This window comes from Microcaecilia unicolor, chromosome 1 (genome assembly GCF_901765095.1).
Source record: "Microcaecilia unicolor chromosome 1, aMicUni1.1, whole genome shotgun sequence".
Lineage (NCBI taxonomy): Eukaryota > Metazoa > Chordata > Amphibia > Gymnophiona > Siphonopidae > Microcaecilia > Microcaecilia unicolor.
This window is the reverse complement of record NC_044031.1, coordinates 50098206-50242384: the sequence shown is the minus strand read 5'-3', so window position 1 is coordinate 50242384 and position 144179 is coordinate 50098206. Positions and strand designations below refer to the sequence as shown.

Genomic DNA, 144179 nt, shown 5'->3' with positions numbered 1-144179 from the left:
CCTCCCAACCACCAGCCCCACCTCCCAACCACCGGCTCTGGCACAGGCACAGACCATATAAGTCTGCCCAGCACTATCCTCACCTCCCCAGCCCTGCCTCCCAACCCCGGCTCTGGCACAGACCGTACAAGTCTGTCCAGCACTATCCCCACCTCCCAACCACCAGTCCCGCTTCCCACCACCGGCTCTGGCACAGACCGTATAAGTCTGCCCAGCCCTATCCCCGCCTCCCAACCACCAGCCCCGCCTCCCGATCTTGACTAAGCTCCTGAGGATCCATTCCTTCGGCACAGGATTCCTTTATGCTTATCCCACGCATGTTTGAATTCCATTACCGTTTTCATTTCCACCACCTCCCGCGGGAGGGCATTCCAAGCATCCACTACTCTCTCCGTGAAAAAATACTTCCTGACATTTTTCTTGAGTCTGCCCCCCTTCAATCTCATTTCATGTCCTCTCGTTCTACCACCTTCCCATCTCTGGAAAAGATTCATTTGCGGATTAATACCTTTCAAATATTTGAACATCTGTATCATATCACCCCTGTTTCTCCTTTCCTCCAGAGTATACATGTTTAGTTCATACATGCAGGTATTTTCTCTGTCCCTATAGGGCTCACAGTCTAAGCTTTTTATACCTGGGACAATGGAGGTGAGCTATAGTGGGAATTGAACCCAGGTTGATGGGAGCAAAGACTGCTGTATTAACCACTAGGCTACTCCTCTAACCTGTGGTTGCCCATTCAAACATACAGACTCTCAGGTTCCAATAACAGGAACAGATCGGCAGTGAAAATCAACATCTGCATCTTAAATGCGCTCAGAATTACAGAATATTGGATTTCCTACATGGGCCCTGTTTCACTCAAGCTGCTCTAAAAGCACAGAGAAAAGAAAATCTTCTAAATATAACATTCCATTCAAAAACAACTTTGCAAAATACTCACAAACGCTTCTCTTAAACAGAGTCTGCCATGCATATTATCTCAAAATGGCCGCCCCACACAAAACATGGCTTCTTCTTGATCAACAAGATTGAACATTTGATGTAAAAAGAAAATTTGTAGTTTTATAATTTTTTAAGTACCTTCCATTACATACCAGAAAGCCTACTGAATTTACAAAGAAAAAGGTTTATAAACTTTGTAAATTCAGTAGACTTTCTGGTATTTAATAGCTTTGCTGAAATCCAAGTACATTACATTTGGCGCATGTCCTTTATTCATTTCTTTGGTCACCCAGTCAAAGAAATCAATCAGATTCATTTGGCAGGATTCTCCTTTAGCAAAGCCATGTTGCCTCGGATCCTGCAACCCAATAGATTCTAGAAAATTAATTATCTTTTCCTTCAGCAACGACTCCATTATTTTTCCCACTACCAAAGTAGGATTACAGGCCTATAGTTTCCCACTTTTTCCCTGTCCCTGCTTTTGTGAAGAGGTACCACATCCACTCATCTCCAATCCCGCCGAAACTCTCCCATCTCTAAAGCTCTAAGAAATCCTTAAGAGATCCCTCCAAAATTTCTTTGAGCTCCCTCAGTATCCTGGGATGTTTCCCATCTGGCCCTTTAGCTTTGTCCATGTTCAGATTTTCAAGTTGTACAAGAACATAAGAATAGCCCAACTGGGTCAGACCAATGGTCCATCTAGCCTAGTAAAGCCTTTTCCAACAGTGGTCAATCCAAGATGCAAGTGCCTGGCAGAAACCCAAGTAGTAGCAACATTCCATGCTACCAATTCCAGAGCAAGCAGTGGCATCCCTATGTCTATCTTAACAACAGACTTTTCCTCAATTAACTTGTCCAAACCTTTTTTAAACCCAGATATGCTAAACGCTGTTACCACATCCTCCGGCAGCGAGTTTAGGATCTGAACTATTCGTTAAGTGAAAAAATATTTCCTCCTATTTGTTTTAAAAGTACTTCCATATAATTTCATGGAGTGTATCCTGGTCTTTGTACTTTTTGAAAGATTTTATAGACATCAATCATATTCCCCTTCAGCCCTCTCCTTTTCAAGCTGAAGAACCTTAACCTCTTTAGCCTTTCCTCATACAGGAGTTCCATCCCCTTTATCATTTTGGTCATTCTTCTTTGAACCTTTTCTAATTCTGCTTATCTTTTTTTTTTAGATACCGCAACCAGAATTGAACCATGGAGCAATACAGAGGCATTATAATATTCTTGGTCTTATTTATTATCCCTTTCCTAATAATTCCCAGCATCTTGGTTGCTCTTTTGGCCGCTGCTGCACACAGGGCAGAAGATTTCAGCATATTGTCTACAATGTAACATAGTAGATGATGGCAGAAAAAGACCTGCACGGTCCATCCAGTCTGCCCAAAACGATAACTCATATTTGCTGCTTTTTGTGTATACCCTACTTTGATTTGTACCTGTGCTCTTCAGGGCACAGACCGTATAAGTCTGCCCAGCACTATCCTCACCTCCCCAGCCCTGCCTCCCAACCCCGGCTCTGGCACAGACCGTACAAGTCTGTCCAGCACTATCCCCGCCTCCCAACCACCAGTCCCGCTTCCCACCACCGGCTCTGGCACAGACCGTACAAGTCTGTCCAGCACTATCCCTGCCTCCCAACCACCAGCCCCTCCTCCCAACCACCGGCTCTGGCACAGACCGTATAAGTCTGCCCAGCACTATCCTCACCTCCCAACCACCGGCTCTGGCACAGACCGTACAAGTCTGTCCAACACTATCCCTGCCTCCCAACCACCAGCCCCTCCTCCCAACCACCAGCTCTGGCACAGACCGTATAAGTATGCCCAGCACTATCCTCACCTCCCAACCACCGGCTCTGGCACAGACCGTACAAGTCTGTCCAACACTATCCCTGCCTCCCAACCACCAGCCCCTCCTCCCAACCACCGGCTCTGGCACAGACCGTATAAGTCTGCCCAGCACTATCCTCACCTCCCAACCACCGGCTCTGGCACAGACCGTACAAGTCTGTCCAGCACTATCCCTGCCTCCCAACCACCAGCCCCTCCTCCCAACCACCGGCTCTGGCACAGACCGTATAAGTCTGCCCAGCACTATCCTCACCTCCCCAGCCCTGCCTCCCAACCCCGGCTCTGGCACAGACCGTACAAGTCTGTCCAGCACTATCCCCGCCTCCCAACCACCAGTCCCGCTTCCCACCACCGGCTCTGGCACAGACCGTACAAGTCTGTCCAGCACTATCCCTGCCTCCCAACCACCAGCCCCTCCTCCCAACCACCGGCTCTGGCACAGACCGTATAAGTCTGCCCAGCACTATCCTCACCTCCCAACCACCGGCTCTGGCACAGACCGTACAAGTCTGTCCAACACTATCCCTGCCTCCCAACCACCAGCCCCTCATCCCAACCACCGGCTCTGGCACAGACCGTATAAGTCTGCCCAGCACTATCCTCACCTCCCAACCACCGGCTCTGGCACAGACCGTACAAGTCTGTCCAGCACTATCCCTGCCTCCCAACCACCAGCCCCTCCTCCCAACCACCGGCTCTGGCACAGACCGTATAAGTCTGCCCAGCACTATCCTCACCTCCCAACCACCGGCTCTGGCACAGACTGTACAAGTCTGTCCAGCACTATCCCCGCCTCCCAACCACCAGTCCCACTTCCCACCTATATATTTATCTTGAGTGCCGACTCCCAAGGTGGACCCTAGCATCAGGTAACTATGAATCAGTTTATTCTTTCCAATATGCATCACTTTGCATTTGTCCACATTAAATTTCATTTGCCATCTGAATGCCTAGTCTTCCAGTTTCCTAAGGTCTTCCTGCAATTTTTCACAATCCGCATTCATTTTGACAACTTTGAATAGTTTCTTTTGTCATCTGCAAATGTAATCACCTCACTCATCTCTCCGTTTTCCAGATCATTTATAAATACGTTAAATAGCACCAGTCCCAGTACAGATCACTGCAGCACTCCGTTATTCACCCTCCTCCATTACCTTACCCTTTGTTTTCCGTCCAATAACAAAAACGTCCAAATTGGTATTTTTGAAACCAATTTTTAGACGTTTTTCTATGAAATCCGTCCGAAGTGCATTCAAATTTCAAGGGTGTGTGTCAGGGGCGTGTTAAGGGCGGGATCTGGTCCTTCCTAACACTTGGACATTTTTCAGCCATAATGGAACAAAACAAAACTGTCCAGGACTAAAACTTAAGATGTTTTGAGCTAGGCCTGTTTTTCTAATGAATAATTTCAATCTGTTTGTAGCATCACTTAAACCCAACTTCTTTTTGTATTCCAACCATCTTGAAATTTTATTCTTAGAAAATGTTTGTCACCATTGGTAACATATCTTTAAAATGCTTTACAGCTTCACAACTTAAATCCATTGCATATCCTCCATACAAAGTTACATAAAGTGCATGCCTCCACTTACATGCGGCATACTTCACAAATTGCTGCGTCAGGGTGTGGACCAGTCAACTGAAGTACAAGAAAGTTTCTCCACGTTGCATCAGTGTCTGCTATCTCTGTACTTGTTTCTATATAAAGATACCTTTGCTGATTTTTCAGACCAACTGAGGAGATTTCTAATGAATAAGGCATAAAAGTGTCCTGAATGACCAGATGACCACTGGAAGGAATCAAGGATGACCTCTCCTTAGTTCCCCAGTTGTCGCTAACCCCCTTCCACCTCCCAAAAATGTGATTTAAAACATTACTTGCCAGCCTCAGGTGTAATACTCAGGTCCATTAGAGTGGTATGCAGGTCCATGGAGTAGTGTAGTGGTGGATACAGTGCACTGCAGACAGGTGGACTCAGGCCCATACCTTCCCCTACATGTTACACTTCTGGAGGAAACTGTGAGCCCTCCAAAACTCACCAGAAACCCACTGTACCCTCATATCAGTAACCCTTCACCCATAAGGGCAATGGTAGTGGGGAACAGTTGGGTTTTGGGTGGGTTTTGGGGAAGCTCAGCAAGCAAAATAAGGGAGCAATGGTGAGATGAGTAGCATTTTATGAAGTCCACTGCAGTGCCCCCTAGGGTTCCCTATTAACTTTCCTGGGATGTCTGGGGGACCAGTCTAGTAAAAATGCTTTAAAATGCTAGCTCCTCCTACATCCCAATGACTTGATTTTGTGCATTTTACACTTGGACATTTTTTTTTCGAAAATGGACCAAAAAAAAAAACCAAAACGTCCAAATCACAAAACCTTGTTCAAAGCAGTATTTTTGAAAAAAAGACTTTTCTTTTTTGAAAATGACATTCTTTCCTATTCAGAGTTTGGACGTTTTTGCAAAACGTCCAAAATCAGACTTAGACGTCATATCGTAAATGCCCCTCCAAGAAACTTTGTAAGTTTAAGTGCTTTGAAAATATGCCTTCACGTCACTTGTAATAAAGTTTGTTCCTTCAAGCTGTGTGCTGTCTTAAGTGTAGCTGCCCAGCATCATAGGCTGTGTGTAATTTGTGCCTGCTAATATTTTGAATTTAATTCAAAGGCAACATAAAATAGGGGAGGGTACATGAGCCCTAGCAATTGGTCAGGTTTTGTAGATAGCACACCAATGAATATGAATGAGATAAATATGTATGCATTGCCTTCCAGTTGGTTGGTAGACCCCCAAAGACTGGTGTGCTCATTATGGATTTATAAACCACACTTATTTGGGAAAGTACCAGGATGCTCACCCCCCTTCCTGAAATGGGTTTCATTAATTGTTCAGGCAGAGAAATGCATTTCATCCAGCGAATCAATCCTGACACTTTTAACCAAAAAGTGGCAGCTCTTCATTTCTCTTGGGTTAATCTTAGTTCTTCCATGTCAAGGCACAAACTATTGAATGTTTTGTAAAAGAACAAGAGAGAGAAAGATACCCTTGAAGTCAAATATTAGCGGCTGATGCTTTTCATACAAACCCAATGAGAGCATTGTGGAAGCACCTCAGTGCTAGGTATTAGCTTACTGTTCTCAGAAAAAAGAAAAAAAAGAATTATTTCAATTCACAGGTAGGAAGGCTATTCAGTAAGGGTAGAAACAAAGGCTTAAGAAATCTGTAGGTGATAGCTTTTCATTTGACTAACAATACACTCGAACAAAGCTTTTGAGAGCTGTGCTCCCTTTATTGGATCAATGCATAAAGGTAAAACTGAATAGCATATAATAGATGCAAATATGTTGACTTTGAAAGGAAAAATAAATCTGTCTTTAGGTCTGATTCATTAAGGCTTATATTTCCCCCATTTTCTGAAGAAGCCTTGATAATTCAGGCACTTAATATCCTTAATTAAATTACTGGCCTCGGAGAAATTAATGTGAAAGAGATGCATTGCCATTCATTCTACAATATAATTGTATGCAGATATCCAGAAAGGGAGAGAAAATCAAGAGTATAATGATATTTTTTGTGATATGAAACATAGAGGGGCATAATCGAATGGAAACGCCTATCTCCATGGGCGTTTATCTCCGAGAACGGATCCGTGAAGGGGCGGGCCGAACCGTATTTTCAAAAAAATGGGAGATTGTTTTTTTTTTGTTTGTTTTTTTTATTTATCACTTTTACATTTTAAATCAAGTACAATCTTGAGTTCAGTAAAGATGACTATTAGTCATAACAATATACAGGAAATGCAAAAAAAAAAATCTAAATTCATTCACATCATGATCTATTGCTCATCTTTAGTCCACAATATGGAGGCAATACAAAACTATACCACAGGAAATTATCTTGATATTTGCTAAGGAAAAAGGTGGCAAAGCAGACGAGCCAAGTGTTAAACTTTTACGGCGTAGAAGTTATCACAGGTCTTGGTAACGAGACAGATGAGCCAGCTAGCTTAGATTCCAAAAAAGAGGTCAGTTGTTTAGAATCAAAAAATATATATTTAACAGAGTTTAATTTTATAACACATTTGCATGGAAAGTTTAGCCAAAACAACGCGCCCAATTGCAAAGCTTTGGGGCGAAGTTTAAGAAATTCTTGTCTTTTTTTCTGCGTTGCCTTCGAGACATCTGGGTACATTCTTATTTTATAACCAAGGAAAGCGATTGTTTTTTTTTAGCAATAATGGAAACTAAAAACGTCCTAATCCGAGCCATTTGGTCGTGGGAGGGGCCACGATTCGTAGTACACTCGCCCCTCCCCCCTGATAAATGCCAGGACACCAACTGGGCACCCTAGGTCAGTGCGGTGGACTTCAGAAAAAGCTCCCACATGCATAGCTCCCTTAACACGGGTGCTGAGCTCCCAACCCCCCTCCCCCAAAACCCACAAATGTACAACACTGCCATAGCTCTTAGGGGTGAAGGGGGCACCTACATGTGGGTACAGTGGGTTTTGCAGGCCTTCCATTTACCAGCACAAGTGTTACAGGTGGGGGGGATGGGCCTGGGTCCACCTGGCTGAAGTGCACTGCGGTACCCACTAAAAGTGCTCCAGGGACCTGCATACACACAGGCCTCTAGGACTTGTTACTGCTGTATAACATTGGCACACCAGTTTACACCTGAAGACTAATCTCTCTGAAAACGTCCTTTCTTGAAATAAGCGCGCTTACTCACAGTTAACTGCAGATCAGAGGCTGTGCCCCACCACTGGCAACGAGTCTCCCTGGTAGTGAGATTAGCAGGTCAGAGCTGGCAGAATGTTGTACAATGCCCTCTTTCAGCCACATTCAAGGGAAGAACTAAGTTCTCTAACGTGGCTAACACATGGAAGGGATCTAAAACTGGCTTACAAAAATGGCCACTACCTCATGGACTACCGGAAATACAACAGGGCACACTCTGACCCAGTAGGCAGGGGGAAAAGCACCATGGGAGAAGAGCCTACCAACTACCAACATCGTGAGACTGTAACAGAAGCTAATGAAATCACGGAGCCCAATACCCTACACCCACCACAATGCAATGCTGATGTGACCCTGTAGTGCACCCGAGAGCCACATCTGACCCAGGGAAAGGCTGTGACAGGATCGAACATATTCTGCTCTCATGGAGGTGGGTACGGCATTTGAGGCTGGCATAGAGGCTGGAAAAAAAGTTTTTAAAGTGGGGTTTTTTTTGGTGGGAGGGGGTTAGTGACCACTGGGGGAGTCCGGGGAGGTCATCCTCGATTCCCTCCAGTGGTCATCTGGGCAGTTGGGGCACTTTTTTGGGACTTGTTCGTGAAAAAAAAGGGTCCAAAAAAAGTGATCCAAAATCGCGGTAAAAACGCCTTTTTTTTCGATTATCAGCTAAAGACGCCCATCTCTCCTCAGCTGATAACCACGCCCCAGTCCCACCTCCACCATGCCTCCGACACGCCCCCGTCAACTTTATTCATTTCTGCGACGGAGTGCAGTTGGAAACGCCCAAAATCGTCTTTTGATTATACCGATTTGGACGCCTTTGCGAGAAAAATGCCCATCTCCCGATTTGGGTCGAAATATAGGCGCTTTTGTCTTTTGATTATAAGCTGGATAGTCATTTATTTATTCAACTTATTACTCCCCTCCCCCTTTCCAGAAAACTTCAGGCAGATAACAATATGCATTTTAGTGAAGCCACTTCAACACATTTATTTGCCAAATAAGGATTACAAAAAGTCCAGAAAATGGAGTAATAGAAAATAAAAAGGAAATAAAGAATGGTAAATAACAGCCAGATAGACAATAAACAGAACCAAAACAAAAAAATATAGACTTTAATTCAGGGGCGTAGCCAGACACCCAATTTTGGGTGGGCCTGGGACCAAGATGGGTGGGCAGAAGAATTCCGCCTTGTCCCACAAGTGATTTGGTCTCTCCCTCTCTCGCCTGCATGCCATATGGTCTCTCAAACACCCCCTCCCTCCCCTGCATATCTTTTAAATAGCAGATTTTCACCGGCAGTGAGCAGCAACTAATACGCAATGCTTATGTTGGCCCCACAGCCTTCCCTCTGATGCAACTTCCTGTTTCCGCATAGGCAGAAATACATCAGAGGGAAGGCTGTGGGGCCGGTGCAAACAGTATGCATCAGTTGCTGCTCACTGCAGGTGAAGATCTGCTGTTTACAAGGTATGCAGGAGGGACAGTTGTTGGGAGTTTTCGGATGGTGGGGCTTGAGGATCTCTGCCAGCCACATCATAGGTATGCTGCTACTGGGTGGGCCTGAGCCCAAAGTAGGTGGGCTTGGCCCACCCGGGCCCACCCTTGGCTACGCCACTGCTCTAATTATGAATGACTTTGTTGAAAATGAGGAAATGAATCAATAACCCAATCTAAAAGATAAAATATCAATATTCTACAATAAGAAAGTACATAAAAACCTGAATTTTAGATAGTAAAGTATAAAAAATATTCATGATATATAAAAATACATAAACATTTGTTAGCTACACAAATAGTGCTTAAATCAAAAGTGGAAACATCCTGTTACAGAATTACTAAAAGGAGTAGTAAAACATATTTGAATACATATATGCAAACTTCATCATAAAATAAAACATAAAACCACTAGTGAAAATATGGTACATTACAAAAAACAGTACAGTAAAAACAATAAGTAATAACATATAAAATTTATACAAACAGCATAGTATAAAGCAGAATATAAAATTGAAATAAAAAGTAAATATGTAAATTCCAAAATGTAATCATAAAAACAATATGTAATATTGTCTAATATCAAATATTTATAAAAAGTACACCATCTCTGTATCTTTATTAAGACAAACAGGGTGCATAGTAATAAGCCCATAGTTCTTTGTTTAAGTCTCAACAGGGCTGTGTCAAAGTCACCTCCATGCCAATTCCTCTTAATCATACAGATTACAAAAAATGAATATCATCAAAGGTCAATGTTCAACCAGGAGTGCTGATCTAATCTGCCTATTTATACAGCTACGATGTTCAATGGTTCTTGTTCTAAGCATCCTTGCGGTTTTCCATACATATAATAAACTATATGGACAAATTATAAAGTACATAACATATCTGGAATTACATGTGGTTGAAAAATTGTAATTTATAATTTCTACCTGTAAATGGGTGAATAAATGCTGTTAATGTAGGAGAATGTCTGCAGACAGAGCAGGATCTGCATGGGGTGTGGCCTTTCTGTACAATATGAGAGATATAATTTTCTGGCAAGGCAGAGGATACACAACGATTCCTAAGATTAGGATTTCTAGAAAAAGCAAAATCAGGGGTAATGTCTCCAAAACAAGGATGGGATTGTACTATATGCTGAGGCTTTCTTATAATTCTCTTAAAACTGTGTTCCATAAATGAGAAGCCCACTGTGTAGACTAGATCAGGTACAGTCTTGTCGTTTTCATCATTTTTCAATAGGTCATCTCTTGATTGTACACTGGCTTTTTTTTTTTTAACTTGCCAGGTATGTTGGAAAAAGGATGCTGGGCTTGATGGACCTTTGGTCTGTCCCAGTGTGGCAATACTTATGTACTTATGATATCCATCCATGATATATATATATATATATATATATATATATATATATTTTTTTTTTTTTTTTTTTTTTTTTTTTTTGGGGGGGGGGGGGATTTCTGATGAAAATCATCTGGCTCTGTACATAATCTATGTGATCTGAAGAATTGGCAATATGAAACATTTTTCTTCAGTTCTCTGTTATGAAATATTGAAAAGTTCAGATAACTGTTTTTGTCAGTTGGATTCCTATAAGGTATGGTGATAAACCTATATTTATCTTTCTTAACCAAAATATCCAAGAACAGTATCTGCTGTGCATCAGATTGTGTTTTGAATTTCAAATTTGGGTCACACGTATTGGTCTAAACAAGGAAAGAATTAAGTTGATAATTACTACCTTTGCATAGGATGAAGATGTCATCTATGTATCTTTTATACATATGGACCTCATCTTAAAAAGGGGTGTTCAGTCAGATGTAACTTCTCAAATTTTGTAACATAATTTGCTATGTCAGGGGCCATGGAGACCCCCATTGCTGTACCCATTGTAGGTAGGTAAAATTGGCCATTGAATTAAATATTTATTTATTTGGACTTTGTTCACACCTTTTTCAGTAGTAGCTCAAGGTGAGTTACATTCAGGTACACTGGATAATTTTTAGTAAGTGCAATAGTAGCTAATTTAAGAATTAGCCTATTAGGAATTTATCTGATTGCCTATCTTGTAAAGTCTCCTCAATAACAACAAGTGCCTCTAGCTTGGAATATTTATGTATAGTGATTCAATATCCAGGGTCACAAGCAGTAAACCATTTAGATCTCCATCATATTCTTCTAATAATGAGATTAAATGTGAGGTCTCAAAAAATAATCTGTGAAATTGGACAAAGTTCTAGAATGGATCCATTGCCTGATATTATTGGTATTCCTGGTGGGCAAGTGATGGATTTATGTATTTTCAGAAGCATATATATCGGTGGTATAGTTGGCTTTTCAATAATCAGATATTGTTTCTCTTTCATGGCCAAACATTCCATTTTATTTGTGCATCCAATCACCTCTTTAATCTCTGTCTTCAGATTTTCCATAGGGTCTTTGTCCAAGGGTATGTAGAAAAATCTATCCATAAATTGAGATTACTTGTGGTGGGGATGGGCAGGGTTGGGTTTTATTCCCGTGGGGACAGGCAGGGATGGGTTAGATTTCTGTCCCCTTGTAACTCTCTGTTTCCAAGTGCACCTTGGTTTGCTGCCTGCACCTATTACATCTTGCTAGGGATGTATACAGGCAAAACAAAAGTTGTTCATTTTCAGATTTGTTATATAATAACATAAGCATTGCCATACTGGGTCAGACCGATCCATCAAGCCCAGTATTCTGTTTCCAATCCGTCACAATTATCTGGCAAGATCAAAGAACAGTAAATCAGATTTTATGCTGCTTAGCTAAGAAATAAGCAATGGTTTTTCCCAAGTCCATCTTAATAATGGCTTATGGACTTTTCTTTTAGAAAATGATCTAACCCATTTTTAAAACCCTGCTAAGCTGCTTTTACCACATTCTCTGGCAATCAATTCCAGAGATTAATTACACGTTGAGTGAAGAAATATTTTCTCCGGTTTGTTTTAAATTTACTACTTAGTAGCGTCATTGAGTGCACCCTAGTCCTAGTATTTTTGGAAAGAATAAACAAGTGATTCACATCTACCCATTCCACTCCACTCAATATTTAATAGACCTCTATTATATCTTCCTTCAGCCATCTCTTTTACAAACTGAAGGGCCCTAACTGCTTTAGACTTTCATCATAGGAAAGTTGTCCTAGTCGCTTTATCATTTTCATTGCTTTGCTCTGTACCTTTACTAATTCTGCTATCTTTTTTGAGATGCGGTGACCAGATTTGCACATACTATTCCAGGTGCAGTCACACTATGGAGTGATACAAAGGCATTATAACATCCTCATTTTGGGTTTTCATTCTTTTCTTAATAATTCCTAACATTCTATTTGCTTTCTTAGTTGTTTCTGCAAACTGAGCTGAGAGTTTCAAAAGTATCATCAATGATGATACTTAGCTCCTTTTCCTGGGCGATGATTTGTAATGTAGAACCTTGCATTATATAGCTATAATTCCTCTTTCCCACATGCATCACTTTTCACTTGCTCACATTAAACATCATCTGCCAGTTGAATGTCCAGTCTTCCAGTCTTGTAAGATTCTCTTGCAACTTTTCACAATCCTCTTGGGATTGAACAACTTTGAATAACTTTGTGTCATCAGCAAATTTAATTACCTCACTAGTTATTCCTATATCTAGATCATTTATAAATATGTGTAAAAGCAGCGGTCCCAGCATAGACCCATGGGGAATCCCACCACCTACCATTCTCCATTGAGAATACTGATCATTTAACCCTACTCTTTGTTTGGCGCAGATTAGCCTGAACCCAGACCCCGCCATGAATATTGATTTTGGCAGAAGCTGGTAAGAAAGGTGCAACAGGAGGGCGTACACATAGAATGAGAGAAGAGAGAAAAGGAGTGATGTGGAAAGGAAACATATAAGAAGTGATAGCACTGAGCGGGTTTGAAATAGGAAATGAAAGTGATGGGAATGAAGAGGTAGGAAGAAGGAAATGTGGACTTAGGGGGTGAAATTTTAAAACGTATTTGCACAGATAACGACACTGTTTTATGAACAGAAATAATATTTCATAACATTTCTGGACTATGTGCATGTAAGTGTAATCCCTTGGTAAATTGGGAATGAAGAAGTGTTTGGATTTCTCCAGAGGATTACTAAAGTCGGTTTAGGAAACTCTCCAGAATCACTGGGGGGGGGGGGGGGGGGGGGAGGGATTGTGTTAGAGGGAGGGCGAAGAACCAGGCCCAGAGGGAAGTATTGGGAGTTAAGTGATAAGGGATGTCATATGTGAGGTGAATGTTATAAAAATTGTACTATTAGAATGCACATGGTTTTTGGTTGCCTTCACGTCCACCGGGAACCTTGAAGAGAGGGGGTCTCCTGATCAAGATAACCTAAGGCTGAATCAAGAGGCAGTTTCTGCTAGCAAGAGCAGTAACTGAGAGGAGAGCTCAGGGAGGATAGAAAGGGTGAACCTCCCAGGAGTAGAACAGGAAGAAGCCTGTTTGATGCCAGAGTCAGCTACTCGGAGAAGTGCACCTCTGAAGGTAAAGGACGGACAGGGAGGTACAGTCCTCAGTGGGTCCAGCAACTAGGATAAAGGCCAGCGGGAGAGCTTTGCCGTAGAAGTAGCAGGAAGCCACAGCCTTGGATTGTTCTGCCCAAAAGATGGGTATTGGAGGACTGGATGATAATGTAAATATGTAAATACCCTAGGATTTTTCAAGAGATCATCAACTCAGGTACTAAGCTCTTCACCAATCGCTTGGACTATATGAATGCCTTCCCAATAACATAGACTGTTGTTAATGCCTTTACCAATGACATGAACTGGTTGTTAAGTGAATAGATGAAGTTTGGATATCTGCCTGTTGCAGCATTCCAGTAAAGTTGTTGCATTGAATACAAATCCTGGAATGGAGAGTTTCTTTGAAGTGTGAGTGAAGCAAATCTCAGAGAATAGTAGAGTAATAACCAAGAGAGTGGCTTAAAACCCTACAGCCTATTGCAATCAAGCGTGACCTGGTTTGGGTACCTGAGCCAAGAGGTTAGCCAGTGCTCGGGACTTGTGCAGGAGATCAGGGTTAAGTAAATATATGCACATACTGCCTGAAAGTGCATAGAATTATCAATCTAAGCAGAGGTATTCCTAGGGATAAGACTTGTGAGTAACATTTATGTGCATACTTTCATAGATGATGAAACTGGGGGATGGGGGAAGTCATAGGTGCCATGGCATCCCCCAAATTCTCCCCTCCACTTCTGCTGCCCCCCATGATGTCTTTAGTAGCTTACCTCCCTCCCCCCGGTGTGGAAATACTCCAACGGACACAGTACCAAGAGGATTCTGAAATCTCCTCCCTGTGGAATTCCAGTCCAGGTTTTCCTTTCTCCAGGTCTATCTTTGTAATGAAAGGGCTATGGGAATGGTGATAAGCAGTGTTGCTTATCACAATGTATACACGCTAGTATTAAAACTTTGAGGAAACAATGCTATATAAGACTTCACAGTTCCAGAAAATATCCTTCTGGAAAAGTTTTTGGATGACAGATTTTTCCTATGGAATGAAACAGAAGAAACCTTACAGGAATTTGTTGAATGGATCAATCAATTAGATCAAAATTTAAAGTTTGAAGAACATAATGATATGAATGTCATCACATTTTTGGATTTGAAGATTATGAAAAAAAAATGATAAATTAGTCACTACACTATACTGAAAGGAAGTCGGTCGTAACAATTATTTAAGGTTTCATAGTTTTCATCCTTATCGGTTAAAAGCTAGTATTTCAGAGGGTTGTTATTGATAACATAGGAGGACAATCATTAAATATTAACACTCTTCTATCATTGATTCAAAGGGGGAAGCCTTGAGAAAGCTTTTGGTAAAACATGTGTTTGCACATTTACCCTCACGAAACCGTGGGATATAAAACAAAAAGTGAGGAGAGTGGATGAGGATACCAACAATTATATATTTATTCACTTGAAAAATAAAAAGTTAAAAAATAACAATGTACATCCACTCTCCTCACTTTTTGTTTTATATATTTGCACATTTACCCCCATTAATGCAATTCAGATAAGTGACCTGCTAGTTCACCCTGTTAGATGCGTCTCCCCCTGCAAACTCCTTGTATACTCTTCTACGTTTTCCTATTCTGTATTTTATTTAATGTTTGTAAGCCACGTTGTGCCTGCATGAGTGAAAGAATGTGGGATATAAGTGAACAATAAATAAATAAATAAATAAAAGCCTTAAGAAAAATATCCAAACATTTGTTTGTGAATATTATAATAATACTAGTAAAAAAGGCCCGTTTCTGAGACCAATGAAACGGGCGCTAGCAAGGTTTTCAGCGGAGAGTGTGTGTGTGAGAGTGACTGTGTGAGAGAGAGAGATGGAGTGAATGTGCGAGTGTGGGTGTGTATGACAGTTTGAGGCTGTGTGTGTGAGAGTGTGTGTGTGTGTGAGAAAGAATGAGTGTGCAGCTAGGGCCCCCCCCCCCCCCCCCCTCCGTCAAGGTGTTTTGGAAAAGAAGTAGGAGATCCCAAGGGGTCACGTTGTGACGCGATGTCGGGGCAGACACTCATGGAGAAAAAGCGATCTACACCATGACACATTTAGAATGTTGGGAAACTTGAGGCTTCATTAGAATGTTGGAGGTGCGTTTTATATAGAGAGATAACAAAGCAAAAGAGCAACAGAAGAACAAATAATTCATATTGATGAAGAATTAAGTTGTTCAAAGCCCAAGACTTGGAAGTTCACCTCTCAAGATCCGTTTTCATAGCATTCTATTCAATGTTTCTTAGATTAGTACGCAGCAGCATTTTTTTGTATTGAGCAGTTATTATTAAAACTTGTAACATGAACAGAGCTCCTAAAATGACCTAGAGATGGGAGTAACGAGTGAGGTAATTAAATTTGCTGATGACACAAAGTTATTCAAAGTCGTTAAATCGCGGGAGGATTGTGAAAAATTTCAAGAGGACCTTACGAGACTGGGAGACTGGGCGTCTAAATGGCAGGTGATGTTTAATGTGAGCAAATGCAAAGTGATGCATGTGGGACAGAGGAACCCGAATTATAGCGACGTCATGCAAGGTTCCATGTTAGGATTCACAGACCAAGAAAGGGATCTAGGTGTCGTCGTTGATGATACGTTGAAACCTTCTGCTCTGTGTGCTGCTGCAGCTAAGAAAGCAAGTAGAATGTTAGGTATTATTAGGAAAGGAATGGAAAACAAAAATGAGGATGTTATGATGCCTTTGTATTGCTCCATGGTGCGACCGCACCTCGAATATTGCGTTTAATTCTGGTCACCGCATCTCAAAAAAGATATAGTGGAATTAGAAAAGGTGCAGAGAAGGGTGGCGAAAATGATAAAGGGGATGGGACGACTTCCCTATGAGGAAAGGCTAAAGTGGCTAGGGCTCTTCAGATTGGAGAAAAGACAGCTGAGGGGAGATAAGATAGAGGTCTATAAAATAATGAGTGGAGTAGAACGGGTAGACATGAAGCGTCTGCTTACACTTTCCAAAAATACTAGGACTAAGGGGCGGGGCATGCGATGAAGCTACAATGTAGTAAATTTAAAACAAATCGGAGAAAAGTTTTCTTAACGTGTAATTCAACTCTGGAATTCGTTGCCAGAAAATGTGGTAAAGGCTGTTAGCTTAGCAGAGTTTTTAAGAGGTTTGGATGGCTTCCTAAAGAAAAAGTCCATAGACCATTATTAAATTGGACTTGGGGAAAATCCACTATTTCTGGGATAAGCAGCATAAATGTTTTGTACTTTTGGGGGGATCTTGCCAGGTATTTGTGACCTGGATTGGCCACTGTTGGAAACAGGATGCTGGACTTGATGGACCTTTGGTCTGTCCCAGTATGCAATGCTTATGTACTTATGAACTAAAATATCCATAAGCTCCTATGAGTTTTTATAAAATACTAGTATAAGCGGCATAAATCATGCCTGTGTTGTAGGCACAGACATTTAGATTACTTAAGTGCATGCGTAAAATAGGCTATTTTGTAATTTGCATATGTGCCTGTGAACTCAGCCCATCCTTACCTATACTCCACTCCTATACATGTTTTTTTTAGCAAAGTACACACCATAATGTCAATTAACTAATTGGCCATATATGCACAAAACTGGCCTCTTAAAAAAATACCAACCCATGTAAAAGTACAAATGATAATGAGACGGTGCCTACTTTGCATGTACAGAGTGTGGATGGAGCTTGCATCTACAGTGCATTCTCGATATTCGCGCATTCAGGATTTGTGGTTTTGCACATTCACGGACATGTATATGTTGCCAACAAATTGCCTTTGATGTTGCATTCCTCATTATTTATGAGCATGTACATTCCAGAGCGCCACACCACTGGCTTCCTATCAGAGATCACGTCAATTTCAAAATCTGCTCCTTGGTTCATAAGATCATATACGATGAAGTCCCAGGTTACATGACTGACCTGATCAATCTCCCAATCAGAAATAGTACCAGCTCATCACAGACTTATCTCCACTACCCAAATTGCAAATGCTCCTAGATTTAAATCTTTTAAAGACCTCACCACCCTTCTATTTTGTGCCAGTGCTAAGGTCGATTTTAAATACAAGCCTTTCATGGTCTACAGAACACAAAATTCTCACATACTTAAAGGAAGGAACCTCAACTGCATGCCAGTCCACTGGAGATGGAACCACAAAGCTTGGATGACATCCAAAATATTTTAGGATTGGTTCAACAAGTGTTTCATCCCAGAAGCTGAAAGCTATCTCCACCACAAAAAAAAACTCATCTTCAAGATTTCACTGATTTTGGATAATGCCCCAGTATACTGTCATGAAGACCTTGAAAAGGCTCACCCAGACATAGAACTCCTTTTTATGCCTCCGAACACTATTTCTGTCATCCAGCCCCTCACAGGGAATTATAAAGACTTTCAAGTGTCACTACATGCAGGAGCTTTACAGAAAACAGTGATGATACACAATCAGGGGCATTTTCGAAAGAGAAGGGCACCCATCTTTCGACACAAATTGGGAGATGGGTGTCCTTCTCTCTGGGTCACCCAAATCGGCATAATCAAAAGCCGACTTTGGGCATCCTCAACTGCAGTCCTTCGCGGGGACGACCAAAGTTCATGGGGGTGTGTTGGAAGCATAGCGAAGGCAGGACTGGGGTGTGCTTAAGAAATGGGCATCTGGACTTCCGGTTGGGGAATGGAGTAGCGAGACGGAAGGTGAAGCTGCTCCGGGACACTAATTAATCTGCGCTCGCAAACAGCGTCCTTAACCACAGCAAGACGATCAACTACGAAAATTAAAAACATCCAGTACAGAAATCTGGCCGAAAACGGAGGGTCTGCGGCGATGGCGGCAAAAACGGGACGGAAAGAGCCCAAAGAGTGAGCGCGCCCAGGAGACGGCAAAATGGCAGAGAAAGGAGCTCCTGACTCACCCTCGCCCAGCTCACTCTGGGCCGCTGAAATTACAGAAGAAGTGAAGGCAGCGGTGGAGCAAACAGTAGGGCAGAAACTACAACTGATCCTGGACAAGCTGGACGGGATGGAGGAGAGGCAGGCTACGCTGGTCACGGAGCTCCACGAGGCGCAGCAGCGACTGGGACAGGCGGAGGAGGAGATTCGGAAGGTGGTGGAGGAGCGCCCAAAAATAATCGGAAGACTGGAAGAAGTGGAGTCACGGCTGGAGGATCTAGAAAACCGCTCGAGGCGGAACAACTTGAGGCTGGTTGGACTGCCGGAAAGTGTGCCTGAACGGAATCTAGGCACGTTCCTTGAAAAATGGCTGCCTGAAGCGGTGGAGAAGCAAGACCTCATTGGTAATTTGAAAATTGAGAGAGCACACAGATTGGGGCCCCGGAGAGAAAACATAGACAGGCCACGGGTAGCAATACTAAAGATCTTGAACTATGCACATAAAACAGAGATTTTACAAAGCCTAAGAGCCGGGAAACAGCTGCAGTATCAAGGCAAGAAAGTTTTATGTTTCCAGGACTACTCACTGAAGGTCTCTGCAGCAAGAAGAGAGTTCGGACCCATCTGTTCTAAGCTGTTTGGTCTTAAGTACAAATTTAGCCTCCTTTACCCAGCGCGATTGAAGGTGATAAACAATGGACAAGTGGTGTACTTTGACAAAGTGAGGGAGGCTGAAGAATATGTTGACAAGTTAACAAGAGCAGAGAGCAGAGAACAAGGAGAGAACAATGGCTGAAAGAAACAGATCCAGCAGAGCCAGACGGATTTGGTGTTGCATTCACACTAATAGAAGGCTGGAGGAGGTTACAAGATGGATATTGCACATGTTGGTGCTGGTTTGAAGTTGAGTCTCATATGAGTTTTCAGTTAATGATAAAATTTGAAAATGTGATAAGGACGTCCAAAGGGCCGGAGCCCTTAGAGCAGTAAGAGAGTGTCCTAATCCTGGGGACACGGAAGTCGTAATGCCTAAGGGCATGTTTAGGGTAAAGTATGTAAGAGGGGTTAAAGAGGGGGTGGGGTGGGGGGAGAGGGGGAGGGAGGGAGGGGTAGGTATAAGGGGAATGGACAAGGGGGGGATAGAAGGGTGGGACGAATGTGGATGAATGAGATGCATGAGTGTTGGGTACGGATGAGGAGCGGCAGAAATGGGGAGCATGAAAAGGAATGCTCGGGAGGTGGAGGCTGGGACATCTCTCGGGTGGTTAAAAGTTGGAAGCGGAAGGTGGAGGGTCAAACTACTACTGAGAGGTGTCAGAAATAAAGGTTGTGACATGGAATGTTGGGGGTATACATTCCCCAATAAAGAGACAAAAAATCTTAAAAGTCTTAAATGACCAGAAAACAACAATAGCCTTCTTACAAGAAACGCACTTAACGCGAGAAGAGCACGAAAAGTTGAAGCGCTGGTGGGTGGGTGAAATTATGGAGTCCCCAGCAGTAGATGGGAAAGGTGGGGTGATAATCCTGATACGCAAGGGATTGCATGTGAAAATTAAGAAACTAATCAAGGACGAGAGAGGGCGATATGTCCTGGTGGCCCTAGAAATAGAGAGGCAGCCTTTATTGCTATGTAACATATACGCGCCTAATAATTTTGAGAAGTCATTTTATAGACAACTCTTGCGTAGAGTGCAGGATATGGGAGAGGGTCCTATCATACTGGGGGGAGACTTCAATGAGGTAAGAGAGCCAAGATTAGACAGATCTAATCCGACGGGACGAGAGCTGTCCAGGAGCCAGAGGGGTCTGGGGATGCTGGAAGAGGCCCTGGAGATAGTAGATGTATGGAGAACCCTAAATCCGTTAGAACGAGATTACACTCACTTGTCCAGAGCCCACTCCACGCTATCACGCATTGACTACATAATGATAGCACGGGAGCTGTTAACACAAGTTACGGGGACCAGGATTGGGCCAATAGTGGTTTCTGACCATGCTTGGGTCTCAGTGGACTTGAGGTTGGAAAGAGAGGCACAGGGAACCTTCTCGTGGCGCTTTCCTGCTTACCTGTATAGAGATAGTAAATTTCAGTCGCAACTATTGAATAGGTGGGCACAATATCAGAAGGAGAATGAAACACATAGAGAAGATCCAGTGCTCTTCTGGGAAGCCACAAAAGCGGTCCTCCGAGGGGAAATAATAGCTTATAACAGTTTCCAGAGGAAGGCGTGGCGGAGAGAGGTGCTAAGGTGGGAACAGAAGGTGGTATCTTTGAGGAGACAATATGGCCATAGCCAGACGTTAGAAATGCGGGCCCAGTTATTAGAGGCGCAGCAAACCCTTAATGAGTTATTACAACAACAGGCCCAGAAATCAGCAGTGTTTTATAAATATCAGCTGTATAAATTTGCTAATAAGGGAGGGAAATTCTTGGCAAAATTAATAAATAAGCAGGTGGGCTCCAGGAAAGTAATCTCATTGGTAAATAGGCAAAAAGAATTGAAACATAAAGATAGCGAAATAGCAGAGATCTTTAAGCACTTTTATGAAGAGTTATATAAACCACAAACCGAGATAGTGAAGCCTAGTGCAGCATATCTTGGGAGTGTTGATGTGCCAAAAGTGCATACTGCTGATCTAAAGATTTTGAATGCTGCAATAACAGAAGATGACGTAGATTGGATATTAAAGCAAAGCCCACTTGGTAAGGCGCCAGGCCCTGATGGGTTCAGTAATGAATTTTACAAAATACTCCGACCGGAGATTGGACAACTAATTTCGGAGGTATTCAATTTGGTGATTGCGCGTAGACAAATGCCCAGCCATTTGAATCAGGCTAATATAACAGTCATTCTGAAACCGGGCAAGCAAGCACACCTGCCAGAGTCTTATAGGCCTATATCTCTGCTGAACGCAGAAACAAAATTCATAGCAAAGATATTGGCGAATCGACTGGCTCGGTTTTTGCCGGATTTGCTGGAGAAATCACAAGTGGGCTTTGTGAAAGGCCGGAAAGTAGTTAAAAACCTGAGACGGATAATTGGGGCATTGGAGAGAGTGAAGAGTGAGGGCACGCGGGCCATGTTAATTAGCTTTGATGCCGAAAAGGCCTTTGACAGAGTGGACTGGGGCTTCATGTTTGCGACGTTAAAGGCTTATGGCATAAAGGGGTTCTTTGTACAGGCAATAGAGACGTTATATAAAGATCCCAGGGCGAGAGTCAATGTGAATGGGCTGTGTTCAGAATGGTTTAACATAGGTAGGAGAACAAGACAGGGCTGCCCACTTTCACCACTTCTGTTCGTGTTGACTCTGGACCCATTACTGCGGGAAATAGGAAGCAACGTAGATATCAAGGGAGTACGAATTCAAGATCAGGAATTCAAAACCGCAGCCTTTGCAGATGATTTGCTGGTGTTGCTTACTGAGCCCCGGGGGTCACTGGAATGGTTGATGGAGAGCCTTCAGGAATATGGAGACTTCTCGGGGTTCAAATTGAACCTAGAGAAGTCGGAGGCCCTAGCACATGAGGGGATAGGACAAGAGATATGGAGTCAGACAAGGCTACGCCAAGCAAATAAGGCATTTAAATACTTGGGGATCAATATGCCAATGGACCCAACACAACTGTATAAAACCAATGTCCCAGGCTTGCTTAGAGAAACTAAGACACAACTGGAAAAATGGATGTCTTTACCGCTGTCGTTAATGGGCAGAGTACACTTGTATCGAATGATTATATTCCCAAAATGGCTGTATGTACTACAGATTCTACCAATTAAACTATTGAGTAAAGATCTGAGGGTTTTGCAGAGGCACGTAGCACGGCTTTGCTGGGTGGGGAAAAAACCAAAAATGAGATGGCGTCATGTATATGGGACGCAGATGGGAGGCGGGTTGGGCATGCCTGATATGAAGGAATATAATCATGCGTGTTTGATAAGGCATGTGAAAGACTGGGTCTTGGGTACATCCACATATACTGATATGAAGTGGGAACAAGCGTATTTTAGGCCATGGTCCCTAAACTGTTTATTGCACTCGGAGGGGAGGAGGTTGCCACCTCTGGTGAAAAATAGTGTGTTGCTGCAGCCATTGAGACAAATCTGGAGGGTGTTACTGGGCCATTGGGGACAAGATCCGGAGACTAGTGTGCTATTGTCAATAACTGGCAATGCTGAGTTCCCAGCGGGAAGTGAAAACCGAGTTTTTAGGGACCTGGAGAGACAGGGGGTGACACTGTTGGAAAATTTCCTCCAGGCAGATGGAACATTGCTGTCCTATGAAGAATTCGAAAGGAGATGTGCGGGAGGTCCGTTGACCAGGCTGGCTTATTTACAGTTGGCACATTACCATAGGATTACCCCGGTCTGCACTCACATTGGAGTTTGGGGGGAAAGTTCGGGACTTCCTAAGAGGGGATGCAGTGGGGCAAACTTCCATATCTTGGTTTCATAAAGCACTGGGAGAATTCAAACCTAAAAGGGATATTGGTAAAGTAGTGAGGAGATGGGAGCAAGAGGTGGGGGGCACAATAGCAGAAGGGAAAGTGATGGCTGCGCTCAAAGGGTTAACAGGGGTAGTACATAGTGCGGAATTGCAGGAGTGCCATTTTCGATCAATACATAGGGCATATTTCTCGGGCAAGCAAGCATGGCATGCAGGGGTGGAGGGGGCAGATAGATGCCAAAAGTGTGGAGGGGGCATGGCCTCATTGGCACATGGGATGTGGCAGTGTCGACCCATTTGGAGGTTCTGGACGGCTCTCGCTCGGTTTGTTTCAGGGATTTTGGGATTTAGGGTACAATTCACATTTGAACGGATAATGTTTAGTTCATCATTGGTGTGGGCGGCAGGGACGAGGGAAGAGAAGTTATTTCTAAGTAAATCCTGCATTCTGGGGAAAAAATGCATATTGAATCACTGGCTGATGGACATACCGCCCTCATACTGGTATTGGAGGAATAAACTGCATGCGCTTATGCTCTGGGAGGCAAGAGGTGCTCGATACACGCCAAAACGGAGGCAACAATTTATAAAAACATGGAAAGCATATTTAAATGTTATAGCTCCTAAAGTTAGAAGCCAGGTTTTGAATGAATTGGGATGAATGTGGAATGAATGGAGGGGGAGGGGGGGGGGAGGTAATATTCAAGGGGTACAATGGGGGGGGGGGGGGAGAGATTGAGATGGGCCACCAAAAGGATTATTATAACGTAGAGATAATTAAGTGTGGTCTCACGATCTCTTATACGAGGCCAAGGGAGAGAGGGAGGGCAGGCGGAGATATAGAATAAACTGTTAACAGAGCTTCATATCCATCTTCCCCTATTGGCCATAACTCTTATTATCACGAAGGTACTGCGGGGAAGCGCGGGATGGAATAGAGGGGAGGATAGGAATAGGGTAAGGGGATACAACGGTTAAAAGTTTGAAGGTAGTACTTATCATTCGGCAATTGCTGGGTTTGTATAGATATGCCTACTGTTATAACATGTAATGTTGGAAATGTTTGTCTTGATTATCTGAAAATCGATCGGCTGAGAAACGATCGGAACCTATGGGGGCTTTCCAAGTTCAGACTCCTGGAGGAAAGTAGCAGTAAAGCCGATTCGATATGAGTGGGGGGTATAACGAGGGGGGGATAGGGATAAATGGTATATACAGTGGTGGAAATAAGTATTTGATCCCTTGCTGATTTTGTAAGTTTGCCCACTGACAAAGACATGAGCAGCCCATAATTGAAGGGTAGGTTATTGGTAACAGTGAGAGATAGCACATCACAAATTAAATCCGGAAAATCACATTGTGGAAAGTATATGAATTTATTTGCATTCTGCAGAGGGAAATAAGTATTTAATCCCTCTGGCAAACAAGACCTAATACTTGGTGGCAAAACCCTTGTTGGCAAGCACAGCGGTCAGACGTCTTCTGTAGTTGATGATGAGGTTTGCACACATGTCAGGAGGAATTTTGGTCCACTCCTCTTTGCAGATCATCTCTAAATCATTAAGAGTTCTGGGCTGTCGCTTGGCAACTCGCAGCTTCAGCTCCCTCCATAAGTTTTCAATGGGATTAAGGTCTGGTGACTGGCTAGGCCACTCCATGACCCTAATGACCCTGAGCCACTCCTTTGTTGCCTTGGCTGTATGTTTTGGGTCATTGTCGTGCTGGAAGACCCAGCCACGACCCATTTTTAAGGCCCTGGCGGAGGGAAGGAGGTTGTCACTCAGAATTGTACGGTACATGGCCCCATCCATTCTCCCATTGATGCGGTGAAGTAGTCCTGTGCCCTTAGCAGAGAAACACCCCCAAAACATAACATTTCCACCTCCATGCTTGACAGTGGGGACGGTGTTCTTTGGGTCATAGGCAGCATTTCTCTTCCTCCAAACACGGCGAGTTGAGTTCATGCCAAAGAGCTCAATTTTTGTCTCATCTGACCACAGCACCTTCTCCCAATCACTCTCGGCATCATCCAGGTGTTCACTGGCAAACTTCAGACGGGCCGTCACATGTGCCTTCCGGAGCAGGGGGACCTTGCGGGCACTGCAGGATTGCAATCCGTTATGTCGTAATGTGTTACCAATGGTTTTCGTGGTGACAGTGGTCCCAGCTGCCTTGAGATCATTGACAAGTTCCCCCCTTGTAGTTGTAGGCTGATTTCTAACCTTCCTCATGATCAAGGATACCCCACGAGGTGAGATTTTGCGTGGAGCCCCAGATCTTTGTCGATTGACAGTCATTTTGTACTTCTTCCATTTTCTTACTATGGCACCAACAGTTGTCTCCTTCTCGCCCAGCGTCTTACTGATGGTTTTGTAGCCCATTCCAGCCTTGTGCAGGTGTATGATCTTGTCCCTGACATCCTTAGACAGCTCCTTGCTCTTGGCCATTTTGTAGAGGTTAGAGTCTGACTGATTCACTGAGTCTGTGGACAGGTGTCTTTCATACAGGTGACCATTGCCGACAGCTGTCTGTCATGCAGGTAACGAGTTGATTTGGAGCATCTACCTGGTCTGTAGGGGCCAGATCTCTTACTGGTTGGTGGGGGATCAAATACTTATTTCCCTCTGCAGAATGCAAATAAATTCATATACTTTCCACAATGTGATTTTCCGGATTTAATTTGTGATGTGCTATCTCTCACTGTTACCAATAACCTACCCTTCAATTATGGGCTGCTCATGTCTTTGTCAGTGGGCAAACTTACAAAATCAGCAAGGGATCAAATACTTATTTCCCCCACTGTATATATATGGAAAATATTGATGATGACTGTATGCACATGATTGTGACTGATATATCTGATGTGACTATTTTGCTGCTTATCAAGGTGTTTGTTTTATTAGACTGTCATCAATAAAAAATTGTTGAAAGTTAAGAAATGGGCATCTTTGAGCGATAATGGAAAAAAGAAGGGCGTTCCTGATGAGCATTTGGTCAACTTTACTTGGTCCATTTTTTTCACAACCAATCCTCAAAAAGGTGTCCAAATTGACTAGATGATCAACTGAGGGAATTGGGGATGACCTCCCCTTACTCCCCCAGTGGTCACCAACCCCCTCTCACCCTAAAAATATTTTTAATTTTTTTTTTTGCCAGCCTCAAATGTCATACCCAGCTCCCTGACAGCAGTATGCAGGTCCCTGGAGCAGTTTTAGTGGGTACAGTGCACTTCAGGCAGGCGGACCCAGGCCCATCCCCCCCTACCTGTTACACTTGTGCTGGTAAATGTGAGCCCTTCAAAACCCACCCAAAGCCCACTGTACCCACATGTAGGTGCCCCCCTTCACCCTTTAGGGCTATGGTAGTGGTGTACAGTTGTGGGGAGTGGGTTGTGGGGGGCTCAGCACACAAGGTAAGGGAGCTATGCACCTGGGAGCAATTTGTGAAGTCCATGCAGTGCCCCCTAGGGTGCTCGGTTGGTGTCCTGGCATGTGAGGTGGACCAGTGCACTACGAATGCTGGCTCCTCCTATGACCAAATGCCTTGAATTTGGTCATTTTTGAGATGGGCATCCTCGGTTTCCATTATCGCCGAAAACCGGGGACGACCATCTCTAAGGTTGACCATCTCTAAGGTAGACCTAAATGTTGAGATTTGAGCGTCGCCGACTGTATTATCAAAACGAAAGATGGACGCCCATCTTTTTTCAATAATAGCGGTTTCCCTGCCCCTTCACCGGGATATCCTTACAGAGATGGTCCTTAGAGATGGTCGTCCCCGTTTGATTATGCCCTTCCACGTAATTGATTATGTTGGCATAGCCTGGGACAGCATTGCACAGGCTACTATAAATAATTGTTGGAAAAAAGACTTTGCCTGGCTGTATCACAACCTTTGAGGGCTTTGAAGGTGTTGCAGAAAACATGAAAAAAGAGTGGAAAATATAATGCGCTTTGCACGAAGAATCGATGGAGTGGGCTTTGAGGACATGACACAAGAAGATATGGAGGAAATTTTGGCTGAGGTTACAATAGAGCCCAGCAATGAAGACCTAGATGAGACAGTGCAACAAGGCATCAGAGGCAGCAATGATGATAACGAAGAGGAACATTATCCTAAGACTCCAAAAATTGTGCCTCTCACAGCGGCAAAAATTGTGGAGTGGGCGTCAACGCTGAATACAATGTTCAGCGACATGGAAGAATGTGATCCCATGCTAGAGCGCAGTCTAAACTTTAAGCATCTTGTAAACTCTATATTTGCCCCTTACACTAAGATGCTTAAGAACATGAGGAGGAAAACCAAGCAGACAAGGCTCACTCAGTTCTTCCAGTCAACGAGTCGTGAGAGCCAGGCTCCAGCGGTTGATCTGCCACCTTTGCCGTCTTCATCATCTTCTACTTTGCGGGAGGCACAAACCTCTCCTGAAGTTGATCTGCCAATGTCGACATTGCAGGAGGTACAAACTTCTGCTTCTCATGCCTAAAATACAAACTAACGCACGCGTCAACCTTCTCCTACCTGAGCACACAATTCTGGAACGCGCTGCCGCGCAACTTAAAAACGATCTATGAACGAACTAACTTCCGCAAACTACTGAAGACACATCTCTTCAACAAGGCATACCACAAAGATCAACAAATATGAACACCTAAACGTACATCCAGAATTGCCTCACATTTGCTTGTTAAACTACCATCATGTTCTTAGTTATCACGTTACTCTAGATTCTCTGTAATACTAAATGTATACCTTCTTTCATCTTTCCACTATTGATGATGTATTGTAAACCATATTGAGCCTGCAAAGAGGTGGGAAAATGTGGGATACAAATGCAATTAATTAATTAATGATAATGCTGTTTTATTTTCCTGCACTACTTCCTGTGTGTGTTTCTTTTAGTGCTGGAACTGTTACTGCTTTAATGTCACCGTGCAGAAGGTTCTAACCTCTCCCTCTCCTGCAGTTGTTGATGTATAATGCATTTATTTTCCTGCACTGTTTTCTGTGCATGTTAGTTTTAGTACTGCAACTGCTTTAATATTACTGCAAATAAATAATTTGTATTCAGTATACAGTATTTGGTTCAGTATGCAGTTTTTTGCTTTTAATTGTCTGACAAAAATGCAAACTGGAACCTAACCCTGTATTTTTCATAGGAACAATGCATCACCTTTCATGGTTTCACAGTTGCGCAATTATGTTGGAACCATATCTGCGCGAATATTGAGAAGGCACTATACCTGAGTATATTATAAAATATGCTAATTTATGCAGGTGCAAATGTCCACACTGGCAAGATAGGCATGATTTCTGCTTCATACACTAGTATTTTATGAAGACAAGAAGACATCTACTCATCTTCATAAAACTGACCTGAAATGGATGTCTGAAAAGTGCTAGGGGGCAATTTAAAAAGCAGCCATATAGCTGTAGGCACCAAAAATACATGTAAATGATGGTATGTAAGTGTTTGCAGGCAAAAGTGGTTTTGTCAAATACCAACCAGTGTAAAAATGCCTCGTTAGCATGGCTTGTACTTTCACTGTGGGAGTGCACAGTGGGTGGAGTTTGGGCAGAGAATGGGTGATGAGAGCAAGTATATTCATTGAGATACAGCAAAATAAGAGGAAGAATATCTCTACATTACAAACAATAACATTACAAACATAATATCAGAAATATAAGGGTGTAGGGATAGAAGTGTGATGGATTATCTTGGGAAAGGGATATGGCATTTCCATCAATACTTACATGGTCAGCAAACCTCCAGGTAGAAAAACAGGGGGGGTTCTCAGATTGCAGGAGATGGGTGGTACTGGGTGGGGGGCGGTGTTGATGAGGGTTCTATTCAGGGATGTGATGATATGTGTGTGTGTGGGGGGGGGGGGTCATAATGGTGTACTGTCTCTTATTTGTCCTCTTTGTCTCATTCCTAGATATTACGCATGGAATAAACTTCCTGAACCCCTACGCCAAGCCCCCTCCTTACCCATCTTCAAATCATTGCTCAAAGCCCACCTCTTCAATATTGCTTTCGGAACCTAACCTTTATACCTTTATACCTTTCATGTAATCGAGAATGCCCCAAATTGACTACCCCTACTTGACTGACTCTACATTTGTCCATTAGATTGTAAGCTCTTTGAGCAGGGATTGTCCTTCTGTGTTAAAATTGTACAGCGCTGCGTAACCCTGGTAGCGCTTTAGAAATGTTAAGTAGTAGTAGTAGTATACGTCTAACAGTGATAGAGAAATGATACTGTAAGTGGTAGTATCAGAAGGATTCCGTTTTGCTGATGGAACAGGAGGTGAACTTACCCCATGCTCATTAGCAATGTGCATGGCAGAAATTGAACACCTGAACTGAGCCAGATGTTACATTTTTGGTATTAAAGGGCCCATGGCAAATAGTAGATGGAAGACAACATACCACAGTGTTTGTAGTACAGATATTAAAGTCTTATTTACTTGGAATGTGTCTTCTTTTACCTGTGAAAACAGTATTTTAGCATACTATCACTAACATCTCTTTATGATAAGGTCTTATTGCATAGCATGCCATTTTTTGCACGGAAAAAGCCCTTGTCATGCACACCACGTTTAATCTCATAGGATCCTATTTATAGAAATGTAATATGGCATATCATGGGAAAGTACAACAAGGTAAATATAGGAAAAAGGAGAACCACCAAAAAAGTGAACACACCAAAAATTCAAATAGTGGATCGATAACACTTCAAATAAACTCCAGAATATGGAATATAAAGTAGTAAATGCACACACATTACAGTTCTTATATCATTTATTAAATGTCTTTTTACATTTTTTTCTTTCTGGAAAAAGACCTCAGTTGGCTGTGACTGTCTTACCTAACTGAAAAGCAGGCAACCCTGCGGTAAGGTAGACATTTGTGATTTACACACAGCTCACAGTTCTCTATCATTGGTCTAAATAAAACCCTCTGTGATTTTTAATTCAACGTATAGACATAAATTCTTTAACCGCATGGACCGCTCCTGCTGTTAAGTGGTTTTTCGCACACACAATATATTTCCATCTTTGTTGAGAAGATTTGAGATGAATTTATGTCTATACTTTGAATTAAAAATCATGGAGGGTTTTATTTAGACCAATGATAGGGAACTGTGAGCTGTGTGTAAATCACAAACGTCTACCTTACCGCAGGGTTGACTGCTTTTCGCTTAGGTAAGACAGTCACAGCCGACTGAGATCTTTTTCCTCCATTTTTTTTAGAAAAAAAGTAAAAAGGCATTTAAGAAATGATATAAGAACTGTAATGTGTGTGTGCATTTACTACTTTATATTCCACATTCTGGAGTTTAATTGAAGAGTTATCGATCCACTATTTGAATTTTTGATATCATAGGAAAGTCATTTGCACAGTTCATACCTAGGTTGTCTGAAGATTATTCAACTTTCATTGGCTAGAAATGCACATGGAGGTCAAGGATGTGCATATATTTACCAGACAGAACATGAGGTCAGCATTACAGAGAATGTATAATTTGAAATGTTCAACGTAAATAGTTTTCACATCATGCAGTAAATATATTCAGTGTAGAAGGTGCCAGTGAATATCTACATATAACTTGAAACTTCAAAGTTGGATGTTGTGGGAAAGAGCGGGGTACAAATGTAATAAATAAATAAACAAATAAATAAATTGGCAAGTATCAATAACAGTTTAATTAATAGTTTAAAATACTTGATACACCACTCTCATATCAATATCAGAGTGGTTTGCAATCCAAATATCCAAAGAAAAACAGAAAAGAATGCATTCAGTTATAGGATAGAAAAAGAAACCATTCGCAGAAGATCCATTCACTCAGTCCCTTTCTCTTCCGGTCCTAAAGGTTGTCATCATGAGGTGCTCAAATCCTATTTGAGAAAGTCCCAAATGCTTATTGGAAAAAAAAATAAGCTTTTCATTTCACTTTAAATTGTTTAAAAGAGAACTCCCCAGGGATATCAACCCGAAGCTCATTCCTTAATTCTAGAGCACACCAAAAGTACACGCCTTCCCACGGGGAGGTCAAGCGAGCCTCAGAGGATAAACGAAGGCTAACAAAAAAGCATCAGCAGACCTTAACACTCTAGTAGGAGTCAGTGGCGTAGCCAAGGGTGGGCTGGGGTGGGCTAAGGCCCACCCACTTTAGGTTCAGGCCCACCAAGTAGCAGCACACCTATAATGTGGCTGGCAGGGACCCCAAGCCCCACCAGCCAAAAATCTGACAGTGAAAATCTGCTATTTAAAAGGTATATGGGGGAGCGGGGATGTTTGAAAGACCATATGGCATGCAGGCGAGAGAGGGAAAAACCAAATCACTTGTAGGACAAGTCAGAGTTCTGCCCACCCACCTTGGGTGTCTGGCTACGCCCCTGGTAGGAGTACAAGACTATATCAGAGGACTCAGCTAGAAAGGAGTCCCCCCCCCCCCCCCACACACACACACACAATTCAATGCCCTATGCATCAAAATTAAAACCTTAACCAAAAGCCTATATTCAACTGAAAGCCAATCATAACAAACATAAAGGGGAGTCACATGATCTCTCTTCCCTATACCCCCCAATAACCTAATCCCAGCATTCTGCAATATCCTCAAATGTTTCAGCAAACAACAAGCAACCTCTAAATAAATCACATTACCATAATCCAATTGGCTGTAACACACACTAATTGGCACTAATCTGTAGTTTTACATCTGTAGTTAGCATCTAATTTGTATCGCATGCAACTTCAATGGGGGTGTGGACCGGGCGGGGCATAGGGGGTCAGGGGTGTGCCAAGCAGTTATGCACTAAGTTTACAGAATACTGTCAGTTACATGTGTAATATCAAGTATTTAGATGTGATATGGCACAAGTGCTCGTGATTAAAGTTAGACACGAAAAGGCTGACTTATGCTAATCTAATATAATAAAACGCACCGTGAACGTTCTGAAGACAACGTTCTGAAGTCACTCAAACACTCCCTGGCTGTAGGGTTCGTGGATTCATGGTGTGAAGCCAGCCAGCCGTCTCTGCCCCACCCTCGCGTCAAACGTCATGACGTCGAGGGCGGAAAAAAAAAAAAACAGATCGCACCCACGCATGGTGCGTTTTATTATATTACATTTACCTCCGTGGTGGCGGTTCCGGCAGCGCAGCGTCAGGGAAGGAGGCGGCGCTCCCGACATCTCTAGCCTTCCCTTCGCTGTGTTCCGCCTTCTTTTGACGTCAAGGATGACGTCAGAAGAAGGCGGAACACAGCGAAGGGAAGGCTAGACGTCGGGAGCGCCGCCTCCTTCCCTGACGCTGCGCTGCCGGAACCGCCACGGAGGTAAATTTAAAAAGAAAAAAAAAAGGGATGTTGGGGGGAGAGAAGAGGGTGGGCAGTAAAGTTGAACAATGGGAGCGGGAGGGCAGGGGAGAAACGACAGCATGGATGCGAAGGGTGGGGGGGAGAAGAGGGCGGGCCAGGCTGGGACATAGGAGAGAGAGGAGCATGGATGCGAGGGGGGGTCATGGAAGGGAGAGAGGGGAATTGCTGGAAAAGGATGAATGGAGGGGGCAGGGGACAGAGGAGCATGGATGGGCATGGATTGGGAGGGCATGGCTCAGGGAGAGAGGGGAATTGCTGGAAAGGGATGAATGGAGGGGCAGGGGACAGAGGAGCATGGATGGGCATGGATTGGGAGGACAGGGCTCAGGGAGAGAGGGGAATTGCTGGATAGGGATGAATGGAGGGGACAAATGGGCATGGATGGATATGGACTGCAGGGCAGGGCTCAGGGAGAGAGGGGAATTGCTGGATAGGGATGAATGGAGGGGGCAGGTGACAGAGGAGCATGGGTGAGCATGGATTGGGAGGGCAGGGCTCAGGGAGAGAGGGGAATTGCTGGATAGGGATGAATGGAGGGGACAGATGGGCATGGATGGATATGGATTGCAGGGCAGGGCTCAGGGAGAGAGGGGAATTGCTGGAAAAGGATGAATGCAGGGGGCAGGGGACAGATGGGCATGGATTGGGAGGGCAGGGCTCACACTCTCTCTCTCATATACAATGTCTTTCTGACTCACACTCTCACACACACTGTCTCACACTGTATCACATTCACTCTCTATGTGCCACACAGTCACTCACACACTCGCTTGGTCTCATACACACACTCTCACAGAGAATCTGTGTCTCACACACACTCTCTCTCTCGCACACACACACACACTCTCTCTCACACTGTGTCTCACATACACACTTGCACACACTCTCATTCTCACACACACACACTCTCTCACAAACACACTCACACCCAGACTCACTCTCTCTCTCACACACACACACTCACACTTTCACTCTGTCTCTCACACAGTCACTCTCACATACACTCTCCCAAACATACACACTCTGAGGAAAACCTTGCTAGCGCCCGTTTCATTTCTGTCAGAAACGGTCCTTTTTTACTAGTATTCTATAATAGCAATTAGACATGAAAGTGCCAGTATAGAATTTTTGCTTCACATCTGGCATTTTAGTGTCTAACTTTAAGTGACCTTTATAGAAGTATTTATTTATTGAAAACATTTGTAGCCCACCACTTCCTAGGAGGGTTACAATAAAACAAATATAACTCAAGTGAAAAACCGTGGAAAACATCGTCATTAACATACTCATTACAAAATTGATATCACAAGTGAGAAAGATTTGAATGAACAAATGTGTTTTTCAACATCTTTTTAAATAAAGATAACTCTGTAATATTCCTGAAACAATAAGGCAAATTATTCCATAACATTGGATATTGCTTGTGAGTGCATAATGCACTTCCAAATTTTCTGGTAAACAAAGTAGTTGTTTTCGCTCTGAACACAAAGCATGGCTGGCGGGGGTTGGGGACCCCTGGCAGCAAAGGTACCCGATGGCGGGGAAGAGTTGGTGGCGGCGGGAAGAGGGGGTCGAAAGGGTTGGCGCTAGGGGGGGGGGGGTCAAAGGTGGTGGTGGCGGCGGGGGTAGGCGGCACCGGGGGGGACTAAAATGTACCCCCTCACCTCGGGCTTTGGACCCCCTCCCACCGAAGTCTGGCTATGCCCCTGTGACGACTGACCCTGTGAGTTTCACATTGGGTATGAATTTTAGTTTTTCCAAACTGTAGATTTTATGCGTGTTGTAGCCATGTTTCAAGTTTCAAAACAGGCACATTCTCAAGACCATGTGGTTAGCAATTTCACCACCTTCTGCTTTGATTAGCCTTGTTAGTCCTAGTGGTGAATAACGTGCCCCTAATGTTGTCAGCAATGGCCTGAATGAATCGTGATGGATTAATTGTGGCATATTCCACAGTGCCTGTCAACTTCACATTCTTGAACATCATAACCCCTTCCACTTGCTGAACCTGTTCAATGTGCAAACCAGAGATTCTACGCAGGCCCTCTGTTCTCTGCACATGTATTTTCATCAAGTTGTCTGCTTTAAAGATCATCACTCCTCTGCTGTGCAAATTGTTGAGCACGGTTAGGGCATCTAATATTAACGACAGACTTTTCACAAAGCTGAGCAAACACAGATGTGAAAGGAGACTTTGAAATTTCATTCATTCCTTTCTTCACTAAGATAGATCTTGTGGCAATTGCTCTGAATATTTAGCTGATGCTAGGTATTGCAGCTCATCAAATTGAACATAGCCATCATCCACTGGACATCCTGCAGATAGGCATGTGCGCTGAACAGGCGTGCATTTTTTAGTAACTGAGAATACAGGAGCCCTTTTACTAAGCCGTGTGGGCGCCTACACGCGTCCAATGCGCACAGCGTGGCCTGGGCGGTAATTTCATATTTTATGCACATTCACTACGCACGCCGGAAAATTTCCAGCGCACGGCGCTAACCAGGCAGTAATCGGCAGTGTACATGTGAGACCTTACCGCTGTCAATGGGTGGTGGTAAGATCTCAGGCCCAAAATGGACACGCACTAATTTTTATTTTGCCACATGTCCATTTTCGGCCCCCCACAAAAAAGGCCTTTTTTACAGGTGTGCTGAAAAATGGACCTGTGCACGTCTAATACAGGCATCTACACCAGCGCAGACCATTTTTCAGCGCATATTAGTAAAAGGACCCCACACTTTCTAAAAATGCCCTGGATTATTTTTATTATTATTATTAACATTTGTATAGCGCTACCAGACGCACGCAGCGCTGAACACCTGACACAGAGAGACAGTCCCTGCTCGATAGAGCTTACAATCTAAAAATACAGACAGACAAGACAATTAAGGGCGAGGAAAGTACTGGGTGAGAAGGAACAAGGATAGGGGAACTGAGTAGTGGTTAGGAGCCAAAAGCAATGGTGAAAAGGTGGGTTTTCAGCATAGATTTGAAAACAGGTAGAGATGGAGCTAGGCGTACAGGCTCAGGAAGTCCATTCCAGGCATAAGGTGCCGCAAGGGAAAAGGAACGAAGCCTGTAATTATCAGTGGAGGAGATGGGGGACGACAAGAGAGATTTGTCCAGCGAGCGGAGTTTACGGGGAGGAATGTAGGGAGAGATGAGAGAGGAGAGGTAATGGGGGGGCTGCAGAACGGATGCATTTAAAGGTCAGTAAGAGAAGTTTGAACTGTACGCAGAAGCGGATAGGGAGCCAGTGAAGTGACTTGAGGAGTGGGCTAGTGTGGGTAAAACGATTTTGGCGGAAAATAAGTCGTGCTGCAGAACTTTGGCCAGACTGGAGAGGAGAGAGATGGCTGAGCGGAAGACCAGTGAGAAGCAAATTGCAATAATCCAAGCGAGAGGTGATAAAATATTCAAATGTAGCATTTCCAGATATTAAGGGGGAACCAAGATTGCACCTGTCAAGCTGCAGTGGTTGGATTGAGCATGGTGAGTCTGTCTTTTCCTTTGCTATTAGCTGAAATCTTATTTTACTTCAACGTGGGAAATAGGAAGGCTATGGAACAAGTAGAGGTCCTTTTACTATGCTGCAGCAAGAATTAATGCATGCTCACTACAGCAAAAAATGACTTAGCTCTGGGGGCAGAGAGTAGGTGTGTCTTGCATTAATCAGTTAGTGCAGCTGCATTACTGTGTGCTAACTGGTTAGCGTGTGAGTCCTTACCGCCTATAAAACAGGTGGTAGTAGGGCTCACACCCCAACAGCAACATGCTAATGGGAAAATTAGCATGTGGTTATTAATACTGAAACTAAAATAGAAAAAAAAAATGCATTTTACTCCTGCAGTAAAAAATGGCCTTAGCGCATGTGAATGACTGCGTAAGGATGCGTTAAGGCCACTTTATACACCACAGTTTGGTAAAATGGCCACGTAGTTGGGTTTCCCTTCCTTCCCTCATGTGCTGAGTTGTCCCTGTGCCCCAAGATTACGACACTGCTGTTATAGCTGACAGAATTTCCCCATCTTAAGAGTACTTTGACCTGACTGTCTGTACAGCAGGGGCGTAGCTAGGTGGGGCCTCGGGGGCATGGGCCCTCACAGATTTAGTCCTGGCCCCCTCCACTTTTGAACCCCCCGCTGACCCTCCCCGACCACTTTTGAACCCCCACCGTCGCTGTGCGGCGACGGTGGGGGTTCGAAAGTGGCGGGGGAGGGTTGGCAGGCTAAAATGTGCCACCCCCCCACCTTGGGTTCTGCCCCCCCCCTGCCAAGGTCTGGCTACACCGCTGCTGTACAGACAAGTTAGTCAAAGGAAAGTTGATCATATAGATTCCAGACTTCATTTTGCTGTAAAAAGATTTGGTTAAATGATGCCATCAATTCATTTAAATTATAACTTTACTGGATGGTTGAAACTGACTAAGAATTTCTTTCTTTCTTTCTTTCTTTCTTTCTTTCTTTCTTCTTTCTTGTATCCCACTCTTATCCAAAAACAAGTTTCGGTTCAAAGTGGCTTACAGATTACATTCTGGTTGTTACAGTATTGGTTTACAATTTACAGTTCAGTTAGGACTTATAAGGATAATTTATGATTAGTAATCGGAATGAACATTTACAGCTAAGTTATTTGAGTGTAAAATTTTTTAAAGATGTATGTTTTTAGTTCTTTTCTAAATAGCAGATAGTTTGTAATGCTTCTTTTGATCTTTGGTATTGAGTTCTACCATTAGGCGCCCAGGTAGTTAAATCTGGCCATGTAGATAGATTTGTAAATTATGTTGGGTTGGTGGAGAAGTAGGTAGCTTCTGGTTTCTGGACTTGCATTTCTTGGGGATAGTTCTACCAGTTCTAATATGTATTCAGGGAAAAAACCGAATAGTATTTTGTAGATGATTTTTAGAGGAAATAAACATTCTGAATCGCGGTTTCAGTGTACTGATTTTGACAGTCAGATCATTTTCCAGACACGAGCGGTTTCTACTTTTGAGAACTATGAGATGAGAGAAGTTGGTTTCACATAAGTACACTGAAGCAACAGGAAGACGTTCTATAAGAGCCATTTTTGTTAGCTGTGGGTATTCCTACCAAAATACTGTAATATTTCCCAGGACCTCATTTTGCAGCGTTTCCGTGTGGCAGAAGGAAGGATCCAGAATGGCTGAAGGCAGTATTTGAATTAAAGCAGATTGAAAAAAAGTGTTCTTAGATTATGCTTACACCTCCACAGAGACCTGCATCCAGTCTGCCTTGTTCTCATCCCACCTGCCCTCAGCCATTCTGCCCATCTCTTTCTACTACTACTACTACTATCTAGCATTTCTATAACGCTACAAGGCGTACGCAGCGCTGCACAAACATAGAAGAAAGACAGTCCCTGCTCAAAGAGCTTACAATCTAATAGACAAAAAATAAAGTAAGCAAATCAAATCAATTAATGTGTACAGGAAGGAGGAGCGGAGGGTAGGTGGAGGCGAGTGGTTACAAGTGGTTACTACTATTTTCAATCTCTCTATCTCTCTCTCTCTCTCTCTCTCTCTCGCATCCCATCTGCCCTCAGCCAGTCTGCCCATCTCTTTCAATCTCTCTCTCTCTCAACCCATCTGCCCTCAGCCAGTCTGCCTCTCTCTCTCATCCTACCTGCCCTCAGCTACTTTGCCCCTCTCTCACACCAAACCTGCCCACAGCCTATCTGCTCCTCCCTCTCTCTTGATGTTGCTGTCTCTTGAGATTGAGAGTTACAAGAACAACAGGTTACTGCAAAATGTCTAAAACGCTGTCTGATGTTATGACAAATTAAAATTCTATTAAAGTTTTGATATCACTTCAGTAAGGCCAACACACAATCCCTTCACTGCAAACACTATGTACAAATCAGTGCAAAAACAGAAGTGGAATCTTACTATACCATAATAATGCTAACTCCAAGAACTCAAAGAGCAACAAACTTTTGTATGAAAAGATAGCATTACACCAGGCCCTGAGACACTAGAAGTCAGAAGAAATGCTACAAAATCTCTACACAGAAACTACATGCTAACGGAATATTACACCTTGGTCAGAAGTGCAACACACAGGCAAACCTTCAACAAATATGAAACAAGGGACCACAGATCTGTAATAAAGATAATGAATGCAAAAAAACTGAACTGGAAATCTCAAGAAGTCAGACTCAGCATGTACAGCAATAATAGAGAAATAGAAACTTAAATACAATATATTAGAAATGTGCATTTCTAAAAGCTGGCATTCTGATTAATAAATTCAGAATAAAATGCTTTTTTTCTACCTTTGCTGTCTGAGCATTTTATTTTTCCATTCACTTTGGCTCCAGTGTTTCTCTTCAGCTTTTCTCTGTTTTTTCCTGTCTTTGTAGGGTCTCCTGTTCATTTGACATTTTTCTCTCTCTCTCAATGTCCATCAACTGTCTTCCTTCTATGCCCCTCTCTGTCCTGCATTGCCCCTCTGTGTCCTTATTCCATCTCCATCCAACATTAGCCCTCTGTGTCTATGTCCCTATGTTCACTCCATGTCCAGTATCTCTGCTCTATGTTCTTTCCCCTCCCTTCTGTCTTCCTTACACCACCCCCCCCCCCCTCCCTGCAGTCCACAATCTTTCCTCCCTGAATCCAGTTTCTCTCCCCTTCTCTAGACTGCTCTCTCTGAGGGGCATAATGGAACAGAAACGCCTATCTCCATGGGCGTTTATCTCCGAGAACGGGTCCGTGAAGGGGCGGACCCAAGCGTATTTTCGAAAAAATTAGACGTCCATGTTTTATTCGCCAAGTTATGAGCTGGGCGTTTTTGCTTTTCAGCGATAATGGACAATGAAATCGCCCAGCTCAAAAACGAATAAATCCAAGGCATTTGTTCGTGGGAGGGGCCAGGAGTCGTAGTGCACTGGTCCCCCTAACATGCCAGGACACCAACCAGGCACCCTAGGGGGCACTTTTACAAAAACAGAACAAAAGGTAAAAGAGCTCCCAGGTGCATAGCACCCTTCCCTTGTGTGTAGAGCCCCCCAAATCCCCCTCAAAACCCACTGCCCACAAGTCTACACCATTACTATAGCCCTAAGGAGTGAAGGGGGGCACCTACATGTGGGTACAGTGGGTTTGGGGGGGTTGGATGACTAAGCATTAAGCAGCACAATTGTAACAGGTAGGGGGGGTGGGCCTGGGTCCACCTGCCTGAAGTCCACTGCACCCCCTAACAACTGCTCCAGGGACCTGCATACTGCTGCCAGGGAGGTGGGTATGACATTTGAGGGTCAAAATAAAAAGTTGTGAAACATCATTTTTTGAGGTGGGAGGGGGTTTATGACCACTGGGGGAGTCAGGGGAGGTCATCCCCGATTCCCTCCAGTGGTCATCTGGTCATTTAGGGCACTTTTTGGGCCCTTATTCGTGAAAAAACAGGGTCCAGGAAAAGTGCCCTAAATTCTAGCTAAAAACGCATACTTTTGTCCCATTATCTGTGAAATGCGCCCATCTCTGTTCGGCAGATAACCACGCCCCAGTTCCGCCTTCGCCACACCTCTGACACGCCCCCATCAACTTTGTCCGCATCCGCGACGGAGTGCAGTTGAAAACATCCAAAAATCGGCTTTCGATTATACCGCTTTATTCGTTTTTGTGAGATAAACGCCCATCTCCCGATTTAGGTCGGAACTTGGGCGTTTTTCTCGTTCGATTATAAGCTGGTCTGTCTCTCACTCTCTCTCTCTCCAACTCCATCTCCTCCAACCAGAACAGAAACACCTCTCCCCCTCCTCCCCACCCCGGTCCAGCACCACCTCTCCTTTCTCAACTTTCTGAGTCCAGTACCACCTCTTGCTTGCATTACCCCCTCCCTCGTTCGGCAGCACCTCTCACTCTCACCCCTCAAAGTCCAGCAGCATCTATTGCTCTCACCCCCTCATCCAGCAGCTTCTCTTGCTGTCACACCCTTGGTCCAGCATCATCCCTCCCTCCCTCCCCCTCCATCCAGCAGCACCTTACCCTTCTCCCCTATACGGCAGCACTTTTTCCTTCACCCCACTCCCATTCAGCACCTCTCCCTTTCTGCCCCCCCTCCTCTTGGTCCATTGTAACTTGCCTTAATCACTGCTGGTAATGGCAGCACAGTGATTGAAAAAGGAGCCATGGGGTCTTTACTAGGTCACTCCCTACCTCTGCATAAACAGGAAGTTGCAACACAGGAGGCATTATGTGGCTTAGTGAAGGCCCAGAGTCTCCAATTTGGATCACTGCACTGCTGCTACCAGCAGTGATTGAGGCAAGTTAGGATGGACTGAAGGAAGGATGATGGAAATGAAGAGGTGCTAAATGGAGGGGATGGGGGAAGAGTAGAAATTCTGCTGGACTGGGGAGAGAAGGAAGAACAAAGTGAGGGATGGAGAGATTTATTTATTTATAGCATTTATACCCCTCCCTTACCCGCTCGATAGCAGGTTCAGTGCGGCTTACAAGGTATGATACAAAGTATCACAGAGATAAACCAGATTATATAGAGTGGTACAATAGGAAGAGATGTGGGGGAGAGGATTGGAGTATGGTAATGCTAGTGGTGTGGCTCTGGATAAAAGAGGCCCTGATGCCAATAGCCTGGAAATGTTTATTACTTGCTGCCAGGTTGTCATATACCCCCGCTAAAGTTTCACATATTCCTTGGGGTACAAGTACAATGTGTTTGGAACTTCTGGCTTAAAGCAGGCCATAGCTGTTTTCTGGCAATAGTTTTGTGGTAGAGCAGCACAGTTAGCCAGCTCTACTTCGATGCTTTCTGTATTGGCCGCTTAGATTTTAAGCATTCCAGGGCCAGGGAAATACCTTAATCTACTACTGAAAAGGTGTGAACTCAAAGGCGGTGTGAACTCAAATGCAGCCTATTTCAAAGAAATAGGACTTCAATGTCCTTCAGCTTAAACTCTCTATATGAACAAAATTAAGTACATAAGTACATAAGTAATGCCACACTGGGAAAAGACCAAAGGTCCATCGAGCCCAGCATACTGTCCATGACAGCGGCCAATCCAGGCCAAAGGCACCTGGCAGCTTCCCAAACGTACAAACAGCACCTTTCCCTTCTCCCCTATATGGGAAGGATTAATGAAAAAATTGGGGAGAGAAGAGACCCTTGGTCACAGTGTGTTTTAAAAGCAGATTTTCTCTGCCTGTATTGCAGCGATTTTCAACCAGTGTGCCGCGGATGGTCTGCAGCTGTGCCGTGGGACTGTCAGTGGCTGTGGTGGCTGGAAGGGATCTCCAAGTGCCGGCCAGCTGAAGATTTCCCTGAAGGCGTCCAGAAGCTCCTAAGAACAGCTCGGCAGTCAGCAGCGGCTTCCTGAGCCGCCAATGCCGGCACTCTGCACGTGCTCAGTATTCGCATATGTTCAGAGTACCAGTGTTGAGGACATCCAAAAATTGTTTTTCTTCTCTGGGTCAGGGTAAATGAAGTGCCAATGAAAGCTATTGTTGAAGCCTCCTTCTGGATTTTTCTTCCTTTTTTTTTTCTCCATTCTTAGGAGCTGTTACATTTTTATCTTGCCTTTATGAAACAATATTATAGACTCGTGTTTTTTTTAAGTTAAGTGTGTGTGTGGGGGGGAGCAACTTGAGGGGCAGGGCTAGGGTTACCCTATGGCTCCAGAAAAAGGAGGACGGATTGAGCCAGCCGGGTTTTACTTCCATTGCTTTCCATTGAAAGCAATGGAAGTAAAACCCGGCTGGTTCAATTACTTCCATTGAAAGCAATTACAAGAAGGGAATAGAGAGGACATATATCATTAAAAATCTCATGGTATGCCTTGACAATTTTAGTGCCTTGTCAGTATGCCATGAGATGAAAAAAGTTGAAAATCTCTGCTGTATTGTATTGAGAACATAAGAGAGGTTTCTGTCATTTTGCCTGACAGCTACCCGTATCAGTTTCATGAAATATTACATAGCTGAGCTAAGCAGAGAGAGAGAGGACAGCAGCATCTTATGTTAATTATTCACTGAAGGAGAGACAGGCATATTGAGGGAGCCACGTTTATACACTTTAAGGGATATTATCCACTAAGGATAAAAGTAAAATGGTTTTAGTAAAGATAAGCACAAAGAAGAAGGACAGCTGAAGCTAATCGGGGGGGGGGGGGGGGGGGGGGAGATATCAGAGAATTTACTCACCATAATAAAAGAGGAGCATACTGACAGTGACCTGGTGACTGAGAAGGGGCGTCTGAATTAAAGTTGCCAAACCGTGGTTAAACCACAGAGTTGGGCAGTTTTCTGTGAACTCCCCCCCCCCCCCCCCCCCCGGGCAAAATTCAAAAGCCGTGGGATATGGCAGAGAAAGCTGCATTGGTTGGAACTGCACTGGTGAAATGAAATCATTTTGACTTTTATACATAATGGAAAGTGGCGGTGGTGGTGGTGTGGATAGCTGAAGTAAGATACAGTTAGCATGATTCAGACTCCCAAATTAGATTCCCCTTGCAAGCTATTTAATAAAATTGTGCCCATATTTTGCAATACAGACTGTATCATGTATCAGGGAGGTGTGTCTTGATGGAGTGCACTGGAAGGGTTGTAGGCAGTTCATTTTTTCTAGTGTAAAAGGTGCCGGTACTCAAAAGCCAGGCCACCCTTCAGGGGTGAGTTTATCACTGAGGGATCCACCCCCACAATGGCCAGGCCCCCTGCAACCAGTCACAGAATCTATGACAAGGCAGAATTGATGTGTAGGGCCTGAGCTCTTTCATTAAACCTTAGGGACTATGGGTCAGTTTTAGTAGATAATGAAAAAGGTGCCGGTACTCAGTACCCCCAAGTATCCCCTCAAAAAAAGCCCTGGTTCTAGGTGGTTCTGATATAAAGTTTTTATGTTATTTTCTGTTTCTACAACAAATTATAGTTTTAGCTATTTATTTATTATTTATTTTTATTTCTCATTTATAGCCTGTTTATTGACTAAGCAAAGAATAATAAAATATTCACAGCTAGTTGGGTTTTCAGGATATCCACAATGAATATGCATGAGATAGATTTACATACCAAGAAGGTAGTGCAAGCAAATCTATCTCATGTAAAGCCATTGTGGATATCCTAAAAACCCAACTGGCTGGATGTGCCCCAAGCACTGGGTTGAAAAACACCGACTTAGAGTAAAGTATCTTACATCCAGGATTGTTTCAAAGAACTCTGCACTGCCACCACAGGGAAAATTTCTTTCCGTGCAGTGAACAAACAGATCACTCCTCCAAGTTGCTGTTAAGGCTTCTTTCAAATGTTGTGTTTATTCATTTTTCAAATTCCAAAGAATTTAATAAAATCAGTGCAATCGAAATACATGTTCAGTAGAGGACAGGTTTAGTGAGTCCCGAGGACTGAATTGAGAACCACGGCTTGGAAGCTGAGGAAACTGAGCAGACGTATAGTCTTTGGAATAGAAAATACCGAATGTTAAGCAGCTGAAACAAAGAAGGGATCTCGTATGAACTTGCATTGGGCAGCTGCTCTGTTAGCTCACAGACCTTGGCTTGGAGTCAGAGGGTTTAATGTTCAAATCAAAAGATCCTCAGTTATTGTTGTGCTATTTTGGTAAGGCACTGACGCATGCCTTGTTTGAAAAAAATAGATTACAATGCTGCAGAGGGCTGCAGCGAGTGTGAAACCCTCACACTAAAAAAAAAAAAGTGTCTATATAAAATCTTGTCCGAGTTAGGATAGGATTGCTTTGTACCTGGCTGACCTTTCTTGGGCATACAAGGGAGAGATGAAATAGGCACTAGCCACAATTGTAGAAGTCCTATTAATAGTCTACTAGGCATATAGGAACATTTCCTTTTTAAAATGCATTAATTACTTTCTATGATAATGCAATAAACATGTTATTGACTTCTATTCATCCATTGTTGAGGCAATTTTCAGATAACCTAAATAGATGGCTAAGTACCCTAAGTAGTGTGATATCTGCTTAATAAAGATTTTAGAAATGTGTGAGCGCATATTTTTAATGGACACTAATATTGCATCCTTCCCTTCACCCCCATATGAACCTGGGAATCTCTAAAGGCAGTTTGGTTAGCTACCTCTGCTGGGAAAAAAATGGCAAAAATAGCTGAACATCATTTCTTGAAGACACGAAAACACAGTCCAGCCAAATGCATCAACCAACATAACAGGGTCAAATAAAGATTATATAAATGTGGAGACAAAACTACCCCCTGAGGATTCCCATAATCCAAGGGCCAAGCTCTTGAACAGGTCTCCCCTATTGTGACTCACTTTGCATGGCCCTCCAAAAATGATTGAAATCAACCACAAACCTTCATACCAATCCCTACTTCTATTAATTCTTTCAACAGCAGTCTATGATTAATGGTATTTGAAAGTGTTACTGACAGCAAGCATCAATGCTATCACAGAAGATCCTCCATCCTACAATCTATGGATATCATCAGATTAGAAATAGACCAGCCGATAATCAGCCAACAGCGGTCAGCTGTTGCCAATGGGAGAGGGGAAATATAAAGTAAACATTTAAATACCTGCATGGAATAAACGCACAGGAGTTGAGTCTCAGTTGAAATCAAGCTCTGGAATGAGGGGGCATAGGATGAAGGTGAAAGGGGATAGACTCAGAAGTAACCAGAGGAAATACTTCTTCATGGAAAGGTTGATGAATTCATGGAATGGTCTCCCGTTGGAGATGGTGGCGATGAAAACTGTATCTGAATTCAAAAAAGCTTAGGACAAGTATATACAGTAGGATCTCCAAGGGAGTGATAGGGAGAATAGATGGCATGGATGGGCAGACTGGATAGGCCATAGGGTCTTTATCTGCCTTCATTTTTCTTTGTCTTCTATGTTTACATTCTTGGATATTCAATGTTGGACCATATCCAGCCACCAGAATTGAATATCTAGACGTATGTGGCAAGATAACACTTACGCACTTAAGTGCAATATTCAGCACTTAATAATATAAAATGAACTGCATAAAGATAGGATTGATTTTTTTGTGGCCTAACTTATGCCATTATCTTATGCAGTTTAGTGCTGAATATCGGCACCTAACCGCATAAGTTTGACTCTGCCCCCCCAAGACCACCCACAAATTAGCTGACTACAACTTAGGCACTAACCACAGATATTAGTGGCACAAGCTGATTACGTGCTGCTAAATACAGTTCGCCCCAAACAAGCAATTTAAACAGCTTGGAGCCTTACCTGGGTAGAGAGTTTCTATGCCATGTGATTGATGGAAGCGTAACTGATTGTTCTCCAAGGCCTCTGCTATCTCCAAAAAATCTAACAGCTGTGTGGTCACCACTTTCTCAAACACCTTCTGCACAAAGGGCAGATTTGATAGAGGCCTAAAATTCTCCACTTGGTTGGATCCAACGTAGCAATTTTAATAACTGGTTGGATCAAAGAAGTCTTCAGTGCTGACAGACAACAACTCCCAGTGAGCAACGTATTTACCGTCACATAGTCTTTCCTGTGAAAAATCACTAACCAGTTGTACTAGCAAAGGATATCATTGGATCAGGAGTATAGCTTCCATGCCCTGTGATTGATGGAAGCTTGACTGATTGTTGATCACGATCCAATTGAAGCAGGTTGCTGTAGGCTTTCTCTTTGTTGTCCAGGATGAGGGTTAGATGTAAATATAGATCCAGTATCGGTCACAGAGCATGAGGAGAGTTATTTGCAATATGAAGGGAAGATAAAAGTTCTTTTTTTCCAGCCAAAATAAAAGAAAGAAGTCAAGGTAAGCTTGAGGACTGGTGCCTCAATACAGACTGCGCAGAAGTCGCTAAAAATTTGGGTTGTAAATAAGCAAAAAGTGTATTATTTGCAGAGCCTCATGTGAACCCAGCCACCCAGTCAGGCAGGAAATGGATAGATGCACTGAGTACAACAACGTCAAGCAAATGGCCATTTTTGAAACAAAAAGATAGACATTAGACATTTCTGGATCAAAAATTGCTTTGTTCACCACTTGAATTGTGGACATTTTCAGCATAGTGTCCAAAGTTAAATTTAGATGTCATATCGAAAATGCCTGTCCACATGCGTGTAAGGTTATTTGGAAGCCTCTGACACACACATTCCCCTCCCACGTTAATTGCACCTTTGAAGCTGCACACAACAGAAGTTAAGGTGCTCAGTTTACAGAACAGGGGTGAAAGTCATTTATGCACACAACTACTAATTAGTAAGAGTTAACACCAATTATATGTGACAACTTAGCACCAATTAGCTAATCATGTTATGCGCATAACTGACCCTAGTCTATAACTGGATGTGCAATTGTGCCTCTAATTTTAGGCACCATTTCTAGAATTTGGAGGCAGATTAGATAGAGGTTTAAAATTCTCCACCTGGTTGGCTCTACTGTAGCATTTTTAATAACTGGTTGGCTCACAGAAGTCTTTGCTGCTAACAAAAACCAGCCCTCAGTGAGCGATTTATTTACCTTCACATAGATTTCCATTTGGAAAATCATTAGCCAGCTGCCCTAGCAAGGCCCAAAACACTCACCGAGGGTTTCATCTTAGACAATATACATCCAATACCTACCAGTGAAACAAAAGAAAAAGTCAATCCACCTGACAGATATCCCCTGCCTTTCCAGCAGACAACAATGGAAACATTAGGCAAATCTGCTAACGTATCACCCTTAGTGTGTATCAAATTCACCACTTTACTCCTGGAAAATCAGCTGACTATGGAACTTTGTAAGTCTAAGTGCTTTGAAAATGAGCTCCAAAGTGTACTACTGGAGGGGCATGATGAACAGCAGTCAACTCCCAAATGACATACAATTCATGGGAGATGTTACCAACCATCATAATCCTCTGCAAAATAAAATTCTCACTTCCCTTCATACAGCCAACAGCAGTAGTCAAACATTTTTCCACCTTAGACTCTTCCCATGTGACCTCCCCTTGTGCCACACCCTCTCTAGCCACTTATATACCTGTTTTTGTCTCCTCAAGTCTTCAGAATACCATAGTAAAACCCATGGCCATTCTTTTCAGGGAGGCCAAAAGGTCTACCATTACGGGTAAGTCTCTGCTCCAAATCAAAACCAAGCCCTGCACACTAGTGCCCTGGATAATACAGATAAAAATAAATCTATTGTAATCTCCTCCCATTTTCTCACCAACCTATGCAAAGACTTACAAACCAAGAATCTTTCTAAACGGTTCAAATTGGCCACCGCCGAGTTTTGGTAATCTGACCATGGAGCAGGAGTAATGTGCACCCTAAAAAGATTCACAAAAGAAGACCAGCAGAATGTGTATAGTCTAATACCAATTGAGAAAACCCAAGCTCTTACACAAATAGCTCTTAAACGGCTGGGAAACCACATTGTTTTGAAATAACCCAAAACAATCAGAGATTGTAACCAACATCTCTCCTCTATTAACTGATTCAAATCTTACTTCTTTATAAGCCCAAAATCAGGAGCATGTTATAACAACATGATACCCAAATATACTCCCTCTGCTCTCTGGACCAAGAAACACTCCACCCATGGTATTTTTAACACCTGAATGAATCACAGTTGTTGGATCACAAGCAACCCCATTCCTCCCTTGCTCACCTACCCTTCACCTAATAACCCTCATGACATAGCTGTAATTCAGTAACCAAAACCCCATCCCCCAACCATGTTTCAGAGATATATACTAGATCCTATCCAACACACACAGTCTTCTCAGAAAATAAATGGGCATTTCGTGGGCATTCTAAAATTTACACGCACTGTTGTAGAATATGGCCTTCTGAGCCTAAATCTATGTGCTGGGATTTACACTGATGCAAATGGAGGCTTGTAGGATTAGGCGCTAGGATATCACCTAAACGTATTCTATATACTGCGCCTAAGCCTAGTCACCAGTTATAGAATATGCTTAGGCGGAAATGTTTTCCACATGGAGGAGTTTTCAGGTGCCATACGTAGAAGCCGGCCCTATATCCAAATAGTGAGCACTATTGTTAGTGAATGACAAAACAAGAAATATTACTTATTTCCACTCGTTTTTGTTTGGTGATGACATTAGAAATGTTGTCAACATTTTCTCTCTCATTACAAATGACAGTCCATGCCAAATATTGACCCGTTGGTTTTTTAGCTCTTTTTAATTTCCATATCCATTAAGAGCAAGTCCATCTCTATTTTCCACTTTGTACATAGCTGTTAATTGTTGCTTTTAAAAGCTAAGTATTTTGACTGAACTTGCTCATCTGAAACTGCCTTCTGTAGAGCGGGTTAGAACTGCTTCAGATAAGTACCTGGAATCTTGTTGAAACGAGCGGTTTCTTCTTTTTAAAGAAAACTAAATGAAAAAAATAAATATTAAAAATTGAAAATAGAAAATTAGATGTTATTAAGCACTGGACTAATGAAGAAGCAGGGCAGACCATTAGTCCAAAATTGAATTTAGACGTGGCCTGGGCCACGGAAGTCCTTTTCCTCCTGCTTTAAAGCAAATTGACTGCAATTTGCTTAACTTATGTAGTGCTTTTAAAAGCTGCCACACAAGCTGGGTATCAGAAATGTACTACCACCTAGAAGCGACTGCATCTATTTTTCTGAGGTTCAATAATAGAAAATGGGTTTTGGATGAAAGAACTGTAGTTCCCATAATATACACAATAGATTGCAGCACAGAGGTCAGTCATGTAGTTCCTATCAATAAAATAATATTTAGCAGCAAGATGAATGCAGCTATAACAATAGGCAGAGACCCACATAAGACAAGGGAAGAAAGAAGCATTTGACACAGATCCAACCCTGCACACAAAATCCCTAAACTGCCTTTCTATTTAAGTGGCAATTCATAACTCTGCTATGTCCACCTGCTCTAAAATAGAAGGACAGAATATTTCATCCTTTTATAGTTGTCGCCCTATTGTGAGCTCTGGCATGTGATAGGTTGGGTGAACAAGACAATGTGTGACATTAAGGGACTGAACAGTCATAAAGACAAGCTTGGTGAGAAAAAAAAGTGTGTTTCACTCTCTGAGCAGCTGCCAGGTCCCCCTCTCTCTGTCTTTCTCTCTCCTACCCTCTTCCTCTGCACCTCTGAGAGAAGTCTAGAAGTGACATGCCACCCAAGAAGCCTGAGCCCGTGGCAAAGAAGCCTGATCCCAAGAAAGAGGAGCCCAAGGCAGCACCAAAGCCCCCTCCAGAACCTGAGCCTCCCAAGGAGGTTGCTTTTGACCCATCTAAAGTCACAGTATGTATCTATTTCACGCTGAATTTGGGGCTATTGATGTGCACTTATAATTACCATGTGGCTGTTCTGCATGTGCTGATGGTATAGGGGGGCAGAAACGGAGCAGATCTACAGTTAGTTATCACATCCCATGTGAGCTGGTGTCAAGTCCTTTGGATAGGAGACCCCACTCAATGTTGGTCAACAAAGTAGTGGGGAGGTTCAGCTTTCGCAAGGAAAAAACTGGAGAAAAGAACACCATAGTGGTGCATCCCTTGCAAAGCAGAGAGCAGTCATTTAGGGGCTCTTTTACTAAGCCGCGTAAGCATCTACATGCATCCAGGGTGCGCCAAAATGGAGTCACCGGCTGGCTACTGCGTGGCTCTTACAGTAATTTCATTTTTGGCATGCGTCCAGAAACAATTTTGTATTTTCGGACGCATTTATATCGGACGCGCGCCAAATGGCATTTGAGGCACGTAGGTCATTACCGCCCGGTTACCGCATTAGACTTTACCGCTAGGTCAATGGCTGGCAGTAAGGTCTCAGACCCAAAATGGATGTGCACCAGTTTTGATTTTGCTGCACATCCATTTTCGCCAAAAATGTAAAAAAGCGTATTTTTTGGAAAGGCCCGCTGAAAAATGGATCTGCGTGCACCCAAAACATGCACTTACACTACCGCAGGCCATTTTCAGCGTACCTTAGTAAAAGGACCCCTTAGCTTTTAGTGGTGGCTTGGAACTGGTCTTGGATTTCCGATATTCTCCATGATGGTTAAAGACAATCCAGTTTCCTTTAGATGGGTTCCCATCTTCACTAAAATATAAAGTGTGAGCTATAGACCATGTCCACTAGATACTGCAGATATGGGCAATGGCATTTTTTTATACTTACATGCATATCAAATGATTGGAACAGTCCATCAGGGAACCATAAGTAATGATCCGCATATTTTAAAGGAATGATTTAATCCCCCTGTTGCCAGTGATCCTGTGCTCTATCACCTTCTGTTTCATTGACTTGTATTGAATGTCTTTTTTTAATACCCAAAACAATATTTTATTGCTAATTTGTTTTGAAAGAGAGGGCATGGAAAGGAATCGGTATATATTTTTACTATAACTTTGTGTTTTTCCCGCCTTGGGGTTTTTTAGCACTGTAAAAATACTCATTTGATATTCTTTCCAATGAATTTCAAAATGCATTCTATTTGAATTTTTAATCACGCTTTCATAAATGCAAGTTGGAATTCAGCTGTACTGTATGAAGAATACCCATATGCCATATCCCAGGATGTGTGATAACATTCCTGGTGGGCTGCAGTAATGGACAAATAGATCCATTCATCTGCCTTAGCATTCCAGCCCTGGATCAGGTTAGAGTAGGGTTGGTGGGCGCTCAACCTCAATCGCCAACAAGGCTTCATGCTTTCAAGATTTCCACCATGAATATTTATGAGATGCATCTGCATATATTTGATCCAAAATCCAGGTTCATTTTCATGGTTGAAAACCAAATCCATTTGTGGCTCTTGAGGGCTGGAATTTGACATTGCTAGATCAGGTGTTTTGCTGTGAACTGCAAAGCATGTGGTGGCTTACTGTACACATGCCGAATGAGATACAGATGGTAGGATGCAACACTCTATACAATGTGAGCTGAACTGCAGCAGAGCTATGAAAGAATTACGACACATGGAAAACATTGTCAATTCATTGGAGGAAGGCCTGAATGTAGACTGTACAGCTGTGCAGTTGGCATTGTGGATGGCCTAATATGGTAGCATTCATCATAGTTTTGAGGACAAACCAGCACGGTAACACCATAGATCCCTAGCAGTTGAAATGTCTAAGAATCAGAAGCACTGGGGGAAAAAAAATCATATTCGAATGGTATCTCTCCTTGGATATTGAGAAATTTAGACAGAATAGAAGAAAACTATTCTTTTAATCTCTTTTTTTTTTTTAGCGGCATTACCAGCATTTTAATTTAGCACAAATAAACTGACTTTACAACGGGCAGCACAGCAGCTCAACAGCAAATTTGCAGTGAATTTAAATAGTAACATAATATGGAGGGGCATAATCGAACGAAAACGTCTATCTCCATGGGCGTTTATCTCCGAGAACAGGTCCTTGAAGGGGCGGACCGAACCGTATGTTTGCAAAAAATAGACGTCCATGTTTTATTCGACAATTTGTGAGCTGGGCATTTTTGTTTTTCAGTGATAATGGAAAATGAAAGCGCCCAACTCAAAAACGAATAAATCCAAGGCATTTGTTCGTGGGAGGGGCCAGGAGTCGTAGTGCACTGGTCCCCCTCACATGCCAGGACACCAACCGGGCACCCTAGGGGGCACTTTTACAAAAACAAAAAAAAAGGTAAAAGAGCTCCCAGGTGCATAGTACCCTTCCCTTGTGTGTTGAGCCCCCCAAATCCCCCTCAAAACCCACTGCCCACAAGTCTACACCATTACTATAGCCCTAAGGGGTGAAAGGGGGCACCTACATGTGGGTACAGTGGGTTTGGGGGGTTGGACGACTAATAAGCATTAAGCAGCACAATTGTAACAGGTAGGGGGGGGGATGGGCCTGGGTCCACCTGCCTGAAGTCCACTGCACCCCCTAACAACTGCTCCAGGGACCTGCATACTGCTGCCAGGGAGGTGGGTATGACATTTGAGGGTGAAAATAAAAAGTTGTGAAACATCATTTTTTGTGGTGGGAGGGGGTTAGTGACCACTGGGGGAGTCAGGGGAGGTCATCCCCGATTCCCTCTGGTGGTAATCTGGTCATTTAGGGCACTTTTTGGGGCCTTATTCGTGAAAAAACAGGGTCCAGGAAAAGTGTCCTAAATTCTAGCTACAAACGCATACTTTTTTTCCATTATCGGCGAAAGGCGCCCCTCTCTGTTCGGGTGATAACCACGCCCCAGTCCCGCCTTCACCACGCCTCCAACACGCCCCCGTCAGCTTTGTATGCTTCCGCGATGGAGTGCAGTTGAAAACGTCCAAAATCGGCTTTCCATTATACCGATTTATTCGTTTTTGTGAGATAAACGTCTATCTCCCGATTTGGGTTGAAATCTAGGCGTTTTTCTCTTTCAATTATAAGGTGGATAGTAACATAGTAGATGACGGCAGAAAAAGACCTGCACGGTCCAGTCTGCCCAACAAGATAAACTCACATGTGCTACTTTTTGTGTATACCTTACCTTGATTTGTACCTGTCCTTTTCAGGGCACAGACCGTGTAAGTCTGCCCAGCACTATCCCTGCCTCCCAACCACCAGCCCCGCCTCCCACCACCGGCTCTGGCACAGACCGTATAAGTCTGCCCAGCACCATCCCCGCCTCCCGCCACCGGCTCGGCCACCCAATCTCGGCTAAGCTCCTTAGGATCCATTCCTTCTGAACAGGATTCCTTTATGTTTATCCCACGCATGTTTGAATTCCGTTACTGTTTTCGTTTCCACCACCTCCCGGGGCATCAAACCCTCTCGCCACCCGCAGCTGCCAGTGGTAACGCTGTCCGGCCGCTGCTGCTTCTCCTGGAGTTGCTGAGCTAGGCTCCGTAGCCAGGATGACGTCACTAACAGCTGATTCTCAGGCAGGGGGAGGAGTAGGGAAACATGCGTGTTTCCCTACTCCTCCCCCTGCCTGGGAATCAGCTGTCAGTGTGCTGCTCCCTGCCACTTCGGTGCAAGTGGCAGGGAGCGGCGCACCAAAAAACTACAAGCACGGCACCACAGAACTCCCCCTTGGTGCATCACCCAAGCCCCCCCCCCCCCCCGGCACATCAAACATCACCTCCCCCCTGAAGCACATCAACACCCCCCTCGCCCCAGCGCATCAAACCCCCTCGCCACCCACAGATGCCAATAGTAACGCTGTCCGGCCGCTGCTGTTTCTCCTGTTGAGCAGCAGCGGCCGCTTCAAAAAGAAAAGAAGCGATAAATGTTTTTAAACCCAGCCCAAATCATTCGCAAATGCCCGAGTCTTAAAACGCAGTCTCTGCAGTTGCTCCTCCTCTCGCCTCCACATCACTGCCCCTGGAGTAAGACCCTGGAGGAGCATAGTGACGTGACAGGCGAGAGGAGGAGCGACTGCAGAGACTGCGTTTTAAGACTCGGGCATTTGCGAATGATTTGGGCTGGGATTTAAAAACATTTATCGCTTCTTTTCTTTTTGTAGCGGCCGCTGCTGCTCAACAGGAGAAACAGCAGCGGCCGGACAGCGTTACTATTGGCATCTGTGGGTGGCGAGGGGGTTTGATGCGCTGGGGCGAGGGGGGTGTTGATGTGCTTCAGGGGGGAGGTGATGTTTGATGTGCCGGGGGGGGGGGGGGGGCTTGGGTGATGCACCAAGGGGGAGTTCTGTGGTGCCGTGCTTGTAGTTTTTTGGTGCGCCGCTCCCTGCCACTTGCACCGAAGTGGCAGGGAGCAGCACACTGACAGCTGATTCCCAGGCAGGGGGAGGAGTAGGGAAACACGCATGTTTCCCTACTCCTCCCCCTGCCTGAGAATCAGCTGTTAGTGACATCATCCTGGCTACGGAGCCTAGCTCAGCAACTCCAGGAGCCACGGACACAGGCAGACCCACATTAGAACGTTGGTGGTGAGAATTATTATATAGGATAAGGCACAAAAGGATGCCCTAAATGACCACCTATTTGCAGGCTCAATGTGGCTTACAAAGTATTGTAAAGGTGTTTGACATTACGGTTGATAACAAATATAAGATTGTGCTGTGGTCACATGATTTAGAAGTATATCAGGCGTCATGGGGTTGAGGGGGAAGTGGAAGTAAATTGTCCAGTACGATCTTTGATTATGTTGTATTGCTGGGTGTGGGGATTTATGTTGGATCGGTGGGATAAGCTTTTTTGAAGAGGTGGGTTTTCAATGATTTCCTGAAGTTTAGGTGGTCATGTATTGTTTTCACTACAAATGGGAGCCCATTCCATAGTTGTTCGCTTATGTAGGAGAAGCTAGATGCGTGAGTTGTTTTGTATTTTAGCCCTTTACAGTTTGGGTAATGTAGGTTTAGGTATGATCGTGCTGATCCGAATCTGTTTCTAGTTGGTAGATCAATGAGGTCCGTCATGTATCCTGGGATTATGCCGTGAATGATTTTGTGGACTAAAGTGCAGATTTTGAAGATGATCTGTTCTTTGATTGGGAGCCAGTGCAGCTTTTCTCGAAGGGGTTTGGCGCTTTCGAATTGTGTTTTACCATATATCAGTCTGGCTGCTGTATTTTGGGCAGTCTGGAGTTTTTTTGTGAGTTGTTCTTTGCATCCCGCATAGATTCTGTTGCAGTAATCTGCATGGTTTAGGACCATTGATTGTATTAGTTTACGAAAAGTATCCCTCGGGAAGAAAGGTTTTATTCGTTTGAGTTTCCACATTGAGTAAAACATTTTCTTTATTATGGTTTCTACTTGGCTCTCGAGAGTGAGGTTGCGGTCGATAATTACTCTGAGTATTTTTAGGCTATCTGAAATAGGGAGTTTGTGTGTCCTGGGGTGTGTTATGCTGCGGGTTTGAAGTTGTTATGTTGAGATGAGACGATAAAGCAGTGAGTTTTTTCAGTGTTCAGTTTCAGTTGGAATGAGTTTGCCCAGGAGTTCATGATGTTCAGGCCATCGTTTATTTCATTGGTTATTTCAGTCAGGTCATGTCTGAAGGGAATATAGATTGTGACATCATCTGCATAGATGAATGGGTTAAGGCCTCGTTTGGATAAGGACTTTGCCAATGGGATCATCATCATGTTGAAGAGTATTGGAGATAATGGTGATCCTTGGGGTACTCCACAGGCTGCTTTCCACGGTGGTGATATGTTTGAATTTGATTTTACTTGGTATGTTCCGGTGGTTAGAAAGCCCTTGATCCAATTGTGTACGTTTCCAATAATCCCGAAGTTGCCAAGGAGTCTTAGTAGTATATTATGGCTAACCATGTCGAATGCGCTCGACATGTCGAATTGAAGGAGGAGTATGCTTTTACCTATGGCTATTTCCTGTTTGAATTTGGCCAGGAGAGTGACTAAGACAGTTTCGGTACTATGGTGGCAGCGGAATCCTGATTGTGAGTCATGTAGTATTGAGTGCTTGTCCAGGTATTCCATAAACTGTTTGGTCACCAAACTCTCCAGCAATTTTACTACTAGAGGGATGGACGCAACTGGGCAGTAGTTGGTGAGGTCGTTTGTCTTTTTCTTAGTGTCTTGTGATATTGGGGTAAGTAATATGTTACCATATTCCTCGGGGAAGAGACCTTGTTGTAGCATGAAATTTAGGTGGAGTGTGAGGTCTTCTATGAATCGGCTTGGGGCAAATTTGAGTAGATGACTGGGACATGTGCCCAGTTTGCATTGGGTGTTGGCGAATCTGTGAGTCGCTTGTGTAACTGAATCAATGGTGCGTAGTTGAATGTAGACCAGATAGGTCAGCTGGGTATCCACCTGGGATTAGGTCTAGATCATCAAAGAAGTTTTCGATGTCAGTGTTGTGATGAGGAAGAGTGCTGCGTAGTTTTATTTTGTCCTTGAAGTAGGCAGCCAGTTCATCTGTGGATGGGATGTCTGTGTTGGATGTAGTGACCGAGGTGGTGTCCAGTAACTTATTTACGAGTTGAAATAGTTTCTTAAGATCTGTGTTATCCGGTCCAAGTTTAGTCTTATAGTAGGACCTTTTGGTTTGTCTAATTGCATATTTGTATTTTCTGTGTATTTGTTTCCATGCATTGAGTGTATTTTCATTTTTTGTTTTTTCCCATGCTCGTTCAAGTTTTCTGGATTGTGTTTTGAGTTATTTTTAGTTCATCATTGAACCATAGTAACGAGTTTTGTCTTTTGGATATTCTTGTTTTTAAGGGTGCTATTTCGTTTAATACGCTTCTGCATCTAGTCTCCCAGTAGTTGAGGTAGTATATGGAGTCAGTTCGTGTTGTCCATTCATTGTCATATATCTGTTGCCAGAATATTTGTGGATCTATTTGCCCTCTCGTAGTATAAGTTGTCCTTTCTAATGTACGATTTGAGTACTTCTTTCGCCAATTTAAGGATAGGCAGTTTGTAATGATCGGTCAAAGGTGCTTCTGACCATTTGATATCTGTTAATGATAGATTTTGATCTGTGGACAGTTTGTGTGATAAAAGGTCCAGTGTGTAACCTTTGGTGTGGGTAGCTTGCATGTGAGATCCCAAGACTGTAGGAAGTCTTTGCATTCGTGTGCATTGACTGAGTTGGGATCTTCTAGGTGAAGGTTTATGTCGCCTAGTATTAATGTATTGGAGTTGTTTATGCAAGTGTTTGAGATAAAATCCATGAAGATTCATGCCAGTTACCGGACAGTCTATAAAACAAGACATAGGTCAGTTGATCAATCAGGGATTTGTTTTGGATTCTGAATGAAGCACTTTCTAGTTGGGGTGTTACGGACTAGGCGATGGTTTCGGTAATGAATTGTTCTCGGTAGATTAATGTGATGCCTCCACCTCTCTTTTCCAGTCTGGTCCAGTGACTGATTTTGTAACCTGGGGGGCATAATTTGAGGATTATAGGATCCTTTTGATTGTGGATCCATGTTTAGCTGATTAAAATAAGGTCGAGGTTTTCTGATTTAATCCAGTCTGATATTGTTGTTGTTTTCTTAACTACGGACCTAGCATTAATGTAACCCACTTAGATATTTTGGTATTGAAGTCAATCAGTTAATGACTTGGAAAAACAGAGCCCTGCATGTTAAAGTTGGGGCATGTATATTACCAGGCCAACAAACTTGCAGGTGTACATCAAAAATTGTAAAAAGGACAGAGTTAAACATTTACTCCTGACTCTGGGTGTAAGTGACCTTGCATTATAGGTTATTAATATATGAAAACTATTAGTTTCATTCTCGCTGTGAGCTGTTTTCTCTAAGCCAGGGGTTCTCAATCCAGTCCTCGGGACACATCCAGCCAGTCAGGTTTTCAGGATGCCCACAATGAAAATACATGAGATGAATTTGCATCCATTGCTTCTACTGTATGCAAATCTATTTCATGCATATTCATTGTGAAAGTCTTGAAAATCATACTGGCTTAGCGTGTCTCAAGGACTGGGTTGAAAACCCCTGCTCTAAGCTGTTCAATCGCCAATTCCTGCAATTTTTCAGAAAAAAAACTATATTGTTTTGTTCATCCCATTGTCTTACAATGCATTAAAGACAATATATATTAAGTTTCAAATAAACCATAAACCAGAAGTCCTCAAATCCAGTCTTTGAAGTCAGCAACCCAGTCTAGTTTTCAGGATTTCCACAATAAAAAATGTATGCGATCTATTTGCATTCACTATTTCTATTTGCCATAAACCACCTATGTTCAAGTGTCACCTGTCTCTACTATCAATGTCCCCACTCTAGCTCCTGTTTTCTCAAGTAGTTGACTAACGCAGGATTCAATCTTTCCTCCAAACACACGAGTGTTCCCAGATTTTGCTGCCCTTTTCAGCTTAATATAGGAGCATCTGAACAAACATATGCTTTGTGGCTTTGAAGAGGTAGCCTGTAATATGTGGTTTCAGGCTCAGCCATCATGTTGCTAAAATATGTATATATCTGTATAGAGTGATAGTTAGTCTGTAAGTGTTTTACATTTCAGAGTATTGCCATTAGCCATCTGCATTCTCTAAGGTAACTTTCAGTCTTTGTGGTTGGGGGAGTGGCCTAGTGGTTAGAGCGCTGGTCTTGCAATCCAGAGGTGGCCGATTCAAATCCCACTGCTGCTCCTTGTGATCTTGGGTAAGTCACTTAATCCTCCATTGCCTTAGGTGCAAACTTTGATTGTGAGCCCCCCCCCCAAAACAGTGAGCTAACCAGTGTACCTGAATGTAACTCACCTTGAGCTACTACTGAAAAAGGTGTGAGCAAAATCCAAATAAATAACATTGCTGCTTCAGATTTCTGCCCATTACTGGGGGAAAACAAACAAACAAACTTGGTGCTCTGGGAATTATTACTTTTTGAAAATGAATGATTTTTAACCATATGGTATGATAGTCCTTACTGCATGGCCATGCAGTCGGGAGTACTTACTGAAACCATTGAAATGGCAGTAAGGGCTCCTGCGGTAACCCAGCGGTAACCAGTTAGCACGCCAACGGTGATGCCTGATTACCGCCAGGTTAGCACCACGCTAGGGAAAAAACGTTTCCGAGAGCGCAGGAAATGATGCACATTCCAGCCAAAAATACTGCTGGTGATCGCATTGGGCCAGCGGTAGTTATGTTTTAGCTTACCACCACTTTGTAAAGGACCCCTTGAATGAGTGAAAATTTGATTTACCTCCACCCATTCCACATCACTCAGGATTTTGTAGACCTCAATCATATCTTCCCCTCAGCTGTCTCTTTTCCAAGCTGAAGAGCCCTAACCTCTTTAGGCTTTCCTTATATGGGAGTTTCATCCCCTCTATCTTGTTGGTTGCTCTTCTTTGAACCTTTTCTAACTCCATTATATATTTTTTGAGATATGGCTACCAGAATTGAACACAATACTCAAGGTGAGGTCACACCATGGAGCAATACAGAGGCATTATAATATATATGGTCTTATTTTACATCCATCTCCTAATAATTCCTGTCACGGGTTCAGGTAAGATGAGCCTTTGTGTTGTTCCAAAAGCAGAAGTAAAGGTCAGCAGGTGTGAACTCTGTTCCAGGAAAAGCGGCCAAAAAAACCCAGTTCTTCACATGTGATGACCACCATTCCCCAGTGGTTGAGTCCCTGAATGCTGGACTTGGCAGGACTTGGCATAGCCGGAGCGGGAATCAGGAACTGACCTGGCTTGGCAGGAACAGGAGTCAAGAACAGGGCTGGCTTTAGCAGGAACAGGAGTCAGGAACAGACTTGGCTGTAGCAGGGGCCAGGAATGGAGCCCTGGCTGAACATCAGGTTCAGGCAGGTGGCTAGCAGAAGGCAACGTCGGGGTCAGGCTTACAGGTTCAGACAGGCGGCTAGCAGAAGGCCATGTCAGGGTCCAGTTTACAGGTTCAGGCAGGCGGCTAGCAGAAGGCAACATCAGAGTCAGGCTTACAGGTTCAGGCAGGTGGCTAGCAGGAGGCAAGGTCAGGTTCAGGCTTACAGGTTCAGGCAGGCATGTCAGGGTCAAGCTTACAGGTTCAGGCAGGCGGCTAGCAGAAGGTCATGTCAGGGTTCAGTTTACAGGTTCAGGCAGGTGGCTAGCAGGAGGCAATGTCAGGTTCAGGCTTACAGATTCAGGCAGGTGGCTAGCAGAAGGCCATGTCAGGGTCCGGCTTACAGGTTCAGGCAGGCGGCTAGCAGGAAGCAAGGTCAGGTTCAGGCTTACAGGTCCAGGCAGGCAATCGAACAGGATCAGAAATGCACCAGCAACGAAAACCAAGCCGTAGCTGAGGCCCCGAGTCAAGGTCCGGCTCCTCCTTAAAGGGCGAGGGCATCTGATGTCAGCAGGGTGCCTTCACCAAGCAGAGGAGGAGCCAGTGTAGTAAGAGCCGCACCTGCCGTCTGTGCCATCGCACAGGACTCCAGGGCCACGACCGCCGCGGAGGAGGAAGGAGAGGAGTCAGGCGCCACCCTCACTGCCAAAAAGGATCCCGGACCCCATTAAGACCATGTTTCCCCTTTCCCAGCACAGCACCACTGGCTCCCTATTCTCTTTCATGTTCAGCATACGGTTCTTGATACTGGGATCCTCGTTACCTTTCTTCTCTTATTACCCCCCCATATAAACCCTCCCATGCACTGCATTCTGCTTTTGAACATCACCTCTCATTGCCTTCAGTTTTCTGCTCCTGCCTCGAATCCACCCGACACGCTGCTTTCTTTTGCATCCCCTCTATTTCTGGAATTCCTTCCCTGCTGACTTCCGTTCTGAATCATCCTACCTAAAATTCAGATCTGCCCTCAAAACACTTTTATTTTTCCTGGCATCCCTGGGGTCCCAGTGAGGCCGGACTGATTAGCTTATGGCTCTGTGTCTTCTCTCTTACCTATTCCTTCCCTCCCTCTTTCTTTCTTTCTTTCTTTCTCTGATACGGTGTGCTATATAATTTGTTTCTTTTTCCATTTATTAGGATGGTGCAAAAATTTTTTTTAAAGCTCCTAATTCATCAAGGCAACTTAAGTGCCTATGTGCTTTTATAGATTAAGCTTTCAGAACCATTCCAAATAGTGTTCGGCTCAAAACTCTGCTGCCCGTCTCGTCTTCCGCCAGGGTCGCTTTACTCATATTACCCCTCTCCTCAAGTCACTTCACTGGCTCCCTATCCATTTTCGCATCCTGTTCAAACTTCTTTTACTAACCTATAAATGTACTCACTCTGCTGCTCCCCAGTATCTCTCCACACACTCGTCCTTCCCTACACCCCTTCCCGTACACTCTTTTCCCTGGATAAATCCTTCTTATCTGTTCCCTTCTCCGCTACTGCCAACTCCAGACTTCGCTTCTTCTGTCTTGCTGTGCCCTATGCCTGGAACAGACTTCCTGAGCCCCTAAGTCTTGCCCCATCCTTGACCATCTTTAAATCTAGATTGAAAGCCCACCTCTTTAACATTGCTTTTGACTCGTAACCACTTGTATCCACTCGCCTCCACCTACCCTCCTCTCCTCTTTCCTCTACACATTAATTGATTTGTTTGCTTTATTTTTTTGTCTACTAGATTGTAAGCTCTTTGAGCAGGGACTGTCTTTCTTCTATGTTTGTGCAGCGCTGCGTACGCTTTGTAGCGCTATAGAAATGCTAAATAGTAGTAGTAGTGTAAAAATTCTCTTGTACATATTTACACTTCCTTCTAGGCAGGCATTGACTCTCTTTCGGGTATATTATAAACTATCCAACCAGGACCTCCTATGCATAGATCATATAAAAAAGGTACAAAATCCCCTCCCCCCCCCTTTTTTTTTTACAGGGCAAATTTCAAAGCCATTAATACAGATGTACACAAGTTATGGTTGGTATTTCCTAAGCTGTTCAGGAGTCCTCCACCTACATTTCTGCCAGTGGGGGGTGCTGTTTCAATATCACATTTTCAATAGCGAGAGACAGGCAAGTTCTGCAGGACTCCAGAGGAACCTGCCTGTCCCTAGTGATTGGAAGCACGCAACTGAAGCGCTAATCCCACTGACAGCAATGTGGTTGGAGTTCTCTCACATAGCTTAGAGCAGAGGCTTTCAACCCAGCCTTCAGGGCACACCCAGCCAGTCGGGGTTTTCCGGATATCCCCGCTGAATTTAAGGATCCCTATAAAAAGTAACTGCATATGTTCCTAATAAAGAATCTTTATCAGTACCAATAGCAAAACATTTTTAAACCTTATAATAATAATAATAAAGCAGGTTCTTCTTGCCCTTCAGTTCTCACACACACACTCTCTCATACCATATCACTCTCACTCAACAATCCAATTAAAATATAATATCACTTTTTCCTTCGAAGAGATACAGTGAAAACATGTACATATAACAGCTCATATCACACAAAAAAAAATCAGGCTGAATTGTTATTTGCCGTTAAATCTCACTATCCTTTGTTTACTTCCCTGTTCTTTTAAATCAACACTCCTTGCATATGCACCGAGTCTCTCTTCCTGTTCTTTCAAATATGCAAATGTCACCACTATTCCTTGTGATAAATCACCATCCGTTCTCTTCTTCTGTACTCCAGTAATTATGAACAACTTCCAGGATCAAATCTGTGGGCATTTCTTCTCTCAGCACTCCATGAATTTAAGGGGGATATCCTGAAAACCCCGACTGGCTAGATGTGCCCCAAGGACTGGGTTGAAAACCTCAGCCTTAGAGGGAACACTTGTTATGGTTGTAAACCAGCTGTCTGAAAACTGCAGTGGTGTTCCTAGGGTGGCTGACACCCGGGGCGGATCGCCGATGCACCCCCCCCCCCCCCCCCCGGGTGCAGTCCCCCGGCGAAAGGACATGCCCCCCCGGTGCATTTTTACCTGCTGGGGGGGGGTGCCGCGCGCCTGTCAGCTTTGCTCATTCCATGCTCCCTCTGCCCCGGAACAGGAAGTAACCTGTTCTGGGGCAGAGGGAGCACGGAACAAGCGGAGCCGACAGGTGCGTGGCATCCCCCAAGCAGCGTGCACCTGGGGCGGACTGCACCCACCGCCCCCCCCCCCTAGGAACGCCACTAGAAAACTGACTTCTCTTAGCCACATTTATGGGAAATATCCTTCAGTGCATTGTGGATTGGGTCGTAAAGTAATGTACTAGACTGAATTTTCAATTCTACACGCATTATTTTTCATAAAAAACCTACCCTCACAAAAGGCAGGTACAAAGGTCCTTGGGCACTTGTGTCTGCAGCAAGTTTCAAAAGTGAGACTATATGCATGCTTTCTTTTTGAAGCACGGTGCATAGTCTGCAGAGATAAAGAACCCACAGACTTTGCTGCAAAGTGGGCAGTGTGAAAATTGTGCCCTGGACAGGTAGATGAGGTTTCTTTTTCTTGAGGAGGAAGGAAGACAGGAAGAGATAGAGACAGGGAGAATTATAAGGGAGACTTCAGGGGCCCTTTTACTAAGCCGCATAAGTGTCTACATGCGCCCAACACACGCCAATTTGGAGTTACCGCCTGGCTACCGCATAGTTCTTGCAGTAATTTCATTTTTGGCGTGTGTCCGATACACGCGTCTGAAAAATCATTTTTATTTTCTGGTGTATGTCCGCTGCGCACGCCAAGTGGCATTTGGCACACGTTGGTCATTACTGTCCGGTTAATGTGTGAGACCTTACCGCTAAGTCAATGGCTGGCGGCAAGGTTTCAGACCGAAAAAGGATGCACACATCCATTTTTTGTAAAAATTTTAAAAGGCGTTTTTTGCAGGCCTGCTGAAAAATGGAAGTGTGCGCGCCCAAAACACGCGCCTACACTAGCAAAGCCCATTTTTCCGCACATATTAGTAAAAGGACCCATCAATGCCAATTTCAAATTTGACTACAGTAGCAGCAAACTTTCTGCTGATGCCTCAGGAAAACGTTTGTGGTTTGGACCAATGTTTTTCCTTTAGGAAAACCTTAGCTGTCTACTGTATGTGCAGGATGTAAGAAATATGATTGTATTTAACAACTATGTTTTAGTTAATTTGTATATAGCTCTTTAATATAAAACACAATATCAACACAGATTTCCTATTCATATAGAATTCTTTTTCTTAGCAGTATGTCAAGATGTTGACAAGGAGAAACAGAATGAACCAATTTGGGTTCTTCAACAATTCTGAGCTTTTTAATCCAAAAAAATGTTTCTAGTTACTGCCAATATCTTCTATTATTTTAACTGTAAACACTGATGATGTTATGCATCCAACTGGGAAAATTTACCACAATGATAGCGGAGTCAGGATACTCTGACATAAGCCCCTTTCTCTCTCAGTTCAGGCCTTGAAGTACAAAAACCCTGCAAGAAGTTTCAGAACTATAACATTCTTAAGAAACTGTCTAAAATTTCTGTGAACTTTAATGGGGAATCATTCATTTGGTGAACTAGGTTTCTAGAAAAGTGGGCGACACTTGGATAAAAATGTTTGAGATTTAGAAAAGTTCTTTTAATGGTAATAATGAGGCTCTTACACTATATAGCAATTACTGCACAGTAAGTGCTGGCATTAAGAACCCCTTTTACTAAAGTACATTAAGCAGTTAAGGCAGGAATAAGCAAGCTCTAAGCACTAATTCCTATGATAAAGGGGATGGGACAACTTCCTTAAGAGGAAAGGCTAGAGTGGCTAGGGCTCTTCAGCTTGGAGAAAACATGGCTGAGGAGAGATATGATAGAGGTATATAAAATAATGAGTGGAGTGGAACGGGTAGACGTGAATCGCTTGTTTACTCTTTCCAAAAATACTAGGACTAGGGAGTATGCAATGAAGCTATAAAGCCGTAAATTTAAAACTAATCTGAGAAAATATTTCTTCACTCGACATGTAACAAATCTCTGGAATTCATTGCCAGAGAATGTGGTAAAAGCAATTAGCTTAGCAGGATTTTAAAAAGGTTTGGATAGCTTCCTAAAAGTCCATAAGCCATTATTAAGATGGACTTGGGGGAAAATGCACTGCTTATTTCTAGGATAAGCAGCCTAAAATGTACCATTTGGGGTCTTGCCAGGTACTTGTAACCTGGATTAGCAAATGTTGGAAAGAGGATGCTGGGCTTGACGAACCTTCAGTCTGTCCCAATATGGCAACGCTTACTTAAGTTTCTAAAGCATGGAACAGGGCTGTGAATAGGCCTGGCATGAAGTGCATGCACTTTACTTGCCTATTAGACAACCACATAATCTCTGGCAGAGTCTGTTCTACAAAGGAATCTAGCTGTCACAAACCCGGAACCAGACGCAAGGGATCCAGTGCACGCACCCCCTGCATTTATGAACCAGACGCATGGATGCTACTTGTGTAGCTCTGCCTTCCCTAGGTGCATCATCTCGGCGCGTCCTCAGGCTATAGTGCGTTATCCCAGCGCACCTTCGGCTTGCAGTGCACACAGGCAGGGTGCAGCCCGTTTTTGACGTCAGACGCCTTCAACTCTTAAGGAGGGAATCATCCAGTGTTTCTTTGCCTCAGTTACTACTTTGTTGGATAGCATTGGTGCATTTATTCTCTATTGACTAGTCTGCCTGGACCTCTGTCTGAACCTGACCTTTCCTTCAAATTGCCACCTGCCTGAACCCTTGCCTGAACCTGACTTGCCTTCTGATTGCCGCCTGCCTGAACCTGTAGCCTGAACCTGACTCTGCCTACTGTTGCTGTCTGCTTTCACCTCCTTGCCCGTACCAGCGGTTGCCCTGTGTCAAGGGCCGCTGCCCTGCCTGCCTGCTGTCTAGATTGGTACCACTCTTGGTAGTCCTCTCCTGCCTTGATCCTCCTGAAGTCCTGCCGGCCGCCTGCACCCAGGGACTCAACCTCTGGGGAACAGCGGTCATCGCAGGTGAAGCATTGGGCTTATCCGACTGCCTGTTCTAGAACTGAACCCTCACCTTTGGGCCTGGTACCTGCTGAGGGAACTGCACTAGGACTCACAACTGGTGGCTGTACCCAGGACACTCGTGACAGACTGGGACCAACCGTGACAGTAAGCAATAGTAGCTTAACTAGGTATATATGTGTTTATATGTTAGGCATAAACTCTTACGCCAGCAATAGCTGGTGTGTTGGTGAATAGTTGATGAAGATATGGATATAACGTAGTATTTTTACAAGTGACACATGTAAGTGTGAACCCTCTTTGTAAATATACACTATTACCTTGATTCTATATAAGGCACAGCAAGTTGCACGTGTTAAATTGGGTATGCGCCCAATTTACTCGTGTACCTTAATTGAGTATTGAGTCGATCAGCACTGATAATTGGCCGATAACAACCAATTATCATCACTAATTGGCAATAATTGGAATTTACAGGCACATCTTTTTAGGTGTATTGCAAAAAGGGAAGGGGCACATGTAAATTTTAACGTATGTAGCTGAAAAGGGGGCATGGCCACGGGAGAAGTATATGCCTGTTAGGGCCATGCCTCAAATTTACACATGTGGCTATAGAATTTGGGGCAACCACACCTAATTTAGGCGTGGGTATTTATACCAGGTTTTCAGTGGCGTAAATGGACGTGCTGAAATATAGGTGCATTCCCCTGCCCTATGCGCTATTTTTTTTTTTTCAAATATACAAAATATACAAAAAATGATTAAGCATAACAAGAAAAGGAGAAGTACAATGTCAGTATGCTAATACAAACATTATCTAAACAAAAAAGGAGACAGTAGTCTGTGGTAAAAGAATTGGACTCTAATGCAGTTTGTAAATATTGTTCCAAAGGGGCCCATACTTGTTTCTTAGTAAGTATGGTTTGATATTTTTCTAACAATATATCCAAATAGGGATTATTTTATTAATCCCAGAGCCAAAATCATAATGTATTTCAAAACAGCTCTAGTAGTAATTCAAAAAACTTTTAATTATTATAATTGCATTAAAACATAATTCTCTAATTATCATCGTTATCGCTGACTTCTTGCCCTATGCTGTTCTAAACAATAATTACACCAATATTGAAAACAACATCAAACACAGCATTCATGTGGGATTATAATGTTTTACAATTGTACAACTGTCTCGATGAATATCCAATTTCTTGGTCTCTATAAAGTACTTAGTGAATGTCACGCTTTCCACGTGGCCACTATATTGTAATCAGTCAGTTGATTTGATCCCAGATTTGCCACTACTCCATTAGCCATTCATGCTTATACTTCTCGTTGTACAGCATTATGTAGGACTCAAAGAAGTCAGTGAAAAAACTCCTCTTCAACTTCTATTATTGGCCATATATATCGGTTCCCCAATGCTGATCCGCATTTCATAAGATCTTCCTCAGGAGGAACCACCGTTTCATCTTTTATTCAGCTACCAGCCGGTTAAAGGCTCCCTTAGGCGCGGGCCATATGACGCCGCATCAGGAGTTCATTTTTCTACCAAGGCAAACTCAAATTTTTGATTCTGTAGGACAGAATTCCGCCCAAAATGAATATTTAGTAAATGAGCAGATTTCCGGTTTTGCAAAACATGTTTTTGAGCAATTGTCAGCAGGATATCTGTCTTTCTTCTATGTTTGTGCAGCACTGCGTACGCCTTGTAGCGCTATAGAAATGTTAAATAGTAGTAGTAGTAGTAATATCCAACAATTTTGCTTGAGAGTCTGATAAGTGGAACTGCTGAAAGCAAGATTTGAAGATTATTATTGAAGGTGTTAAGTCTAAATCAATAAGAAGAATCTTCTGTATAGTACACCGGAATTTGTTGCCAAAATGAAGATGTGAGGTTACAATACGTTTCTATCATTTTACTCCCTTCCCTATTTCTCCCTCCTTAACCTACTTCTTTCTTGAGTGATCCTCCCAACCTGTCCTATTCATATTGTAGTTCCTTTCTGTTGTCTCCTGTTTGTTTTTAGATATTATACACCGTTATGATCTGCAAGTTAGCTAATGGTGGTATATTAAATATGACCTAATTTTAGGCACAATTTATAGAATGACGCTGAGCGCTATTTTTGGATGTGCCTACTTTTCAGACACCATGTATAGAATTTGGCCTCATGTACATTAGGTGAGTATTTGCAGAATAGCGTTTAGGCAGAATTTTGGCAGCTATATGTATATGTACACACACATGTTCATAAATGCTATTATTCTAAATATTTCACATGTAATCAGCCCATAAATGTTAGCCCCCATGTTATAGAAATGTATGGTGTCTACATTAGCTAAATGAAAGATACTGGACTTGCCTCCAGCAGTTAACCAAAAGGCTTTGTAGTTACTGTGTGTTAAAAGATTTGCAACTAATGTGCTATAACAGCAAAACTTTTCCACAGCTTATTAAAAGGACACCTAAAGACCATATAATGTTTCTTTTTATTTTTCAGATTGAATTCACGAAAGATCAGATTGACGGTAAGGCTCTGATTTGATCATTATTTATTATGAAAGCATCATTTATTTCACAGTGAACAGAACTCTCATCCAATATCCCATATAGGGATGCGGTTAATAACATGGGCTACTGTTAAGATTTTAGTTTATTTTTATTTCTTTATTTCTTTATTAGGATTTATTTGCTGCATTTTTGAAGGAATTCAGTCAAGGGGGTGTACAGCAAGAATAAATCAAACATAAGCAATAACAATTACAGCAGTAAAAATATTCAAACAGCAATACAAAGTATGACATAGAGGGGCATAATTGAACGAAAACGCCTATCTCCATGGGCGTTTATCTCCAAGAACGGGTCCGTGAAGGGGCGGACCGAACCGTATTTTGGGAAAAAATAGACGCCCATGTTTTATTCAACAATGTGTGAGCTGGGCGTTTTTGTTTTTCAGCGATAATGGAAAATGAAAGCGCCCAGCTCAAAAACGAATAAATCCAAGACATTTATTCGTGGGAGGGGCCAGGATTCGTAGTGCACTGGTCCCCCTCACATGCCAGGACATCAACCGGGCACCCTAGGGGGCACTTTTACAAAACCAAACAAAAAGGTAAAAGAGCTCCCAGGTGCATAGCACCCTTCCCTTGTGTGTTGAGCCCCCCAAATCCCCCTCAAAACCCACTGCCCACAAGTCTACACCATTACTATAGCCCTAAGGGGTGAAGGGGGGCACCTACATGTGGGTACAGTGGGTTTGGGGGGGGGTTGGACGACTAATAAGCATTAAGCAGCACAATTGTAACAGGTAGGGGGGATGGGCCTGGGTCCACCTGCCTGAAGTCCACTGCACCCCCTAACAACTCCTCCAGTGACCTGCATACTGCTGTCAGGGAGCTGGGTATGACATTTGAGGGTGAAAATAAAAAGTTGAGAAACTTCATTTTTTGTGGTGGGAGGGGGTTAGTGACCACTGGGGGAGTCAGGGGAGGTCATCCCGATTCCCTCCAGTGGTCATCTGGTCATTTAGGGCACTTTTTGGGGCCTTATTCGTGAAAAAACAGGGTCCAGGAAAAGTGTCCTAAATTCTAGCTAAAAACGCATACTTTTTTCCCATTATCGGTGAAATGCGCCCATCTCTGTTCGGCAGATAACCACGCCCCAGTTCCGCCTTCGCCACACCTCTGACACGCCCCCATCAACTTTGTCCCCATCCACGACGGATTGCAGTTGAAAACGTCCAAAAATCGGCTTTCGATTATACCGCTTTATTCGTTTTTGTGAGATAAACGTCCATCTCCCGATTTAGGTCGGAACTTGGGCGTTTTTCTCATTCGATTATAAGCAGGATAGTATGCTACATTACAACATCAACATAATACACAATAAAACATTTTAATACAGAGCATATGGTGTTATTTTACTGCAAAGTCATGCTATTTTAGCACAGATCCCTTTTTATGCAGTGAGGCCTAGTTACCAATAACTGGGGTTAGAAATAAAATAACACATCTTAATGGTAACTCAGCTTGATAACCTTCCCCCATACAGTAATAAAAAAAAAAAGGCTAAGTGTAGATATAAACAAATGGTTCTCTTATAAACATTTAAATAAATAAAAATAAATAAATAAATTGACAGGAGGTTATCTACTGCTTCATGTATGCATGGGTTTATTTAAATGGGCATTAACTGTAGCAAACTCTTCCTCAAATCTCCTCATTGACCACAGTCTGCCGCGGTTGCTCCATTGAGAGGAGACCTTCCACCCCCTTAGCCCCCTGATCCCCCCACCCTACCACTTATCAGGGATGTTGCAAGAGTAATTTCCAGATGCTCCTGCCTGTTGTTGGCTCAGGTTCACAATGGGAGCTCTGAACCCTAGTGGTAGTCTCACAATTCTACCACTAGGGGTCAAGCTGCCAAATAAGGGTGCTATCCTTCTTCCCAGACTCTCACCCTTTCTTCCCAGACTCTCAATCAACACAAAGAAGTCCATTATTCAGAACAGAACTATATTAAAAACTGCATTTTAGTGTGTGGAGGAGTGGCCTAGTGGTTAGGGTGGTGGACTTTGGTCCTGGGGAACTGAGGAACTGAGTTTGATTCCCACTTCAGGCACAGGCAGCTCCTTGTGACTCTGGGCAAGTCACTTAACCCTCCATTGCCCCACGTAAGCCGCATTGAGCCTGCCATGAGTGGGAAAGCATGGGGTACAAATGTAACAAAAAAAAAATTGAATGCTGCCCAACTCTTTGAATCCTCCCTTGGGATTCCTCTTCACTGCCTGGGAATATTAGGATCCTTTGTCAAGCCCTCCCTTCTTAAACCCTGAAACATGCTTCCAGTCAACTCCCTCCACCTTTCTCTCTACAGGAGTCCATCTGTGTTCAGTGAACATATCATCTGGCAATCTGGGGTATAGCCAGACCTCACAGTGGAAGGGGGCCATAGCCCGAGGTTGGGGGCACATTTTGAGTGCCGCCCTACCTCGCCTCACCCACCCCCCTCTCACCTCACCTTGCCTCCTTGCTGCTTCCCCCTCACAAACAAATACCTTTGTGGGCGGGGGTCCCTAACCCCTGCCAGCTGAAGCCTTCTTCAGCACTGCCACGTTTGCTGCCTGCCCCCTGCACTTCTTTCTTCATGCATCAGTGTGCACAGGAGGAGCAAGAAGAAAGAAGTGCAGGGGGCAGGCAGGGAATGCGGCTGCACCGGAGGCCGGCGCTGAAGAAGGCTTCAGCTGACGTGGGTTGGGGACCCCCACTAGCAAACCATGGGCTCGGACGAAATTTGCAGGGGCCCAGTCCCCTGTGGTCCCCCATAGCTATGCCCCTGCTGGCAATTAGCCAAATTAACAGTTCTGCAAATTGATGCACATAACAAAATACTTAATGGATGTCCTCCCCCTGGGATACCCACAGTGCACCTCTTGATCTTCCTGTAAGTGAAAGAAAAACCATTACTTTCATCTCTCCTTTTCTTCCAAGCAAGACTTTGGTCAGCATCCAGGACCCCATTGACATGGAAACACCATGGTCCTTCATCTACTTTAAATCTCAGTGACCTCATCCACTACTACCGTGGCCATTCCCTGTGGGGGAGAACCACCTATAAAAACGTTTCTATACATTACATCAGTAAACAGACAAAGTAAGAGGTAGCCCTGCTTAGACATTCTCACAGAGTAGGTCAACAGCACTGTACTTAGTGGAATACTTTATAATCTGTACCTCAAATATATGCTAAATGTTTGGAGGAAATTCAAAATTACGGGTTGATGAAATTTCTCTCCCTGTAGTGTATCCTGAAGTTCTAGCAGTGTGCCTCTGTGGACCAAGCCCCCTACTTCTTTTGCTTTTTTACTGCCCCCCCCCCCCCTTCTCTTTCCCAATCACAATGGGACTCTTGTTATCATGCTGTTGCTGAAGCTACGATTTGTTTCCCAAATTCATTTATCTTGGGATATCATTTATCTGATCTACCCTGGTCAAGGTATTTTCTGTCTCTGTTAAAGGATTTAGGTCTTTCTCAATGGGTCTCTTTCCCTACCCATCGAGCTGGTCATGTCCTTGACCTAATTCTGTCATCCCCTGACTCTTCTTTCCACCCATCTTAAGTCTCAGGAGGGACCAGTCTGCTAAAAATGCTGGCCCCTCCTACATCCTGATGATTTGATTTTCTACGTTTCTCACTTGTGCATTGGTTATTTTTGAAAATGGCCTAACAAGATAAATGCACAGAGCACGAACCTTGTTACAAACAGTATTTAAAACAAAAAAAAAAAAGATAGATGTTTTGCTTTTTCAAAAATGGTTTCATTTGCTATTCGGATTGGGGATGTTTAGCGCAAAGCATCCAAAGTCCAACTTCGACGTCATATCGAAAATATGTCGTTTATAGAATATTATAAACTTTGGGTGTCATTTACCTGCCATTGACAAGATGTAAAAGGGTGGACCTTCACTAGTATTCTATAATGGAATCTTGGTGCCAAGATGACGTTATAGAATTGACGTTAAGCACACGGCATTGGGACACCTAGACTAAGGCACTGGGACACCTAGATTAAGGCACCAACTTATAGAATCGCCCTTAAAGTGTGCTGGCAATGGCCCTTCCTGCCAGGAATTTTGGCCCTGAGCAATTTTCTTGGTATCTGGCTTATGCTCATGAGATATTTTCCTTTGCAAATCCTAGAGTGGGTAGCATTTCATATTTTCTACTGTATTGGCTGCTTAAACAATACTTCCACCTCACTGACTTTTTCAACACAAGAGTAAACTAGAGTGCAACCTTAAAGGATTAGCTCTGCTTGACACACGCAGTACCAATTCTTCTTTCAACTTGACCAGAAATAAGGACATATGCCTAAAAGGAAAGGGCTACTTTATTTTATGTGGAAAATGCAATGGGTCAGTGTCTATTAAGTCAAATTGTCATAACCTATGTGTGGGATCAACAAGCACCCTCTATAAAAACAACAGCAATAACAACAACAACAACAACAACAACAAAGCCCTGGTCACTAATAATCTTCAGTCCTAAATTCACAACCTGAAATCAGTAATCTAAGATCAACGGAGTAAATGGACACAAGGAAAGATCTAGACCAGTGAGTGACAAGCAATTGACTGACTCATTAGAAGAGCATGAGAAGGTGAAAGCAGAGGCTAAATAATGAAAAGACTACAGTGTGCCAGCTATATAAACCTCAATGTTCAAATCTTAAGAAGTATATTGGGGTTATGCCACAATTCATTTGGGCTTTTTGATGCTCTCTCTAATGAAGTCAAATCCCATAATACTATTTTCTTACACAGAACACATTTATCTCATTAGAAATGCCAACGATTCGAAATGTCAACCACATGTTCTGCTAGATATTTAAACTGTTCCCACTGGAAAACTTAAAAAAAAAACATTGGATTTAATCTATCGAAGCTATGATGTCTCTCCAAGAATGTCTGTGTGTTGGATGAAACATCAAGTTGACTTTTCTAACCACCCACAAAAGGCCAAAAAAATGATGCCAGTTGATCACATCTAAGGTTCAATCTACGCTTAATTGACTATTTATGCAGTATATTTATCTAACTATAACTAGGGATCTGTAAACAGTATCTCCACTTGTTCAGTAAAAAGAAAATTCTTTATTAGGCACCTTCCCCACAGATGGCTGAAGAATTCTCCGACACCACCAAAAATTATTTTTGTGCTGCATTTCCGCTTTCCATCTCATCCTAAGCTGGTCCCAGGCTCCTATGCAGTATCATAGTCACAGGATTTCTCTTCAGGGAACTAGGGTTAATGGTCTAGGGGATCCTCCCTTACCCTAGAAATGGCATGGTTCTGCATGCACGGACATCTGGCTTCTTCTTTGATCTTTCTGCCAGGCTGATATAGTGAGGAAACACTTTCAACAGGACATAAAGCTTCCACTTCTTTAAATCCCAAACTAGATTTCAGAAGATAGGAAAATAGATGACTTTCTATCAACTGCTCTGTTCTCTGGTACTGGGTTTAATCAGCATTTAGAATCCCACTCACTAAGATGCTTTGCGCCCCCTCAAATCAGCTTGGCAAATTGAAGCTGTGAGAAAAAAAAAAAAGATTTCCCTCCAAAATTCAGCTTCTTATCATTTCTATAACATGACAGTTCCTCCCCTGATCTTCCTTATAAGGAGCCAGCTAGAAACATCCTTAAAAGTTATATATTTCACACAGAGACTAAGGCAGGTGGTACTCCTGCCTAGCTAAATCGTTCACATTATCTATAACAGAAAAGGACAATTTAAAATGTATCCCTTTGAACACTAGGGCATGTAGAGGTCAGTTGTATAAAGGCACACCTATTGGGAGTCAGATTGCTGTGATAGCTTTCAAAGGGTCTGTTTGAAGCAGTTCCCTTAGAATCAAAACTATATAAAGAGGAAAGGTCCCACTTAACGTTCTTTCTGAGAAGTTCTAAGAGAAGAGAACATTATTTTGCACTGTGCTTTGGTAATGTAAAGACTGGGGATAAAAGATAAATTGTAGGTTTATTGATAAAGACAGTTTGAATTAAAAAAAAAACTTTATTAACTAGTTTTCATAGTGTAAAACCCTTTCCCCCATAGTTTTAAACTTGAACTTTCTTCCAGAGGTAGAGATATAACTGTCACAGCCTACAGCAGTGGTTCCCACACCTGGTCCTGGAGGCACCCCAGCCGGTCAGGTTTTCAGGATACCCACAATGAATATTCATAAGAGAGAAACTTGCATGAACTGCCTCCATTCCATGCAAATCTCTCTCATGAACATTCATAGTGGATATACTGAAAACCTGACTGGCTGGGGTGCCTCCAGGACCAAGTGTGGGAACCACTGCTGTAAGCTGTGACAGTTATGTCTCTACCTCTGGAAGAAAGTTCAAGTTTAAAACTGTGGGGAAAAGGGTTTGGGAATCACTGGCCTACAGCTTTAACAGATAGCCTCTAGAAGGCACAGCATGACCTAGTTCAGTCTTCAAATCCATCCAACCTCCCCAGCTCCCTCCGACCTCTAGCACATCTCTTCATTTATAGTTTTAATTTATAAGAGGTGGGGGTTCATTACTTTTTAAAAGTACCTAAGTAAAAAGTAAAAGTACTGGCTTCAAAAGTAATGAAATAAAAGTAGAAAGTCTTATCCCCCCCAAAATACTTAAGTAAAAGTAATAAAGTAAATCTACTTTTTTTTTTACTACAAAGTAAAAAGTATTCTTAACTAATCGGACCACAGAATCTAGTATGTCTACAAGCAGCAGCACTGTATTCAGAATATATACATATCAACTTGTGATCTATCTGTATCTCTGAGAATACAATGGAACAGAAACATAATAAATAAAAAGCAACACTGGTGGTTAGGAGGCGGGGCTAGTGGTTGGGAGGCGGGGCTAGTGCTGGGCAGACTTCTACGGTCTGTGCCCTGAAAATGGCAGATACAAATCAAGGTCAGCTCATTAATTGATTAAATTGTGGGTGCAACCAAACAAGTTAACTGCCTCAGGCTGCTAACAGCACAATTTATAATCATTCTACTCCACAGGAACATGTGGCTGCTAATAGCACAGACCAAGGCTCCTGGGGATGTCTTAAACAGGGTGTATGAATTGGTGCATTCCTTTCTTTTCCCTGCAAGCAAAGTCCCCCCAGCCCACCTACAGACACCTACCCCCTCCAAAATGACTCCATCAGACTCCCACCTCCACTCTCACTCCATAAGGACCTCCCTGGGACCCACCAGAGATTCTCTGCTGTCTAGCAACTGAGTCAGAAGCAATCTCCAGTTACTACTGCCCCTCGGACTCTGGGTTTAAAATGAAGCTGGTTCACCGCTAATGGTAGTTTCACAATACTGCCTGTAGGGGTCAAGCTGATCTTATTGTTTTCTTATTTACTTTTGTAAATTTCAATTGAAATTTTCAATTAAAAAAAAAAAAAGAAGTAGAGTTCACCTGAAAAGATCTGACTACTTTTTGTGCTGCGTAAACTAAACTCTGTTTCTTTCCTACTGGCTCCCTCTTCTGCTGGCAATGAAACCTTGTTTTGAAAAAAACACCCCAGAAGCTCACAGGAGCAGTAGCTAGTAGGAAAAAAAAACAAACAATGGCAGTCTGGACAATAATTTGGCAAAAGAAACAGGGAGCGAAGGAAATGACAATCATCCAGACACACTGAAATTTAAGAAAACGCTCAACTCTAACAGAGCATAACGATCAAGTGGAGGAGTGGCCTAGTGGTTAGGGTGGTGGACTTTGGTCCTGGGGAACTGAGGAACTGAGTTTGATTCCCACTTCAGGCACAGCTCCTTGTGACTCTGGCCAAGTCACCTAACCCTCCATTGCCCCATGTAAGCCGCATTGAGCCTGCCATGAGTGGGAAAGCACAGGGTACAAATGTAACAAAAATAAAATAGATACTATTGGAGATTCTACATGGAATGTTGCTATTCCACTAGCAACATTCCATGTAGAAGGCTGCACAGGCTTCTGTTTCTGTGAGTCTGACGTCCTGCACATACGTGCAGGACGTCAGACTCACAGAACAGAAGCCTGTGCGGCTACATTGGTGATCTGCAAGGGCCGACTTCTACATGGAATATTGCTAGTGGAATAGCAACATTCCATGTAGAATCTCAAATAGTAGCAACAGTGGAGGAGTGGCCTAGTGGTTAGGGTGGTGGACTTTGGTCCTGGGCAACTGAGGAACTGAGTTTGATTCCCACTTCAGGCACAGGCAGCTCCTTGTGACTCTGGGCAAGTCACTTAACCCTCCATTGCCCCATGTAAGCCGCATTGAGCCTGCCATGAGTGGGAAAGCGTGGGGTACAAATGTAACAAAAAAAAAGTAGTATAACTGTAATTTGTGATAGCCCACTTCCAAATAGTAGAGTTTCAGTTCTAGTGCAATAATCCTATGTTTGCCCTCCTGAAGTGCCTAATAACACGTGAGAAGTCTTTATTTAACCTTTTTTTCTGCATCATGTCAAATGATTTGGGGCAGTAGCTTGTATATTCCAAAGATTGCTATGCCTATCCTCTGACCCAAAGATTAATTGGAGATTTCTGGTCTGCTTCACAAATACAATCTTGAAAGGATATGAATTCATTTTATAAGCAAAATGAAGCACCCTGGTTTATATACCGTAGCTTTAAGGTATTTATATCTTTTTTTTTGTACGGTCATGGAAAGGTACTTTCAAAAACAAGATTGTGACTACTTTGAAATCCAACACTGAACACTAAGAATCATAGGATCCAATTTGTCAAAATTATTGGGGTTGATAAACCCAGTGGAAATAACCCCTCCCTGGACTTACAAGGAATTTTCTCAATACTGGGGGTGCTCAAGCACACCCAGCACCCACAAAGCTGGCTCCTATGCTATGAATAGTTTTTTTAAAAAGTGGAAAATACAGAAATAGTGAGTCTTATGCAGGTTATGGGTATGCCAGCAATCAAAGTAACTTTTAATGGTATTCAAGGGTACTTGAAATCTGAGATTGTTCAGGTCTCTGAAAATACATCAAATACATTTACCTTTTACATTACAAACCATACAGAGACAACCACAATACTGAACCAGCGATCAAACATGTTCCATATCACCTAATGCACAGATATAGAGCACACCTTTCCTCTCTGTAGATTAAATTGGTCCAAAAATATAGGGGCCCTTTTTCAAGTTGCGGGAAAAAGGTCTCTGTGCTGGCAGCAGGGGCTGTTTTTCCCACGCGCCAGGGCCCTTTTTATCACAGCGGGTAAAAAAGCCCCAGCACACATGGCCATGCGGTAGAAGAACTTGCTTCCGCATGGCCATGTGATGGGGAGCCCTTACCACCACCCACTGAGGTGGTGATAAGGGCTCTTGTGCTAACACAGCAGTAACCAGGCAACACACAGTGATGCCCAATTACCGCCAGGTTACCGCTGTGTAAGCCATTTCCGGGGGTTTTCTTTTCCCCCCGGAAATGGCGTGTGCTTGGGGTGGGACTACTGCCGGCGGCCGCGTTGGGTCAGTAGCAGTCCCGAAAGAGGGAGCGGTATGCCCGCATTGGGCTTACTGCCGCTCTGTAAAAGGGCCCCTAGTGAGGATTATTTTTATAAAAAGTATGTATAAGATCGGTAACAAAGCCAATCATATAATCTGAATGGAAAATTTTAGGTGTATAAATAGATTGTCACAATTTCCCAGATGAAGAGGGGGTGAGGTTTGGGGCACTCTGGGATGGAGACACTTAACTGTCTAACTTATACATCTAAGTGGGAATACTCAGCAGCTAAATATATTTTAGAAATTCACGTCATCTGTAGAAATAGAAAGTATAAGCTGAAATATCTAATTATGTTTCAGGTTGTATATGGATATTCAGTAGGGCTGCTACTGAAATGGATAGCACTGCTGTAAGATATGTGTGTGATTTAAACCATGCAAATTAGACATTTAGAATTACAAGTTGACCTTATAGATCAATATTGACATAAGTTTCCCCATGTTTGGGAATTCTAGTACAAAGTTACCTACAAAGTAAGAAAATAAAACTGGACAGCTATTTCACCAGTTATATAGGTTCTATCCTGCCCAGGGGCGTAGCCAGATAGCAGATTTTGGGCGGGCCTAGTCAAGAAGTGGGTGGGCACCAAGTGTTCTCCTCTCCCTCCCCCCCCCCCCCCCCAATGCGATGAGGTCAGTATCAGCAGCTTTGGAAGCTTTTTTTTTTTATTTTGTTACATTTGTACCCCGCGCTTTCCCACTCATGGCAGGCTCAATGCGGCTTACATGGGGCAATGGAGGGTTAAGTGACTTGCCCAGAGTCACAAGGAGCTGCCTGTGCCTGAAGTGGGAATCGAACTCAGTTCCTCAGTTCCCCAGGACCAAAGTCCAACACCCTAACCACTAGGCCACTGAAGAGGAGAGCAGTGTTTTCAGCACCATCAGGGGGAGGTCTTCAGCTGGCGGAGCTTGGGATCCCCACTAGCTAGCACTAAATATGTGCTGCTGTTGGGTGGGCCTGAGCTCTAAGTGGACGGGCCCCGGCCCACCCAGGCCCACGTATGGCTACGCCACTGATCCTGCCTCAGTTCGAATTTCCTCTGTTTCAAGTTTGGTTGCAGTGCCCATCAGTTCCATAACAGACCGTATAAGCCAACTGAGCACTAGAACACAACTCACCTGGGGCAGTCTCAACAACACTAGAAGAGGGACATCTGTTGCTAGAGGGAGATGAGGAGAGGCTCATAGTATGCAATTGACTCAGATATGTAATGTGTGCTAGAATGTAACTTAATACAAAGGTCAAATATGATAGCTAGAATGTACTAGAATGCCACTTCCACATGTCTACTGTATACCCAGTGCAAATACGTCCTTCAGTGGCGTTCCTAGGGGGGCGGACACCCGGGCCGGTGCCCCCCCCCCGGGTGCAACGCCCCCTCCCCGAGGCAGCGCCGACCCCCCCCCCGGGAAAACACCCCCCCCCCCGTGAAAGAGCCCCCCCCTCGGGTGCATGCCGCTGGGGGGGGGTGCCGCAGCGCGCGCCTGCTGCGAGTTTACTAACTTTGCTCGTTCGCTGCAGCTCCCTCTGCCCCGGAACAGGAAGTAACCTGTTCCTGGGCAGAGGGAGCTGCAGCGAACGAGAGAAGTTAGCAAACTCTCGCAGCAGGCGCGCGCCGCGGCACCCCCCCAGCGGCGTGCACCCGGGGCGGACCGCCCCCCCCCCCCTCCTTGGTAAGCCACTGACGTCCTTTCAACTTATTTTGTTTTTTTCTTCCTAGAAGTTCTGTTTTCTACTAGCACATGAGGTGGGCAACCTTTATATACAGAGGCCTGCATGAATGACAGTACTATCTCTGTCAGGCAGCAACATTATGGAATGTCGAAACCAGAAATGAACAGAGCTTAATCAACCTTCTGTGATAAATATATAAACAAGTAAAACTTTAACTAAAAAATGATGGAAACAAACTGCTAGACTGGCTATTCTGAAAATATTTGAGAAATATAGGATTTAAAATTGCCAGACTTCTGGTTAAAGCAGTGGTTCCAAAACCTGGTCCTGGAGGCACCCCAGCCAGTCAGGTTTTCAGGATATCCACAATAAATATTCGTAAGAGAGATTTGCATACACTGCCTTCACTTCATGCAAATCTCTCTCATGAATATTCATTGTAGATATCCTGAAAACCTGACTAGCTGTGGTGCCTCTAGGAGCAGGTTTGGGAACCACTGGGTTAATGACATTTTCTGTGTATACTTCCCATGATCTCATGGGCCACATAAAATCCAATGGCGAGCCACATTCAGTCCATAGACTGCAAGCTGCCCGTCACTGTACTAGTACATTTCTAAAGTAGGTTCACGGCAACTCAGTTTTTCTGCTGTTCAGTCTCCCACAAATATTGACAATATATGTGGTAACCACTGTGTCAGTAATGTTTGGTGAATGACAAAATAAGGTTTGGAATATTTTTATCATACACAGTAAACCTTATTTTAGACCAGACACTCATAAGAAATTACACTAAAACAGGAAGTTGGAATTAGTTCAAGTCTGCAAACCAATATATGCCTATTTTTTTTTTCTTTCTCCCAGACTTCAAGGAAGCCTTTTCCCTCTTTGATCGGACCCCAAAGAATGAGCTAAAAATCACCTATGCGCAGTGTGGGGATGTCTTGAGGGCTTTGGGACAAAATCCAACCAACGCAGAGGTCCTGAAAGTCCTTGGCAGGCCCAAACCAGAAGGTTAGTGCATGTTTTTAGTGGCACGCCTCCAGAAATATAGTGGTTTGAGAACAGACTTGTTTTATAGACATTTCCACCAGTGGAAAGCACATGGTTTAAAGAAATATGGGAACATGTCAAAATGATGTTGATGTTAAAGCATGTGGTAACAACTGGATTTGAAAAATGGTACACATTGCTTCTCTTTTAACTGGAAATAACGTACCAATGAACCACACTAATATTTTCAGACCCAGCAGGAAGAAACGCTAACAAAGCTGTGCATTAATAAGGTTAGTTTCTGATAGGTGACTTTAAAAAGTTCTTATTTCCTACATATTCCACTTGGACATTCTTATAAGGCTCTGTGGGATTTTTTTTTAATTATTATTTTTTTAGTGAGGAATATTTCATGTGTTGTAATCCATCACAGTCAAGAAGACTAAGGATGTTTTAACCAAGTTACAGAGACCGTGTGTAAATTAGAAAATAGTAATAATCAAAATGATAATTAAGATTAATTCAGAGCCATCATCCAGCAGGTTTCCAGTGTACCAGAAACATGCAACTACGTCTAGTCAATGAGCTATATAGATACATATCTGATGCTCAGATTGTCTGCAATAGCCTCGTTCTTGCTTCCTTTCTCTCATCCCCAAATCCTCCTATCCTCCCTCTCTCTCTTTATATACACCCTTCCCCACCAATCTCTCTTTCTCAGGGGCCCTTTTACTAAGCCGCGTAGGCGCCTACTTGTGCCCAATGCACACCAAATTGGAGTTACCACCCGGTTACCGCGTGGCCCTTGTAGTAATTTCAATTTTGACGCGCATCCGCTACATGCACCTGAAAATATTTTTTCTTTTCTGGCACGCGGCAGCTACATGTGTCAAGTGGCATTTGATGTGCGCAGACCATTACTGCATGAGACCTTACCGCTAGGTCAATGGCTTGCGTTAAAGTCTTAGACTCAAAATGGACATGTGGCAATTTTTATTTTGCCGCATGTATGTTTTCGGCAAAAGTTTTGAAAAGGCATTTTTTTGCAAGTGCGCAAAAAAATAATTCTGCGCGTGCCCAAAACACACGGCTACAGTACCGCAGGCCATTTTTCAGCACACCTTAGTAAAAGGATCCCTCAGTCTCTGAGCTCCCTGTCTCTGCTTCTGTTGTGCCCAGACCTCAAAGCCAGTAAGAAATAGGTGGGGAAGGAGGAGGAAACAGTCCTAGGAGGGGATTATCCAGGCGGGAACTGGTGAGTGGAAACTTTCCAGTTGGCAACTAGCCAGATACCAAAAAGGTGTATCCAGGTAGGAGAGAATTCTGCCCAGTTAACCCGTCCCCCACTGAGTTGGTCAGCTGTGGATATTCAATGCCACTTTGCCAGATAGTTCCACTGAATATCTCTGCTAAATGGCCATTCCCTAACAGGCTATTAGATTGTAAGCTCTGTCGAGCAGGGACTGTCTCTTCATGTTCAAGTGTACAGCGCTACGTACATCTAGTAGCACTATAGAAATAAGTAGTAGTAGTATTAGTAGTTTACAGGAGGTCTGGGGGGTGGAGCTTGGGTGGAGCCAGAATTAGCCATTTAGCAGCGATATTCAGTCTACTAACTGGCTGAGTGAATAAAATTAGTACAGAAATAAGGCTCAGGGTACATACCCAGATATTCACTGCTGGGAGCTGTGCATGCCTTGGCATTGAATATCCAGGGTTAGGCCAGTCCACGGCTGGAAGTGGCTTACAAACTGCTTACCACCATGGGCTAAATATTACCTCCATACACGATCCATACAAAACTGAACTTTTATCGCATAACTGTTTAACCTCTTTGCCATTAATGATCAAGCACTACCACTTTAAACCTTATGTCGAACAGGGTCTCTCTATACTTGATGACCCGTTACAATCTAATTTATTACTCAGGAACCTTCTTGCAATACCATAATGTATTCTTCTTTACCATGTGTGTATGCACATGGTATATACATATACCATGATCTGTCTCATATATATTATGTTCCATGTGTGTTACCATGTATGTATGCACCATGTGTGTAACCATGTATGTATGCACCTTAATGCAACAATGTAATTCTGTTACCCGGAAATGGCAACCGCCATTACGGCAAATGTAAGCCACATTGAGCCTGAAAATTGGTGGGAAAATGTGGGATACAAATGCTAGGTAACAAAACAAATGGGGATCACTCCGCTGGATCATAAATCATGACAAACCAGAAAACAGCGGGCATTATATATCGATTGTGAATAAGTGACAAAGGCGGAGAGGACCTCAGACCAGTGACACTTTTTTTAATCAATAAGATTATAGCAATGTGGCCACATACATATAATATAGTAACATAGTAGATGACGGCAGAAAAAGACCTGCACGGTCCATCCAGTCTGCCCAACAAGACATCTCATGTGTGCTACTTTTGTGTATACCCTACTTTGATTTGTACCTATGCTCTTCAGGGCACAGACCGTATAAGTCTGCCCAGCACTATCCCCGCCTCCCAACCACCAGCCCCGCCTCCCAACCACCGGCTCTGGCACAGACCGTATAAGTCTGCCCAGCACTATCGCCGTCTCCCAATCACCAGCCCTGCCTCCCACCACCGGCTCTGGCACAGACCGTATAAGTCTGCACAGCACTATCCCCGCCTCCCAACCTCCAGCCCCGCCTCCCACCACTGGCTCTGGCACAGACCGTATAAGTCTGCCCAGCACTATCGCCGTCTCCCAATCACCAGCCCTGCCTCCCACCACCGGCTCTGGCACAGACCGTATAAATCTGCCCAGCACTATCCCTGCCTCCCAACCTCCAGCCCCGTCTCCCACCACTGGCTCTGGCACAGACCGTATAAATCTGCCCCGCACTATCCCTGCCTCCCAACCTCCAGCCCCGCCTCCCACTAATCACTGGTCCTCTGCCAACCTCCTACCTCAATATTCATTTGTGTGCTTCTAGTATCTGTTAGTGTTAAATAACAGATACTAGAAGCACACAAATGAATATTGAGGTAGGGGGTTGGCAGAGGACCAGTGATTATATGTTTGTGGCCACATTGCTATAATCTTATTGATTAAAAAAGTGTCACTGGTCTGAGGTCCTCTCCTCCTCTGTCACTTATTCACAATCGATATATAATGCCCGTTGTTTTCTGGTTTGTCGGGATACAAATGCTACAAATAAATAAATAAATAATAAATAATTTTCCTCATATTTGTATAGCTGGTGGATTATCTGCATTGAGCTGATCTTGTAGATTTAAAAGCTGTAGTAAACCTTTCCTATAGCTCATTGAATGTTGCTACTGATTGGATTTCTGCCAGGTAATTGTGACCAGGATTGACCACTGTTAGAAGCAGGATGCTGGGCTAGATGGACCATTGGTCTGACCCAGTATGGCTAATCTTATGTGGTTAGAAACCAAAGGACTGTGTAATTGATGTAATTGGTTTATGTTAGTATTGCTGATACTTCATGTATTAATGTTATTTCTGTATACCTATTTGAACCTGCAAGGGATTTGAGGGTTAACGAATGCCAGATTACATTAGATTAGATTACAGAACTATGCAGTGAGATTTCAGCTGAATACTCTATATTTTATAAAGAGGAACCCTTCTTAGCATCATCTTATCTTGGTGAAACATAAAAAAAAGTAACATCTACTTGACAAAGTTTGGGTTTTACTAATTTTCCCGGCAGAGTTAATCATGATAAAAACTGAAGCTCTTTTTTGATAGAACAGCCTCAGATTTGCACGCCTGAGATTCAATAGAGCACCAATTAATGCATCAGAGAACCATGTGCAGATCTCAGGAAGGAAGAGGAGAAAAATACTGACCTCAGTTTTTGTAAACTTAGAATGTCAGAGTGGGAACCCACCATAAAACCATTTACAATCTTCCTAAAAGCACCAGTAACTGCCAGCTGCACCCTTAAATTCCATAAACTCAGACATTTCTGAAAGTATAAAGTAACAAAGTCTAAAATTTAGAGAACAGATGCCAATCTTAGGAAAATAATTAGAGTAATACCATGGAGAAAAAAACAATCCATATGTTACATGCAGGACAATACTATAAAGTGCATGCTAAGAGTTATGCACCGATTGTGTGGGTAATTCCGTAGAATAATGGCATATATGGGTATGTATATATGTATAAATGCATATAAATGCCAAAATTCCATCTAAGAGCTATTCCGTACATATGCCTCTATCTGTCTCTCACAAACCTCCAACAAAAGGGAAGTGAAGTGCAAACCAATCACCAAACAGTAATATTTAAACACTGTATTTAGTCTTATATAGTCCAAATCGTTATATATATTTTTTTGAAAAATAGGAAGGAAAACCTCAGATTTCTGATGGGTGTCTTTATACTTTTCTACCCATTCGTACATCCATCATAGGCATAAATACCTTCCAACCTCCCTACTTTCACTGAAAATGTGATTTTTAATTACCGTGGAGGGGCATAATCGAACGGGGCCGGCCATCTATAAGGGTGGCCATCTCTAATGATGGCCCCGTTAAGCGGCGTACCCGACTGTATTATCGAAACAAGATGGCCCGCCATCTTTCATTTCGATTATACGGTCGGGGCCGGCCAAATCTCAACATTTGGGCCGCCCTTAGAGATCGCCGGCATTAGAGATGGCTGCCATTGGTTTTCGCCGATAATGGAAACTAATGGTGGCCATCTGAAACCCAACCAAATCCAAGCCATTTGGTCGTGGGAGGAGCCAGCATTTGAAGTGCACTGGTCCCCCTCACATGCCAGGACACCAACCGGGTACCCTAGGGGGCACTGCAGTGGACTTCACAAAATGATACCAGGTGCATAGCTCCATTAGCTTGGGTGCTGAGCCCCCAACCCCCCCCCCCCAAAACCCACTACCCACAACTATACAACACTACCATAGCCCTTAAAGGTTAATGGGGGCACTAAGATGTGGGTACAGTGGGTTTCGGGTGGGTTTTGGAGGGCTCCCATTTACTACCACAAGTGTAACAGGTAGGGGGGGATGGGCCTGGGTCCGCCTGCCTGAAGTGCACTGCAGTACCCACTAAAAACTGCTCCAGGGACTTGCATAGTGCTGTGATGGAGCTGGGTATGACATTTGAGGCTGGAATAGAGGCTGGCAAAAAAATGTTTTTAAATTTTTTTTTTGGGTGGGAGGGGGTTGGTGACCACTGGGGGAGTAAGGGGAGGTGATCCCCGATTCCCCTGTGGAGGTCATCTGGTCAGTTTGGGCACCTTTTCAAGGCTTGGTCGTGAACAAAAAGGGACCAAGTAAAGTCGGCCAAATGCTCATCAGGGCTGGCCTTCTTTTTTCCATTAGCGGCTGAGTCCAGCCATCTCTTAACCACACCCCCGTCCTGCCTTTGGTACACTGCCGACACGCCCCCTTGAACTTTGGCAGGCCCTGCCACGGAAAGCAGTTGAAGCCAGCCAAAATTGGCTTTCGATTATACCGATTTGGTCGGCTTTAGGAGAAGGCCGGCCATCTCCCAATTTGTGTCGGAAGATGGCCGCCCTTCTCCTTCGAAAATAAGTGGGATAGGCTAAAAGAAATCCTTTCATTAAAATTATACTTAGCTTTTCAGATACCATGAAACTAAGCTGAATATTGGGGGATACATCTTTAAATCATCTTTAAATCAGATTTTTAAAACTGTGTTGTGAACCACAATAAAGAGTTATGGTCTTGATATACCACTTTTCTGTGGTACAACCAGTACGGTTTACATATTCTAGGCAGGTACTTTCTCTGTCCTCTACTTTAGGAGACCCTTCTAGAGGGGTGGTGGGGCATTTCCCCTAAATTTATGTACACAGTAGGTGAGATGGGGACAACTGGAAAAATACAGAGACCAGGCATCTTGGAGTTTAAAAAATCTCTGAGGTTTTACAGTATGCAAACCTTCATTTTTGTACATCCTACCTCAACTAATTAACTTCCAAGCTTGTATGCACCTCCCCCCCTAAGATTTTGACAATAAAACTCAATAGTCATGATGACCCAACACATCCACTCCCGGAGCATTACTGTAAAATGGTACAAATGTAATCAAGGTAAATAATAACAATAATCATAATTGAACAGATGCATCACCAATCTCTATAAATCAAAACTAAGGCAAACCAAAAAAATTATAATTGAACTACCATGGGATGTGTATTAAATAATGTTTTCTAAAAAAAAAAAAAAATAGGTTTTGCATTAATTAGTGTGCCTTAAAAAAATGAGTGCATGCTAAATCGATTTGGCATGCATGAACTTACAAATTAACTCATGCATTAAAAAGTTCTAATACACCTTAAACATTTTCAATTAAAACAAATGTGTGAAATGACCCAAGAATCTAAAAATAGGAGAAAGAGCCAAAATGAACCAAAAAAAATGTTTGCCTTTAGCAAATCCTGGAACCATAAACATTAATAATAATAGGAGAAAGAAAGAAAGAAAGAAAGAAAGTTCATAACCAATGTTTGCTGTTCCAGTAGAGTTAATGCTGGATATTTTATTTTTTATATAATCATTGTTGGCCTAAATCGTCTGCAAAAATGTAACAAACCGCCCAACACCAGTGGTAATATTTAACCATAGTACGTCAATAGAAAGAATAACCGAGTGGAAAAAATCTTTCTAAAACAACTACCTCAGAAAGCTCAAATCAAACTTAAAAGCAAACCAGAAATTTGATAAAGCCACTATAAAATTTGATCAATGCAGTACTACTACTTCCATTTTATAATAAATGTTTTTGTTTTGTTTTGTCTCTGTTCTTTTTAGTGTTAGCTCATGGGGGGGTCAGTTTAAAACAGATTATTATATAAAGCAGTCTGGGGATCCACATAAACAACCTACAGAGATGTAGTGTCTCAACACTGATATGGTGTCTTAATCCACGCTAAGTGGGACACGACATTGGTTGTTATTTTTCTGGTAGTATGCCAAATTATTATTCATTTATCATGTTCCTGGGAACTGGTTAGCTATTAGAGACTCTCTTTCCAGCTTATTTTCGAAAGAGAAAGACGCCCATATTTCGACCCAAATCGGGAGATGGGCGTCCATTTCCCGTGGGCGCCCAAATCGGTATAATCGAAACCCGATTATTGGCGTCCTCAACTGCAGTCCGTCACGGAGACGAACAAAGATCACTGGGGTGTGTCGGAGGCATGGCGAAGGCGGGATTGGGGCGTGGTTATCGGCCGAGGAGAAAGGGCGTCTTTAGCTGATAATCATAGGCGCCCCGTATAAGAGGCTTGGGGAGGCTAAGCCTCCCCAGCCCACCACTGCCCCGCCCCCCGCCATACCTTTAAATATTATAGTTTTGCTGGAGTCGCGGGCAGCCGGCATTGAAGACATCGGCAGGCTTACGCCGGTTCCAGCAGCCTTCCCTTCCCTCAACTGCAAGTCGGATGACGGCTCCGCCCTCGTAGAAACAGGAAATACGTCAGAAGAGGGCGGAGCCATCATCCGACTTGCAACGAGGGAAGGGAAGGCTGCTGGAACCGGCGTAAGCCTGCCGATGTCTTCAATGCCGGCTGCCCGCGACTCCAGCAAAACTATAATATTTAAAGGTACGGCGGGGGGGGGGGGGGCAGGAAGGAAACAGGGCAGACGGGAGAGGAGAGGAGGGTTGCTGCACATGGTGGAAGAAGGGGAGAAGAGGGTTGCTGGATGGAGGGAAGGGGAGAGGACGGTTGCTGGACATGGTGGAAGAAGGGGAGAGGAGGGTTGCTGGATGTAGGGAAGGGGAGAGGAGGGTTGCTGGACAAGGTGGAAGAAGGGGAGAGGAGAGGGCAGGGGAGAGGAGGGTTGCTGGATGGAGGGAAGGGGAGAGGAGGGTTGCTGGACATGGTGGAAGAAGGGGAGAGGAGGGTTGCTGGATGGAGGGAAGGGGAGAGGAGGGTTGCTGGACATGGTGGAAGAAGGGGAGAGGAGGGTTGCTGGATGGAGGGAAGGGGAGAGGAGGGTTGCTGGACATGGTGGAAGAAGGGGAGAGGAAGGTTGCTGGATGGAGGGAAGGGGAGAGGAGGGTTGCTGGACATGGTGGAAGAAGGGGAGAGGAGAGGGCAGGGGAGAGGAGGGTTGCTGGATGGAGGGAAGGGGAGAGGAGGGTTGCTGGACATGGTGGAAGAAGGGGAGAGGAGGGTTGCTGGATGGAGGGAAGGGGAGAGGAGGGTTGCTGGACATGGTGGAAGAAGGGGAGAGGAGGGTTGCTGGATGGAGGAAGGGGAGAGGAGGGTTGCTGGACATGGTGGAATAAGGGGAGAGGATGGTTGCTGGATGGAGGGAAGGGGAGAGGAGGGTTGCTGGACATGGTGGAAGAAGGGGAGAGGAGGGTTGCTGGACATGGTGGAAGAAGGAGAGAGGAGGGTTGCTGGATGGAGGGAAGGGGAGAGGAGGGTTGCTGGACATGGTGGAAGAAGGGGAGAGGAGAGGGCAGGGGAGAGGAGGGTTGCTGGATGGAGGGAAGGGGAGAGGAGGGTTGCTGGACATGGTGGAATAAGGGGAGAGGAGGGTTGCTGGATGGAGGGAAGGGGAGAGGAGGGTTGCTGGACATGGTGGAATAAGGGGAGAGGAGGGTTGCTGGACATGGTGGAAGAAGGAGAGAGGAGGGTTGCTGGATGGAGGGAAGGGGAGAGGAGGGTTGCTGGACATGGTGGAAGAAGGGGAGAGGAGAGGGCAGGGGAGAGGAGGGTTGCTGGATGGAGGGAAGGGGAGAGGAGGGTTGCTGGACATGGTGGAAGAAGGAGAGAGGAGAGGGCAGGGGAGAGGAGAGTTGCTGGACATGGGTGGATGGAGGGGAGGGTAGGGGGGAAAGGAGGGTTGCTGGACATGGAGGGGGAGGGAGGAGTGAGGAAGGAGATGAGATAACAGAAAAGGAAGAGAGTAGAAAAACTGCACATGGATGAAGAAAATAGGCAAAAGCTGGATCCACTGGACAGTCAAGTTTGCGGAGGACCCAGCTTTTACTTACAGATGTAGGACAAGAAATGAAGAAGAAAGGCGGAAAGTAAACAAATAAATGGAAAGGAAGCCCTGGAAACGGAGTTAAGAGGACAGATAGCAGCGGAATCGGATACTGGGCCAGCACAATCAGAAAAACAAAGTCACCAGACAACAAAGGTAGAAAAGATCATTTTATTTTCATTATAGTGTTTGGAATATGTCCACTTTGAGAATTAGGTGTTCAACATTAAAAGTTTATTTACTTATTTATGACATTTTATCCCACATTAAACATGAATTAGGATGTTTTGTGGCTCTACATGAGAATTGTCATATTATGATCCCTTGTTTCAATATTGTTGACGGTCTACATTTTCCGTATGGGTGGTATATTGGTTTATTAGGTTCTGCCCAGTGTAATATTTATGGTACAGTAAGGTTCAGAGTGTGTTTTTGCACAAAGTTGTGCATAGTGTTTTGCAGTTGAGCGATTGTGGTTAGTATATGCTTTGAGCAACCAATTTATTCTTTGACATATGATACATAGCTAATATCTAAATTTAATAAAAGGTATTAATTGTGACATTTATTTTTTTTTTCTGTGTGTGATCAGACAATTATGGATTTAAGCTCCACCCCCTGGCCCCGCCCCTAACTCCGCCCCCTTTAGCCTCCCCAAACAGTTGGGCCACCTACCGCCTATGCTGATAATCGAAACAAGAAGGGTGTTTTTGACGAGAATTTGGTCCGCTTTATTTGGACCCTTTTTTTTCAGGTCCAAGTCCCAAAAAAGTGCCCCAACTGACCAGATGACCACCGGAGGGAATCGGGGATGACCTCCCCTGACTCCCCCAGTGGTCACCAACCCCCTATCACCAACAAAAACCCACTTTACAAACGTTTTTTCCCAGCCTGTATGCCAGCCTCAAATGCCATACCCACCTCCATAACAGCAGAATGTGTTCTATCCTCTGACAGCCTTTCCCTGGTTCTGATGTGGGTCTCGGGTGAGTGTGACACCTTTTCTGTTAAGGGCGCTGCAGAGTCACATCAGAAATGCATTGTGGTGGGTGTAAGATATTGGGCTCCGTGATTCCACTAGCTTGTGTTAAATGCTCACGATGTTGGTAGTTGGAAGGCTCTACTCCCATGGTGCTTTTCCCTCTGCTTACTGGGTCAGAGTGTGCCATATTGTGTTTCTGGTAGTCCATGAGGTAGTGGCCATTTGTGTAAGACACTTTTAGATTCCATTCATGTGTTAGCCACGTTACAGCACTTAGTTCTTACCTTGAATGTTGCTGAAAGAGAGCATTGTACACCATTCTGCCAGCTCGGACCTACTGCTCATCTCAGTACCAGCGAGACTCATTGCCAGTGGGGCACAATCTCTGATCTGCAGTTAACTGTGAGTAAAGGTGCGTATTCAAATAAAGGACGTATTCAGCGAGATTAGTCTTCAGGTGTCAACTGCTGTGCCAAGGTTATACACCAGCAACAAGTCTTGTCCCTGGAGCACTTTTAGTGGGTACTGCAGTGCACTTCAGGCAGGCAGGCAGGCAGACCCAGGCCCATGCCCCCCACCCGTAACACTTGTAGTGGTAAATGAGAGGCCTCTAAAACCCATTGTACCCACATGTAGTTGCCCCCTTCACCCCTAAGAGCTATGGTAGTGTTGTACATTTGTCCCTCCCACGACCAAATGGCTTGGATTAGGACGTTTCTGAGCTGCGCGTTTTTAGTTTCCATTATCGCAAAAAAAAAAAAAAAAACGCCCATCTCAGAAGGGACATCTAAGTCTGCCTCCAACATCAGGGCTTGAAGGTCATGAACTTTATTGCTTAGACTATGAGCATTTGTGGCCATCGCTTTCCATCTATATTTCCTGGTATGTGTTTCAACATTTGTGATTTGGGGGTGTCTTTTCACTTTGGGTACCTTCGTATCTTTTAGTTCCAACTTTATTGCTTTTTCCTCTGCCTCAGTTTTATTTTTAGGAGCATCACAGTGCTCCTAACTGCATGAACGGAGCCACATAAATACAAGTCCTAACTTTGGGGCCCTTTTACTGAATGGTTGCCACACGGCAACTCGGAACTACCGCTGACCCAACGCAGGTGCCGGCAGTAGTTCTACCCCCAGCATGCACCATTTCTGGTGCTAGCAGAAATATTGAAAAAAAAATATTTCCGCAGGGTGTTACCTGGCAGTAATCAGGCAGCATCACGTGCTGTCCAGTTACTGCTCTGAGTGAATGGGTGGCGGTAAGTGCTCCCTCCTGAAATCACCGTGTAGCAAGTGCAATCTTCCCACACAGCCATTTCATTTTTAGTTATTTTCACCCGCTGCAGTAAAAGGGGCCCTTTATGCGGTTCAGCTTATGCGGTTAAGGGCTGCATTGAATGCAAAGATTGAAGGGTAGAAGGAGGAATGGGAGGGAAGGCCTAAGAGAGATGACATGGCGAAGGGGGAAGTGAAAAGAGAAGAAGAAAATAAATGGTAAAGAAAGATGGTAAGAAAGATTGAATGTGAGATGTGTGAGTAAGGGAGAGGGAAAGAAGCAGGGTCACTGAGGGGGAGCAGGGGGGGGGGCAAAATTCCCCGGGCCTGACCTCCAAGGAGGGACCCGGGCCCACCACCAACAAGCTTGTTCTTGCTGCCTGCTTCTGGGTTTGTCCTCCCCTGCTCCTGCGTGTCACCCAGAACTCAGATGATTGGATTAGCACGATATCGCAGCACGGAAAGGAGAAGGAGAGAACTGACTGCGGGAGCAGGTACTCAGGAAGCGGCTTGCAGTCGCCTTGGAGGCGGTGCAAGCAGGGAGGCGGTTTGCAGTGGTCTGGTTCTGCCCCAGGCCCGGCTATGTCTCTCGGCAGCACTGGAGAGAAGGGGGTTAAGAGTAGAGGATGAGAAAGAAAGAAACAGCATTAGAAAGAAATAGAAAAGGGGAAAATACCATAAAAGGATGAAGGTGAGAGTATATATTTTTTTAAAAACAGAGATGGGGGAGGAAAGAAAAGGGAAAAAAATGAGAGATGGGTAAAAGAGAAGGGGAGAGAGGAAAGGAGGTAAAGAAATGAGAGAATGGAAATTGAGAAGTGTGAAAATAGAAGAACTAAGGCAGACATAGAAGTCTGAGAGAAAACACCAAAACAGAAAAACCCAGCAGTGACAGAATATAAATGAAACCAGAGATTGAATAAGATTGGCAAATACTTTTTATAAATTTTTGAGCAGGACAGCTTTCTTTTTCTCAGAACTAATTAATGAAGCTCAACACATGTTTGGCGCTCATAGCTCTGTCAAACGCCTTGGCTTGAGTCTGTCTCAGTTTATCTATCAGATTTCCAGACTTGTCCACTTCTGATACAAGAGATTGTGATGTAATATCAACTGACCATAATCTAAGCCATAAAACCCTTCTGGCACATAGAGATGATGATGACAAATATGAATTCATCTTTAATTATCTTGAGATGCAATCAGCCAAAAATCTGGAATCCATACAGATACCTTGAATGCACTTTACTACACTGAATTGGGATGCACAGTAGCTAACTTTTCCTCTATAGTTTGAGACCATCTGTTCCAGAACTCTAGAAGAATGGAAAGACTTAATTTAACCACTTTCACATGCAAACTCCATTCCTTAATCTATGAGGCTGATGTACCAAGAAGAGCACAACTTTTCACAAAATTTGTGATACTGTGGTGAAATGTTTCTACTGGGACTCATATGCAAATAAGCCAAGTTAAAAAAAAATATATTGCACAGAGATTTATCGTGGCAAATTTTGCAAAAACGAAATAACTATGCCTGCCTGTAAATCAAATGTTCATGACATTTCACTATGTGCTAATAGTTAATGAGCTATTTTGCATGGTTTTGCATCACAGCAACATAAAAAATGTTTGCACGTGGTGCTTTGCAAGCTAAGGTAATACCAAAACATTTATATGGGGAAAACTTCTTAGCAGGGAAACAGCAAACTAAGGGGCCCTTTTACTAAGGAACATAGGCACCTACACGCATCCAATGCATGTCAATTTGGAACTACTGCCCAGCTACCGTGTGCCCCAGGTGGTAATTCCAATTTTTTCACACGCACCCAATACGCGCGCAGAAAATATTTTTTATTTTCTACCTCCTGGCACTAACTGGGCAGTAATCAGCGGTGTTTGCGCGCTGATGATTACCGCCCAGTTAATGCGTGAGACCTTACCGCTAAGTCAGTGGGTGGCGGTAAGGTCTCAGGCCCAAAATGGACGCATGCCAATTTTTATTTTGCCGCACGTCCATTTTCGGCCAAAATAAAAAGGCCTTTTTTGCAGGCGTGCTGAAATATTGACCTGCGCGCATCCAATACATGCGCCTACAAAAGCGCAGGCCATCTTTTGGCGCACCTTAGTAAAAGGACCCTTAAGGGCCCTGTTTACAAAGCCGTGCTATAGACGCACAAACCCCATGAAAACATTTTTTACCCCTGAATACCTATTTGGGGGGCGAGAGTGCCACGAAAAACTGCATGGACACTAAGGGCGCCACGAACCGAAAAAAGTTTGGGAACCACTGAACTAAGCGATTAATGTATGAGTCCTTACCACCTACAAAATAGGTGGTCATAGGGGCTCACATGCCGTTAATACATTATGTGGCCATTAATACAGAAAATAGAAAAATCAACCATTTTACCCCGCAGTAAAAATAGCCATAGTGAGTGGGAAGGACCCACGTAAGGACACACTAAGGTCACTTTTTACCATAGATTGGTAAAAGAGCCCCTAAGAGAAAAAAAAACCCTTAGTCTAACCAATAAAATAACAAATGTTTAGAAAAAAAATAATTGTGTGTTTGTAATAGATTAAAAAGATTCCCATTCTGATCATCACACACAGGACTTGTGAATTTCCAGTTTCTGTGCCATTTTAGCATATGAAAACAGCATTTCCCAAATCTTGCCGTTCATAATATATCAATCCCTAAGAGTATGAAAGAATGCTGCGCCATGTGCTGGTAATGTCGTTCTTTTATTAACATCCAAAATAGAAGCATCTTCTTCTAAAGTGTGTTTGGTCCAGTTATTTGGAATGCCTTGCCTTTAGAAATTAGGACTGAGCATGAAAGATGAAGAGTTATCTGTTTAAGCAGGTTTTAGAAGGTTTGGACAGTGTCCATCGGATTCTGTATAGGTTGCTCAAAGTTGGGTGTGTATCACAGATCCATGCATAAACTAATTAGATAACTAGCACTTAATTGGCAGTAATTAGGCATTACACATAGATCTGTCCAATGAACTATTCTCTAACATGCACACTAAATTTCATAGCATGCAACTCCAACAGGGGCGTGGCCATGGGAGGGGCATGGGTGGGTCAGGGACATTTCCAGAAATTAAGTGCGATGTTATAGAATGCTTGAATTTGCACACCTAGCTGCCATTAGTTGGGTGCGAGCATTTACACCAGCCTTTGACAGGCATCAATCCTTGCACCCATGGTTAGGCATGAACACCAGAATTCTATATATCACGCCTTGATTTCCGCGCAGAAATCGAAGCATATTCCATAACAATGCGCATAACTTATTTAGTTGACAAACTACTCAGCACTGATAATTGGATGTTAACAAGCAATTATCAGCAGTAATTGGCATTAACTAGAATTTATGCACACTACTTGCTAAGCATATTCCTTAACGTGATGCGCATAAATTCTAAGTTGCCTAGTTGAAAAGTGGGCATGGTTATGGGAGTGGAATGGGAGGTCATGGGTGTTTCTAAGATTTATGTGCGTTGTTATAGAATACACCCGCTCCATGCCTAATTTAGGCATTGGGATTTACAGTAGGTTGTAGTTGGCGTAATTGACCGCAACTAAATTTATTTGCGTGGAGCAGCACTCAGTGTATTCTATAACATATGTCTAATAGAGTGGAGGAGTGGCCTAGGAGTTAGAGCACTTGTCTTGATATCCAGAGGTAGCCAGTTCAAATCCCACTGCTGCTCCTTGTGATCTTGGGCAAGTCACTTAACTCTCCATTGCCTCAGGTACAAACTGATTGGGAGTCTTCCATGGACAGAGAAATACCAATATACCTGAACATAACTCACCTTGAGCTACTACTGAAAACGGTGTGAGCAAAATCCAAATAAATTAAAGCATACTTTATTGAATATGCTTTTTTGATTTCTTCATGGAAATCTAGGCACGATATATAGAATCGAGCCTGAAATGCGCACTAAGGGGCCCTTTTACAGAACGGCAGAAAGCCCAATGCAGGCTTACCACTCACTCTTCCTGGACTATCGCCGGCCCAACGCAGCCACCAGAGGTAGTCCCGCCCCGAGCGTGCGCCATTTCTGTGGGAAAAAAACAGAAATAGATGGCGATAACCTGGCGGTAATCGGACATCGCTGCATACTGTCTGGTTACTGCCAAGTTAGCTCAGGAGCCCTTATTGCCACCTCAATGGGTGGCAGTAAGGGCTCCCTGGTGTTTGGCCACGCGGTAAGAGTTCTTTCACCGCGTGGCCATTTTTTTTAGAGGGCTTTTACTGGCTGCAGAAAAAAGGGCCCTGGCGCACGGGAAAGGGACCCCTAAGTTAGAATTTTATAAAGGCCATTCCACACATAGTGGCCTTTTACAGCATACTAGCTTAGCGTGGTTCATCCCAGTTCCTAATTTTGGGTGCCATTTATGGGAATTCCCCCTATTTGCATGTTTTTTTAAACTGGTTTATATATCTGAATGGCCCAACATAGCTAAGTAGCAATTTTTAAAAGCCACTATTCACACACACAAATATATACAAAACAGTTTTCAGTTAGGCATTTTCTGGCCACGGTTTGGACAGGCCTGAAAAGTATATGTGTTTTTACTGTTTTGCAAAGGAAGTCAAAGCTACTTCAAAATATCTAAGGGGTCTGTTTACAAAGCAACACTAGCATCTGTCCTTGCGCTAGTGCCGACATGGCCCATGGGCCGTGTCAGCACTAGCTCATAGTCAGCCGTTAGCGCTGCTCAGTAAACTGGAGCGTAAATGTCAGTATCTATACCTGCTCCAAAGTGAGAGTAAAGTGTCAGCTAAATTCTCATTGAGACCTGAAGTTTGGTAGAATGAATGGGGGCCACATAAATGAAAAATGGGGGCTCTTTTACTAAGCATTGAGCCTGCCATGAGTGGGAAAACGCGGGGTACAAATGTAACAAAAATAAAATAAGTACAATAAGCACTAAAACATGCATACCACGCACTGAAAAGGCACTACCATGGACCGTACTCAAGCATCCCGTGGTAGTTCTTGGATCACCATGTGCCAATCCCGTGCTAAAAGATCTAAAATATTTTAGCAAAGGGGTGTGTATAGAGATGGATAGAAGAATTGCCATGAGCTGCCCAATTAGCACGGGGTTAGCGCGGGAGCTCTTAGCACCTACAAAATAGGTGGCGATAATTGCCACATGCTAATTAGGGAATTAGTGAGTGGCCATCAATGGCACAAATGAAATCGCAGAAGCAAACGAAGAGTGGGAACAGAATCAGGCGCTTCAAAAAACAGACCAAAAGCGTCCGACGTAAATATAGAATGTTTATTAAGAGATGACTCAACACGGTACACCAGTGGCACTTAGAAGCAATTTCTGTTCGCCTTACCCAACAAAAAAGACCACATCTTTGCTAAAGTTTACATCTGGAGATTGTTTTAACACATTTACCAAGACTCCTGAAGAAGGCACCTTTGGTGCTGAAATATGGTACCATGTTGAGTCATCCCTCAATAAACATTCTATATCTATGTCAGACGCCATTTGGTCTGTTTTTTTGAAGAGCCTGATTCTGTTCCCACTCTTCTTTTGCTCCTGTGACCGTTCGTGGGACATTGTTGTTCTTTCCCTCTTTTTCTGGTTGTTTGTATTTGGGAGTTGAGCTAAAAACAATGCAATACTATGGAGTTTTGATATTTTTCCTAGATTCTCTGCATAACCTGTACAACGGACCTGACCATGGAAGCATTTGTTTTTCTTCTAGGATTTCTAGTTAATTACAGAGCTTGTAGCCTGAAAACATAAAGTAATGAGTGGAGTGGAACAGGTGGATGTGAAGCGTCTGTTCACGCTTTCCAAAAATACTAGGACTAGGGGGCATGCGATGAAACTACAGTGTAGTAAATTTAAAACAAATAGGAGAAACTTTTTCTTTGCTCAACGCATAATTAAACTCTGGAATTCGTTGCCAGAGAACGTAGTGAAGGCGGTTAGCTTGGCAGAGTTTAAAAGGGGGTTGGATGGTTTCCTAAAGGACAAGTCCATAGACCGCTACTAAACGAACTTGGGAATAATCCACAATTTCGGGAATAACATGTATAAAATGTTTGTACGTTTGGGTAGCTTGCCAGGTGTCCTTGACCTGGATTGTCCGCTGTCAGGGACAGGATGCTGGGCTCGATGGACCGTTGGTCTTTTCCCACTGTGGTGAAAAAAAGACTGAAAGGAGCAGCTCGCAGAGTAAAAAACTTGCATCAGGCGTGGATGCTGTTTAAAAGCACCATCCTGGAGGTTCAGGACAAATATATTCCACGTATTAGAAAAAAGGGAAAAAAGACTAAACGTCAGCCGGCGTGGCTAAACAGTAAGATAAAGGAAATCATTAGAGCCAAAAAACAATCCTTCAGAAAGTGGAGAAGAGAACCAACTGAAAGTAACAGGATAGATCATAAGGAATGCCAAGCCAAATGCAAAGCGGAGATAAGGAGGGCAAAAAAGGACTTTGAGAAGAAATTAGCGTTGGAAGCAAAAATACATAGTAAAAATTTTTTTAGATACATTAAAAGCAGGAAACCGGCCAAAGAGTCGGTTGGGCCGCTGGACGAAAATGGTGTTAAAGGGGCGATCAAGGAGGACAAAGCCGTAGCGGAGAAATTAAATGAATTCTTTGCTTCGGTCTTCACCGAGGAGGATTTGGGGGGGACACCGGTGCCGGAAAGAATATTTGAAGCGGGGGAGTCGGAGAAACTAAACAAATTCTCTGTAACCTTGGAGGATGTAATGGGTCAGTTCAGCAAGCTGAAGAGTAGTAAATCACCGGGACCTGATGGTATTCATCCCAGAGTATTAATAGAACTAAAAAATGAACTTGCGGAGCTACTGTTAGAAATATGCAATCTGTCCCTAAAATCGAGTGTAGTACCGGAAGACTGGAGGGTAGCCAATGTTACTCCGATTTTTAAGAAGGGTTCCAGAGGAGATCCGGGAAATTATAGACCGGTGAGTCTGACGTCGGTGCCGGACAAGATGGTGGAGGCTATTATTAAGAATAAAATTGCAGAGCATATACAAAAACATGGACTGATGAGACAAAGTCAGCACGGATTTAGTGAAGGGAAGTCTTGCCTCACCAATCTAATGCATTTTTTTGAGGGGGTAAGCAAACATGTGGACAATGGGGAGCCGGTTGATATTGTATATCTGGATTTTCAGAAGGCGTTTGACAAAGTGCCGCACGAAAAACTCCTGAAGAAATTGCAGAGTCATGGAATCGGAGGTAGGGTATTATTATGGATTAAGAACTGGTTGAAAGATAGGAAGCAGAGAGTAGGATTGCGTGGCCAGTATTCTCAGTGGAGGAGGGTAGTTAGTGGGGTCCCGCAGGGGTCTGTGCTGGGTCCGTTGCTTTTTAATGTATTTATAAATGACCTAGAGATGGGAATAACTAGTGAGGTAATTAAATTCGCCGATGACACAAAATTATTCAGGGTCGTCAAGTCGCAGGAGGAATGTGAACGATTACAGGAGGACCTTGCGAGACTGGGAGAATGGGCGTGCAAGTGGCAGATGAAGTTCAATGTTGACAAGTGCAAAGTGATGCATGTGGGTAAGAGGAACCCGAATTATAGCTACGTCTTGCAAGGTTCCGCGTTAGGAGTTACGGATCAAGAAAGGGATCTGGGTGTCGTCGTCGATGATACGCTGAAACCTTCTGCTCAGTGTGCTGCTGCGGCTAGGAAAGCGAATAGAATGTTGGGTGTTATTAGGAAGGGTATGGAGTCCAGGTGTGCGGATGTTATAATGCCGTTGTATCGCTCCATGGTGCAACCGCACCTGGAGTATTGTGTTCAGTACTGGTCTCCGTATCTCAAAAAAGATATAGTAGAATTGGAAAAGGTACAGCGAAGGGCAACGAAAATGATAGTGGGGATGGGACGACTTTCCTATGAAGAGAGGCTGAGAAGGCTAGGGCTTTTCAGCTTGGAGAAGAGACGGCTGAGGGGAGATATGATAGAAGTGTATAAAATAATGAGTGGAATGGATCGGGTGGATGTGAAGCGACTGTTCACACTATCCAAAAATACTAGGACTAGAGGGCATGAGTTGAAGCTACAGTGTGGTAAATTTAAAACAAATCGGAGAAAATTTTTCTTCACCCAACGTGTAATTAGACTCTGGAATTCGTTTCCGGAGAACGTGGTACGGGCGGTTAGCTTGACGGAGTTTAAAAAGGGGTTAGATAGATTCCTAAAGGACAAGTCCATAGACCGCTATTAAATGGACTTGGAAAAATTCCGCATTTTTAGGTATAACTTGTCTGGAATGTTTTTACGTTTGGGGAGCGTGCCAGGTGCCCTTGACCTGGATTGGCCACTGTCGGTGACAGGATGCTGGGCTAGATGGACCTTTGGTCTTTCCCAGTATGGCACTACTTATGTATGTACTTATGTACTTATGTACTCATCATCTCATCTATTACCAGGTTTTTGCTCTTTTCTTTACTTTACTTATCCATTTCTTATATTCCGCCTACACCAATACTGGTTTCAAGCGGATTACAAAAAGATAAACCAGAGACATTAATTCTGGGATATACAGAATACAATCAATTTATATCAGTTTACATCCACACAACTAAGCTAACAGTAGTGATTAGACTAACACTTAGACACCAAAAGGCTCCGAGGAGTTCCACACAGCTTGCAATCAAAGCAGAGCATATCATTGTGGAGTAACTGGCTCTTATGTGCCTTTAAGGATGCTGTCATGGTAGTTCCATAAAACTACATATTTTGTATGCTGACTTGGAAGATACCTCTGACGAAGACTTGGAAGATACTCCTGACGAAGACTGTGTTGGTCGAAACACGGCCATGTTGGGTTGTTTGATCAGCTATCTATTTTGGAAATAAACTTTGGTCATCCTGGACATTCTGGTTGGCTATTTCCACTTTTTGTTTTGATAGACTAACACTTACTCAGAAGCAAATCTTTTCAAAACAAAATTGTTTTAATCGATTTACAAAAGCTAACGTAATTATGTATTTGAACCACAGACATGGGTAATAAATTTCATAGCTTAGCTGAGCAATAGGAAAATAGCATGGAAAAAGCTTTCTTAGATTTAATACCCTTACAGCATGGAAACATTAATTTTAATTGGTTGCGATTCCCAAATTTAGAATGGAAAAATTTGATGAGTCGCTATAAATAGGGTTTAGCTAGTCCATGGATATTTTAAAATATAAAACAATATAAAATAATCCTGGCAACCAATGTAATTGAATATAGCAAGGAGTAATGCTCTCAAACTTGCACCCTACTAATTAAATATAGTGGCTTGGTTCCCAATTAATTTTATAACAATTTATTTCATTAAGAATAAGCTGGCTACTACAAAAAATAAACAGTATTACATTTTGAAAATGCTTAAAGTGGGTGATTTGGGGGAAAGAATGTCCATTTGTAAAACGTGTTTTAACTGTACCTGTTAGCTGTTTGAAAATCCTAATATGAAGGTACAAATACAGGTAATACTATATATAGAGTGGCACAATCTGCATGCTTTTACCACACCCTGGGTGAGGGGGAGCAGAGACTTTTCCGTGGTGGGAATAGGGTGGAAATTGCAAAAAAAACATGCATGCTTTTGTATTGTCAAAAGTATGTGTGTTGTTTTAATTGAAAATAACACCTATACAAAAAAGGAATTGGAAGCATGTGCAGATTGAAATACAAACGCACAAACATATTTTTACTTTGAAAATTAGTTCAAAGTCCAAGGAACCTGCCCCAAGAATGACCTAAAGAGTTGAAAGTTGCCTGACCCGGTGGCAATAAAAATCTTAGGGGTCCTTTTACTAACCAGTGCTAAAATGTAGCCTACGGTAGTATGGGTGCGTGTTTTTGGTATGCACTGGGCCATTTTATACCACGGCTGGGAAAGGGGCATTTTTCAATGGACCGGGAAAAGGGCGTGCATTAAAATGATAAGTAGCATGTGCCTATTTACAGCCTCAGTCCTTACTGTCAGCCGTTGACCTGGTGGTAAAGGTTTCACTTGCTACATGCGTGGAAATCATCCAGCATGTGACAATATGGCTGCGCTGCTGATTACTGCAGGGAAGCCCCCCCCCCCCCCCCCCCCCCGCAGTAGAAAATAGAAAATTATTTTCTACTGTGGGAACCAGGGTGCACCAACTTTGGAATTACTTCTGGATGCCCACGCTACCCTGGCGATAGTGCCAATTTGGCGCATGCTATCCACGCATTGGCCCTACCACTGCTTTGTAAATGGGCCCCTTAGTAATGCCAGTGGTTGACATGACAAATTCATGGAACGTCTACCTGCTGAGTAGGCCAGAGACCAGGTTACACAAGCATTCCATAATGGAATCTAGGGGGCCAGATGCCATTATAGAATAGGCTTCCAACACATATCCTCAGGACACCTAAATGTAAGTACCCAGTTGTAGAATTTCCTGCCTAGTGTATATGTTTGAGCTGGATTTGCCAAAACCAGGAACAGGAGTCCTTTTACTAAGGTGCACTAATGGATTTAGCACACAGTAATGAATTACTGTTTGTTAAGTGCCACGCAGCCCATATATATACAATGGATTGTATAGCATTTAGCGTGTGTTAAATCCATTAGCACAGCTTAGTAAAAGGACTCCATAACCTGGATCATACAACCCAAATATATACACTAGACATACAGGCACCCAATGAGTGTAAGTTTAAATTAGGTGCATATTTTCAGCTTCAAATACCCACTTAACTTATATACCGTTGATTTGCAAGAAGGGAATTCACAGAGGAAGAGCATAGGTAGGACACAGGCAAAGCTCCCACTTATAAGCATAACTTACAGGATACCATGTAAGCTATGTATTTGCCGTACTTAGGGGCTCACAATTACACCAATTCTATGACTAGTATAAGTGGTCACGCCTAAACGCTGAGTGCATATATACCTAGTTAGACTACTATTTTATACTTTCCTGAATAACTCCTACTCAGCACCCTTTAGATATCTCATGCTAGGTACCCTGTAATAGAATTGTCCCTATACATATAGCACCACTGAAAATGTACCTAATTTGCATGTATACTCCAGGCAAATAGCGTAAATCTCTGAACGTCCTATTTGAATATTGACCTCCAGCTCTCCACTCTATCAGTCACTCCTCATTCCTAGAAAAAGGTTAAAACATTGACTTGTACTGATTTATAGATTATTCTATTTCATCACGATACTCCGTGTTTTTGCAGAAATGAACTTGAAAATGATGGATTTTGAGACCTTCTTGCCTATGCTCCAACATGTCTCCAAGTCCAAAGAAAAGGGCACCTATGAGGACTTTGTTGAGGGTCTCCGAGTGTTTGACAAGGAAGGGAATGGTACAGTGATGGGTGCTGAACTCCGACATGTTCTGGCTACTTTAGGTAAGGATGCTATGACCGCAATCTTCTATAGGATACTACTACTACTTAACATTTCTAAAGCGCTACTAGGGTTACGCAGCGCTGTACAATTTAACATGGAAGGACAGTCCCTGCTCAAGGAGCTTACAATCTAAAAGACAGGTGTACAATCTAGAGACAAGTGTACAATCTAAAAGACAAGTGTTGATAGAGGCAGGTGGCGTCTTATAGATTAACCAATTTAGGAAGGAATGAGTTTTCGAGGGCCAGCGTCCACTATTACACCAGACAAATAAAGCTATCCATTTCAAAGTTTCTATAGGTTAGTTAACTCTGATATAACTCTGTTTCATTCACTGCTTGTGAAATTGGGTAACCCATAGGGCTTTTTAAAAAATTCTTTATTTATAATTTTCTAATTTTACAATCACATAACATGACTGCAAAAGCAGTAATTGAATTTTACAAAAAACAGAAAAAAAAATATAAATCTAGGAGGTATAACCTCCTCTAGGTAAATACTTTCATTTATTTAGTCCACTATTGAGTGAGGCAAAACACAATGCAAAAATTCAAAATAAGAAATACTATAACCCATAGGGCTTTTATAGGAGTTCATTATGGCCATGCTTGTGAATGATAGAATCTGTCAAACGGATTGACTGGTTCTGTCATTTCCTGAGGATATTAATGAGATGCACATCTACTGAAAGCATGAATTAGCTAGCATAAATCTAAATAAACACGAACCATTAAAGAAGAATTGCTGTCAATGCAACCCGTACTTATGGGGAATGTAAAAGGCAATGAGAACATAGATATTCAACTTGCATATGTTCTACAGTATACTAGTGTTATATGCAACTATCTCCTCTCATACTAGTGAAATAAAACACTTCTTTCCTCATAATGCAAATTCCTTTTTGGCACAACAGAGTCCTTGTGCTCCATGAAACTCAGAGACAAGATTGGAACCTTGCACAGTGAATCTTTGTTTACAAATATCCAGGGATTTTTCTCCTAATTTTATAGCCCCATCCATATGAGCTAAACCACTGCAGTCTCAGTCCTCAAACAGGGCCCCAAAGCTGAGGCTGGAACTCTTCTAATGTGACCCCTAAGTGCAGCTAATAGATATTGATGTTGAGCAACGGCTGAGACATGGATGCGAGTCTCAGTCTCTACATCTCCAGCCCCCAGCCAACCCAGGGAAGAAAGTTAACAATGGGATCAAAGTGACCTTCTGAATCTCAGTGGACAGCACTTGCCACTGAGTCACTGAGATAATTAGCTTATACGATTGCCAGGGCCCTCTTTACCGCAGCAGGTAAAAAGACCCCACACATGGCCATGCAGTAAGAGAACTATTACTGTATGGCCATGTGACGTGGAGTCCTTACCGCCACCCATTGAGGTAGTGATAAGGGTTCCCACGCTAATCCGGCAGTAACTGGCAGCGCGCAGTGATGCCCGATTAGCACCAAGTTATCGCTGCGCAATGACCTCAACTCCTTCCCCCCATCTAGCCCTCAAAATTTGAAAGAAATCAGCATAGTAATTAAATTTGACTGCCCATCTTTCTGTTTCTGGCTTAACTGTAAAGTTTGACTATGCAGACCTAACAGATCCTGAAAAACGATGGGGCCCCACATGGACAAACATCATAGTGAGCCAGCAGAAAAGGAAGGAGCCAATCACCAATATGAAATACTGCACTGCTTTCCTTCTGCTAGCCTATCACTCTGAGAGGAGGAGGGGTTTCAGGAAGAGAATGATAATGGATTGTGCCTGGGGCATGTAACTTAAGAAGCTGCCAGTGGTAGTCATTACTGCATATGAACCTGCAACATTGCGAGAAATATGGGTTCAGGAAGGCTAGGCTCCCCTTTTATATGGTACCCTGTGAGGAAGCTGCATAGTTTACATACCCCAAATTTCAGTCCTGTGTGGAATCTTTGCAGCGACACATAGCCATGGGTGTTCCATTTATCCATGTAATCAACAATGATACATACACTGCATGGAGAATTAGGAATACACAGGTCAATAGTGTATCTTATTTAACATATTTTGAATAATACTATTCTATTTTCAGTGTTTCATATGGATTTTTCTCAGTTGATCCAATTCAGTTTCATCTGACTTATTTTGCCGAAAGAGTCTACTGATTTCCGCATGTTCATTGACAATAGGTTTCCTTCCTATCTCATATTATATTTCTTTTCTACCTCACTTTGTTGCATGCAAACTGTTGAGACCTGTTATCCAAACTAGTGGTATATCAAATAAAAATCAACAGTAAACTATAAACTAAAAAATTATCTTTTAACAAAGAAAGTGTTCCCTTTCTAGGTGAGAGAATGACTGAAGAGGAGGTGGACAAGCTGATGTCTGGCCAGGAAGATGCCAATGGCTGCATCAACTATGAAGGCAAGAGATAGTGACAGCAAATTATTCTTTTTCCTCACTCACCTTTCAGCTGGAGGAGTAGCCTAGTGGTTAGTGTAGTGGACTTTGATACTGTTGAACTGGGTTTGATGCCCACTGCAGCTGCTTGTAACTCTGGGCAAGTCACTTAAGCCTCGCCCCAGGTACAAAATAAGTACCTATATGTAAACTGCTTTGACTGTAACCACAGAAAGGTAGTATATCAAGTCCCATCCCCTTTCTCCTTTGTATCCCCTGTAGATCAAAGTTCACTCTAGCCCATACCACCACTCATTCAACAGAGGCTCATGAAGATGAACCATAAACTTGTCCCCACAACTGTGGACTCCCCCATTCTTTTCTTTTTCCCACCTATTTTGGTTGGAGTGGACGAGAAGGTCGCTGCCATAATCTCCCAGTATTTCCCCCCCCCCCCCCCCCCCCAAATTGATTGTGCTGAATGATTGTGGGCTCTGTACTTAATTGGGAGTATTCATATGTATAGGTTTCTGAAATGCCACACACAACAAATTTAAGAGTTGGCATTTATATGTCTAGGATCTGAAAAAACAACTTCCATGTATAAGTGCCAACACTGAGATATGTATGAGGTCTAATTGCCTCATTTGATGCTTTATTCATTGACAGTTGTGAAATGGTTGCTCTGACATTACATAGCTCATACATATTCATAAATTCTTGGCTGTATTTAAGAAAAAAATCTGTGTCAGCAGATCTTTTTTCCTTTTCTAAAATGTTACTTAAATTTGGCACATCCCAACCTGGACGTCTTACTTCCAATTTCTGCGTTCTGTCTAAAATAGGACTGTAAATCTTATGTTTCAAAAATTACTGATAGTCCCAGGAAGAACAGAATGATTTCAACTACCAAGCCATATAAGATATATTCCCAAAGACTTTAGCAATCACTTTTCCCATCAGAACACGTGATTGTTATTATAGGATCAAGTCTTTGATTTGATTTACTGACTTGATATACCACTTAATACAACAAGATTGTAAAGTGGTTTACAATGCAGCTTCAAAGCTTTCAGCTGTTTTCTAAATGGAAGCAATGATGAAATGGTAAAGGATTCCACAAGATTGGACCTGCAGCCATAAAAAGTGAGTCATGGTACACATCATCTAAAGGCAGGTACATCAAGCAAGCCTTTATCAGCAGAGCACAGAACTCATGTTGGCTTATACATTACAGTTACATTCAGTATCAGACCCCAGAAAGCAGTACATATTATCCCAGTAAGGCATCTTATCTTTATAAATAAGTGTATATAAAATAAATCTACAACCTCTTCAATACAACGCCTCCAAAATGGATTACCTAGAACTCTAAATAAAATATTGCCAACTACTCCACCTGACGTACATCCAGATTCATATCTAAAATAACCACTTCTGATATCATTTGAAAATGCTCTGTCCCTGACATAATAATCATTGTTTTACAGTGCTGAGTAGCTGAATACATTAGCAAAACTTATCTAGTATCATCATATAAGGCTATGTTTTACAAACGTTTCACCTATATAATCTACAACCCAGGTGGATCATTTTTTTTCCTACACTGCTCAATTAGCACAATCATGCCATATCCTGGAACAGCGAGACTTCCAATGGCATACCCTCCAATGAAAATATTAATTTCGATCAGGTCATCACATTCTCCCACATGTTTTAAAATTACACTGTGCCTTTTGCTAAATGTTTTTATAAGTACATATTAAGTACGTAAGTATTGCCATACTGGGACAGACCGAAGGTTCATCAAGCCCAGCATCTTGTTTCCAACAGTGGCCAATCCAGGTTACAAGTGCCTGGCAAGATCCCAAAACAGTACAATACATTTTATGCTGCTTATCCTAGAAATAAGAAGTGGATTTTCTCCATTTTAATAATGGCTTATTTACTTTTCTTTTAGGAAGCTATCTAAACCTTTTTTTAAACCCCACTAAGCTAACTGCTTTTACTGTATTCTCTGGCAACGAATTTAAGAGATTATAGGGCTATGGAATTAAACCCTTTAATATACTATTTTAAAGAAAGAATGAATCAATATGGGTTAAACAAAAAAGCTCTTCCAGTCACCGTTGCCACTCACATCCCACGTATTGAATCTAAACAGGAGCTTTCAGGAGCTGACTCCATGTATTTTTCCAGTAGCCATGACTGAGTTCCTGTACTTTCAAGTTCCTGAGCACTGTCCCTGATGGTCCAGTGTCCATTGGCTGGAGCACTACACCTCTGCTCCCACTGGCTCTCACTGTGCCTCCAAAATGGCTGTGAGGACCCCTAGTGGATGTCTCAGGGTCCTAATATTAGAACTGCAAGACTACCATGAAGGGGTCATCTTGGCCATTTTGGAGGCACAGCTGGATCCAACAGGAGCAGAAGGGGACCGTTTCCATTAATAGACACTGGATAAACAGGGGCAGTGCTGAGCAATTGTGAACACAAGAAGTCAGTTCTGGCTACTGGAAAAATAAATGGAAACAGCTCCTGATTACCCCCGTTTAGATTCAAGACTCAGGATGTGAGTGAAGACGGTGACTGGAAGGGATTTTTTGTTTAGTCCATATTGATTCATTCTCTCTGTAAACTAGTGCTTCTAGTTCAGCTTGTCTGCTTATTTCTACATCAAAAATTTTGATCAGCTATTCTGTATTTGATGAGAGCCTGTCTGTGTTCTGTCTTTGTGATATGGGTGAAGCATTGAATTCCATTGTGATTCCCAGGGATCCAGATGTAGGTTTGCAAAAAGACAGACTTGCACATGTGTGTGCCACCACAGGATTGCAACCTACACATGGAAAGGGTGGTGCAGACATGTATAAGACCCAATGCTTTCAAAAAGAAGACACCCCCAAGCACACCAATCAAGAAGAAAGAAAATAAAAAGTGAGGGAAGACAAATCAAATTCGAACACAAGGGCAATCATTTACTGGCATCAAAAAAATAATAGACTTGATGCAGTCTTGCATTTTGACGCAAAACGTGCCTGTCTCAAGAGTCAAAACAATTCTGCAGAAATAGTATAAAAACATATAAAACAATCATATAAATTGCCTCATCAATTTGCTTCATTTCTTTGAAAGCGTGAATAAACATGTGGATAAAGGTGAGCTGGTTGATGTAGTGTATCTAGATTTTCAGAAAGATTTTTACAAAGGCCCTCATGAGAGACTCCTGACAAAATTAAAGAGTCATGGGATAGGAGGCAATGTTCCGTTGTGGATTAGGAATTGGTTATTGGACAGAAAACAGAGAGTAAGGTTAAATGGCCATTTTTCTCAATAAAGGAGGGTGCCACATGGATCTGTACTGAGACCGGTGCTAATTAACATATTTATAAATGATCTGGAAATTGAAATGACGAGTGAGGTGATTAAATTTGCAGATGATACAAAACTATTCAAGCTTGTTAAAACACACGTGGACTGTGAAAAATTGCAGGAAGACCTCAGGGAACTGGAAGACAATCACGCATCCAAATGGCAGATGAAATTTAATGTGGACAACTGCAAAGTGATGTACAATAGAAAGAATAATCTGAATCATAGTTACCTGATGCTAGGGTCCACCTTGGGAGTCAGCACCCAAGAATAAGATCTAGGTGTCATTGTAGACAATATGCTGAAATATTTTGCCCAGTGTGCAGCTGTGGACAAAAAAGCAAACAGGATGCTAGGAATTATTAGGAAAGGCATGCAAAATAAGACCAGGAATATTATAATGCCTCTGTATTGCTCCATGGTGCGACCTCACCTCGAGTACTGAATTCTATTCTGGTCGAAGTATCTCACAGAATTAGAAGAGGTTCAAAGAAGAGCGATAAAGTGGGATAAATGATAAAGGCAATGGAACTCCTCTCATCCGAGGAAAGGCTAAAGAGGTCAGGGCTCTTCAGCTTGGAAAAAAAGACAGCTGAGGAGAGATATGATTGAGGTCTACAAAATCTTGAGTGCTGTAGAATGAGTAGAAGTGACTCCATTTTTTACTCTTTCAAAAAGTACAAAGACTAAGGGGCACTCAATGAAGTTACATGCAAATAGTTTTAAAACAAATAGGAGGAAATATTTTTTCACTCAACAAATAATTAAGCTCTGGAACTCTTTGCCGGAGTATGTAGTAAGAGCGGTTAGCGTATCTGGATCCTCAGGAGCTTAACCGAGACTGGATAGCAGAGCCAGTAGTGGGAGGCGGGGCTGGAGGTTGGGAGGCGGGGATAGAGCTGGGCAGACTTATACAGTCTGTGCCCTGAAGAGCATAGGTACAAATCAAAGTAGGGTATACACAAAAAGTAGCACACATGAGTTGTCTTGTTGGGCAGACTGGATGGACTGTGCAGGACGTTTTCTGCCTTCATCTACTACTACTACTATCTGGGTTTAAAAAAGGTTTAGACAAGTTCCTGGAGGAAAAGTCCATAGTCTGCTATTGAGACAGAAATAAGGGCGCCACTGCTTGCCCTGGGATTGGTAGCATGGAATGTTGCTACTAATTGGGTTTATTCCAGGTACTTGTGACCTGGATTGGCCACTGTTGGAAACAAAATGCTGGGCTAGATAGACCATTGGTCAGTCTTATGTTCTTATAATGTATGCGTGCATTTTTTTCCATGTCAATTTTTCCACATCAATTTTAGAAGGGCTCTGCATATGCAGACCTGTTCATCTAAAATATGTGTCTTTTCCTGCATGTTTTTACTTCCACATGTATATGCATTCTTAGATGAACTATCTAAAATGGCACTGGAAATGACTTTATAAAGTTACCTTCTTTAAAGCCAAATTTTAATTTTTAAAACTTGCTAAATATGTTACTTAACACGTCATATCAAACATACCATCTTTACTATAATTCTCTATCCCTCCTGTTTAATATGCTGCGCGGCAATGCCGACACAGCCCATTCACGGGGAGGGTGGTGGATACGTGGAATGCCCTCCCGCGAGAGGTGGTGGAGATGAAAACGGTAATGGAATTCAAACATGCACGGGATAAACACAAAGGAATCCTGTTTAGAAGGAATGGATCTATGGAATCTTAGCGGACATTGGGTGGCGAAGCCGGTAATTGGAGAATCAAACCGGTGGAGGGCGGACTTCTACTGTCTGTGCCCTGAGAAAGGCAGGGACAAATCAAACTTGGATATACATATAAAGTATTACATACCATGTAAAATGAGTTTATCTTGTTTTGCAGACTGGATGGACCATTCAGGTCTTTATCTGCCGTCATTTACTATTCAAATGAATGCGCTGTGTCGGCATTACCATACCGCCAGCTGCTAATGGGGGTTAGTAAACGGGAGGCATATCTCTCCCACCCACTCATAGACAGATACACCCACACACCCACTCACACACACAGCTGCTTGAAAAGTCAACTTAAATATAAAAGAGATAATTTGAACGTAGAAAATGAGACTGAGTTTGTTCAGCTGAAAATGACTCATTTGTATAAGTGGTTAGAAATAAGATACATCTGAAAAGTGTCACGGAAACTTCCAAGTCAAGCTGAGAAAATAAACTTGAGTTAATACAAATGTATGAGGAGAAAGTCTAGAGAGGAAGCTGATCTATGGTAGAATGGATTCAGTTATCTTCTGTCATGAGCTATTGAAATTTTAACTCTCTCTCTCTCTCTCTCTCTCTCTCTCTCTCTCTCTCTCTCTCTCTCTCTCTCTCTCTCATCACTACAGCTTTTGTGAAACATATCATGGCCAGCTGAACTTTAGGTATGGCTTAAGTGTTTGCTGTGATGCTATGCATGCAGGTAAACCTTTTGTTTTCTGTCACTGCAAGGTTCCTACTTGACATACATTCTTGGTAGAGAATGTTCCATTGGCCATTATCCAGAAATCTGTGAGTACAACTTGATGATACTCTGTGTCATTGGGCAGCACGATCAGAAAACTGAGGGGCCCTTTTACGCAGCCGCATAGGCACCTACACGCACCCAACGCATGTCAATTTGGAGTTACCACCCAGCTACCGCATGGCCCTTGTGGTAATTTCATTTTTGACGCGCGTCCGCTACGCACACCGGAAAATAAATTTTATTTTCTGGCGCACAGCAGAAACCGGGCGGTAATCATCATTCTACGCGTGTAGATGATTACTGCATGGTTAACTTGTGAGACCTTACTGCTTTGTCTCAGACCCAAAATGGATGTGCACCAATTTTTATTTTGCCGCACGTTCATTTTTGGCAAAAGGTTTTAACAGGTGCACTGAAAAATGGATCTGTGTGCGCCCAAAACATGTGCCTACACTAGCACAGCCCATTTTTCCGCGCACGTTAGTAAAAGGGCCCCTGAACCAGTAAATCCAACAATAGGAATATTAACAAAAGAAGTTATCAAGCTGAAGATAGGGCTTTATGCCGCATTATTTGCATTTTAACATGACTTACAGGGCCCTAATGCAACTTGACATATTTTACCACAGCAATATTTAATTTATTTATTTGTTACATTTGTATCCCACATTTCCCCACCTATTTGCAGGTTCAATGTGGCTTACATTGTACCGTAGAGGCGTTCGCCAACTCCGGTAGAGAAACAAACACAAAGAGTTGTTGTGGTCGAATAAGATTCATTTGTTATGAACATAATGGGGAACTGTGAAGAGGAAGAGTTATGCAGAGTCTGTTACAAGCTTTGGTTTCCTTGTGTTGCAATGTTTAGGCATTTAGGTTGGGTCGATAGGGTATGCCTTTTTGAACAGGTTGGTTTTTAGTGATTTCTGGAAGTTTAGGTGGTCGTGCATTGTTTTCACTGCTTTTGTTTAAGTTGCATGAATTAAATACTAATTAGATGCAAAACATGCAAATTAATGTAAAGCAGCTCAATACTGTAGAAAAACCACAACGGGACTTGCAGTGATGCCTCGCATTGTGGACAGAAAATCATGGAGATATAACCCTAGCCAAAAGCTGGGGTTGTTTTATTGTGCCAGGAGCATCAGGATTCAATGCTGCAGCCCGATACACCTGCCAGAGCTCAAAGAAGCCAAGGTACAGATTCCCTCCTGCCCGATCCAAGCCCTCAACATCCCGAGCACATCTGCCCACCCCCTGATTCAGACCCTTCCAGCACATCACCCCACCAACTGATCAAAGCCTCTATATAAGGAACTTTGACCTCCCAGCAGTAGTTACATGACACTACTGCTGGGGCATCATTTTGATAAGCAATGGCAGAAGGCAGAAGGCAGAAGTGAATAAGGTTTTCTTCTGTCCCAGGAATCCTAGACTGGCAGGGAATGGAGGTATGGGGACAGGGCTCAGAAGGCAGGATCCTTTATGAGTGGGGACTTTGATTGGGAGATATGCTAGGGGGTCTACATCATGGAGGTTGTGAGCGGGGGCTTTTATCAGGGGTGGGGAAGTCAGTTAGGTATGTTAATACAGGTACTCTACATCACACCTAATTTCTCAGAACACCCCTGACCTACCAATGCCCCTCCCATGACCATGCCCCTTTTGCATTGCATTCTATGAAATTTAGGCAGGCATGTTATAGAATAGTGTGTAGAGCAGATCCACACATATCTCCTAATTATTGCCAATTAGGTGCTTGCTAAGTCCAATAATCAATTGTTTGGGCGACATGGGGAAGCCACTACTTGCCATGGGATTGGTAGCATGGAATGTTGCTGCTATTTGGGTTTCTGCCAGGTATTTATGACCTGAATTGTCACTGTTGGAAGCAATATACTGGGCTAGATGGACATTGGTCTGACCCAGTATGGCTGTTCTTATGACCTATACAGAATCCAAAGGTAGATTTCTTAATACAGGCATAGAAAACCCTGAAAAAATTATCCCCCCACAAAGTGGAAAATTGTAAAATAATCCATTTATGCTGGTAAAATACTGGTTTCCCCAGAAGCATAGTTTTGAAACATGCCCTCTATAACGGTATATTTACTTCCAGTCCTCATGTACCACAAATAGTTCAGTTTTTCAGGCTATCTCTAAGAATAAGTATATGACAGATTTGCTTGATAGGTGTTTTCAGGTTTGAGAACCATAGATAAAATAAATGCAGATGCTGATTTGTGGAGGGGTATTTTTGATATGACATCTAAATCCAATTTTAGGCATTTTGCAAAAAACATCCAAAAATCCAGTGCCAAACATGATCATTTTCAAACCAGAAAAGCATCTATCTTTTTGGTTCAAAAATCACCATATTTTAAATGTTTTTGTGGCCATTTTCAAACAAAACAAAAGTCCAAAGGAAAAACACATAAAAAGAAGCCATTGGGATGTCTAGGGGGCCAGCAGTCTTACTAGACTGGCCACACAGACATCCCATCAGAGCAGTGGGACAGCCTAAGGGGCACTGTAATGATCTTCACATAAAAGTCCCCAGGTACACATCAAATCATAACAGGGGCATAGCCAGACTTCAGTGGGAGGGGGGTTCAGAGCCCGAGCTGAGGGGGCACATTTTAGCCCCCCCCTGCGCCGCCGACCCCTCCCACCATTGCTGACCTCCCGCCGCCGCCACCATCAACAACAACTTTGACCCCCCCCCCTCTGCCGACGACCCTCTCGACCCCCCCTCCCGCCACCAACCCTCCGCCGCCGTTGCCTACATTTGATGGCGGGGGACCCCAACCCTTGCCAACTGAGGTCCTCTTCTTCCTTCGTTCTGTTTCTGAGTCTGACATCCTGCACGTTGTACGTGCTGGACATCAGACTCACAGAAACAGAATGAAGCCTTGCAGATCAGCCAGCAGTGCCCTTTGCTGGCAGGGGACCCCAACCCCCACCAGCCGAGGTCCTCTTCTTCCGGCGCAAGGCTTCGTTCTGTTTCTGTGAGTCTGATGTCCTGCACGTACAACGTGTAAGATGTCAGACTCAGAAACAGAACGAAGGAAGAAGAGGACCTTGGCTGGTGGGGGGGTTGGGGTCCCTAGCCAGCAAAGGTAGACTATGGCAATGCGGGTTGGCGGCGGGAGGGGAGGGCCGAGAGGGTCATCGTCAGGGGAGTCCAGGGCTAAATCTACGGGGGTCCAGGCCCCCGTGGCCCCACATAGCTACCCCACTGCATCATAACCCCCTTATATTGTGTGGTGAGCCCTCCAAGAATAGCAAGAAAATGTACTGTACCCAGCTGTTTGCCACTACAATAGCCCTTATGCCTGCAGGTGTCAGCTATATGTGGGTTCAGTAGGTATTTTGTGGTTTTTGAGGCACTCACATTTTCCACCGCAAGTGTACCAGTAGAGTGAGACATAGGTCTAGGTCCCCTTCTCTACAGTCCATTGCCCAACCGCTAAGCTATGCCAGAGACCTGCTTCTGCTTTATGAGGAATGGCCCTTATAAATGCAACTGTCATAGAGCCTGGTATGTACTGTTACTTTCACCTCTGGAGAATTGAGGAGTCATTCCTTTATCTGCCCGGTAGCCATTTGATCAGTTTGGCACTTAGGGGCCAATATTCAGACCGCAGGAGTTAGACCGGTTAACTCCCGTGGTCGGTGCTGAGCCTGGATATTCAATGTTGGGCCATTTCTGGTAAATATCTGGTTTACTTTTGGGTGGTTTAAAGATAACTGGCTAAGTCAATATTCAGACTTAGCCGGTTATCTTTAAACTGGCCATCAATATCCCACATTTTCATGCGGCCAAATATGGCCACTAAACCAGCTTTAAAAATCAGCAGATAGCCGGTTATATCTGGTGGTATATCCAGTTCTCTGCTAGCCATTAACCAGGGATATTCAGTGGAGGATAGCCGGATATCCCCCAATGAATATCAGTGGATAGCAGGTTAAGCACTATTTCAGCAGTCAGCAGCCATTCTGACCAGTTAAATAGCGCTGAATATTGGAGAGTTAATCATTATTGAAATGGGTCTAGCCAAAAACATTCTGTTTTTTGCCCTGGCCATTTTTACAATGTTCAATTATCCAGAAAAACATCCAGATCATAAGCCCACCCTAGTCCCGTCCAGAACACACCTCCAACATGCCCCCTTGAGATTTACATGAACTGCATAGAAAAATATTTTAAAATTAGTTTGGAAAATGGCAATTTGGACGTTTTTGAAAACAAAAGTTCATCTGCCACTCTGGCCATTTTTTCAATCTTTTTCTGTTTGGAAAAAGAGCCCCATTGTCTGCTTTTAAATTTTTCTTTAAATATGTTATTGATATTTATTATAAGATTTATTTTGTAGTTTAACGTGTTTACATTTTTCTATTTAATTTGAATGCCACCTAGTTCTGTTGTTGGTTGTGCAGTGCTTTGGGGTGAGTCGGTATAGCATGGAAAAACAACACATACATATTTAAATAAAAGTTTGATTAATTCAAAATCTTCTTATGGTTTAGAATGTATATAAAGCAAGGCTCGAATACTGTTCTTTCTTACAGTGCAGTACTGTCTCGATTGATTAAATGAATCCCTGTGTTTTGTTTTTCTTTAACATCTTTAGGTAAAGAAGATTCCAAAACAATCTCGATGAGTTTAGTTCTAATAAAATGTCCTTCCTGTTTTCTACAATCTTTCTACAAGACCTGCTGTAGCTGATATACATCCCTTCTTAGGACTTCCCTCAAACAGGAATATCAATCGGAATTCATGGCTGCCACAGAGACCGGAAAAGATAAAAGTCCAATAATTACTTGATATCCAATAAAATAAATATAATTTAATTTACAACATCAGTGGAAGAGTTAGAAGATCCAGCAGTTCTTTGCATATCAGGAAAATTTGTCTTTACATTTTTATTCATATGTATCCTGGTTATTTAACACAGCTCTTCCTGATCGTTTTGAGATACATTGTAATGGCAAGAAGTACAAGTTGTCCAAGAGTTATCTGTTATCGTCTTTCCATTATGCAATAAGAGAACGTGAGTTTTGATCTCTTAAATTCAGGCTCACTTTGCAATCAAATATTTGTTATGCTTAACAATACTGCTGGAACTTGCCGCTATTATGTACCATCAAAAATTCACCTAAGGCGAGTATAACTCTCCGTACAATACTTTCTTGGATATAGAGAAAAAGACTTCAGAGACTCGGTAACAGCTGATATCTATTTGATTAATGCAGCCGATCGGTTTGCTCTGCGTGAGCAAATATTTGTGCAATCGCTAGGTTCTATAAAAGATGTACAGATTTTTTAATGACAGATCCTCACTAATCACAGCTACAGAATAGAGCTGAATAAAAATCCAACACCTTCAAGATGTAGCTTTCTCAAGTCAAACACACCAGCAAAGAACCATTTCTCATTAAAAAGAAACTGTCTCATATTTTTTGTTGTCTAATTGTATTATTATTATTATTATTATTATTATTATTAAGTACTGCAAAGGTGTTAGATGAACGACCACCAAACATAAACATGGAAGCAAACACACAACTAAGTAACAGCAAAAATTATAGTTGGAAATATATCCATTTTGAACAAATACTGGGGTCCTTTTACAAAGGTGCAGTAAAAGTGGCCTGCGGTAGTGTAGGCGTGGGTTTTGGGTGCACGCAGAATTATTTTTCAGCGCACCTACAAAAAATGGGTTTTTTTTAAATTGCTGCCGAAAATGGATGTGCGGCAAAATCAAAATTGCCATGCGTCCATTTTGGGTCTGAGACCTTACCGCCAGCCATAGACCTAGCTGTAAAGAATTTGGGCGGTAATGACGTACGCGCATCAGATGCCACTTGGCGTGCATTCACTACATGTGTCCGAAAATAAAAAATATTTTTCAGACGCGCACAGCGGACATGCGCCAAAAATGAAATTATCACAAGAGCCACGTGGTAGTCGGACAGTAAGTCCATTTTGGCATGCATCAGGCATGTGTAGAGCCTTACGCGACTTAGTAAAAGGGGCCCATTATTAAAATAATTCATTGTCTTAGATTCGGTTTTAATATGTCATGAATTTGTTCAACAGCAGCAAGAGGATCCAATCAAGACATGTCAGATATTTTGACTTTCAACCTATTGACTAACATTCAAACCACCAAAATGGGTCAATTTACATCATATAACACTTTGATATTTACATAGGGCTGTAACTCAAACTTCTATGTTATTTGCCTGGGGTGATGACAGATGAGATGATGAATTTTATTTTGCAGAGGTTTTACTTTGGTATTAAATGGTTTCAAGAATTGGCATTTTCTTCTTTTTTTCATAATGAACACATGTATATCTTCATCTGGAGGGACGCTTTGGTATCAAAGCATTCCACTGGTTTGGAAAGTAATAAAATTAAACTAGAAGCCCCATTTTCCATTGCACATCAAGGGGGGAATTAAAACATCCAGGTAGGGACATTCACAATTCCGCTGATATTTCACAATTGGTTCTGTGGAACACAGAGCCTTTTGTAAAATATGTAAAAAGAAATGCACACATACACATGTGTGTACACACAGAGGGAGCTGCCATTTTGAAAATGTACATGTGCATAAAAGAGTGACATCTACTCAGCAGCTTTCACATGTAAAATAATAATATATAATATTCTATTATTCCATATTCTATTCTCCACCAATTAAATATAAGGTAATATGATCAGAATAAGAATATGTAAGAAAAGGGGGAATTAAATAGTTTATTTGTTGAATTACATTAACCTCCACTGTAAGGTTTAAGGACATGTGCTCAGAACGTAAAGACCATATATTTAACTTTAAAATGTTTATTTACAATACAGGTAATGTAATAATGTTACAAGAGAGAGGCCGTTTTTAAGGATCTTTCACAAGGAGAATGTGATTTCAAGATTCACTCAAGGCGGTATACAGCAAGAATAAGTAAAACATAAGCAATAGACAATCACAGTAGAGTAGGGTTAAATGGTCAGTATTCTCAATCGAGAAGGGTAGATAGTGGGGTTCCCAGGGGTCTGTGCTGAGACCCTGCTATTTAACATATTCCCTGGAGATGGGAATAACTAGTGAGGTTATTAGATTTGCTGATGACACGTGGAGGGGAATTTTCGAAAGGGATGACCAAGTTTTGATGAGGACGTCCTCGCAAAACGTCCCCATCCAGGGGCAGGGAAACTCGTATTTTTGAAACAAGATGGACATCCATCTTTCGTTTCGATAATACGGTCAGGGACGTCCAAATCCTGAAATTTGGTTGTCCTTAGAGATGGTCATCCCTAGACTTGGTCGTTTCTGATTTTCGGCGATAATGAAAACCAAAGACGTCCATCTCAGAAACGACCAAATGCAAGCCATTTGGTCATGGGAGGAGCCAACATTTGTAGTGCACTGATCCCCCTGACATGCCAGGACACCAACCGGGCACCCTAGGGGGCACTACAGTGGACTTCATAAATTGCTCCCAGAAACACAGCTCCCTTACCTTGTGTGCTGAGCCCCACAACCCCCCTAAAACCCACTACCCACAACTGTTCACCACTACCATAGCCCTTACAAGTGAAGGGGGGCACCTAGATGTGGGTACAGTGGGTTTGTGGTGGGTTTTGGAGGGCTCGCTGTTTCCTCCACAAACGTAACAGGTAGGGGGGTTGGGCCTGGGTCCGCCTGCCTGAAGTGCACTGCACCTACTAAAACTGCTCCAAGGACCTGCATACTGCTGTGATGAACCTGAGTATGACATCTGAAGCTGGCATAAAATATTTTTAAAGATGTTTTTTGAGGGTGGGAGGGGTTAGTGACCACTGGGGGAGTAAGGGGAGGTCATCCCCGATTCTTTCCGGCGGTCATCTGGTCATTTCGGGCACCGTTTTGTGCCTTGGTCATACGAAAAACACGACCAGGTAAAGTCATCCAAGTGTTCGTCAGATTTATGTCGAAAGATGGGCGTCCTTCTCTTTCGAAAATGAGCCCAAAAGTTATTCAAAGTTGTTAAATTGCAAGAGGATTGTGAAAAATTGCAAGAGGACCTTATGAGATTTGGAGACTGGGTATCCAAGTGGCAGCTGACATTTAATGTGAGTGAGTGATGCATGTGGGAAAGAGGAACCCAAACTATAACTATGTGATGCAGGGTTCCACATTAGGAGTCACTGCCCAGGAAAAGGATCTAGATGTCATCATTGATAATACATTGAAACCCTCTGCTAAGTCTACAGCAGTGGCTAGGAAAGTAAATAGAATGTTAGGTATTATTAGGAAAGGAATGGAAAACAAAAATGAGAATGTTATATTGCCTTTGTATCGCTCCATAGAGTGACCATACCTTAAATACTGTGTGCAATTCTGGTCACCGCATCTCAAAAAATAAATAGTGGCATTAGAAAAGGTACAGAGAAAGGCAATAAAATTGATAAAGGGGATGGGACAATTTCCCTATGAGAAAAGGCTAAAGCATCTAGGGTTCTTCAGCTTGGAGAAGAGATGGAAAGAGGTCTATAAAATACTGAGTGGAGTGGAATGGGTAGTTGTGAATCATTTGTTTACTGTTTCCAAAAATACTGGAACTAAGGGGCATGCAATAAAGCTAAAAAGTAGTAAATTTAAAACAAATCAGAGAAAATATTTCTTCACTCAATGTGTAATTAAACTCTGGAATTCGTTTCAAGAGAATGTGGTAAAAAGCATTTAGCTTAGCAGGGTTTAAAAAAGATTTGGATAATTTCCTAAAAGTAAAGTCCATAAGTCATTATTAATATGGACTTGGGGAAAATCCACTGCTTATTTGTAAGATAAGTAGCATAAAATGTATTTTACTGATCTGGGATAGGTAGGTGTGGCAGGGGCTGGTACTGTAGTGAAGACACAATCATTGCCAGAAAGCGACCGTCGGAGGCCGGATCACACCCAGACGTAATTACACCAGATGTACCAGATGGTTTAGCTAACATAGACCTGCAAGTGAGACCCTCACAAATGTATCCTATGAGCCAGAATGGGGTAACTACCACTGTACCAGAGAGTTTCTGGAGGTTCAGAAGGAATGAGTCAAACAGGACCCTAAAGCCTCACAGGTGATATGGCAAGTCCTTGAAGCTGAGCTCCTGATACCCATGGGCCTTGATGGGTTTCCAGTGTAAACCCTAGGACTAGGGACAAACACGGAGGAGGAGGATGCCATTGGTGATGAACTTGATGCAGATGACTGGGACATCTTTGATTCAGATCCAGAAGCCAATGGGCAGGATGATGAATACAATGAAGGTGACAAGGATGATGAAGAGGAGCCAGAGGCAGTGATTGAACATAGTTCTAACCAGGTCTTATTTGAAGAGCACTATGGGAAATTGTGCCACCTGGCAGGTGAGAAGCCTTCACCCCATTGTATATCACTGTGGCCAGAGCCATATGCTTGGATTCCACATGGTTTGAGGCCATTCATGTGGCTGCTACAACTTAATTTGTCCTTCCTATGTTGGAAGCCTTATCTGTCTGGGAGGGGGTGTCTTCTGAATTTCCTGGGGTAGGTTTAGGAGTTCTGTGAGTTGATGGTGTCCTTGCCATAGTTGAGAGGACCCTTGGAGTGGCAGGTGCTCAGCAGGGCATGGTTGAGCTGAGGGGGAGGATATGTAAGGGAATCTATAGGACATTGCCCCACTCCCTTGATAGCACACCCTCACAGTCTGAGAGCGACCTTAAAACTGTAATTTCACAAGTTCTTGCATGACAAAATTGGAAGGAGGTGGGGACTAGTGAATGAGCACTCTGGCACAGTAGAAGGAAAGTATCCATGGGCTGCAAGCTTAGTGGGAGGGCTCAAAATTACTAGGCATGTGCAACCCAAGCATTTTGTGTTCAATATTCAAAGTGATTTAACCAGGCAGGAGAGGCTCTCTCCTCTTCAATCTGTTCAAAATTCTGCTGCACGACTAATATTTCGCCAAAGTCGTTATGCCCATATCAGCCCTCTCCTAAAGTCACTTCACTGGCTCCCTATCCATTTCCATATAAAATTCAAGCTCCTCTTATTGACTTATAAGTGCATTCACTTTGTAGCCCCTCACTACCTCTCCATCCTCATCTCTCCCTACTCTCCCTCCCAGGAACTCCATTCACTAGGCAAATCTCTCCTAATTGCACCCTTCTCCTCCATCGCTAACTCCAGACTCCGTTCCTTTTGTCTCGCCGCAGCTTATGCCTGGAATGGGCTTCCTGAGCCGTTACGACTAGCTCCATCCCTGGCCACCTTCAAATCCGGGCTAAAGGCCTACCTGTTTGATGATGCTTTTGATTCCTAACTTGTCACTTGCTCGTATCCCTTATCTTGTCTTCCTCTCTTCAATAGTCCCTTTCCCTATGTGTTCTTCTGTCTGTCTTACCCTTATCCTTATTGGTCCTGTCTGACTGTCCTGACAGATTGTAAGCTCTTTTGAGCAGGGACTGGTAGCGCTATAGAAATGATTTATAGTAGTAGTAGTAGTAGTTGAATTGCTTGTGTGGGGCCATCCACTGATTTTCACCAGCATTTAACTGGTTAATGCCACTGAATATCAGCACTAACCACTAAGGTCATAGCTGCCTATTTTGTGGGTGATCCTGGGGCAGAGTCAGCACTTATGTGGTTAAATGCCAATATCCACGAACAGCCCCAGATGCCATGAGAAGACTAAAATCAGCATCACCAGTGACATCAACACTCTAAGCACTGAGGGCTCCTTTTACCAAGCTGAGGTAGGAATTGGCCTTCATGCACCTTTACACGGGTTTTTCTCGTATGCCAAGGCCATTTTTGTCACAGCAGTAAAATGGCTGAATTTAATTTTTTGCTTTAATGGCCATGTGTTAATGTCACCATTAGCAGAGCCATTTTAAAAATTACCACAGCAGCACTATTTGTAACGTGGACGCACTAAGGGGCTCTTTTATGAAGCCTCTGTAAAAGTGGGCTGCGCTAGTTTTGGCTTGCAAAATTGGCACACACTGGGCCACTTTTTACCGCAGCAGGAAAAAAGGCCTTTTTAAAAATGGAGCAGTAAATAATGGCTGTCTGCAAATATTAAAATGACCGCATGGTTATTTACTACCTGAACCCTTACCACCACCTATTTAGTAGGTGGCAAGATTATTTCATGTGCTAACCCCACGGTAATCAGGCAGCGCACAGCAATGTGGCTGCGCTGCCGATTACCACTGTGAACCTCCCCCCCCCCCCCATGCTACAAAATAGAAAATTATTTTCCACCATGGGAAGACTGTGTGCACCAACTTTGAAACTACTGCCAGGCTCCTACGCTACTCTGATGGTAGAGACAATTTGGTCCACGTTACCTGTGCGGTAGCCCTACCGCCCCTTCGTAAAAGATCCCCCAATTGATTAGCATTGGAATGTTCACTCTCCGCAACCCTGACATGCCCCTTCTGCACTAAAATAAAAAATATTTTATAGCACACGGGTGCTGATTGGTAATTTACTGCAGGACGCCTAAGCGTGTCCCACGGTAAGCCCTTTTAAGCTGTGGTAAGCATGCACCAGTGCTTGCCACATTTTATTTATTTGGTGCATTTGTACCCCACATTTTCCCACAGGAGCAGGCGCAATGTGGCTTACAATAATTCAAGAGGAAAAAATACAATGCAAAGATGACTCAGGTACAGACTGAGACAGGCAGGGAATGGAACAGAGGAAAACACAAGGTGAAAGATAGGGGCAAAGCAACCGGCAGATAACCATGTACAGTCAGGAAGGGAGAGAGGTTAAACATAGGAGTTGCCATTGGAATAAGCTTTGGCAAATAAGAATGTTTTTAAAGACTTTTTGAACAGGTGGTAGTCGACTAGTTCTTTTAGTTGTCTCGGCAGTACATTCCAGAATTTTGGACTGATGTAGGGGAAGGACGATGCAAAAAGGGTCTTGTATTTAACATTCCTGCAGTTGGGATAATGTAGATTTAGGTAGGTCCTTGCAGTTATTAGCGCATTTAGTAAAAGGACCCCTGAATGAGACAGCAAGAGGAATGGCAAGATGCTGAACTCAGAGAGATCCAGAGCAGGATGAGCAGACCAGGGGATCCAGAAACGAACAGAAGATAAGGGGTTTGGTTTTTTATTTTTGTTTGTTTGTTTTTCAGTCTCTAAAACACCCCAGTATAACCAAGAAAGCGGTAAGGTTGAAGGAGCAGATGGGCAGCAATGCTTGATCAACAATACAGCAAGGTCCAGGGATGGAAAAACATTGCTTTGCTTCCCCACAGACTTTAATAAAGTCAAACAGAATGGAGCCAAAAGCTGTCAGATTTTTCAGAGAACCTTCTCCATTTGGTCTGGGATTGGCAAGACAAACCAGAAATCAGCTGTTTGGGATCAATTTCACATCCAGATCTATTAAAATGCATACACACAGTCTATATATACATTTGAAGCTTCCCCCCCCCCCCCCCCACCCCCTCAAAAAATGTCTTGAAAAATTATGAAGAATAAAAATTTATACTTAAAGCACTATTTAAAAAATGAACAGACAGAAAATAAATGCATATAAAAAGGTCATAAATTATGACATATTAGTGTAATTGATAAACAGAATTTGATTAAAGTGTTTTTTTCTTGATATAAATAAATCAATCTAAATAAAGGATTGCCTTAAAATGTTCAGTTATTTCAGTGTGTAATTGCCAGAAGACAGAGAGTAATGATAAATGGAGCTTGCTCTGAAGATAAGGATGTTATCGGTGGAGTACCGCAGGGATCGGTCCCAGGGCTGGCTCCTTTTAACATCTTTGTGAGTAATATTGCAGAAGGACTGTCTGGTAAGGTTTCTCTCTTTGCAGATGATTCCAAACCCTGCAACAGGATGGACACTTGGAGGGTGTGGATGATGTGAGGAAGGACATAGGGAAGTTTGAGGAATGGTCTGATATTTGGCCACTAAGTTTTAATGCTAACAAATGCAGGGTCATGTACTTCGGTCACAAGAATCAATGGGAACGGAACCACCTAAACTTCCGGCAATCAGTAAAAACTTGCCTGTTCAAAACAGCATACCCTACCAACCCAACTTAAATGCCTGAACCCTGCAACACCATGAAACCAAAGCACGTAATGGACATAAGGTAACTCTTTCTCTATACGATTCCCTAATATGTCTGTTCCACATGAACCTCATTCTACCACAACATCACTGTGTAACTGTTTATACCAGAATTGGCGAACGCCTTTACGGTACTATGTAAGCCACATTGAGCCTGTAAATAGGTGGGGAAATGTGGGATACAAATGTAACAAATAAATAAAATAAATAAATAACTCTAATTTGTGCCCGTCAGTACTCATTGAGGTTAATTATTGATAGTTATCGCCAATTAAACCAATTAGTTTCTGCACATAACTGACCCTATTCTATAACTGCACACCCAAGTGCATTATTAACTTGGGGTGCTATTTATAAAATCTGGGGGCCCCAGATTCTGTGTAGCGTGCCTAAAGATCTGCGCTGAAATCCAAGCATATTCTATAACACGCGTAACTTAATTGGCTTAACAAGCTACTCAGCGTTGATAATAGCTCTTAGCAAGCAATAATGAGCATTAATTGGCAATAATTAGAATTTATGTGCAAAACTTGCTGAGCACATTCTGTAACGCAGTACACCTAACTTCTAACAAGTGCAAGCAAAAAGGGGCACGATTATGGGTGGGGAAATGAGTGTTTCGTGGGCATTCTGAAATTTACACACATAGTTATAGTGCCTAAATTTATGCGCCAGGATTTACACCACATACCTAACAGAAGTTCTGGGTTACTCTCCGGACCTTATTCCTCCAATCAATCGCATATTTTATGCTCCAACTAAAAAGAGCCCAAAACTCGATTTAGAAATGCACTCCGCTCCATGGATAAATCCTTCTTATCTGTTCCCTTCTCCACTACTGCCAACTCCAGATTTAGCGCCTTTTGTCTCGCTGCACCCTACGCCTGGAATAAACTTCCTGAGCCCCTACGTCTTGCCCCATCCTTGGCCACCTTTAAATCTAGACTGAAAGCCCACCTCTTTAACATTGCTTTTGACTTGCCTCCACCTACCCTCCTCTCCTCTTTCCTGTACACATTAATTGATTTGATTTGCTTACTTTATTTTTGTCAATTAGATTGTAAGCTCTTTGAGCAGGGACTGTCTTTCTTCTATGTTTGTGCAGCGCTGCGTACGCCTTGTAGCACTATAGAAATGCTAAATAGTAGTAGTAGTAGTAGTAAATGGAATCTCAACATTTACAACAAGAAAACGAAAAAGAACTGAATTTAAATTTAACTGAGATACTAGAATCATCCATATCAGAGAAATCTGAAAGAAAGACCTTATTAGTATCTTTTGTATTTGAACAAGATTTAGAAGCAGTAAAACGTTTGTTTTTCAGGATATCACAATCTTTATTCTATGGTAAAAAGATATGGATGTACCCGGATGTTACTAGATAAACCCAGGAAAGGAGAAGAGCTTTTTTCTAGCCCTAAGGAAAGAGGCACCAGCAATAAGAGCATCTTTTTATTTAAATTACCCTTGTAAATGTGTGATTAAATACCTAGGGCTTAAATATATATATTTTTTTCAACCAGATCATCTAAATGCCTTTCCAGCTTATAATCAAAACTTTTCGCCAGCGATCTTCCGACACAAATCGGGAGATCGTCGGCGATTTCTCAAAAGCGGCTAAAAGCGTATAATCGAAAGCTGGCTTTTTAACAGCATCGCCGCTTTCCCATCGCCTTGCCGGCGAAAGTTCAAGGTGGCGTGTCGCCGGCGAAGCGAAAGCGGGGCATGGGCGGGCATGGGCATGGCTACCAGATGGCCGCCTTTCGGCGATAATTGAAAATAAAAGCGGCGTTAAGCGGTATTTGGCCAGGTTTACTTGGTCCTTTTATTTTCATGACTAAGTCTCAAAAAGGTGCCCCAACTGACCAGATGACCACCGGACGGAATGGGGGATGACCTCCCCTTACTCCCCCAGTAGTCACCAACCCCCTCCCATACTACAAAAGTTAAAATGAAAACCTTTTTTGCCAGCCTGTATGCCAGCTTCAAATCCCGTACCCACCTCCATGACCGCAGAATGTGTTGTATCGTCTGGCAGCCTTTCCGTGGTTGCGATGTGGCTCTCGGGTGAGTGTGACACCTTTTCTATTAGGTGCCCTGCAGAGTCACATCAGCAATGCATTGTGGTGGTTGTAGGGTACTGGGCTATACTCCCATGGTGCTTTTCCCCCCTGCTAACTGGGTCAGAGTGTGCCCTGTTTTGTTTCCGGTAGTCCATGAGGTAGTGGCCATTTTTGTAAGCCAGTTTTAGATCCCTTTCATGTGTTACCCACGTTAGAAAACGTTATTACCTTGAATGTTGCTGAAAGAGGGCATTGTACAGCATTCTGCCAGCTCGGACCTACTGCTAATCTCAGTATCAGGGAGACTTTTTGCCAGTGGGGCACAACCTCTGATCTGCAGTTAACTGTGAGTAAAGGTGCTTATTCAAATAAAGCACTTTTTCAAAGACATTAGTCTTCAGGTGTCAACTGCTGTGCCAAGGTAATACAGCAGCAACAAGTCCTAGAGGCCTGAGTGTGTGCAGGTCCCTGGAGCACTTTTAGTGGGTGCACATTTGTGGGTAGGGGGTTGGGGAGGGCTCAGCATCCACAGTAAGGGAGCTATGCATGTGGGAGCTGTTTCTGAAGTCCACCACACTGACCCCTAGGGTGCCCAGTTGGTGTCCTGGCATGTAAGTGCACTACAAATGCTGGCTCCTCCCACGACCAAATGCCTTGGATGTCGCCGGGTTGGAGATGGCCGACATTTTTTTCCATTATCGCTGAAAAACAAAACCGGCCATCTCAAACCCAGCGACATTCAAGGCATTTGGCTGGTCTAAACCGTATTATTAAAAAAAAAAGATGGCCGGCCATCTTTTTGATAATACGGTTCCGGCCAGCTGTTGTGCCACCGCCAAAATAGATCGCCGTCGATCTATTTCGCCGGCGACGTTCGATTATTCCCCTCCACGTTAACCAAAAAAAGTTGGAATCAGTTTAATATTATATCTAAGTTAGATTGACTTTATAGTATAAATAGTCTGGCTTAATGTGTGCTAAACTATATACAAATGAATATTTATTATTCCTCAAGTTCTCTCCTGAAAACTTAGCTCCTTCTTCTATCATTGTGGTCTAAAGAGGGCTTATATTTTCTTCTGTAATTTCTTTTCTACCTACTTTATTATTGACTCCATTAGTAGTCATTTGCCTTGCCTGTATTACCTAATCAAGTATTGTACTTGTTAAAATTTGTAATAAACTAATAAATATATATATAAAAAAAAGTAAATGGAGGCATGTAGTTTTAAGCACTGAGATATCAACTAAGTATATTCTACATACCGCACCTAAATCTAGGCACTGCTTATAGAATACACTTTGTTGGCATTAATTTCCGTGCCAATTTTTTAGGCCCCATGTATAGAATCTCCCCCTTAGTGCACTTTAGTAAAAGGGTCCTTGTGACTATTTGCACCTTTTCTTACATCATGCTGCTTTGGTCCTATACATCAAAAAACTGTCATCGAAAAAAACATAAGTACATTAGTGTTGCCATATTGGGACAAACCAAAGGTCAAGCCCAGCATCCTGTTTCCAACAGTGCCCAATCCAGGTTACAAATACCCAGCAAGATCCCAAAACAGTACATTGTGTGCTGCTTATCCTAGAAATCAGCAATGGATTTTCTCCAAGTCCATCTTAATAATGGCTTATGGACTTTTCTTTTAGGAAGCTATCCAAACCATTCTTAAACCCCACTAAGCTAACTGCTTTTATCACATTCTTTAGTAACGAATTCCAAAGTTTAATTACTCGTTGAGTGAAGGAAAATATTTTCCGATTTCTTTTAAATTTACTACTTGTAGATTCATTGCAATCCCCCCTAGTTCTAGTATTTTTGGAAAGAGTAAACAAGCAATTCACGTCTACCCCTTCCACTCCACTCATTATTTTATAGACCTCTATCATATCTCCCCTCAGCCATCTTTTCTCCAAGCTGAAAAGTCCTAGCTGCTTTAGCCTCTCCTTATAGGGAAGTCGTCCCATCTCCTTTATCATTTTTGTCACCCTTCTCGGTACCTTTTCTAATTCCACTATATCTTTTTTATTTTAGTTACATTTGTACCCCGCGCTTTCCCACTCATGGCAGGCTCAATGCGGCTTACATATACAGGTACTTATTTGTACCTGGGGCAATGGAGGGTTACGTGACTTGCCCAGAGTCACAAGTGGGAATCGAACTCAGTTCCTCAGTTCCCCAGGACCAGAGTCCACCACCCTAACCACTAGGCCACTCCTCCACACATGCGCACAGGATGCCAAGTTAATTAAAATAAATATGCCTTGGGAGTTCTAAGATGGCACTGAAGTGAGAGAACCCGGGGGCTCTGCTTAAGGATCTCAGCACTTACTACCCTGGCGAAAAAGAAAGAGAAGGTCCACATTTTTTCCATTCGAGTACTCTCCAGACCTTCCTCTGGACCAACAGATCCATTGGTTATCCATGGCACCTTATCGGGCTCTGCCCCCACCCAACACGTTTTGAGATGCGGTGACCAGAATTGCACATAGTATTCGAGGTGTGGTCGCACAAAGACATTATAACGTCCTCATTTTTATTTTCCATTCCTTTCCTAATAATACCTAACATTCTATTTGCTTTCGTAGCTGCCACCATACATGGAGCAGAGGGTTTCAACGTATCATCAAGGATGACAACTAGATCCCTTTCCTGGTCGGTGACTCCTAATGTGGAACCTTGCATCACATAACTATATATTTCAAACATCTCTGAGCCTTCTTTGCTTGGACTCAAGGCGCATATTTCATTACTATTCCCAAATATCAGATAAAAAATATGGTTGCAACTGAATTTTTTAAAAAATGTAACCCACTTTTCCTTCCAAAATCTTTTTTTCAGCATAATGTACACCAAATGCATTTCTAACTGTTTTTAATAAAATGCTTTCTCCAATGTTGATATTGTGGTTCAGAGGCTCCACTGGTTACAAGTTAGATTGGAAGGCCACAAAAATACCAGGCGCTCTGACAATCTGGATGTTTGTCAAGCTGAAATATAAACTTCACATGCTACTGTACGATTGATTGCCCCCTATCATTTTCTTTTTCCCTTGATCCAATTGCTGCTTCCTGGTGGAGGCACCCACAAAGCAAAAGAAAAGTTTGTAAAATAAATTTGGCTTCGTTGATTTCAACAGCACATCTGCATTTGGGATTGATTTTAAGAGAGAAACAGAAGTATCCACCATCTCACATTTCCAGCAGCCAATGCCAAGTCTCAGACATTGAAAACAGGTTTTATGGTTCCACATGGAAATGGTTACCAGGAAGAATGACAAGGCAATGACATAGACCTTGTGGTGGTGGAACTGAAGTCGAGCATCACAGGCTGCATGGTGTTCCTTTCAGCAAGTGGATATATTGATGTGAAACATTTGCAAAATTAAGGATGCACAAAGAAATATCAAGGCATGAGAACCAGTAAATCAGCACACCTCCAGACTGTGGTGTTGAAAAGAGAAAGAGAGGACACAACCTCTGCAATTGGTAATCAAAAATGGGGGAATGGAGAGGAGGGGGTGGATGCAGAGAATGAGAAACCAACCATGATAAACCACCTTATAAACCTTGGAGTGCATGGCCACATCTTGAAAACACAACAATGACTACAGCTGCACAATGGAACCAGTAGTGTGGCAGTAGGCATACATCAAAGTCAGCTGTCATGTTGCCATCACCATCTGCAATGGCTATAGCAGCGTTTTTCAACCAGTTGCTGCTGCTTCCTAGATGTGCCATGGTCAAGAGTTGTATGGGAATCCTGCAGAGTCCATGGAAATCCCACTAGAATCCCCTCCAGGTCTGCTGAGATCCCATGGACATGAAGGTAGCTCCTAAGGGTTAATGTGGGAGTGTACGAGCCTCTCAGTGGCCACCTATCTACCCAGGGTTCTCCAAGATTTCCAAATACAGCCTCCTCATCCCTTCAATAATTCAGCACAGCCATACTTCCTCTCTACCCAGGCTGATGCAGCAAGGCCAACACATGCATGGTCCAGTAGCATCAGAGGTCACCTGATCTAATGATGCATGCATGTGGCAAACTCCACGTGCAGCTGGCCTGTGCATATGTTAGTGTGAGCTTTGCTGCATCAGCCCAAAAAGACAGCAAATGCGGCTGTGGTGAATAATTGAAGGGAGGACTCAGAGGACTTGCTGCACAGTTCCAGTTAACCATGATTTCCCAGAAGGAGCGGATTTTCGATGCAAAGGTACTCTTGATTTATATATCATGGGGAAGGGGTGGGGTGCTAGAGAGCATTAGGCCAGTGAAAGAAGGGCATTTGGGGGGAAGGAGGGCTAGAGAGCTTCAGGCTGGTGAAGAAAACAGGAGAGAGCATGGGGGGAGGAGGGGAGCTGGAGAGCATTAGGCCGGTAAAGGAATGAAGGAGAGAGCATTGGGTATGTGTTTGGGGGTGGGGGAGGACAGCTGAAGAGCATCAGACCTTTTAAAGAAGGCAGGAGAGAGCATCAGGAGGAAGGGTTGGAGAGCATCGGACCATTGAATGAAGGCTGTAGAGAGCACTAGTGGTAGGGCTGGAGAACATCAGGTCGGTGAAAGAAGACAGGAGAGAACATGGGGAGAAGGAGGACTGGAGAATATAGGGCCAGTGAAGGAAGGAAGGAGACAGCGTTGGGAGGAAGTAAAAGGGCTGGAGAGCATCGTACCTTGGGAAGGAGGGATGGAGGGAGGGCAGAAGAGAACATCAGAGGGAAGGAGAAAGAAGGTTAAAATACATCAGGCCGGTGAAGGAAGGCAGGAGAGAGTACCAGTGGAAAGGGAGGGAGGGAGGGCTGGAGAGCATCAGGCCTGTGAAGGAAGGCCAGGAAAGAGCATTGGCGAAGGGAAAGTGATGGCAGGAGAGCACTGAACTGGTGAAGGAAAGCCAGGAAAGAGCATGGGGAGGGGGAGGAAGGGCACCATTTTTGAACTCCCTCTGCATATATGACTCTTTCTGCAGTATTTCTATGATTTTTAAGCAAGCATATTAAGAAAAATACTGGGGCATATTTGCATATTGAGTAATGGAAATTGTAGTTTACTTGATAAAAATAAAAACTTTTCCTAAGTTTTGTTTTAGGAAACTTACTTTGTTCTTATTTGACTACTGATTATTTTAGTAGCTGTCCTCTGGGCTTGTTTATATCTTTTTGAAGATGTAGTCCTCAGAACTGTACACAGCACTGTAAATGAAGCCTATTTGGGCCTGATGTTGTGGAGGTGGAACGCATCAAGTATAGCGTTGGTGGGGCTGAAATAGAACCATCATGTGATGGGATTTCTGTCAGTTTGGTCACATCCTCATTCAGGGTCTGATCCAGAAAGTGAAAAAATGAAATGAGTAGCACAGCAAATATCAGCATAAATGGGCGGTGGGGGGGGGGGGGGGGGGGGGGGGATTTGCTTTAAAATTGTTGTTTTTGAATGCATGTTAGTTGGGGCTATAAAGATAACAAAATGTTTAAAATTTGAATTACAGAACTTTAAACACAATCTGGCTGATATTCGAAACTAACTGGCCAGGAACGGCCTCTGGCCAGTTAAATAGCATTTTAGCGTGCAGGACGTCAACATGCTGCGACGTCAGACTCAGTCCAAAACTGGAAGGGATGCAGGCAGGCAGTTTTCAATAGCACGAGGATGGAAGAAGAACTTAAAACAAGACCTCGGCTGGGCTGGCGGGGGTTGGGGGTCCCCCGCCAGCTGAAGTAACATTTTTAAAGGCACCGGACCGGAGGAAGCGGACCTCGGCGGGGGTAAGTGACGGCGGTAGGTGGGGGAGGGTTGTCGGTGGTAGGGGGGTCCAGGGCGAAATCTGTGGGGGCCCAGGCCCCTGTGGCCCCAAGCAGATATGCCCCTGCCCTCCACCAATTCGATCCACCCTATCACTACGATATAATTTGTACCCTGGTATGACAGTGTCCCACTGGTTATCCTCCTTCCACCAGGTCTCAGAGATGCCTATTATATCTAATTTTTCATTTAGTGCAATATATTCTAACTCTCCCATCTTATTTTTTAGGCTCCTGGCATTCGCATATAGACAGACATTTCAAACTATGTTTGTTGTTCCTATTTACATCATGCTTAGTACTTGAGAGTATTAATTTGCAATCTTTTGTCTGATTTTTATTTTTATTTAAGGACACCTGATCTACTATGGTCTCCTTTGCAACCTCACTATCAGGATACCCTATCTTCCCTTTTTTTGGTGATATCTTTGAAAGAAACCTTATCCCGAACCATGTGCTTTTAAGTGACTGTTGGCCTCCCCCCCCCACCCCCCACCCCCGTTTCTAGTTTAAAAGCTGCTCTATCTCCTTTTTAAATGACGATGCAAGCTTCCTGGTCCCACCCTGGTTAAGGTGGAGTCCATCCTTTCGGACTAGGCTCCCCCTTCCCCAGAATGTTGCCCAGTTCCTAACAAATTTAAAACCCTCCTCCCTGCACCATCGTCTCATCCATGCATTGAGACTCCGGAGCTCTGCCTGTCTCTTGGGCCCTACGCGTGGAACAGGTAGCATTTCAGAAAATGCTACCCTAGAGGTTCTGGATTTGAGCTTTCTACCTAAGAGTCTAAATTTGGCTTCCAGAACCTCTCTCCCACATTTTCCTATGTATAAACAGGTGTATATCATAGTCAAACGTATTCAAGGAAGTGCTGCCCAGTACATAAAAACATATTGTTATTACAAATATGCAGTCACAAATGACTGCACATGTATATACTTAAAACTGGTAAAACCAAGCCGCTGGCTCACAGGACTAAAACGAAAACTGAACAAAAATGCTAGATAAAAAAAAACTCTAAATAAAAAACGCTAAATCAAAACGCTGCTCCATATACCCATAAATAAAAGGCAGTTCCTGCACAAGCTATGAAAGAACTTTTTAATCTATATATGCAAGAAAAAAAACCTCAGTAGAGAGCAATTCTAAAGGTGCTGTGATGAACAGATGGAGAACTCATGCCATCTTCAATAATTAGTCTCCCTCCGAAGAGCTTAGAACATGCCATACAAAAAAAATATTCAGATTGTGATTATCAACTCATGAACAGCACAAGCTCCTTCCAGTGCCAGACACTTTGTATAAAGCAGATGGGTTTTAGTTTGTGTGGCGACTCTATAGGATGTCCCTTGCATTTTTATTTTGGATGAAAAGGGCCACCTTTGGCATCTCTTTCTCCAGAGCCTACTTTCAAACAGACCAGACACTTTGCATTTTATGTAAAATAATACAAAAACCCTGCAAAAAGATACTCAAAACCTATACAGTAAAAACTTACCAAACCATAACAGCCCTGATCCACCTATGAAAAGACAGTGTTATAAATATTAGACCTGGGCTCTAGACAGGGGTGTGCTGATAAAATTTTAACAACAGGCTCTTTCTCTGGACGTAGCCAGCTCTGCAGTTGGAAGGGCCAGGGGTGGCTGGGGGGGGGGGGGGGGGAGGGGGAGCAACACTTGCCTCTCCTCCCTTCCTTCCTGCGGGCACACTAGGCATACCTTTGCCTGCAGCCAATAAATGGACTGCCACCACTCCCAACGTCTTGCTCTGAGCAGCATGCTGGAGAAGTCCCAGCCTGCTGCTCAGAGCTGGAAACAAGGAGTGGGGAGCAGCAGCAGTCTATTTACTTGGCTGGCAGGGCTCAGCATCCCCACCAGCAAAGTAAAAGAGAATTCAGCAGGGGGCCCAAGCCCACATTTTGGGAGCCAGTTGTTAAAGTAGCCATGGAGGGCCCTACTTTAACAACCGGCTCCCAAAATTCTTAAAAACTTAACAACCGGCTCTTGCGAGCCTGTGAGAGCCTGCTCCAGCACACCACTGGCTCTAGAGCACCAATAAACCTGCTGCTGAAAAATTGCCATTGCTGCCCAAAAATGTGGAATGCTCTGCCGAGGCACCTCAAAATGCAAATGGACCACACCCTCTTCAAGAAATTACTGAAGACTTACTTCTTTGTTGCAACCTACGCCCCTTCTTCCCCTGCTGATTAATATTTCCCTTTTCGTTCCCCATCCTGCTTAGTTTTCCACTGTTAGTCTATGCTCCCCTTGTTTAACCTTTTTTTCGCTCTATTGTATCTTCATAATTTGTAATTCCTCCTAATTTTCTGTAAGCCACATTGTGCCTGCATGTGTGGGAAAATGTGGGATATAAATGAACCATAAATAAATAAATAAATAAAGAGACATGATTGGCCACACTCAGGAGCATTCCTCTACATACAAGAGGTATATATGCATGTTTTGCATGTGGAGCTTTGAAAGAAAGGGTTTCTCATTTCTCCTCCTCCCCTTCTCTCCAGTCTCCACCATCTTGGGAGAGATGGCATAATTGGGGGGTGGGGGGGTTCTTGATTCGGGGACCAGTACTGCCGTTGAATGTTTTAGTGTATTTTCGATTGGCAGAGACGTTTATGTCAGAACATCGATGGCGTTTGCAGTACATTCTCTTTCTAAATATTTTCGTTTTGTGTGTTTTCAAATATCGGAACACTTTTAAACACTTTCCCGTAAACGTTTATTTCACCATTTGAACGTCATATCAAAAATGCCTCTCCACATCATTTAAATACCACTTAAATAGAAAAAAAAACATTTTTTTCAGTGTCATCATTTTATTTGCATTTTCTTTCCTTTCAGAAACACAAAACATTCAATGAATTGATTAGAAAAGCATGCATTACAACATCAAAAGAATTAAGACAAATATACATTTTTCTAAATTTCCGCTATCTCACAATTGTTACAGAATACTATATAAGAACATTCAGAAAATGGTTTTATACATTTCTTAATAAAACTTCACCATTCATTACATTAGTTTTGCAGCACTTTGGGGGGGGGGGGGGGGGGGGGGGGAAGAAGGGCGGGTACATGACTAAGAAGGCACCAATAGTACAAAGCAAGAATACAAAGCAATTTTACTGTGCAGTGAATAAATAATAGAAAAGGCAAAGCAAGGAACGTTATGAAATCAGGTCCATTCTTTAAACTTTGCAAACCAAGAACAGGCAGGGAGTCTGATACTGTTTATGAAAACACTACTATTCTAGTGTCTTGTACTTTCCATTTTCTATAATGCTGACAAATATACAAAGGTAATAAATATAGCAAAATAAAACATTTCACATGATACGTATTAGCAAAATTCTTTCTTGGATTATACCAAAACCTAGAATATTGAAATCTTAAACTAGGGTCCAAAGTACAATTGAAAAGCCTCTCTTCCATATGCATAGACGTTGGGTTAACACACAGTTTTCTAGCACAAGCAGGCTCTGTGGTATTAGGGGCTCTCTATATTATATTTGTGTGAATATATGACTAATAAATAAGATATAGCCACCACGACTAGACTGCATAGACACTATCCATCAGGAGAGACTGCAACATGCTGCCACTAACTAATGAGAATAAATTCTCACATTTTAGAAAGCAGTCCCTTTTATTTCACATAAGGAGGATATCAAGTTTTTTGTTGTTGTTTTTTTTACATAAGATCCAAGATGGCGACAAGCACCTGATACACGCTGAGCTTCTCCTGGTTGTTCTCAGTGTCCGCGATGCTGAAGTGCAGGGGAAAGTCGGCGGTTGGAGCCTCACTGCGACCACCCCCACAGGTCTTCGGTTCCATGGAGTCCTTTGTGGTGAGGCCGGGAAACTCAGTTTGGTCGGGAGGAAGCCTGCTTGAGACACCTGGAGAAGGTAGAGATCTGATGGCGTCTCCTGGGCTGGAAGTGACCTTGAGCCCCGACGGTAGAGCCCCCCCCCCCCCCCCACACACACACACATACACACTCACAGCCACTAATCAGCAGTTCGCCGCTGTCGGTGATAAGGTCTCCATAGCAAAGAAGCATGGAGGAGACCCGATGCTGAGAGGCCCTTAACCAGCCAGTGTCGGACAGGGGAGCAACGGTTTTTCCGGACCCACAGCTTGATGCAGCAGGAATTTCATCTAATGTGAGCAATCCGATTGCAGCGAACAGTGGGCAAGAAGTAAGTCCTCAGGTACAAGATTTGATGCCTTCCTCACAATTTCCTTCTTTTCTGACTAGCAAACCAGCTGAAGTAACCTTGGACACTCTTTGGGTCCTAATTGTAAACCTGGGTAAGGAGCTATGCCCTCTAGTTCAAAAATTAGAACAACGAATTGTCTCTCAAGAGAAAAAGTTGGAAATAGTTGACTTTGAATTTAAGCAATTAAAGGGACGAGTTGAAAAACAGGAGAAAGAAATGGAAAATAGACAGAAGATACAGGAAGTTATGATTAAAGATGCAATCGATCTCCGTTGGAAGATAGAGACATTGGGGAACATAACAAGAGCCAATAATTTTCTTTTTTTGAATTTTCCAAAGATTTTTTCTACATCTCCTAGAGAGATGTTAAAATGCTAATCTTAGGGGGTTTCTGAAGATAATATACCTCTGTGTATTATTTGTGTATTATTTGTCAGAAAGGGGAAAAAATGTAGAGGGTCAGCAGAAAGACTTGGTTCAAGATAATCCACTTTTGAATATTTCGGATGTTCTGGAGTCCTCTGTCACTGGGAGTGCTTTATCTTCAACATTGCTTGTAACTGTTACTCTTGCACCAGATAAAGGCTGGCTGTTGAAATTATTCTTTAAAAATAGATAAAAAGCTTTACTGGGTTTTAAAGTTCAAATTTTCCCAGATGTAACAAGGGAAACCCAAAAGAAACGTCAACAATTTATTTTACTTAAACCAGGTGTTCTTCAGATAGGAGCTACATTTTACTTGCGATATCCTTGTAAATGTGTAGTTAGGTGTCAAGATATAAAATATGTCTTTTTTGATCCTTCCCAACTGATTGTCTTACAGGCAAACGGACCGTGGGGTAAATAGCTCTAATTTAATAAAGGGGGTTTCCTAGTATATCAGGGCTAAATCTTTATTTTTAAAAAATTTCCTTTTCACTCTGCTATAAGTAATCTTGGATCAACAGTTGTGGACTTGAGTTAAGCTACCTTAATTGACATGTTTAATGTTTAAGCAGAAAAACTAACTAATTATGTTGGATAGTTATACTTTGCTGTACAAGATATTTCTTGGTTGGAAAATTTGAAATGTTAATAAATAAATAATAATAATAATTAAAAAATTTTAAGTGTTTTTTAACTAGTTAATTGTTTGTTTCAGCCTAATTTCAGTTAGCAAAACATTCCAAATCTTTGCAGATTGGTACACGATCATTAAAGAATGGACATATTTGTATTTAATATCATCAAAAGATAAGTCACTTAGCTTTAACTGACCATTTGAATGAAGACTTTTCCAGGAGGAAGAAAATGACAGAATCAATGTGAATCGCAAAGGTACAGAACCGTGAATAATATTGAATATTAACATACATAATTTAAGCAGTGTTCATGCTTCTATAGGAAGCCAATGCAATTGTCTCAACAATGGCAGATCAATCTGGCTGCAGTATTCTGCAGTGTCTGGAGTCTCCTACATAACATTGCTGCCATGGTCTTACCATGACTCGGGACCTCGGGACCACACAGCTGACAGGCTTGGAGGGAGTAGCCACCTGAACCACACTGGCATTGCGCGGCAGGAAGGAGACTCCACTCTTGTGTCACGAGACCTGTTGCCAATCCCCGCATATGCAGAATGATGTCAGATGCCAACAGAGGAGCAGCACTTAACCCCACCGGTCTTCTGCGTCATGAGCCACCCTAGCTGCTGTCTTGTTCCTGTGGTTCTTGAGACGCCTTTGCTTGTGTGAGTGGGTTCCAGCTGCCTTGTGTCTGCCTACCAGAAGTATCGTGAGACTGTCGAGATCCGCAAGATTACCGCAAGGTCTCAGTCACCATTTTGAAAACACGGCGGTGCCGGCAGGCGGAGGAATAGCGGCAGCACAGTGGGCAGGAAAGAATATGCTTCCCCCCTCCCACAGAGACCATCAGACCACCAAGGCCCTTCAGGTAGGAGCAGGGCAGCAGGGGCATCGGCTGTGGCTGTAGGGGGCAGCAGCGCGGCGGTAGGGGGGCGTCGGGCAGCAGCCGGGCGGGGGGCCCAGACCATCTTCAGTGCCCAGGGGCCCAGACCACCCTCAGTTTGCCCCTGATACATACTGTACAACACAAAAGACACAATGTCTTTATGCAAAATCAACTGGTCAGAATGGCAGCACCCTCTTTTCCAGTCCTATACTGTGCTGAACGATGGTGTCCTCTCATCGGTGTATGCTCAGAAACCTTTCTTCCATGCTCACATACATTGGAAAAAAACATGAGATATTGGAAATTATTCTACTTTGTTAAACTAAATTCTCCATTCACTGAAAAAGTAATATTCTGCGGTAAAATTTCCATTTGTCGTACTGTTTGGCCGGCACAAAAAAAAAATCGATATTTGACATTCTGTCCCTGGCATGCTAAAATCTTCCAAGAAATTCTGAAGACTTCAAAACTCCACATATGGGCTTCAAGAAAACAATATATTTCATATGTAATGGATTATGTTAGTACAATAATACAAACCAGAAAGACTGAGTAGATTTGTTTTTGGCTGTGATTTGGAATTTATTTGTGACTGTTTCCTGGTGAATTTTTTGGTTGTCTTATATAAAGCTTACATTTTTGGTTGAACATTCAAGGTCCTGAGTCAGTGATGTAGCAAGGACTGAATGGACCCAGGGTGGAAAAATTAATATATGTGCCACCCCCCCCCCCCCCCCCCCCGCCCTATTATGCCATCTCTCCCAAGATGGTGGAGCCTGGAGAGAGGGGGAGGAGGAGAAATGAGAAACCCTTTTTCTTTCAAAGCTCTAGTAAACAAACAGGATTATATAGAAAACCTATCACAGTAATCGAAATAGAAACTGAAATGCAAGATATCAGAGATGCACATTTGCTAAAGCTGACATATCACAATTAATAAATTCAGAAAGAAAAATATTTTTTCTATCTTTGTTGTTTCTCTTTTATGCAGCTCTCTGTTTTTTCTTAACTCTCTTCCCAGGGTCTCCTCTCATTTTGATATTTCTTCTCTCTATGTCTACTATCCATCTTTCATCCCTATTCCTATCCCTATTCTCTCCTCATGTTCAGCACCTACCTTCTCAGTGTCCCTATCCCTCCCTTGTGTCTAACACCTCTGCCCTTTGTCCTTGTCCCTCCACTTATCCAATTTGTCACCTCTCCCTTCCACAATGCCCACTACAGGCCCAGCATATCTCCCTCTCTCCCCCCCCCCCCCCCCCCCCCCCCCCATAGGCTGGCATCACTCTCTTCCTCCACTGGTTCAGCATCTCTCACCCCTCAGGGTCTCTCTCTCTCTCTCTTAGGGACCAGCATGTTTCTCCTGCTCCCCTCTTTCCGGCCCCTCTCTCTCTCTCTTCCCTCCACTCACACCCTTCAGTCCAGCATCATCTCTCTCTCTCTTTCCTCTGCCTCAAACCCCCATCCCCACCTGCACTATACAACTGCTGGCATCTTTTCCCCTCTCTCCCCTCTTTTAGCAGGTACAGCATCCCTCTCTTTCTCCACCCCCTCAAAGGTCCAGCATCTCTGTAACCCCTCCTTTGCCCCCCCCATAGGTTCTGCCATTTCACCTCCTCCCCCCCCCAACTCCGCAGATCCTGGCATCTCTCTGACGTCCCCTCTCTTTTTCCCTATGCCTTTGAAAACTGTAACAAGCAGAAGGTGACATCAGAGAAGCAGGATGCAGCAGTGGAAAGGCTCAGGCGGGCTGGCCAGAAGCAGGCTGTTTACCTCTCTGCCTCTGCCAGCTGCTCATTGTGGATTTCAAGGGGCTGGGGAGGAGGGAATAACGGACCTATGAGGGGATAGAAAAAGAGGGAGAAATGCTGGGACCTGCAGGGGATGGAGGGTGCAACAGTAGGTGATCCCTATCACCAGGCAACCCTGGGCATTTTGCTGAACTTGCTCAGTGGTAGCTATGTCCTATTCCCAAGTTATAGACTTTTTTTTACTCAACCTATAGGGCATTAGCTGTTATGACACAGCAAACATAAAACCGACAATGATGAACTCAAGCCGTGAGATGTCACTCTGGTATTCTACAGCCAAGCCCTGGGCTAATACAACCACATGTTCAGTCAAAGTGCAGCTACCACAGCCAGCATGAGTTTTCATTTTTTATTCTCTTACATCTGTTCAAGCAAGCTGCACTGAAGAACAAATAACTTTTAGCAGAACATTCCAGATAACATATTTGGCTACCACACAACATAAACTGACAAATTACCCACTTATGTTTGGATAAAAACAAATAACTTTAAAAAAAAGGATGCCATACTGGGTACCAGAGCTATTTTGCTATCTATCAAACTGTTCTTTTAAGAGTTCTGGCAGGTGGTTCAGATGGGTGAACAGAAGAATGAAGGCTTCATCAAAATCCCTATTAGCTTCAATGTGAATATGAAAGCTTAACAAGCTCTAATTTGCTTCTGCTTTGTGTTTTAAATTAAAGGTAGATCAGAGATTTGTGACTGGATTCAGTCACAATGAGATGGATATTCAAAGGGGGGGGGGGGAGTCTTTTGTTTAATGGCAGTAGTTAAAAGGGTAATTAGGGATTCCTAATGGAGGAATAGCCTAGTGGTTAGAGCACCAGTCTTGACATAGAGAGGTGGCAGGTTCAAATCCCACTACTGTTCCTTGTGATCTTGGGCAAGTCACTTAACCAGTGGCGTTCCTAGGGGGGCTGACACCTGGGGCGGATTGCCGATGTGCCCCCTCCCCCCAGGTGCAGCACAGACCCCCCCCCCCCCCCGGTGAAAGGACACCCCCCCCCCCGGGTGCACGCCGCTGCTGGGGGGGGGTGCCGCGCGCGCCTGTCCTCCGTTGTTCCATGCTTCTTCTTTGCCCCGGAACAGGAAGTAACCTGTTCCGGGGCAGAGAAGAAGAATGGAACAACGGAGGACAGGCGCGCGCGGCACCCCCCCAGTGGCGTGCACCCGGGGCGGACCGCCCCCCCCCCTAGGAACGCCACTGCACTTAACCCTCCATTGCCTCAGGTACAAAATTAGATTGTGAGCCCTCCAGGGACAGGGAAATACACAGTGTACCTGAATATAACTCACCTTGAGCTACTACTGAAAAAGGTGTGAACAAAATCCAAATAAATAAAATAATTCATTACTCAAGAGATTATAGACTGCAGAATACAGCAATCCATCTCCTCTGTCATCCACAGGAAGTTCATCAAGCCTTGCCTGCTTTGAAAGACCACCATTGGTTCCAGGTAACTTACCGTATTCAATTGTAAATGACATTGTTGGCTTTTAAAACTTTCTGACAGGATAAACCCTTGTACTTTTCTTCTTTGACAATACTGTATTCCTCATCACATGTCTTGCGATCTATCAATGATCACTGCAGGGTATTACTAGGGCCTCTTTCTGCCCAACTAGAAATCGCACGTCATGGTGCTTTTTTTCCTTTGTTGTCCCACAACTTTGGAATTCTATGCCATTGACTATACGTAGCAAATGTAATTTTAAAACAATGTAAAGCTGTCTTAAAAGCATGGCTGTTCCAAAAGGCATACTCCAGTGAGTGAGGAGGCCTTGTCGGCTGTGGGTACCTGGGAGACAGCAGGTATAAATGTCAGCTTCAAATATGGATGCTATGTTAATTTATGTAATTCCTCCCATGTGAATGTTTTCTTTTCTATCGTTTATTGTATTTCTTTCCTTATGCTTTTGGATTTTATTTGAGAGGTGTGGTAGCCGTGTTAGTCCACTCTTAAAGGTTATCAATAGAAATCAAACAAAATAAAACATGGAAAAGAAAATAAGATGATACCTTTTTTATTGGACATAACTTAATACATTTCTTGATTAGCTTTCGAAGGTTGCCCTTCTTCGTCAGATCGGAAATAAGCAAATGTGGTAGCAGATAGTATATATAAGAGAAACATCAAAGCATTACTTTGACAGTCTGACAGAGTGGGAGGGTGGGGGTATGCATGGGGACATCAAAGCATTTAATTGATATTCTAACAGAATGGGTGTTGGTAGGTGAGAGGAGGGTAATAAACAGAGAAATAAACAGAGAAATACAGCTTTATGGTTTATAATGGGTTAGAAAACCCAGATCCTTATTAAGTCCTGTTTGTTGGGATTTTATTTGTAAACCGCTGTGACCTGTCTGTCAGCTACAGCGGTATATCAAATTTTGAATGAATGAATAGATAAATAAATAAATAATTCTAAAAAGGTCACCTACATGTAGGCACCTACTTTTCTTTATAGGATGCCAGTATAACATACCAAGAATGCAGTCATATTCTAGGTGCAATCACTTCCACCAGCCTTACAGCTTGTAAAATTGATCATGCCTGAATGACTAAAGAACATGCATAAATTATAGGATTCAGGACTGGCTCAAGGGATAGTCGTACCCTGAGCCAATTTACTGTGGCGGTGCACTCCCCCCCCCCCCCCCCCCAATCACATCACTTCTGGCACCCCCTTCCTCCCCACCACAGGTTTATGCTTTACATTGGGATCCTTTTACTAAGGTGTGCTACCAGATTTAGCACATGCTAATGGCATCTTACCATTTAGCACACCCTAATCATTAGCTCACACTAAATCCATTAGCGCACCTTAGTAAAAGGACCCCATTATTTGATTTATTGCTTTTCCTTTAACAATAACAAAGCAGTTAACAATAAAAGCAATAAGAAGCACAGAAAACAGGAAAAGAACAACAGTGTTGAGTGGAGAGGGTAAAAGAATAAATATACAAGCAGGGATTAAGGGGGTAAGGGTGGGGTCCCTAAAGGGAAAAGATTGTTTTAGTCTAGAGAAAGGGAGGGAGGAAGGGAGGGAGATTGCAGCACTAATAAACCCTTACGGCATTATCTGCAGCCAACTGCACATTGAAGGATTTCTCAAAAAGATATTTTTCAAGAGGGATCTGAAGCTGGAATAAACAGATTTCAGTCTAACATTTTGGGTCAGGGAATTCCAAAGAGAGGGAGTAACACAAAAAAGGCTCTATTTCTTACAAAGTTGTAGTGAGCTTTACGGACTGATAGAATCTGGAGCAGTGGCGTAACTACAGGTGGACCTGGGTGGGCCAGGGCCCTCCTACTTAGGGCTTAGGCCCACCCAACAGTAGCACAAGTTTAGCGGTAGCTGGTGAAGATCCCAAGCTCCGCCAGCTGAAGACTTCTGCCTAATGATAACAAAAACGCTATTCTCAATGATAGCAGACTGCCAAGGTGGAAAGAAGCGTTTTCCTGCCAGCTTAGATATTTTTTTGGTGGTGGGGGGGGGGGGGGGAAACATTTGGTGCCCACCCACTTCTTGCCTAGGCCCACCCACAATCTGTTGTCTGGCTACGCCCCTGATCTGGAGGTGCTGGTCATTTAGAGAGCGCAGAAGGGGGGCAGTAGGGATATGAATAAGGGATGAAAGTTGCGATGGGACAGTAGAGCAGATGGATTTGTAAATGAGGATCAGGATCTTGAATTGAATGTGGAATGCAATGGGTAGCCGATGGTATTAAATGAACAGGGGTGTGATTCTATCGAAGCGGTTGACATATGCAAGAATGTGAACAGCAGTGTTCTGAATAGTCTGCAGTCTTCGAAGTTGATATTGAGAAATGCCCGAGAAAATGCTGTTGCAATAATCCAATTTGGACAAACTCACAAACGTAAATACATATCATTTAAGTATTTATTCTCCTCGCCGTCAACTGATGAACTTTGTTGTCTTTCCTAAGCACCTGTTGCTC

At 43.2% G+C, this 144179-nt stretch overlaps 1 protein-coding gene across 1 annotated transcript; it reads left to right on the top strand.

Annotated features, from left to right (window-relative positions):
• The first annotated feature begins 49336 nt into the window (after window positions 1-49336).
• On the top strand, window positions 49337-116684 carry MYL3 (myosin light chain 3). The gene is made up of 7 exons (XM_030197184.1): window positions 49337-49582; window positions 68035-68062; window positions 80151-80300; window positions 102805-102978; window positions 105310-105387; window positions 111107-111142; window positions 115860-116684. Exons 1-6 carry the CDS (start codon window positions 49451-49453, stop codon window positions 111133-111135), a joined length of 591 nt encoding a protein of 196 aa, XP_030053044.1. The 5' UTR covers window positions 49337-49450; the 3' UTR covers window positions 111136-111142; window positions 115860-116684.
• The last annotated feature ends 27495 nt before the right edge of the window (window positions 116685-144179 follow it).

Bases quoted from the DNA above. Each gene is read 5' to 3' on its own strand.
- MYL3 (XM_030197184.1), top strand. From the start codon at position 49,451: ATGCCACCCAAGAAGCCTGAGCCCGTGGCAAAGAAGCCTGATCCCAAG. The intron at 102,979-105,309 runs GTAAGGATGCTA...TTCCCTTTCTAG, and splicing joins ACATGTTCTGGCTACTTTAG to GTGAGAGAATGACTGAAGAG. The intron at 105,388-111,106 runs GCAAGAGATAGT...TCATCACTACAG, and splicing joins TGGCTGCATCAACTATGAAG to CTTTTGTGAAACATATCATG.